This window comes from Protomyctophum bolini (genome assembly GCF_963924005.1).
Source record: "Protomyctophum bolini genome assembly, chromosome: 4".
NCBI classification, from domain to species: Eukaryota; Metazoa; Chordata; class Actinopteri; order Myctophiformes; family Myctophidae; genus Protomyctophum; species Protomyctophum bolini.
The window spans coordinates 15,445,211-15,568,064 of record NC_137865.1 but is presented as its reverse complement, the minus strand read 5'-3'; the positions used below and the strand labels follow the sequence as shown (position 1 = coordinate 15,568,064).

Here is a 122,854-nt window from a genome sequence, read left to right as displayed (position 1 = left end):
TGGACTTTCCAATGTTTCCATGGAGGTCGACACATTCTGCTACCATGTAAGTATACTTGTAGTGTTGTAGATTGATGGTTTTCCGAACCAATGGATGGATCTGGTGAATATTCGCTGTCATTGTGAAGCGCGACACCTGTGGATCTTTGCTCGTAAATGGCATGTTTGTTTTTTCCCCACATAAGTGTCGGTCATTCAGATTTCATTCAAACGGCAGGTCGGCAGCTGATGCCGATATATTCAGAATGGTAACTGGAAAGTCGCCCCTTTTCCGACTTGCTGCAACATTTGCGGATATCTCTCTGGACATGTCGCCGTGAAGGTCCCTGAAAGTCTGGACATGTTACCCACCAAATTAACGGTGTGTGACAGAGAACTTTGTATGCACACTCGCAGTAGGTCAAGGAAGGATCTTTTCACCAAAAGCATTCTCACCTTAACAGGTCACAGACATCATGAACTTTAGGTCATAGTTGGTCCCTCGGTGGAGGTGACCCAAGAAACTGCTTCCCCTCAAACGCTGAGGTTGAAATGGTTTTATGATTTGAGCAAGCCATGAACTAACAACAGGGTGAATGGTGAAGTTAATTTAATGTAAAGACAATTCGTTTTTAGTACATCTAGTTGACATGGCAGTACTGGCCTGAAGGAGATACAGTATATTGCACTTATGAGCTTCAGGCTTTGGATGAGTGGTAAAAATGTGGTCTTTCATGCAGGAGCCCCATGGTTCAAATCCTGCATCAGACATAAAAGTTATGGATTGTAGGATACCAGAAAACATCAAACCTAGCATCTACATACAGTACACTAGTATGTACGGCCATAGACATCATGACATGATGTGATGAGGTCAGCACATTTTGGGCACATTCAGAATCATGAAAGACCCCTAGTTTGACATGTCACATGCTACTTAAAGCAAAACGAAAATTCGACATTTTAGCCTGCCATAGGATGTTAATGGTAGGGTCACAAGAAACCCCTATGAAAATATTGCCCAATACTAATTTCCCACTTTAAACTAATCACTAATCAGCACAACTGATGATATTTCTAAATGTGATTAATCCATTCTCAAATCTTCTGTTAACGGCTAGGTGTGCTGTCATGCTCATTTCAGCACAGCTGGAACCAATTGCTTGTTCAGAAGAACTACCTGTAGTAATATATTTCTACAAATATAGACTTTTTCTCCTTTTATGGGCAACTCCTCTGTGTACCACTAGAGAGGGGCTCAAGTACCACTAGTACCAGTGGGTGGGAACCCCTGGTCTAGGCAACCAATGGTGGGGGGGGGGGGGTAGAGAGAGAGAGAGAGAGAGAGAGAGATGTAAGGAGAATGACAGCTACTGAAAGAGAAGGGAAAGTGTTTTCCCTGTCTGATGCCAGATAGAGCAGCTGGGGTGGATTATGGGATTGCAGAGTGGTAAGGATGTCGGCTGGCGGGCAGGGGCAAGCTGTGGAACTGAGGGTGTCCAGAGAGGCATTCCATGCAATGCTGTGGCTGGACATGGAGGTTGAGGGAAGGGACAGAGGCAGCGAGGAGAAGGAGAGAGAGAACCGTCAGGTCTATGGATGCTGCGTTGTCTCACTGGATAACTGTCGGTGGGCTTCTCTTACTGTAGGTACTGTGAAGAACGTGAATGGTGTGGATAAGCGTGGCTGGCACGTTGGTGTGGGGGCAAGGCACTGAACTGGGTAAAGGGTTATGAGGTGAGGGGTTGATGTGACTCAGCCCACGGAGCCAAAAGTGATGGACAGATGAAAGAAGGGGAAGGAGGGACTCATCATGTGGTCAGCTGACTCATCACGTAGGAACGGAGTTACCGGTACTCGGACTGAAGCACGTGCTGAGCTGCGGGTGCGCCGGGGGCTTTTTGTGTAGGAGAATTTGTGTATATTTGTGTCCATGTGCGTGTTTTACTGATGAACATCCCTCTGTGTTTGACAGGGGCAACAATTATTCCATTTCCTGTCACACAAATGGAATGCAGGAGTGGAATTCCTGTTTTGTGAGTCGTGCCCTCTCACCTGCTGTTGACACACTGATCCTATTACATCCTTTCACTCCTACCAGGGAATTTCCCAGTTCCTGTGGTCCGATGATGGTGGAAGTAACTCACCATGCGAGTGTGACTGTGGATAATCAGATACTGTTCGACAATTCTCTCAGTTCCTGGCTAGCTCAGAAGGAACAAGTTGGTGTTTTCTTTGAATCACTTGTTGTTTAGTTTAGTTATGGAAACTCAAAGAAGGGAAACCATGGAATTATCCTATCCACTGATAATTAATGGAGCATTTTAGAGTCAGTCAAGTACAAGAATGGTGGAACTAATTCTAAAAGATTGAGTGGAAAAGTTGTGTTTGAAATGTCAGGGTGGGGTGTGTATGTGTACTTTCACTGTGCATATTTGTAAATTGTGAGAGACAGAAAAAGAAAGGTTAAGCACCGAGTGAGTGCCAACCTGTCTGGCATGTTAATGTTTCAAACCAGACTTGAAAACCTTTGACCATCTCCACTGTTTGTCCCTAGCATTTACTGTAAACATGTAGAGTACAGACTAGTACATTTGTGTGTATGTGTGTGTGTGTGTGTGTGTGTGTGTGTGTGTGTGTGTGTGTGTGTGTGTGTGTGTGTGTGTGTGTGTGTGTAATAATGACTGGAAAGTGGCAGACAGTGGACAAACGACTCACACTTACGGAGAGAGTGAGAGTGCGCGTCACACACACACACACACACACACACACACACACACACAGAGGGCGGCAGCAGGCTGTGCTCTCATTGGCCAGCTCCATCTCATAACTCTTGTGTGTTTCAGTGGGCTCATGCACAGAGATGGACTGAGGACCACACACTGACATACAGTAGAAAGATGGACACATGGGCAGAGCACCTTGCAACTGAATCAGTAATCATGCAGACATCTTGGTTGGAGAAGGTGGAAGGTGAGTGAAAAGAGAGACACAGGCTCGTGTATGTTTGTTACTCGTTACTTACTGTGTGTGTGTGTGTGTGTGTGTGTGTGTGTGTGTGTGTGTGTGTGTGTGTGTGTGTGTGTGTGTGTGTGTGTGTGTGTGTGTGTGTGTGTGTGTGTTATATGCATATATAATTCTTGTTGTATACTGTACCTGACACCAACGTAGCATTGCATTTCCTCATTTAATCCAAACAGCTATCATTGTTCTGCTCATTGTGTCAACATGTTGTAGGAATTGAGAAGACCATGTCATCTGTAGCCTATAGCCATGCTGAATCTCTCTTGTTTCACGGTCGTTGAAATAAACCTGACCAAGAAAAGAGCATCAACAAGCTCCTATTATTCTTGGTTCTGTGGGGATAGGAGGCAGTACTCTGCCCTCAGTACACAGGTTGGTTCTGTGGGGATAGGAGGCAGTACTCTGCCCTCAGTACACAGGTTGGTTCTGTGGGGATAGGAGGCAGTACTCTGCCCTCAGTACACAGGTTCTGTGGGGATAGGAGGCAGTACTCTGCTCTCAGCATACAGGTTCCCCGTCATCAAGACCTCATTAGCAGGTTGCAAGCATGCGTTCTCCTGCTCCGCCTTGGAGAGAAAAGTACTTTCTCTATTACACACAGTTTACTGTTGGTAAACTGTGTGATTTCCTCTCCTCATGTCATCCACTCCATATGCACTCGAGCATCCCATTGTATTAGTTTGCGAATGGACATACTGAAGTGGTTCTCAAACATTTTCATGTTAAAGAACCCAAAATTGTATTTGGCCACAAAACCACATCTGAAAAGACTGAAAGGTGCCAGGTTTTTCAAGATTTTATTTACAAATGTTTTGAAAATATCTACAGGGTATTTGTTTCACATAGCTGTATTAGTATAAAATAGAGTTAAAGGGTTTAAACTGGGGGCCCTGGGAGTCACCAGATTCTACTTTGAGAACCACTGCTCTACTGCACGTACATTTGCTTGAATTGGCTTTGTTTCAGTTTCCCTTCCCTTATGTGATGGTATAGCGTACTATGTGAGTGTCAGGTGACCACTGGTTGTCATCCTGCATCAGCATGTGTGGGATATATATAGCATCAGCCATGGAACGAGCAAACCTCATTCTGTCATTGAAATCCTGTGTGCGATGTTGTCTCCCATTTGTCAGTACAGTCCCTGATCAAAAGGAGGGTGGTAAAGTGGCATACTACTAATTCATGACATATGGACTTTGCTCCCTAAAAGTACATTTACATCTGTGGCTGATAGTCATTGTGAGTTCCAAAGTTACAGACTGTAGAAAAGAATACCAGCACTCACGTTGTATCCTGGAAGGATTTAAGTTTAATTTTGTTCCCCTCAGCAGCAAACAACAGTGTGGACGTTTCGGCCCGAGAGCCTTCCTCAGCGTGAAGTTCCAAAGTTGTCTCTGGTGTGTGCATCTCTTCATGCACAATTGTGTCTATGGCTTAGGATGCATGTCCATATTAAAATGGGCAGTTGTTTAATATCGCTTGGTCCGGCAGACTTTATACAGAACATGAGAAGCCAATAAACTGCATGTTTATGACTGACCTGCCACAAGGATATAGCCAGTGATTGCTGCAAGTCAAGACAGAAGAGTTGTTGTCATGGCGCCGTGATGTGACAGCCCATCTCAAGTGTTGACACTGATGAGGAACTGGATGGAACAGAGGCTACGTTTCAATGTCCTACTTTAAGAGGACTGGGGATGAGTTTCTCTTGTCTGGCCCAGTGCCCAGAGCCTTACTGTGTTTCTGAAATCCACAGGATCCTTTAGAATGTGTCCTAACACAGAGCACACCCTCTTAAGCATCTGACCTCACTGACGGAGCCCAAACATAAACATATCCTTAACAAGCGTGCTGACAACATGCACCACCTCCATGTCACACAAGGGGGTAAAAGTTGGGTCTCTAATATACCGGTAGTTTAATTGCCAGCCCATAGAGCCCGGACATGTTGAGTACACCAAAGTTTTATGTTAGAAATGTTGAGTATGGGTTCCCAGCATGTAGAAACTGCCAGATGCTAACTTGCATATGTTGAGCAATTTTCATAATTGGCATAATATGTGACCATACCATTAACAACCTATTCCAAATTTCATCATGCTTTATGTAGCATATGACATGTCAAACTAGGGGGTTTTCATGATGCTGAATCCATTCCAAGCATTAGTTTTGCAAAAAAAACACTCCTTGGGCTATAAACGGCCACCCAAATGTGCTGACATCACATTTGTGATTACGGCTAGGAGTGTATTTTGTGCAAAGAAAAAAGAAATTCACATCAAGTCTTTATTTAGGGCCATTATTTAGTTTAAATATAGGAACATGATACAGTGCTACACAATTTATCTCTGTTTGTGTACTATAGTTTGTGTTTATGTTTATGTGTGTGTTGAGAGGAGGGTGTCGTAATTTAACCTGCTGAAGACACGATTAATGCCACTCCACTCTTCTGGAATGTGCCTCCATCAGCACATTCGCCCACTGTCTCCCGTCCCACGGTCCCACATTGCCCACATGCAATCACTCTGTCTTTCTCCATCTGTCACGTTAGAACACGCATGCATACGCATATTGCCATTAAGCATAATTGCTCTGTTTGCCCCATGTATGAACTTACTGCAGCATACTATGGGAGCATTAACTCGACGATTGACCTGGAGCCACACAGAGTCATATTAACCTCCAAATGAGATATGGTAAAACATACCCAGACGGTGCACTATCCTCTGAAGCTCAAGGGAACAACAAGAGATTGCTTTCATCATATCACCATCCATAGCATGGATGGAGAGACTGCTATTCTTCATGGCCTGATGATGAACTGTGTTGACTGACTCACTCCCGGCATTGATCAGAATAAACTCTGAGCTTCCTTGAAGCCAGAGGACAAAGAGTCAATAGAATGATGAGTGACAAATTGATGACTGCGCTTTGCGTAACACATCACAGTTTCTCTGGATACCTCCTCATGTGGCAGCTGCCATGCCCCAGTCATCATCATGGTGACTGTTTCTTTCAGACCGGCAGGCATGAGGACACAATGGGGGCCTTCTAGCTCTTTGAATCAATGAAAATCAATGAGTCAATCATTTACAGCATAACAAACAACAACCGCCCATCATGGTATCGTTCAACATAATCCATAACATTTGAATGATCATGACCTTTCCTCTAGCACCACCCTGAGGCAGAAATGTGAACTTTGCACAAAAAACATCTTGTAATGTAGTAGGAACTAAGATTGCAGGACTTTAATAATTCTACGTTTTTAATTTATTATTTATTCAACAAAATGTACATTTATTTGTCATTTCACAGCTGTGTTGTTTCCAATTCCAGTTTCAAGATGAATAATTAAATTGTAGGGCAGATTTGGTACATGAACCTGGTCACCAGTGGGATGATGAACTGTGTGTAACTTGATCAACCGACCTCTCCACAGATCCTGTGACAAACAAGCCAAGGACGAAGAACCATGTGAAGCCAGCACAACAAACAAACAAACAGTATTACTACTACTAAGTATTCATATCGAAAGTACCAAAAGTGGAAACTACTAGAACAGGGGTGCCCTCACATTTTTGACTCGAGATATACTTTTAAAATGACCAGCTAAACAAGATCTACCCACCCCAAAAATGATTATACAAATGCTGAGCTGCACGTTGCTGTTGTTACATATAAGACAAACACACTTGGAATAGGAAATAGAGGGGGGGGAATTGAATTGGTATTTTCAGTTAAATTATAACTTTGTGTGCAACACTTAGGGTTCGAGCTGATGTCAATCAATCAAGTCACCTTAATTCAAGTGGCATTTTATCTATCTGCACAGCCTTTGTGATCTACTGGTCTACCTTCTGGGCACACCTGTACTAGAATGTCTAAGTTTTCTAATGTACAAAATTCCTTTGAAAATAGCAGATCTACAAGGTAGATTGGCTATTTTAACTAAATTGCCAAAGTATATAGGTCTGAAGTGGTTTTGTAATAATAATCAAAATCTACAAAGTAACTATAATAACTAAAGTTTCCAAATAATTTTAGTGGAGTAAACAAGTACAATATTTGCCTTTGAGATGTAGTAGGGTAGAAGTAAAAGTACAGAAAATTGGAAATACTCTAGTAAAGTAAAACAATGACCTCAAAACTGTACTTAAGTAAACATATTTGGTTACTTGAGAAATATTAGTGATTGTAAGTAATAGCAAGTGATATTAGCATCTAATTTGTTAGAAGTGTTTTTACTTGTGTTTTCTGTCTGTTTTCTATTAAGCTGTTTATTTTCTAGTGAGTAATAATGTCATAAAGCTGTTTTGTCTAATGGTGTAACCTTGTTGTCCCCCCCTCCCTCTCTCCCTCTCTCTCTCTCTCTCTCTCTCTCTCTCTCTCTCTCTCTCTCTCTCTCTCTCTCTCTTTAGATCTGTCCTTTTAAGATAGTGAGTAATGCTGCCCTGTCATTGGTGGAGCCTTCAGCTGGCCTTGTTCTGCCTAATGCCTATACCCTACTACAGTAACTTTCCTTTCCTCCCAAACACACTTGCCAGCACATCTCATCACACCCTAACATAACTGTTAATCTCATATTCTTCCAGAATTTTGTCATACTTGATATGGTGTTTGGTTAGCTTTGGATCAAGACTACCGGTAACATAAATGCATTTTATCAATTTCTACGATATGGGAGGGATGGCTGACGTCCTTGCAGATACCCAGGTTTCCTGCAAGCCTTTAACTGTAGAATTCTTCCACAGCTGGTTCATGTTTTGGGTCTGATTTGTTATGTAACCATGCCCCCTGCTGTTCAATGGTAGCTCTTTTTTCCATTTTATAACCATGGTATCCTTTGACCTGCCTCTTCCCTCTAGTCTACAGAGGGAATGCGGGACATCATCATCATACCACAAAGTGCGGGGAACGCCTACTGACAGAAAAGTCATATCTGATTGCATAAACAACGTTAAACTCACTTTGCCACTCGATTTGCCACTCACTTTACGCATGCACATGCCCTCTATACCCGTGTGGGTCTGAGAGCTTAAGAACAGCCAAACCAACACTGTACTGTACTGTACTGTACTGTACTGTACTGTACTGTACTGTACTGTACTGTACTGTATTGTGGAAGGTACTGTAGTCTGTACTGTACTACTCTGTACTGTAATCTGTACTGTACTTTGGAAGGTACTGTACTACTCTGTATTGTACTCTGTAATGTACTGTACTGTACTGTACTGTACTGTACTCTGGACTGAGGTGCAGCCACTAAATGCTGTTATTGGGCATGGGGAAGATGGGCATGGGGCACATGAACTCTTCAGCCGCACTGATATAAAATCAAACCTGTGTGAACTGAGCGGTGAATGCTGTTCAACAACACCGCTTGCTGGCTGCAGTTATAGTTATATTATGCTAATGGTCAATGCCCGTGGTGCACAGTTAAATTGCTCCAGCCACTAAGGAGAAGTGGGAAATCCCCCGCTGTGAGGACAGTTTTTGAGGAGAGTTTATGAGGACAGCCATTTCTTGAAATAGTAGTTAGTTAGATATTTAACATCAAACACCTGTTATTTATTGCATTGTCAAGTCAAGGCAGGAAGGCCTGACCATAGAGACACACAACTTGCAGAGCAAATGACCGCTCTCAGAAACTGATTTCATCTGGTGGAATAGATGTGTGTACCCATTGTCTAGCACCATGTGAAATCAGAGTTTTGGGAGATGGAATATCTGCATACAGATGCTGTATTCTAAAAAAAAAACATGTTTAGTACACAGAACGTGTGTGTATTCATGAGACTTGTGATATATTCTGGTTATTCTGAAAAGTCGACTGTGTTTGGAATTACTGTGCCGTCTATTTGTGCCTCATTTACTACAATTTAGGCATTTAGTTGACTCTTATCCAGAGAGTAAATATATTATCAGAGTAAATTGCATTAACCCTAGTCAACAAATGACAGGATAATACATAATTGTATATTGCAAAGAAAACCAATTTAAATTGTAAAACAACAAAGTGCTACTTAAGAAACTATGATGATACGTGGGTAAACATCAAATATCACCTGATGAAGGCCGCCTGCGGCCGAAACGTCGTGTCTTATATTATGGTGTTTTAAATCAAAGAAAACACCATTGGAGCAAACCTGTGTGCGGACTCTCTTCTCTTCACTAAACATCAAATATGTCTAAACAACATTCTATCTAAATGGTATTCTTTGCGTTTGTGGTCAAGCAAACAGTAGGCCTATAGTATATTATTATATCACTTAGAACTATGTCCAACCTTCTGTACATCAGTATAATATAACTTGCCTCTACCAAAAATAGGCAGCAAGAAGTGATATAAGAAATGAGGGGTGCTGCGGGTGATGTAGAGCCAGCAGAGGTGAGTTTTTCCGACTCCAGCAGAAAATGGAGAGTCAGTTTGCAGTCCTGACAGGGTGGGTGGGGGCATCTCATTCCACAGCTTGGGAGACAGTGTCTAGTACACAGGATAAGAGCATCCCCTAGCTCTCTACAACACGACGTGAAGGGAGGGACACGACAAACTTGACTAAACTTGCCACTGTTCTCTGCTTACTGGAGCATTACTGTTTTTCTGATTTTCTCTGTGTTCTATTTCAAAAGCAAAATGCCTGATCCAGCAGCACTACAAAAGTTTCCCCTGTTATCGATAATTGCCTTAATCTATTGTCACTTTATATTATTATGTGCTAACTAAATATATGGATTTAACCTGCATTTTGAGGTTGTACACTGGAGGACAAGAGATTTGTATTTTGACTTGTGAGTTTTAGACAAACCTTGTATTCCAACTACAAGTTTGAAAGTTTACATTTTAAATTTTTATGATCACATTAATTAAGTCTAAGTCTTAGAAATCACAGATGTTTCCTGACACAGAGCAGGAACTAAATTCAACAAATCAAAAGGATGAATCCATTTAATGTTCTACTACCAACTCTAAAATATGTATGGTATAACTACTGACAAAAATATGTGTGTAATCAAATGTTCCAGGTGCAGCTAGAAACGCTTGTGTTATCATTTTGTGCAGGCCCGGATAACGTCCTTGAATGTGGCACTTTGAAGATTTTATCTGGAGACAGTCATACTCCTTTTCGAACAAGAGCTATTTCATGCTTCAAGGTCTCTCAGAATAGGAAAAAAAAGTGATTGTTTAAGGCATGTGAAATACAGTTCTGGACAGTTTTTCATCCAAAAATCGAAAGAAAAAAAGAGTGGACCCACTAGTAAGAGCCCTGGGGAGGGGGGTGTCAATGAAGTAATAGCTGGTTTAAGTTTAAGGTTTTTTTTAAAGAGTATTAACAGTTTATAGAATTACAGTACATTTCAAGCACAACTCAAATACAAAAACCGTTAACTGTGAGTGGACGACACCATAAAGCATTACACTTGTTTACAAGAGGGTCCACCGTTTTCAATTCATCATAACATTTACAGATGTACAAATATACACTTCTATAGAGAGAGGGGAGAGACATAGAGCAAAGGTCGTCATGAACGGGACTCGAACATGCAATGCGCTGTTAGGCCAGAGCTATATATATGGCATGTACCTGGACCACTAGGCCAGCAGGCTTCAAGTTTAAGTTAAAGGTATTGGTAGATATAAAAGTGGAATTCACATGCCTGGACTACACAGTAAAACAGTGCGCATGCGTGCGTGCGTGCGTGTGTCTTAATGAAGACAACCTTGTAAGTGATAGCAGGTGTCATTCATATTTCATGTGTCACTGACAGTTCTCTTGATTAAAAGAGGAATGGTTGGCCTCACTGAGGTGATGGTCTGCTCATGAAGGGCAGAGGGTCAAAGGAACTCATGATGTCCTCCTTGATTTACAGTACAATCTCCCCAACCAAAGGGGTGTAGCTGTATAACCTGCAAGTGAGCAGAAAATGTATCATACATAACATCATCCCCTCAGCCTCAATAACGGTTTGATAATATGGAACATATTTTGGGTAGCCTACTAATTACAAATTAGAACTAGGCCAACATGGCCTACTTGTGCGCAAGCAGAGTACTTCCGACCTCTACGAACTTACGATCAGACCACCATTCTTACCAACATACATACATGGTGGGCTGGGCTTTTTACAAAAAAGCCCCCCTTTTAAATACTACACACATACATACATACATACATATCTACATGCATACATTTCAGAAGTTTTAGCAGTTTTTAAGGACCCACTTTTAGGCCAGTGCACCAGAGCAAACTCTTGCCTTTTTTAAAACCCTACCCATTTTAACCAAATACATACATACATGTATAGTATACATACATACGTTACCTTTTACCCACCCAACATTGAAACATTTTGCCCATTCTGCCCTGTGGGTTAATGGCGTGTGTGTCTATTGGAAAGGGGCGCCACATTACGTGTAACGTACACTAGTATGATTCACAGAATCTTTGTTTAATTTCGCAGTCCATATAGCCTACGTTTGAATTCATTCATTATAGAGTCGAGGTTATGTCTCATGTCGGCAATAAATGTAGCGGCCTATATGAAAACAATAGTGTCCCAAGTGCTGTAAGTAAATACAATGAAATAGAATACCATACGATTATGGATAATAGGCCTACATATTTTAAAGAGTCACTATAAAAAAAGAACAAGCAGGATATGATATTTCAAGATGTCTGGAGGTCTGATGTGAGTGCATGTTTCATTCTAGCCTCCTTGCACTGGCTCCCAGTCATTTTAAGATTCTTGTAATCACACACAGCCGCCCTCCATGGCCATGGCACCTCCATATCTATTAAGACTTTTAATAGACTTAATAATGAAGTGACCTGCCCACAACACTATACTAAAGGTGATCAAGCCTTCGCGAGTTTCGCCCCTCAGGTGCCCTCAGGCTATGAAATGATCTCCCATTCTACCTAATAACAGGCCCTTTATGATTACAGAGTTTGTGTTGTAACATAGACTAATTTCACTGGCTGATTGGTTAAATGCTGATTGTTTTATTTTTGTCTTCTTATTTTATTATTCACATGTTTTACTTGTATTGTTGAGAATCACTTTGTGACTGAAAGGTGCTCTACAAATACATTTGACTTGCTATGGCAGTATACTAAATACACTGAAATTACTCAGAGGTTTACTTTTACACACTCTGGGTTCAGTTTTTAAACACTGAGTTCCATTTTCACATTCTCAGTCTTTGAACCCTAGCATACTCTGGGCATGTCATAACAAGCAAACACTCACAGAGAATAGCAGGTCTATAAACTGTGGTGAGCTTCGTTTATTCTTTCTTAAATATTTATCCCACGATTTTGTAACCCATTTTTCACCTGGTGCCAATTGCCTAATCCTGGTACTCTCCTTCTGCCAACCTGGGGAGAGCCCCGAACTCTCACGCTTCCTTCAACGCATGAGTGACTCCTTATCACCTGACAGGGGGGAGTTTCCCCAGCTGATACAGTAAAGAGACCAGGATTATTGCATGTTTTCTGTGAGGATACCTACCCTGGCCTAGATTAGAGCACACAGGGGAGAACATGCAAACTCCACACAGAAAGGCCCTTTCCCCAACCCCACCTAGGGTATGGGCGTTGATGACGCAGAGGAGAGAACACGCCCGCAGACTGCGCCACCATGCCCCTCTCAAACTTGTTGTGAGCTTGTTGACTGGCTATTTTCGGCAAAGAGATTTGGTATAGGCCAGGGCTGGCCTAGCGGTCCGGACACCTAGGCTAATCCTGACAGTGTCTCGAAGTTCAACTGATCCTGACAACCTTTGCTGTGTGTCTCCCCCCTCTCTCCCTGTTTCCACTATAACAAGCACTGTAGTTTGTTACAAAATAATCAGAACCCGCAATATTTACAGCAGATGCATTTTGCCCTCCATAATGGTTCCTAAAACACAAAATGCTGTGTTTTTGACACGATAAATACATGACATACATTTACGCGATAAGAGTTGGAGTACTGAGTACAGGTTATTTGCATTGGTGTACACTACAGGACAATTGGCCACCATTACATTGTTAGGCAAGAAGCAACAATCTTCACCTATGTACTTACATTACAAAGGAGTGTCAATGACCGTAGTCTGCTATGCATAGCCCGTGGATTTGAGAGGGGGTAGGCAAAAGCCTTTTCTGGTTTCATCCTTTTAGCAGACCTTGTATTGTAGGCCTATACTTCCCTGTGCCTGTCCTTTCAAACTCTTAATAAAGTATCCAAGCAAGCCTACTACCGTATATATTGTGCATTTGTTTTGTTATATGGAAACAGACATTCTGGGTATATAAAATAATATTAAAGTACAGCTTTCAACAGATTTGTGCTGCATGGTACAGTGTGGTGAAAACATGTACTTTATTAACAAAGTAGCCTAAACCATTCATAAGTTATATCTCGGTTTACAAATTACAACCCCACCCACCAGTGACCAGACTGTGACCTTAGACTAGAGTACTATACTGTGTGACCCAGGCCAGTAGGTCAGAGCTGCTTGAGATCGGCTGGGGGGGGAGAAGAAGAAGAAGAGAAAAAAAGGGGGGGAAATAAACCCAGATCTACAATCTAATAATGCGTCGCATTGCGGCGACTTGTTAGCTTGTAGATCTGTTGTTTTTGACAAGCTCCATCCTCGCTCCTCCCACCGTATGGTATCCAAGCAACAAGTGCCCAGAGCCTTGTCCTGATTGGCCCCCTTTCAAGAATCCGCCATATTCAAACTTCCGCCGTCACCGTCATTGTGTGTATCTGTTGTTGCTTGCTGTTGTTGTCATCGGTTCTCTCATACGTAGTATTCGCCATAAATCAAATGTCTGACCGGTTTCATGTACGTTTCTACTACTTTTATTTCGCTACTATCGCTGCTTGTCATCACGTCTAGTAGGAAGCGTCGTTAAAATGGACGGGACGGAGGACGGTACACAACATACTGCTAGTAACAACAAAAGGCAGAGCCTTCGCAGAATGTCCTCGAGGACGGCGTCCATTAGCAGTGTTATCAGTGCGGCAGTGCAGCCTCCGTCATCACCCCCACAGACAACAAGACGAAAGAACTCCAAAAAGTAAATAATATTATCACACTGAATTCCAAAGTTGCTCCTTGTTTTGATGGTCCGTCGTGAAATTGTATTGCGTTATTACTTTGTTGCTTCCGCGGTATTGAAATAAATACAATAAATACTTCCCTGCGGCCAGGGCTAGCTAGCCTATGATGCCCCCTGCTAGCAATGATGCTACATTACATTAGCTGTCCAGTCAGTTGTTACTTGTTAGACTAGAGGGATATTATTTAATTATGTTATAAATTCGGGTACAGGGCATGGCTCGGTTTCATGCTTATTCTGCTTACTCTTCAATTTCAACCTTGGACCTTTTAAATGCCCTGTGTGCTTTTTAACCTTTTAGCTTAGGTGAATGTATTAATTGTTTTTAATTGTCCCTTCATTTTCATTTTCTGCTTTATAGCACTTTGAGCTTTGTTTCATATGTAAAGTGCGTTATAAATAATATATTTTTTAAAATTATTTTTCAACTTTGTTGTCCTATCACAAGTTTTCAGGTGCTGAAGTGGGTATTTAGCTCCCAATGTTTTGCACTGATAAGAAGAATAGAGGGAGAAGCACAGGAAACTGGTCAGATGACAGTAGTCACAGGACACGGGAAAATATCCATAAGCTGCATTGCAAAATAAGAATAAGAAATGGGAAGAATATGATATCACAGCCTTATTGGACAGTGAGTGAACACAATGTTGTACGAATTGTGCTGGAGTCGCCCAAGACAAACAAACCATTAAGGTTTGTCGGGTTGCTCACCTAATGTGAAACTTTCAACATAAACAATTTTATTGAAATGCATTTTAAAAACATACCGTGGGAAAGTGAATATTTTGAAAATGTTTGCAATTGCAATTTAATAATGATTAATTGATTTACATTGACAGTGGGAGTACAGTGTAAAGCCCTAACCAGGTCGAGACAGTTTTAGCGTTGTCCCTACGCCTGCTGTGTTTTTTTGATTGATTGAAATATTTATTAACAGTTTGCAGAATTACAGTACATTTCAAGCACAAACTCGGTACAAAGACTGTGAGTGGACGACCCAATTAAGCATTACACTTTTACACGTTTACAAGAGGGTCCACCATGTTCAATTCATCAAAACAATTAGACCTGTGATATCATATGTCCTGTTGCACGATGACGTGCGTTGTCCCTAGTGATTCAACGCATGGAATTCAATGACCCAAACCACACCAAAGGGTCGAGACGGTTTAGCATTAACTCCTTGCAACCGTTTGGACCCAAGGAGTTGCATGGTCACCCTTTGGTGTGGTTATGGCTTAAAAGTGCCTGACTAAGGGCCGATTCATACTCATATTTTAGAGCCGAATAAAAGTCGGTTCGGCTACAATGTGACGTCATTTGAGGTTCGGGGGGGGGGGGTTCCGTCCTAAAGTCGTCTCTTCGGTGCTACTGAAAATTTCTGACGAGCCGAAATCATTTTGGCACTGCAGCGTTAAAATAAGAGTATGAATCATCCCTTTGAGCACTGGTGTCTGTCGCACACCGAAAAGAGCAGATCTACAAGCTGCATGCGACGTGACCTGCTGAGACTTTAGTGGAAGTGTCCATAGCTGATAATATCGGCCTGCCCTCCATGAACTGACTTTCCTAAGCAGACTACCCTGTTACTATGTGCAACCGCTTTGTTTTGCCACTGTAACTTTTTGTTTACCCATTCTTCATGCATGCGTCACTCAGATGTTCATCATCCATAACAACCTCTTTCCGTTTCTCTAATTTTAAATGTTATGATCTGAAGGTTAATAATTACGTCATCGTTATTACAACCACACCCTATATGGTGGAAATGTTTCCATGTACCCTGCTATTAAAAATGAGGGAAAAGGGAGGCTGTTTGATATATGAAAACAAAGAATTCATAATCTACAACAATTGATTATTTAATTCCCTCAACTTCTGTCCTTTCCTGTAGGCCCCCACTGCAGAGAGGAAGCTCGTTCACTTTCCTGACTCCAGGAACACCATGGGACTTCAGTCTAGTGAGTTAACATTGATTGCCACTGTGTAAGACTTATAGGATCCACCTCTTTCATACTAATCAATTTCTGTATCTGTATTGCTTGACAATTAGATTGTGGTTGTTCTAATAAGGCTGAATGGGCCATGATTCATGTCTCACTGACTGGAAATATTTTATTTATTTTATTTGCATTTAATTATTATCGCTTTGGGTCTTTGAGACATAATGATAGCGCTCATTAATTTTAGACAACATCTGTTCGGCTTATTGGACTTGTGAAAGTAATGTGCATCGTCACTTCTCTGCAGAAAAGAAAACGGAAGGAGAAGGATGATGACACAGTCAGTCTGTCCGGCTTTGACCTCAAGGTGAGTGTCAATCCAACCCATCTGAGAGAGAGAGATTAAAAGTAATGGGTGAATGAATGGGCATGAACTGAGTCTGTGTCCTCAGTACAATGAGTGGGTTTCAAACGGGTTTGTTTTCTCTACTTCCAGGAACCTAACCACAAGCGTGGACGACCACTGTCCAGAGTGTCTTCATTGGCCAACCTGATCTCCCCCTCAAAGAATGGGGCAGTTCGGCGGTTTGGACAGACCATTCAGGTACACAACTTTTCTATAGTGTCTGTTAGGCCAGTGTTTTGCAGGATGCGCTGTGGTGCTCTGCCATTTGTGCAGTCTACAAAACATAACAGCTTGCAGCACCTATTTCGCTTTGAGTTGTAATTTCTTTTAACTTCGCTTTAGGACGGTAATTTCGTTCTCTAGGCTTGCCGTAGGCATACACAGATTGCCTGTTCCAACCCTTAAATGAACATTGGTGTGAACAGAGAGGACTGAAAACAAAATCTATCCTGTATGATCCGGCCCTTAATAATGCCCATAATGCCGGCATAAACTAATGCAATGTCTTCCTTTTGTGTGTGATCATAATGGCACCTTTTAATTATGTCCCTTAGTCAATGGCGCAGCGCGGTGATAAGTCACCAGGACTGTGTCTCAAACCAAGCAGCAAGGCAGCAGGCCCCACCCCCACCAAACGAAGAAATAGCACACTGTGGTCTGAGACGATGGACATCCATCAGAAGAACACATTCTCCCTAAAAGAGATCAAGAGACAAGAGGTAATCATTTAAAATCATTAAAAATTAAAAAATACAGAGCGCATTCCTGATTCATGCTGTGATTGACGCTTTCGTGCATTCTCTCCAGGCCATTCACGAGCTTTACAGGGGAGAGCAGGATCTCATTGAAGACCTCCAGCTCGCACGAAAGGTGCTTAATATTATTTTAATGATCATACAGATTTTTTTTTATTTTTTACTTGTCTTGGTGCTTTAATAATTAACTCTCTCACTGGTGTTTTGTGTGAATTTAGGCATATCATGATCCCATGTTGAAGCTTTCTATTTTGACTGAGGAGGAACTGACTCATATCTTCGGGGACCTGGATGCGTACATCCCTTTGCACGAGGGTAAGCCATTACCACTCGCACTTGGGAGTCACTGTTAAACCAGTTTGCTGTTCATTTAATTTCTAGGTCTTATGTAGGGAGGGCATCCAGTCATTTAACCAATTTAAACTGGCTAAAGGTCCTTTTCAGATGGGGAGCGAGTGACGCAGGCGTTGTCGCCTCAATCAGCGTCGGGTCTGCTCCAGTTCTGCTCATGAGGGGAGCGGGGAGAAAAAAAAAAACTCGCCACAATCCAGGTCTAGTCACGGTCCCCTTGCGTAGAGGCAAAATAGCATACTGTATCTACAAGGTCACAACCCGTTGCATCATGTCATTCACGGTTTGCTGTATGACAACGTCTATAGGACTTAAGTGGTTACTTTTGATGGTACGATCCCTACCATAAACAGGTGGGTGCATTCCAGCTGTTGACTTGTCACTGGTGGGTGGCTGGTACTATATATATTCTATAGTGCCACTGCCTACTGCCTAGTACCTACCAACTCTTCCAAAGTGCACATGAGCAAGTTCTATGGCCTGAGTGACCTCTGTGATGAAGTAAATGGAGATGAATTTGAAACACTGCTCAAACCAACCACTAAAAACAAAACAAAAACGAACTAGAAAAAGTGCCCCTCGGGGCACAGGTCTCCACCAGGGCAGGTCAGGTTGTGGCCTCCTGGTGGCGCTATAACAGGCCAATGTGAAAAAAGTGGGATATATTCCTCAGCCTAGTTAGGAAAGTCTGTGAAAGATTTCATGTAAATTGCACGCTCCATTCATGATTTGAGGCTTTTTGTGGGGGCAGAGATTCATTGTTGGCATCCAGGGAGTGTGTGTGTGTGTGTGTGTGTGTGTGTAAAATTTGGCATCGACTGGGTTAACGGTGCCGGAGATTAGCTGGTAACAGACGAATGGACGGACACACGCATGGACGGACTGAGTGCAAAACATACTCCCTCCCCATGCCTTCGGCCTGGTGGAGACAATGAAAGTTACTTGAGTACGTTTGTTCTTGACAGCAGATACGATATTTTTAAACAGAGAATTCAAGAGTGCTATTTTCATCTCAGCCATGCCAGGTGTTCATGCATATAGCTATAATAAATGTAAGGACAAATATAATTTTGGACCAGTATAAAAGTTATTTATTGCACTGGAATACATGTGTATCTGACTGTGTATGATGGAGGTACAGCACCTTTCCAAAAGATTTGAATATCATGGAAAGGTTTGCTGATTGCCTCAATGCCACGGCGTATCGAGGCAGTGATGAAGGCAAAGGGATTCCCAACCAAGTATTGAAGATTGACATTTCTGTTAAGTACCATATTTTGATTTATTTGATGTTATCCTAATTTCTTAATGTGGCAATTCAGATTAAAACATTCATGCTCTGCAAAAACTGAGTAGTAAATGGTGATTTATTCACAGTATTCTATTTTTTTTAACCTGTGTTCAGTGACAAATACAATGTTTGTTCTTCTAATTAGATGGTTTTGTCTCTGCAGAACTATTGATGAAGCTCACCAAAGGCACTGGCCTAGATGGAACAGTAGGTCCGGTCGGACAGATTGTTATAGACTGGGTAAGTATTTTGGATGCTCAGATTTGCATTTAAAAGTGTTTTCTAAAGGCCCTATTTGATAATCAAATGAGGGTTTTCCTGCTGTCTGAACAAAACATTGTGTCTTTTTCAGTTGCCTGGCTTGAATGCTTACAAAGGCTACTGCAGCAATCAGCTGGCCGCCAAAGCCCTGCTGGACCAGAAGAAGCAGGATAAACGGGTCCAGGACTTCCTGCAGCGTTGTCTGGAGTCACCCTTCAGCAGGAAACTGGACCTCTGGAGCTTCTTGGACATCCCCCGCTCACGTCTGGTTAAATACCCGCTGCTACTCCGAGAGATCCTCAGACACACGCCACCCGATCACCCGGATGTACCCAATCTGGAAAGAGCTGTATGTTACTTATTGCATATATTGTGATGTTCAATGGCAATGGATAACAGAATGATTAATGCTTTGTTTTTGTAATTGTGATACATTTTTTTTATAAAATAACCAAATATAATGTGGCCATTCAGATTACCATAATCCAGGGAATTCTGACTGAGATCAACTTGAGGAAAGGGGAATCGGAGTGCCAGTACTATATTGACAAGTTGGAGTACCTAGACGATAAGCAGAGAGACCCACTCATAGACGACTGCAAGAGTCTTCTATGTCACGGAGAGCTGCGGAACAAGAGTGGCTCAGTAAGAATCTCACTCTTAAGCCCCAGCTAGAAGCAGCTTCTAGCTTCCATGTTATCTCTATGCATACTAGCGTCTTCATTTTGAAGCTTGGAAGCTAGCTTTTTTTCTAGTTTGCTTTTTTCTACCAGCTTCTAAAAGCTGTGTTCTAGGTTCCTGCTTTTAGAAGCTGCTTCTAGCCAATCGAAGCACAGCGTGGTCTGAGGAGCTGACCGTGGGAGGCGGCCTTTTTTCCGACAGCATTCTAGCCGACGGGGCAACGATCCGATCCGCAGCGGGGGGACATTCGCTGCGATGCGAAAAAGCGATGGTCCGACATGCGCTGCTCCCGTGCTTGCGGTTAGGGTTAGGTTAGGATTGAGGTTTCGGATCAATATGCTGTAATAAAAGACCTGCACCCCTGACCGTGGACGGTGCCGGTGGACTGAACACACACACCCACCCATAAAAACGGTTTTTAAATTAGAAGATGTAGATTGACAGACGTGAAAGATCTATGTACTTTCATTAACATTTCGTTTAATTAACCTTTTTATCACCAAGCCCGACACCACGCAGGTTTCTGAGACTGCAGAGAGGCTCTCTGCTCTGAGTCATCATACTGTGTATGTGTGAGTGAGCAACAACATACTTTTATAAATTAAATGACCTTTAAATGGGTTGCAATGCACATTGTGTGACCAAGTTGACCAACCCACCTCTCACTCTCCCACACCGAGCACAGCGGTAGAACAGGCGCGCACTTTAAAATGCTGACTATTTTCTGTCTCGTACAAATTAAAAGCACTACAGCTGCAAGTTTTGTCACTTTCTGAAAAAAGCTGCTTCAAAATCATTTTAGCGTGCTTTATTTTTCCAGCTTCGGCCAGTGTGAACAAAGCTATGTCTTATTTATGCTTGGTACATTCAGTATTACTTAAACGCACACAATAATAGCTGAATAGCGTATTCTACAAGTAAACATTTTCCTCTCTCTGTTAATGTGAAATTCACGCTTGGTTTTCATGTTGTATTTTAGAAACTGCACGTGTTCCTGTTCTCCGAACTTTTGGTTCTGTCACGACCAGTGACTCGCAATGAAAGGAGTTGTTTCCAGGTCTATCGGCAACCCATTCCAATTCGGGACTTGGCACTGGAAGAACTTCAGGACGGGGAAATACGCATGGGTGGTTCCTTCAGAGGAGCGTTCACCAATGGGGATAAAGGTACGTCTATATACGTCTATATACCTTAATCCGTGATAAAGTAAAGAGAATTTTGTGTAAAGCCAAACCACACCAAAGTGTCGAGACGGGACGAGACGGTTTTAGCGTTCGTCCCAGTGGTGTCATATGTCCTGTACAGTTGCACGTCGACCCAAGTGATACAACTGGTTCAATTCAATGGCCCAAACCACACAAATGGGTTCGCCATGCAACTACTCGCAACCGTTTGGTTGCAAGGAGTTGCATGGCGTTCCATTGGTGTGGTTTAGGCTTAATACCAAAGTGGAAATTATCTACAGGTTCAACCTTGCTTGTTCGGAGTGAATGTACAGGGGAGCAATTTTGGAGGCTCTTGTCCAGAGTGCAAGATCAGAGTAGATGGTATGAACTTAAAGGGGGTGTCAGTGATTTCAGTCAAAAACCCTTAGGTTTCGTTTTTGCCTTGCGGGACACAAGCTTTCATCCAATCAGGATAGAGAACAAAAACGAAACCTAAGGTTTTTTGACCCCCAGGGGTTAACTGGGGACAGGGAGGAACTCCTTATATGGTCAGCACACTCTATAGTAGAGAGGATTATCACAACAAAACAAAAAAATAAGTGATATTTGAATTAAGTGAAATCACTGACTCTACCTTTAACAAATGACAGGGTAAATTAAGGGCCACGTAAATAAGAGTACTTTGGGAGTACAAACGTGGCTTGCTGTGGTTCGTTACAACAGAAATGTGCATGCATAGTGTGAGGGCTGCCAAGTGTTGCTTTGTTTTGTTTTTCGCCCACGTCTTTGAGAAGCTTGACTGGGCAAGATCTCAATTGACTGGGCCTGTGCCCGAGTGGCCCAATGCACACTACGCTTCTGCCGGTGACTACACACCTACTGTCTATGCAGTATGCACACAGGATAAATAGGTTATCCCCACACACATTCAGGGAGAGACAGAGGGCTGTATTTTGCGTGTCTTAAGTGCCAGGTCTTATTACCTAACTTGAGTAAACTAAAGACCTGGAGGCGTGATCAATGCCATTTGGCTATTCTGAGTGGCCAAAGAGCATTGATCACGCCTCCAGGTCTTTAGTTTACACAAGTTAGGTAATAAGACCTGGTACTTAAGACACGCAAAATACAGCCCAGAGCCTCTGTCATGTCATGCTTTTATCTGACTCTGATGTTTGTTTCCTTGTGGCTGTAGTGTCAACCACAACATTACAACTAAGGCATGGCAAACAGAGTGGTCATGGAAAATAAAGATAACTTTGCATTAGAACATTTGGCTGTTGTCTTTCCAACCAATGCACCAAGTTGACATGCTCAAGAAACCTTGCACTTATGTAGAGATGGCAAGTATAATCAGTCCTCAAGTGTCTTGCTCAGGGACCAGGCGACTCCAGGACAGGATGTCCAATTAGTCCATAATGTTGGTCTGGTCAGGTTTTCAGTTGCAGAGTCAGATGGTCAGCTCTGATTATCGTGTAATTTAAATGGACATCAGACTCAAAACAAGGCGTTTTAGTTGATAAATGAAGCACAGCGATAGTTTATAATACATGTGAGTCGCATGCCTAAGCTGTAATCAACTATCAGTCAGTTCCTATTCTCATTCTCATCTCAGCTGATCATTACGTCACACATTCATAGTTTTCATACTCCAATCAGAGCTCACACTCTTAACAGAGCGTTCCTTTAAATATGGCTCTCTGCTTCACTACTACAGCTGCTTCATCGATCACAGGCAGTCAGGCAGTGCTGCTGCGGCGGCTGTTGACAAAGCTTGCCTCCTCCACAACAGCCGCCACCTTTTGATCACAGTCTGGCATAAGCTCAAATACTTGGGAAATATGTCTGCTGATTCAAGCTAAATATTAATGCCAATGATGTATTGCGTACGTATTGCTCAAACGTGTAAACTGAATGTTGCACTGGAATTCGAGTGTGCATGGCTCTAAGTAAACTAGAATTCAATGTTGATATAGCTTTAAAATGCATTCAAGTTTGCATGATTCAAGTTCATCTCATTAACTGTCTTGATACGTGCTGTTCTTGTATACCCACGAGGGGTTTTGCTAATGCTCTCTGATTCTGCTTAGCATGCTGCTTCGACAAAAGTCAGAGAATATCTCCCAGAGGGTGATGCCTTTAACACTAAGTTTAACTGTATGCCATTTGTTGTAATAATTGGTCAATCTACTTTGACGTGAGCGTTTCTTGATATTATGACCAGTCTGGGCTTTTCAACATGCTGAATTTTTCATTCACCATGTCCCTCTTCTTGCAGCTAAGAACATATTCCGTGTGAGCTCTGTGGATCCGTCCCACGGCCAGTCCCACACCCTGCAGGTCAACGATGTCTATCACAGACAGCAGTGGCTCAACTGCCTGCGCAGCGCCATGGCCCAGCACCAGGGAGTCATCAGAGATCAACGCCGCTCCTCCACAGCCTCAGACATCAGCGTCTGTGATGAAGAAACCGACGAGAACTGCCCTCATGTCTCCAGCTCGAAACTAGGCCCCCGGGCGCACTCCAGCACTGGGCTGGAGAAGAAGTTCTGCAGCTCGCTAGAGAGGAAGGAAACTGGGGTCTAGACCTCTAGAAGATCCTCTTGAGCAGAGTCTGGGCTTAAGCACATGGACAGTATGTTTTAAAAGAAATCTCTTGGAATCCTTCATGTGAATGAATGAATGGTAATGCCACCTCTGTTTTAGCTATAGCGTAGACATAAAATATAGAATGGACATTTACATTTATAGCAATGTTGAAGACATAATTATTTCAGCTCTGTGAAACGTTTGTTTGATGCAGAATTGTTTTGCATTTCATGCAGTTCCCCAGCAAAGGAGATGGTTGTGAACACGTACAGTATGTAGGTGCTTATGACCTATCTATACTGCTGTATATCTATATTTTTTCCTTGCTTGCTTAGTAAAAAGCTCTTGTCATGAGTGGTAGTAACTGTCTAGCAGCTATGAAAGAAATCCGTCCAACTATATTGTTGAGTGTTCATTTAAAAAAAAAAAAGTGTATTGGTTTACAAATGAATCATGTGCCAGTGTGACTGAAATGTATTTAGTTTACAGCTATGAAATCTGTAATTGTTTTGCATCGTCTTGTATGTTTAAAAAAAATAGACATTGTTCAATACCACTGCTATAGCTCTTAAGAATGATTCTTTACTTCAAACAAAATTTGGCGAACATTTATCCTATTGGTCTCACTTGTTAAACTGAAGGGTAAACTTTTTGTCAGTTTTAATTTGTCATGTTTCTTTTTTTTCCCAGAAGGCCGTTTGGTAAAGTAACCTATATGGGCAGACTGAAGTTACAGCATTAGTTGCCAAGTTGGCCTGGCTAACAACAACCTAGCCAATTGTAAGTTAAACTTGTGCTTGAAGAACAATGGTTGCTTGTGTGGAAACAATCTCTTTAGTCCAGCTGTACAGTAACTACAGTTCCAACAAACTGATTTTAGGTGAGGAATAGCCCCACGTGGTTGCTCAGTCTTGATACATTTCACTTTTACAATATTATGGAAATAATACTCAATCTTGCATCTCTGCATCAATTTCACACAATGCCTAGTTTACAGGTTTATAGTGTTTGTTTACAAACAGCTGCAGCTACTTCACTAGTGCCGAGCAAGATTGAAGAATGTCAGCCAAGATATACAATAAAATGGAGATATGTTAGTACATCTTGTTACTTAAATTAGCCACAGCCCACAGGCATAGCTCTGTGACAAGCTGTGTGTAGGATCCAGCAGGGAAGCACGCACCTCTCAAAACATTCTACGGGTGCGGAACCAAAATACTTACAGGTGAGAGAAGATGAAGTTCACACACCAGGTCTTGAGCTCCAAACTATTTCATATATATATTAGATAATACATAATTATATCTCTATGAAATAATGTTTGGAGCTCAAGACCTGGTGTGCAAACTTCATCTCACAAGCTGTGTGTAAACATGATGGTCAACATTTCTTAATGGGACTGACAAACTACATGTACAGTATGTGATGAAATAAAGTATTTGATCACTATCAAGGTTGATTTCCTTAGTATCTACAAGACTCATGCAACCAAACATCCCCTAAACCTGATTGTTCATTCACTGTCTAGACATAACTTAAAACAATTGGCCCAGTTTACACCTTTTCCACATTATGATCTGGACTAGTTTTACCAGTTAATGTATTCCAATTGCAATCTAAATTTCCCCATCACTTTATTTAGAATGTAATAATTCTCTAGCAAGTCCCTTAAGTTGCAGCCTATAACATACAATAAATGCACAGAATCTCTGTACATACATGCATGCATGTATGTCTAGTTCACATGTATGAAATTCCCCACCAGCCATTTGATTACTTAGTCCACTTTTGGACTAAGTAACTCAGTTTGCAGACGTTTACCACTGCACAAGGACTTTCCAGAACCACCCGATATGGCCATAATAAATGGCCATACATGGTCTGATAACTTAACTCATAAACCAACTAAATAGAAAAAGCGGCAAAATGCAAGACTGGCTCAGCTGCAATTTATCTTGTTTCGCTGACGTTTTTCGGCGGTAACCTTCAGAGCAGACTAAAAAGTGTCTTAAAAAAACGTTTTTGTCTGCTCTATAGGAGGCTATTGCCGAAACGTGTCAGCGTTCTCAAATAAACATAGATCATACACCTCATTTGATTATTGTAATCCCAGGAGGTATGCTTTTATTCAACTCTCATTTAAATGGCACCTCCACAAACACTGTAATGTTACCTCTGGAACTTCAGTCCTGCCAATATACAGTAGCTGGGACATGGCACCAATCACAATTAGAGGCCCACTTATGCAGTTGAAGTGTTGGTCAATAGAGGACAACGTTTTATGTTTACAAGTTAACATCTCAAATGTTACATAATGTAATGCATTATTGTAAAGAGTGTTTTACACACTATTTTAATAAAGTGTGGAATCACTGTTCTATTCAGGTCTATTCTTACCACGAAACAAAAAACAAGTCAAGTTTTTCAACAGTACACAACTACACATACAGTACATTATTACAAATAATACTGCATTTTATTAGATTCACCTTTCATTGTTAAAAAAAAGAAAGACAAAATCTTAAAGTGCTATATGACTAGAACACAGAACAGGTTATGCTTTTTTTAAATAAATGTACTAGTTACATATTTACACTTTAAATTTAGACAGAAGTGTGTCTATGTGTTATTTACATTTACATTCAAATAAGTGTTCATCAAATATTTACAAATTACAATTTATTATTACAATTAACAAATATATACATATATCCGCACGCACACACACAAACTGTTGATAAAGTATATATTTTGCAAACTGTTAAAGTATTCAACCAATCAATATGACAGTAACGTAGATATAGTCAAGTCTACAATACATTGCTCAAGCTGTCTTGCTATTTTTTATGAGCTCAAACCTAATTGAGCAACTATATGTAGTTCATATAATAACCTCCACATGAACAAAACATCTCTGCACGTTGGTCTTCATGATTCATTTGCTTCCATTAATTCTGTTGCATCAACCACTATGTCTAAAACACATGATAAAAGCAGTACATATTACTGTAGGTGAAAATAACAAATACCCGGTACATGGGCAGGTGCATAAACCTTGAACGTAAGAGACCATGAACTGAACCCCCTGTATAAGCATGCTCTTCAAGTATTTTGCCACGATTCAACGGCAGCAACATGTGAGAATGAATCAATCACTTCCTTACAAACCTTATGTTTCAGGAAGTGACTAGTGACTACGTTTCAACTTTCACATCCTGTTCTATTACTTCCTGGCCAGTTAATAGCAGAAGCTAGAGCAGGGTTCCCCAATAGGCGGCCCGCGGGCCTTTTGCGGAATTGTCACTGCAGTGAATTGTCACTGCAGTGACAATTCCTTTTTGTTTTGGTTATCCCCCCCTCAGTAGTGAGTAATGTTACTTCTGATTAAGCCATCTGTAGACTCCCTTCTCCAAAAGGACCACAATGGAAACAAGCCTTCAGGCATTCTTGTGTTTTTATCCTTTTCAATAAAGTGCTCAATCACTCAATATGGGATGTGTCAGAGGTCATAAAGTTCAATAACTGGAGGTGGAATGTAAGAAAGAAAGTTTACGATGCGATTGGGCAAACCCATTTTTGAAATAACTTCATGTGTTCTTGCTCCATGAGCCCTTCTCAGGCTAAGTCTGCTAAGCTGCTGCAGAGTGAGGGGTGTATCTGAGAAAGAAAAGAAGATTGGACATGAGATCTTAAGTGGTTAATTCATAATGTACTAGAAAAGCACATTATTTGTCTTGGAGTGGAGTATCCAAAAATACAAATACTCAGGTCAAGTACTACAGATACTACAAAAATGTACTTTAAGGCACTGTTTCCAAAACAATGGGTCTGGACCCATTTGTGGGTCACGGAACCATTTTTATGGGTCACGAGTAAATATCACTTTTTTCCGTTTCCTACAAATTTTATTTAACTTTTATTTTAAAAGATGGAAGGAAAAAAACCGATGCCCAGACAACTAGACTACTAGAAAAAATAGCAGATCTACAAGCTCACAACATACCACGATGCGACACGTTGCGAGCTTATAGATCTGCTTTTTCACTTGTTTGGGTCCTGAGAAGAAATGTAATCTTTTTTGCGTCTCAAGCTAAAAAAGATTGAGAACCACTGCTATTGGCCATATTCAAACAGCAGCCATATTGCCAGCAAGGTGATACATACTGTAGGTGCTACTTCCCATAGACAGCCCATTCATCCAAACAGAAAAGTCCTATCTAATTATATTAAACCACGTCAAAATCACCAACATTGCAGCTGTAGGGAAAGCTTGAATTATCCTCTTTCTATCCGCAAAGTATTTGTTTCATAAAAGTCCACCGTAGACATTTTATGAGCTAATTCCTTGCAAGTGTTGGAGTTTGGAAGCGCTCGTTGAATTTCACTCATCGGCCCTTGCCCTTGAATTTGCACATAGTGCAGCAGGCAGCAGGAGGTTGCTTTACTGATAACGAGCGCTTCCATACTAAACACTTGAAAGAGGATAATTCAAGCTTTCCCTATAGCTGCAATGTTGGTGATAGCACCTAGGATATGTCTATGGCAAGATGGTTGCGGTCTGAATATGGCCAATAAAGTACAGTACTTGAGTAATGTGCTTAGTTATTTTCCACCACTGCTGAAACCATACTGTAGAAGAAACAACTCACTCTCATAGAACTCAAAGCAGAGATAACAGGGAGATCCATGCCTGGTGTAGTTGAGAGGCTTTCTTCCAAGGTTATCCCTTGCATACACATCACCCCCAAACTCTACAAGTAGGTCTATCAAGCTGATGTTCTGTACTTTTGCTGCATGATGAAGGGCTGTCTCGTGTAGTTTGGCAGCATTCACATTTGCACCTTGGGGGGGGGGGGGGGGGAGCGATTATTGTTTTTCCACCATTCTTGTTGTTTATAAAATATGAATGTATAAATGATACTGTTGAGTTTCACCTGAGTTAAGGAGCACTTTAACACAGTCATTATGTTGCCTGGCACAGGCTACATGAAGTGGGGTACCAAAATGGCAGTCATGGGCCTCCATGTAAGCCCCTTCATCAATCAAAAGTTGAACGCAATCTGAGTTACCTATTGCAAACACATTAAAAGTTGGACAATATATTACAGTTTAGGACAATGATAATAATAAGGGGCCCGGATGACCTTGGGATACAGTACATCACTGAGGATACGTCCCAGGTGCATCCATTCGATGTATTATTTTTTATAATAACAATAACAATAATAATAATAATAAAAAACATTTAAAAATATATATATATTATCATATATATAGACACACACACACACACACACACACACACACTGAGCATAGTACATATCTGAGTACATGAGCCATAACTAGATGTTTGTGTACCTCCCATGCAAGCTTCGTGAAGGGGTGAGAAGGTGAATAATGGAGGGTTGACTGTTGCGCCATATTCCAAAAGCAGCTTGACACACTCGAGGCTCCCGGCGGAGCAGGCATCACAGAGTGGAGTGCTGCCATCAATATTACGTGCATCCACCTGTGCGACATGAGAATAGACATTCTGGAGATGGTTGCAGAGGAGAGGATGAAGGAAAAGCTGGATTCTATACTGATTAAACTTATATTGATTCATTCTTGATAGACAGAGACTTACTTATATATTCACTCATATCTTCATTGTTGATGGATTGTAGAGTACGGTATACATAATGTTAACTCAGTCAGAAGAACCAGTGCAGATGTCTGGCGGTATACTGAAAATAAACAGTATAAACTTCTTGTAAAATTGTTAAATGAAGACCTCACCTGTGCGCCAGCGGCCAGCAGCAGCCTGACACATTGGGCCTGTCCCTGTATACATGCTTCATGTAGAGGGGTGATTGAGTCCACAGCCACAATGTTAACTGCTGCCCCTCCCTGGATGAGTTGCTGCAGTTGTTGGGACCTGCCTTGTGCAGCAGCCTCGTGAACAGCAGACCGGTCTGACCAGAATCCTAGGCCCTGAGCTGTAAACACAATACACAAACAAGTAGGGCATGATTATGTCATTTTATTTTTATGATTAAAGCCCTGTTTTTACATACTACAGGAAGTATAGTGGGACATTTTTAATTAATCTCTTGCGAAAACGGCCTCTCCCCAAGTTATATGCTGAATATTTTAGCTGGAAAAAGTCTGGCACATACCAATAATTACGAATGATTTAATTGTGTGGCTTTTTCACAGTGCAGATAGGCTATGACAGAAAACTTAAAACTATGGTCAAAATACAGCATATTTAAATAGTGGAAATAATCAATCTACAAACTCAACATGCTGTGAGCTTGTAGATTTGCTATTTCCATTATTTTTAGTAAATGTTTAAAAATGTATGAATATGAACCTTCTCAACCTGGAAACGATTAAGACGATTATGCAAAAAGAATTGCGATTACCTCAAATGATTTCAATTAGGCTATTTAATAATTGTGACCTGGCCTACAAACAAGGCAATATCTGTAAAGAAACTATTTATTCACTACCTCTCTGGAAGCACTGTTCACCAAATACTATGTTTTATGGGTCATGAGAAAATATCCCATACATTTCATACATTTAAAAAATATATATGATTACAAAAGATTTTAAAAAAACAATTCCAATATTTTTTACAAAGTATTTAATAAATTATAATAATAAAGTTTTAGCAGTGAAAATAGCACAATATCGCAACCCGGTGCTATTTTCACTAGTTTGGGTCCCTGGCAAACATCTCTCTTTTGGGTTTTGAGCTAAAAGGTCTGGGAACCACTGCTCTAGAGTAGCTAGAATTCAATTCACATCATAGCATTATAGCTAAAATAGAGCCATAATGCTGTCCACCAGGCCAGAGACTTTGTTTTCACATGTTTTGTGTGTTTGTTTAGTTAATAACAAAAAAAAATAATAATAATAATCTAAATGTTGTCCAATGTCTACGTTTAGATCATGTTGCAGTGTTGTAAAAAATATGAAACTTGTAAACCTTGACCCAAGCTGTTCCTGGACCCATACGTGTACTAAACTAGTCCAAAGGGCGTGTATCTCTCCAGCAGCACATGGTCGTTAAGAAAATATCAGTTGAGTTCCATGCACATACTGCATACTTACAACACTTTGAAACACACCATACCTTAGGTCAAATCCATTACATTCACACACACACACACACACACACACACACACATACACACACACACACACACACACACACACACACACACACACACACACACACACACACACGCCGGAGGAAACCAACCTACCCACCAACCTGCACATCGGGAACAATTAGGGTTTCAGGAAGTCTTGCTAAAGGACACTTCGACACTAACTCTGGGACAGCCCACTAGCCCAGGTTCGAACTGAACTGGGAACCTTGCGGTTTCCATCCTCTACCGCTGAGCCACTGCCGATGGATTCAATTACATTACATTACATATTTCCTGACAGGAAGTAGCTTTATAATTTAGGTAGACACTCTTATCCAGAGTGTCTAATAAGTGACTTACCACAAGAAAGGTAGAAACTAGGATACCAGGTAAACAATGATCAACTTATCTGTCTAAACAATATACTACCTAAATAACAATCTGTACATTGAAACAATGTGATGCCAGGTAAACAATGAACCTGGCATCAGTCTATAAATAATATGCTATTACATTTATTACACACATACCGGTACATCAATCAGTACAAAAATATCAAGACACGTACACATACTGTACTTGTCACACCAGTCATTTACGACTTCTGCTCATAAACTACTGAGAGTATACAAAATGTATCCATTTTGGAGTCTCAGAGTTATGGTTCCTCACTATGGCATCCACTGATGATCGGATTGATTGATTGATTGATTGAAAGTTTTATTCACAGTATGCAGGATGGGTACATTTAAAACAAAAGCACAACTCAATACAAAAACTGTTACCGTGGACAACACCATGATAAAGCATTACACCATTTTCAATTTAGAGTCAGAGACATACAAATATACACTTCTATAAAGACAGGAAATCATCATATACATAAAGAAAACAAGTAGCCTACAGACTTTAACTAGGCTACTGTATAATTATGTTTTATTTAATATCAGTGGCTGTAGTACCACTAATGACGGTATATACATAGTCATGTGATTGAGTTCAAGACCAAAACCACAGCTTTGAATTCATATGCCCCAACAACTATTAGGCCATTAAAGCATGATGTAGGCCTTACAGTGCCTTGCCATTTTTCAAGGACCACTTCACCATTTTTCATTTTGCAACAATTTCTTTCTACTCTGAACTGCCCACAGCCCTCCTATGAGACCATAGGAGGGCTGTGGGCAGTTCAGAAACCTGTCCACCAGTGACATCATCAATGGGGAATCCAAGCTAATAGAAACTGCAGGCTTTCTATTCCTGAAAAGTTGTGAGATATTATCGTTCTCACGATAATACAAATGATGATGTCACTGGTGGACGGGTTTCTGAAATGCCCATAGCCCTCCTATGAGACACAGACAGAGTAGAAAGAAATTGTGGTATTTTATCATGAACATTAGTGAGGACCAATTATATGAAGATACCAGTAAGTTGAAAAGTGGTGAAGTGGTCCTTTAAGCAACAGATTTGTTGCCAGTGCACTGGCTATAATAACATGGAATGGAACTGTATTTGTTTTAAAAACCTCCCAGTGGTAGTAATTTGAGTTCATGTAGGTCCAGTCAGTTAGCCAGTGAGTAATGATTTCACTCCTAAATTAACTTTAGTTGCAACTTAATCCTTTCCATTACCAACTTGCCAACAACCTGAGCAGGCGTGGAAGATAATGTAGCCTTGGATAAAGATATCATACTACCGTATATTTTATCGATTTTGATAGGCTATTTTTATATAAAAAATTAAAAATATAAAAATGAATAAAATAGACATCTAGATAGTCTTGGGTGTGCGTTTATTTCCTGTCAGCTGATAAAATCAAACACTGCAGTCGGTGCAACAGGAAATAAACTTTGGACCCATTTAGAATATTTACATAAAGGTCTGAAAAGTTGACTGTTTTTTTTCTCGCATTTAGTCAGCAAGGCGAATGATACCACCATGACAGCCACTGACCAGACCATCTGACAGGGCACTGCCACTAACAAGCTTAGCAGCCTTAATTGCTCAAATAATGCCAGCCAATTTAGGAAAGCTGTTATATGGTCGCTGCTAACCGACTCTCTGAAACGGACACACACAATTATAACAGCTGACTGACCTCCGTGCAGCTACAGAATGGCATGATTGGAAATGCTATTGCTGCTAGTAATTATGATTATTCTCTTTACATTTGAGGTCGATGTACAGTTACAGACAGTACAGTACAGTAGCCTACGTGCAGTAGCACAGACGCAAGTCACCTTGCAGATATGTTAATCGAATTATTTACCTATATCTCCAAACAACGACGGTCTGGGCCGAGATATCTCCATTTCACCCTTTATGTCTTCTAGACGTCAATCAATTTTTCGATTCATTTTCAAGTAACAAAATAAAGCTGCGAAGGGAAACATTGCCGTTAACCCAGATCCCGAAGTGGCTTGCACTGTTCACTGTTGGACTAATCCTGTTGGACTGTGGGAAATGTAGTTTACCGTTAATAGTGTTGCTGCAAGCCTGCAACCAGCTTGTTAGCGTGGCTTAGGCCAGCGGGGCTTATTATTACAGTTACAGTATAAGGACGTAAGAGCTTGGTCTAAATTAAACCTGTTTACATCTAGCACTATGGTTTATATAACCAAAAATAGTTTAATTCTCAAACATTTCAGGTGAGAAATCAAAATGTAGCCTAGTCGCTATTATTGATTCATTTCACATGATTCACATTAATTTAACATTTACAGCTGCAGCAGCTGAAGTAGCCTATGTTGCAGTATTAGCACCTTCTCTGTAAACAAAGTGTATTTCAATATTTCAATATGTATGATAACATTTGAGAGTGAGACATGAAAGGGCCAAATGGACAAAATCACAATATTTTGGTCCAAATACACCAAACCAACATCAATATTGTAATATTACGTGTGACAATATTATGTGTGACAATAATGTAGGCCTACATTTACTTAAGTACAATTTTGATGTATTTGTACTTTTACACTTGTACTTCTACATAGAGGCAAATATTGTACTTTTACTCCACTACATTTATTTGAAAACATTTGTTACTACTTTCATTATTATTACAAAACATAAATTAAACACTTTAGACCTATAAACATTTCCATATTATTTGAAAATAGCTAGATCTGCTATTTTCCAAAATATTTTAATACATTTGAAAACTTGGAATGGGACATTCTGCATAGTGCAGGCCTACTTGGGATTATGATCTGGTCGCAAGCAGATGGTAATTCACGTCATGTTGTAGTCATTGGTTTGCACTTCACAAACCGGAATCAGAAGTACCCAAAATTCCCAGTGATCAAGGTCATCACAATTTTAGGGCCTATCCAATAAAAGCCTTGGTGCGGCATATGAATCCGACACATTTCTTCAGACCACTTCTTGGAATAGTATGTTTGGTATATCCATCTTTTATTCCAACTCGTAGCGACTGGTGAGACAAAACCAGGGGGGGGGGGGGGGGGACCGAGGCTATAGTTACTGTGTGTACTCTCCCAATTATTGATTCCTGCAACTTGGAGTTTCATATCCATTTGAAAGTTCTGGCGGAAAACATGTGATTAGTAAAATATCTCCACGAGCTGCACACGGACGATATTCTCTGTCAACGACTAAGCCGGACCTGAAATTAATGTTGTGTTTAGTTTGTAAATACATCAAAGATGCGATTATAATCCATTTCTACTGGATAAAGCCTTAGCCTGGAAGAGACGTGGTCTCCAACCTTCCTCTTAAGGCTCATACATAGTCTGGATTTACGGTGGTGGGGTGACCACCGAACTACAACATGACGTCACGAGCCGCGGTGAAGAGCAAACCACCGCCACCGCTCCAGCCCTTCTCTCTGTTTTTACTCACCACCGCTCAACGTTATTTTAGCTCCGGTGGTCAGCTCACCACCGGAGCGGTGGTCACCTCACCACCGAAAATCCAGACTATGAATAGGCCTTTAGAGTGTTTCAACCCTTCAAACCACGACACGTCTATAGCTGGAAGCACTTGGCTGGTGTACTTTATACCTCATACTAAGCATTTAACTTAGTATGAGGTATAAAGTACAGCAGCCTTGTGTTCATAAAACAGAAAGATTGGGTATTGGGTAAGACTGACGTTATGTATCTTTCAGGACCTTTCACTGCTTCGTCTCAACCATTACTCTATGGCTCTGGTCTCTGGTTGCCATTACTGTTGGATCCATCCCGATGTTCTGGGCATCTTTGTAATGTTAGTTGTTAGTAAAAAGCAGGTAAAAGAGTAATGTTTGAGGCAGACTAACATCAGTCACTCTACAGTTCACTGTAGTAGAAGAGGTGTAGGTTTACCCCGCAGCTATGTCGGCTCTAACCTGACGCTGCCAGATCCAAAAAGCTTGCTACACAAATTTGTTTCACAGCTTATTTGGATCTGGGATCTCGGGAGCCAATTCGATGACGGGGCTGTTCCTTTTTTTCAGATACTTGGTAGATGATTGGATGGGGCCGTCTGTCTATCACCGTGTGGAACCAATCATATCATATTGACGTGTCTGTATAGCTTCACATCCGGTTTCGCACATATCCCGCCCTTAGCTCACGCTGATTGGTTCGGTACGAAGCAGATATTGGACTCAGCTCAACTCCGTCAGAGATCCCAGATGAGTGTTGTGTTGGGGAATATGTTTCCCCAATACCGCCCTCATCTGGCAGCGTCAGGTTATGTCGGCTCTGCCTACAGGAAATACGTAAGCTGTGACCATGAGACCCGTTTCTGAATTCGTCCATAGACGAATCCACGGAGGGCCGCCCTGGGAGCAGCCATCACAGGTCAGCTGTCTCTCCATGGTCACGACCTTCCTCGGTTTCATTGTGATTGGTGTAGGGTAATTAATCACACCACCTGTCTTCCTTCACTCGTCACTATGCATTACTGATGTAAGCAATGGGGTTAACGGCGCAAGGTGATTTACTGATAAACCTCAAATTTCAATCACATTCCACAAATGTGAAACGCAAAAACGTTGTATGTCGTACAAATGCTGTTTCAACCCTGCAGCTTCCCTGGGTCCTGGCGGCTGAAACCCACGACTTACACAGAGCTGCTCCGAAGCAGCACTTTCTAGTCAGTGAAATATGCTGATATTACTTAAATTTGATCTTTTCCTGGTCTTAAAGGACCATCAAGGGATGGTCGGGCATGTTTATCCCATGAAAATGTATGTGTTTTGGAGCCTCATTCCTTTTTCCTCAGACATCTTGCCTGGATGAAATGGCATGTACAATGCCAACTAAAGAGCCAATGTAAACCATGCATATTAATTTGCAGGTGCGCCGACAGAAGCCGGGCACACCTGAGTCCCGACCAAGGTGAGAAACTGAGAACCGACTTCAAGCTATGGGTGGCAACTCACTGTAGTCCCAATTGCATACCAATAGGGTGAAAAAGTCATGTGTTTTGAAAGTGCACATTGTAATTGAAAATTTGTCTAGAAATGTTGACATGAAATTAATTCTTTCTTCAGAAACATGAAGCTGTGGTTTTACATAATGGTAAGACTACTGGAATGTACAATTGAATAGGCGCAAGCTTTTATTTGGAAAATGTGATGCTCAAGGGTGTGTTGGTGCGTGGGTTTAGCATACTAAACAAGAGGTATGAGAGGTATGAGAGCCATGAGACCCATCCCATCCAGTATTATGGCCATGCATGCACTCATTGAGGACACAGAGATATATCTTCATGAATTCCTAACTGTCACCTTGAATGACATTTCAATGTTTGCTCTACGGCGAGATATAGTGCAACAGATATGTGAAGTTGCGTCATGATACATGGTATGATTGTATGACCTACAGTTCAACAGATTTAGGCCAAAACGTCTTCTTTGGTCTATAGCCTACTGGCATTGTGTACGAAAAGTATTTTTTTATTTGAGCTGCGCACACGCACGCACGCACATACTCACTCACTCACTCACTCACTCACTCACTCACAAAAGCCGTTTAATCCACATCTTTATTACGTCATCATTGAGAGCTAGTTATACCAGTTATACCTGACATCATATGCTGCTACGATACATAGGCCTACGCATCAAACGGGGCATACGCAAAGTAACCACAGTATACCGCTAATCAACTTACAAAATACATATACATAGATGCATTTCCTTTAATCCACCCGACACTGATCGACATATACGTCACCATCGAAAGCCGTCTCTTACCATACTTAACAATACTACTTTTTTACCTCCAAAAACTAGGTACGTAGCAAATAGCTAAACCTAATAATTCAATATTTCAAACGTTTTTTCACAGAGAAACTGAGATTTGACAGTTTGTAGCGGTCGACAGTACTTGCGCGCTCTGCTTGCGCACTAGTAGGCCATTTATGGCTTTGTGTGCAACAAGCAAGTAGGCACTCGACAGAGTGCAGTTCTAGTTCTTTTATGATTTTTGAGGGGCACTAGCACCCTCCTATAGACAGGTTTAATGTTTGTCTTTACTTGCGCAAGCAGAGTGCAAGTAATGTTGTTTGTCCAGTATTCCGATGCGTATGTCCCTTGTGCATCCACCAGTGCTGGCGTTATCCTGTTGGGGCATTGGGTAAAGCTCAACTAGCGGACGTCAACACTAGCAAAAAGAAATAGGATGAAAACGAAGAAAACGAAATCGAAGTTAGCTCTTCGAGTAGCAAGCTGGAATGTCAGAACCATGCGCACAGGGCTCTCTGACAGCCTTGACCTCATCGACGACTCACGCAAGACAGCCATCATTGACCGCGAGCTCCACCGACTTAATGTTGACATCACTGCTCTCCAAGAGACACGTCTCGCTGACTGTGGCTCTCTGAAGGAAAAACACTACACCTTCTTCTGGCAGGGCAAGAGTGCAGAGGAGACCCGGGAGTATGGGGTGGGATTCGCAGTGAAGAACACTCTGCTTCCCATGATAACCCCACCAACAGGAGGCTCTGAGAGGAGCCTTACAATCCGCCTTTCCACCAGTAGCGGGCCAGCCAACCTGTTGAGTGCCTATGCCCCGACTCTCTGCTCATCACCAGAGTCAAAAGATAGGTTTTACGAGGAACTTGATGCGGTTGTCAAGACCTTCCCTAAGACTGAGCATTTGCTCCTTCTGGGAGACTTCAATGCCAGGGTAGGTGCTGACCATGAATCCTGGCCTGACTGCCTTGGTCACTTTGGAGTGGGGAACATGAATGAAAATGGACAACGTCTGCTAGAATTGTGCTGCTACCACAAGCTTTGCATCACCATCACCTTCTTTCAGACAAAGCCCCTGCACAGGGTCTCCTGGAGACACCCCAGATCTAAACGTTGGCACCAACTCGACCTCATCATCACGAGGCGTGAGGCACTTAACAGTATTCACCTCACACGAACGTTTCACAGTGCTGACTGTGACACAGACCACTCGCTAGTCCTCAGCAAGGTCAAGCTACAGCCAAAGCAGATCCATCACACCAAGCAGAAGGCTCGTCCACGTATCAACGCCAGCCGTTCTTCCAACGCTGATGTCACACATTGCTTCCTCACCTCCCTCGACCAAGCGCTCTCCACATCTAACCAGCAGAGTGCTGTTGATAAGTGGAACTGCCTACGAGACACCATCTATGACCAAGCCATTGCAGCATATGGAAAGAGAACAAGGAGAAACGCAGACTGGTTTGAGGCAAATGCAGCAGTGATGGAGCCAGTCATAGAGGCTAAGCGTACTGCTTTCCTCAAGCACAAGGAGAACCCCTCCCAAGGGAACCTTGATGCCTTGAGAGAAGCTAAGAGCAAAGCCCAGCGATTGGCTAGATGCTGCGCTAACAACTACTGGCTTGAGCTCTCCTCAAATATACAGGCTGCCTCAGACACAGGAGATATTAGGGGCATGTATGAGGGGATAAAACAAGCTACCGGCCCGTCCATCAAGAAAACGGCGCCACTCAAATCTAAGTCTGGTGAAGTCATCACAGATCGCGATAAGCAGATGGAAAGATGGGCTGAACATTACATGGAGCTATACGCTACAGAGAACACAGTGTCAGAGGAGGCTCTGAACAGAGTTCCAAATCTGCCCGTCATGGAGGATCTTGACAAGGAACCCACGCAGGAGGAGCTCAGCAAAGCCATCGACAGCAAGGCCCCAGGTGCAGATGGGATAACACCTGACATCATGAAACTTGGGAAACCTTCCTTGCTTCCTCATCTTCACGACCTCCTCTGCCTCTGTTGGAAGGATGGTGCTGTCCCCCAAGACCTGCGTGACTCCAAGATCGTCACACTGTACAAAAACAAGGGAGACCGCAGTGACTGCAATAATTACCGTGGCATCTCTCTGCTCAACATCGTGGGGAAGATCTTTGCCCGTGTTGCCCTCACTAGACTCCACCTCCTTGCAGAGCGCGTCTACCCCGAGTCACAATGTGGCTTCCGGGCAGAAAGGTCCACAGTGGATATGATCTTCACCCTTCGACAGCTACAGGAGAAATGTCGGGAACAGAGGAGACCCCTGTATCTCGCCTTCGTCGACCTCACAAAGGCCTTCGACCTTGTTAGCAGAGATGGTCTCTTCAAGCTGCTTGTAAAGATCGGATGCCCCCCAAAACTCCTTGCCGTCATAAAATCCTTTCATGACAACACGCAAGGTTCAGTCTGTTGGGAAGGTGAAACATCAAAGTCCTTTCCAATCCGCAGTGGCGTGAAACAGGGTTGCATTCTTGCACCAACCCTCTTCGGAATCTTCTTCTCCCTTGTACTGTCGGCTGCATTTGGCTCATGTCCTGAAGGTGTCTACCTACACACCAGAGCTGATGGCAAACTCTTCAACCTTGCACGTCTGCGGTCTAAGACCAAGGTGACCAGTGTCCTCCTGAGGGAAATGCTTTTTGCTGATGATGCAGCACTAGCATCCCACACCGAGTCTGGACTCCAGGGGCTGATGGACAGGCTTTCATCTGCTTGTAAGGAGTTCTGTCTAACCATCAGTATAAAGAAGACCAATGTCATGGGACAGGACTCTGGAATGTGTTAACACCTTCACATACCTCGGATCTGCAATCTCCAGCGATCTTTCCCTTGACACAGAACTGGGCACCCGTCTTGCAAGAGCCGCCACAGTGATGGCCAGGCTGTCACAAAGAGTGTGGTCGAACAACCACCTATCTACGTGCACAAAACTCCAGGTCTACCAAGCCTGTGTCGTCAGCACCCTGATGTATGGCAGCGAGGCCTGGACCACATACACCAGACATGAGAAACGACTCAACAGCTTCCACCTGCGTTGTCTACGTCGCATCCTGGGAATCTCTTGGCAGGACAAAATTCCCAACACAGAAGTCCTGGAACGTGCTCACTCCACCAGCATGTTCACCATGCTGAGCCAGCGCCGCCTCAGGTGGCTTGGCCATGTCCACAGGATGGACCCCAGCCGGCTCCCCAGGGCCGTCCTGTATGGAGAGCTGTCAACAGGCTCCAGACCTCTTGGTCGCCCACGCCTGCGCTTCAGGGACGTTTGCAAACGTGACATGAAGCAGGCAGGCATTGACCACAACAGCTGGGAGGAAGCTGCAAAGGACCGTGGCGTTTGGAGGCGGACTGTCGCTGCAGGAGCTCGCCATGCCGAGGAGAGACACATCTCCGTGTTGCAGGCGAAGAGACAGAAGAGGAAACTGCGTGAAGCAGCCCCCACTCCTGTGCCAGGCCCCTCACGTTTTGTCTGCACCAACTGCGCTAAGGACTGCCACTCCGGAGCGGGGCTGTCCAGCCACAGCCGTCGCTGCAAGAAAACATGAACATGACCACCCAGGCGCAATCCATCGTCATCACTGACGGACGGATGCCTATGAATGGGGGGGGAATGTCCCTTGGCAGCATATGACGTAATGATTAATTTGTGCTTGATATGGCATTGGTGTCAGATTACATATATGTATACATACGGTAGGGGCATTACCTTTAATTCACCCGACACTGAAACATATCATTATTATCACCATCGAAAGCCAGTTATACCCTGGCATTGGTACATATCTTCATCACATCATATGCTGCTACGGGACATCATCATCATCGGTGATCACTCGGTGTCGAGTATGATGGTCCTCCTCGGGGGGTCCTTGTTGTGGGTCCTCAGATGACTATGAAGGCCAATTCTGGAACCACATATTTTTGTGCAGTGTGGGAATGGGTGTGAGGTGCTGGGGGTGGGATGTGGAACGGCCTCTCTGATGGTGGTTGCTGCTCTCTCCTTTCGTTGATGCCTCGTGACTGTGGCAGCCCGGTGGAGATTGCGTTCGTGGAAAATGGCTCCCTCATAGAGACTTTTCCTCCATGTGCTTCTATTTTGAGCAAGGTCTTCCCAGCTTATGCTGTCTATGTGGAATTGCTTGAGGCTGATCCTGATGTTGTCCTTGAAACGCTTTTTCTGACCTCCAGGAGTTCTCTGACCAGTCGCTAGCTCTGAGTAGAGGACCTGTTTAGGAAGGCGAGTGTCTGGCATTCGCACAACATGGCCTGTCCATCTGAGCTGGTGTTTACAGATGATTGTGCCAATGCTTTCGATATCTGCCTCCTCGAGCACACTCACATTTGTGCGCCTCTCCTTCCAATCGATCCGCAGGATTTTGCGCAGGCACCTCTGGTGGTAGGACTCCAGGGCTCGTACATGTCTGCTGTAGGTGGTCCATGTCTCTGCACCATATAGGAGCGTGGGCAGGACAACTGCCTTGTAGACAAGGATCTTCGTCCTAGCCAACAGGTCAGAGTTTTCAAAGACTCTTTTACGAAGCTTTGCAAAAAAGCCCCACCTGCACAGCAGATGCGATGATGTACTTCACAGTCAATGTCTGCCCTTGAGGAGAGGTGGCTACCCAAGTAGGGGAACTGGTCTACGTTTTCAAGGACTGTGTTGTTGATCGTTATTGTTGGTGGGGTTATGGAGGAATCTGGTGGAGGCTGATGGAGAACCTTGGTCTTTTTCACATTTATGGCCAATCCCAGGAGTTTGTATGCTCCAGCAAAAGCATGGAGCATACATGCTTTTGGCATTGGTACATATCTTCATCACGTCATACGCATCAAACAACCCAAGTAACCACAGTATACTGCTAATCAATTTACAGATTACATATACATAGAGGCATTTCCTTTAATCCACCCGACAATGAAACATATCTTTATTATGTCACCATTGAGAGCCAGGTATACCCTGGCATTGGTACATATCTATATCTTCATGTAATGATTTATTTGTGCTTGATATGGCATTGGTTTCAGATGATATATATACATGTATGTATATTATGTAAGTTATATATATGTATATGTAATTTGTAAATTGGAAAGTAGTATACTGTGATTACTTGGATCGTTTTATACATATGACGTGGCTGCGTATGACGTAAGGAGTTAGAGACACCTATTACTCAGACCATGATTTAGTATTGATATCACTATAATCCAAAATTAAGTAAAATTAAAGCAAGGTTATTGAAGGTTTAAAATAAATAATATTATACTATATATATGTGATAACATATATATTTTTCTACGAACTTTCAGATCTCAGCCTCTCTGTGAAACATTGAAATTAACTAGAACTGCACTCTATCGAGTGCCTACTTGCGTGTTGCACACAAGTAGACCATAAATGTCCTACTAGTGCGCAAGCAGAGCGTGCAAGTACTAGTATATCTTCATATAAACAGTACAACTTACATACATATACATTATGTATATGTAGGTTGTATACTGTATATGTAATTTGTAAGTTGATGAGTCGTATACTGTGGTTACTTGGGTTGTTTAAGAGTATGGCGTGGCTGCATGATTTGAGAGTGACGTAATGAAGATATGTACCAATGCCAGGGTATAACTGGCTCTCGATGGTGACATAATAAAGGTAGGTTTCAGATTACATACATGTATACATAGAGGCATTAATCAGTGTTTTATGAACACAATTGCTGCTGTATTTTATACCTCATACTAAGCATTTAAAGTATGAGGTATAAAGTACAGCAGCCTTGTGTTCATAAAACAGAAAGATTGGGTATTGGGTAAGACTGACGTTATGCATCTTTCAGGACCTTTCACTGCTTTGCCTCAACCATTACTCAATGGCTCTGGACTCAGCCACCGTGGTGGATATTTTGAGATTCCGTTTTTTTTATTTTTATGTTGCCACTACCGTTGGAGCAGCCATAAACTACACAAGTTCATCCCGATGTTCTGGGCATCTTTGTAATGTTAGTGTTTAGTAAAAAGCAGGTAAAAGAGTAACGTTTGAGGCAGACTAATCAGTTACTCTGCCGTTCACTATAGTAGAAGAGGTGCGCCTGGGGAGGGTTTAAACCCCACAGCTACGTCGAGTCCGCCTACAGGAAATACGTAAGCTGCGACCATGAGACCCGTTCCTGGATTCGTCTATAGCCCAACTTTGCCACGAACAAGAGCTCTCTAGACATCCCGGTCCTGGGCCATTTTCTCCAGCTGTCCCCATGTGTGGCCAGATCTCTTCACATCTGCATCCAGGCCACGCCGCCATGTATTTCGTGGTCTGCCCCTCTTCCTTCTCCCCTGTGGGTTCCAGAACAGGGCATATCTTGTGATGCTAGATGCAGGCTTGCGAAAAGTGTGGCCGATCCATCGTCAGCGCCTTTGGATGATTTATTCCTCCACCAGGGAGGAAGACATTTTCTCGTGTTCCAGTGTATGTTCCTGGTCTCCTGTTTTTTGTTAATAAACCCCTCTTGTATTCGACCTGCCTGTCCTGTCTGCACTTGAGTCCAACACCTGCCTGTCCTGAACCGTGACAGTACGAACTAACCATAATGGACCCAGCGGACAATGCAGAGGTGGACGAGTTTGCCGAACTGCTACTCTCCATGAGTTCCATAATGGAAGACTGCCTTCGTCCATCCACCAGTGCAGAGCAGAAGATCATGTCTGCGAAACAGGTTCTCCGCTTGGCCTACTCCAGGCCCGACCTAGCAGGCAAGCTGGATATAGTTATAAAGGGGTTGTGGGCTGCCATAGGCAATGCTCCTGCTAGCATTCGGGCTGCTAGCCTTCGACCTGCTTCACCGCCTGCTCTCCAGCCTGCTAGCCCGCAGTCTGCTTCACAATCTGCTTCCCTGTCTGCTCACCAGCCCTTCACCTGGAAGAACTTTGGGGTGACCAGGGAGGTGTTTTTTGAAGATGGTGAGTTTCTTGAGCAACTTGCTCAATATTGGAGGAGGGACCCTGAATTTGCCCAGTATTTGGCGTTTTTCCGGTGGGAGAGTCGTGGTGCCCCTCATCCTCAGTTGTCCTGGTTCGATTTCTCCAACCCTCTCTCCAATTCCTGCCTATTCTGTTCCTGTGTCACCTGAACCTGCTCCACCCCCCGATCCTGCACAGCTGCGTGATCCCATGCCGCCCGGCATCCAGGAGCCTCCGCCGCCCGGCGTCCAGGAGCCTCCGCCGCCCGGCATCCAGGAGCCTCCGCCGCCCGGCATCCAGGAGCCTCCGCCGCCCGGCATTCAGGAGCCTCCGTCCTGCATCCAGGAGCCGAGGCCCTGCATACAGGAGCCTCCGTCCTGCATTCAGGAGCCGAGGCCCTGCATCCAGAAGCCACGTCCATCTGCAGTCCCGCCTGCAGCCCCGTCTCGTCCGTCTGCAGTCCCGCCTGCAGCCCCGTCTCCAGCCACTTATCCGGAGTCTGCAGCCCCTGGCATCCCCTCCGACGGTGGCGTTGCCTCCTTCTGCAGCGTCCCTGGCGTCCCTTCCTAAGTCCTCTGCCTTGCCCAAGCCCTCGTCGGCTGTCCCCGCCGACGTCCTGCCCGGAATCCCCGTCGGCTGTCCCCGCCGACGTCCTGCCGGAACCCCAGTCGGCTGTCCCCGCTGACGTCCTGCCGGATCCCCTGTCGGCTGTCCCCGCCATATATATAGAAGCTCATGGCGAAACGCGTCGTGTTAATAAATAAGTTGATAAGTTGTCTGTCTCTTTTCCCTAGAGAGTGCAGTCCCTTCCTTGGAAGGTTTTTTCCCTTTTTGATATATATATATATTGTGACAGACTGAAGTGGGAGACGGAGACAGTGGAGAAGTTTTACGATTGAGGTGCGCAGCCTCTTTTATTTCATGGGGTAAATAGCATCATCATCAATCATAGCAGTCCAGGGAATGGGAACGTGAATCACAGTCCGTTGGCCACACGGTGCGATTGAGATAGAAGTTAGTCTTTTTTAAACAACAGAAAGATATCTAACATAAATCCTCCTCTTCGGGGCTAAACACTGTCTCCCGGCCCGAAGCCACTCTGGCGAGGCGGCGGTGACAGTGCGGTAAAATAAACAGGCTTCTCTTCGGCCCTCTAGGTTCTACGGCAAACAATGGCTCCACCGGTGAGTCCGGGTAAATACAGGTAGGTGGTCTAACATAGAATAACACAGTTCGTTAGCTACGTCCTCTTCTCCCTGCCAGGTCCCCGGGACAGGTGTTGTGTCGCTCAGGTATGATGATAACACAGGTATACCACCCGCTTCAACCAAGGGTTTCGCTAGCCTCCCATCCATGGCAATATATACCCTTAGCGGAGTCTTCGCCTTTGATATGTGAACAGTGGTAAGGTTTCTCTTACGGCCTTGTTTTAGGCAGTGTCGGTCCGAGGTGGCAAGGGGTCCCCGCTGTATCTCTCTCTCACTAGCGGCAGGGGGACGAGGAGTGGGTGGCGTCCTCTCCCGCCGCCTCTCTTCCACCTCGCTTCTCCGTGTCCAGCTCCGATCCTAGAAGCCTGTCAGATAGAGTGGCGATGAGGACATGCATACAAAACGAATTAACAGTGGGGCACGTGTATGAGAAACATAGTGTCGCTTACCACCCGAAGTCTCTCATGAGGCGTGCCTCTGTCAGTTCGTGGTGAACCAGCTGCTTCTGCGCTCAGAGTGAGAGTGGCTTTTATACTCGGCCTGATGTTGCGCGGCTGGCGGTGATTGCTCGCGGCATCATTTCCGTCTATCCTTTTATTCGGCAAATACACCTGGCCTATCACCTGCCCGAGTGGCCTTATCACGCTCTGACGTGTGTTGCGACAGACAGCGTGGCTGGTCACCATGGCAACGCGCTCACTATAACTACTACTTAGATCCCACAACATATATATATATATACACATGTATATGTACACCATCCGTATATCTAGGTGTGTCCTGGGATTTTTATTTTCTATGAAAAGTGCCCTGTCAGAAAAAGGTTGGGAAACACTGCAGTACAGTACAGTACGGTACATTATGGTACGGTACGGTATGGCATGGCACGGTACAGTACAGTACAGTAATGTACAGCACAGCACGGTACAGTACAGCACGGTACGGTAAGGTACAGTATGGTACAGAACAGCATGGTACGGTACGGTACATTATGGTACATTACGGTACAGTACAGTATTGTACAGTACAGTACATTATTGTACAGTACAGCACAGCACAGCACAGCACAGTACAGTACAGTACAGTACAGTACAGTACAGTACAGTACAGTACAGTACAGTGCTTACCGGAGACGTACAGGACAAATATTGTAGTTTTGACTCCACTGCATTTCTATGAAGGGAAACGTACAGTACATTAGGAACTATACCGTACTCAGATCTTTGAATTTACATTATGAAAAATGTCTACATTTTAATAAAGCAATGCATTTAAGAAAATATACCTTGTAATTTGTACTATTGAATATTCAAATATTTGAAAACAAACAGACAGAAAACAAAAACAAAAAACCATACATACATACATACACATACATACATACATACACATACATACATACATAGACGCCTCTGCCTTGCATAGTCCCCAGTGAATAGGCAGTTTGCCCTTCACTGGTAACCCTATTTTGGACTTACTTTTAAATATATTAAGGTATTGCGGGTTAAGTAGGCTACTGGGGTTTTATCTACTAGGCCCTACTAGTAAAAAATCAGGGAGGGGGGAAAGGGGAGAAAAACCTGTTGAACAGGTGAAAGTTGTGGAACTTGTGGAACAGTCTCTCACTGCAAAAAATAAAATACATTGTTAAAGGTTTCTATTAAAACATGAACATTAATTCTTCCACTAGTCCATCAAATAGATTATTGTTTCTATTTTTAAGGAATACAAATGTAAATCGAGGCAGCACTTAGCCTATGATTTTTTTATTTTTATCTAGCAGCCTAAACTACAGTAGAACTTCTACTGCGTGTGACTTTCAAAATGGATCCGCTCGTGTTGAGCTGTGTCAAGAACGTTTAAATAAACCACAAGCAGCGTCATGTCAAACGATCGTAAGCTTTTGACTTCCGGCCCAAATATTTCAGAATAAAAGTAAGCCTATAGGCCTGCGTTTTTATTTTTAATAGGCCTACACGACTACACGTGGTATTCTAGAATAATTTTAGAGTTGATCCTGCAAGCAATATGTTAATTTTACTTTTTTCCCTTTCCGTACTTTACTTTTCTATTTTTTGCTATGTCAATTACAATGCCTTTATTATGACATTGTTCTGGAGTTTATTGCCTCACTTATTTTAAACAGAATACACAGGCTTTGGTTTGTAGCAGCATTGTCTTTACTACAGGTAAGGTCAGGCGACGGCCTGGGACCCCAGCAGTCAGTGAAATATGAACTGTTAATTAATAATAATAATAATAATAATAATAATAATAATAATAATAATAATAAAAACGTATGCACACAAAGGGGCCTCAGGGTTTGCCTTCCAGGGGCCATATATATATATATATATATATATATATATATATATATATGCTATTAGCCAGGGCTGTCAAAATGACTGAGTTAACTGAGTTAATTACCGGTAACTAAATTGACCCGCCCCATACATCCGATAATCCCATCCACTCCCATCCACATACCGGTAGGCACAGTCCTGACTCCTATAATAATAACACCATATCCTACCACACTGGATTTGTTATGAATAAAACATACATACGTTTGTTAAATGTACGGTATGTATATTCATTCCCACAGCAATAGGCAGAAATACATGGCATATTTGGTGGTTAATCATGATTAATACATTTTCAAATATATAAATCAATATTGTGGGGACGACTGCTATTGTGTAGCAGCATCAGATGTGGGGACATGGGGTATGACTATACAGACCAACCAACGCCACACCATAAAAAGTTGGAATTTATTTGTCAACCATAGCCTCGGAGAGTCGGGGCGATTTAGTCAACCATGACTTTTATTTGGAAATTGTCGACCGGAAGTCTAATGTTTATGCTTGCCATACTGACGCGCAAGTGTCGTGATCTCCAAACGATGTGAACGCTTGGGGCTGGTGGTTTCTGTTTCCTTTTAGAAACCTAGCCTTATAATGGTTAGAGTACATTTATTAAGTGATTAACAAGCAGTCAATACCAAATTGGTCTCTTCGCAAGGAATAACAAACGAGGTTCATGTGGATGTGGAATTGTGGCTATTTCGTGTAGGTTTTGTTCTAACTTAAAACTTTTTTACTTCCTGGTTTTTGCAATATCTTTCCCCTCCCTTCTTTTATTGTCGGGGTGGTAAAGTGACTTTTAACATTTAAAAAAATCTTTCAGATGCGTGGAGTTACTGAAGTATCACCCTTCCATTGGGATGTTTTTCACAAGAGACACGAGATTACGACGAATGCCAAAAGGAGATATTCCATAAGTGGAATTGTGCCATGGAAAAAAAAGGTTAGGTTTTGTGTGTGTGTGTGTGTGTCATACATGTGTGTACTAATTTTATTATGCTATTCACCAAGACTGACTGATATAAATTATTTCATAATAGCGCAGAAGACGCTGGTTTCCTTATTGACGGGTATTTAAAGTTACGAAAGTCAAAGTGTACACTAGGGCATGTAAGTTAGTCAGTTTCATATGGATTTGGGGGGCTATAGACTATTTTAATCACCAGCTACTATATTTTTTCTTATTTTACGCAAGCCTAGGCTACTTCTACATCACATGGAAAGGTACAGCATTCTTCCTGGCTGCTCAAATTAACCGACTTCCAAATTATGTCCACTAGGTTTTTTGGTACGTGTCTCCGAAAGTTCAGATAACTTTCTGAAGAACGTCTTGGCACCTCTTCAGAAATCATACTTGTATGAGAAATCCAAGGAGTCATTCAGATATAAATCCGCATTTTTAATCAAGAACGCAAGACTTAGAAAAAAGGTGAGATTGTTTTCACTCGATCTTTCTTCATGTCGTCACTCACTGCCCCACCGTATGTCGTTGGTTTTGTGGTGTCACCGTGTCATATACTTTACCCTGTGTTTTCCCCCTTCTCAAGTTGCATAAACTATATAGGCCTACGAAAATATATAGCCTACATTTAAAATAAAAAGGCAATAAAGTACCTCAGTCTCTTACTTTTGGTCACCAGAAACTGGTTTAATTGATAATGACACAAATAGAAGTATTACATTCCCAAACATTGACAATAACTATAATCATCACTATAACTTTGGCAGATAAATAGGATATGGCTATAACAGATGATCAGAATTATGCATTATGATTAGGCTATAGTTCTATATCTAGATCTCAGACTTTTATGGGCAAAGAAATAAGAACATTAAAATGAAAATAATCCGAGCATAAAATCGGAATCAATTGCATCACTTTCTTCACAGTATGAGGCCTTCCGTGCCAAGAAAAGAGCAGAGGGCTATTCAAAAGAGGAACTGAAGGAGTCGTATGGATTTGTGCTATTTGATGATGAAAACAAGGTAGAGGAATTATAACTTGTTTTTCTCACAAATATATTGTCACACAGAAGAATTTGAATCAATGTTCTTATTGTGTGTGTGTGTGTGTGTGTGTGTGTGTGTGTGTGTGTGTGTGATATTTGAAAGGCTAATAAGCTGGGAGAAACTGGTGTGGTCACTGGAAATGGCACATGCACAACACTTGGAGATCCATCTAAGGGTAAATAATATTTTTGCAATTACTATCTAACACCTTTCCACTTTCCAGCCCACTTCCTGTCAGTTATTGCATCACCAGAGATAACCACAATTAACGCAGTATTGAGTACGTAGAGAAAAGCAGAATTCTGCAATCATTACAGCTTTACATACAGTGTTATGCCATTTAATTTAATAGCTACTGGGACCTCTTTGTGTGGTTAAATCAAACTGACACAATTGCATTTTTGATGTGTAAAAGATAGGTTAGTAATAGTATGTGACACCAAATTTCTCTAATGATTTAGCATGCATGCAAAAAGAAAGTCAGCAGGTATCTTACCAATCTGTGTTAAGCAGTGAGCACATGTTTGTCTTGACTTGTATTTCACTGTAAAGTGAAACTATGGTAGTATTATGTATGAATGTGCAAAACTGAAAGTGAAACAATTGTTCCTTGTGGAAGAATCTAAACTTACAGTTAATGAAATGGAACAACCTAAAAGGGGTGGGAGACTAGAAGGAATGCATTTTGTGAATTCTCAGTTTCCCTTCTGCTAATGGCATCCATTTAACATTTAATTGTATGGTCTTTCACATGGCCTGAGCTTGCTTGTGATTGAGTCATGGGCAAAAATTCTAGATAATGTTCTAATGTTGTAGATATCACTGTTAATTTATCAGCTGAATTGAGACTGTTTCTGATAGTTAATGAGTAACCAGTGGTCAAAGTCCTTTTACTGAGCTGTTTGACTTTAACGTTTTTAGCTCTGAGCTGTAGTATAAAACCATGTGATAACATAAGGTGTCATAAGGTGTTGCCAAAGAGACTACTGAAATCGATGTTACACAGTAATTAAGGGCCTTATCTTGCCTCACACCTTTTTGTGTGAATGCATGTCCTGCCCCCACCCGGTTTTGTAATACCCGTCGTACCCGTTCTCAGAGTACCACTGTTGTAACAAGCTGTGGCTGTGTCCCTTGTATTCCCTTATATGGACATCCCTCGATGTCATAACCAGTATAAAGCCATGTACCGGCATATCGGTCTGATTGGATGTGATGGACAACCGCATCTCCATGATATAATCCGATCGATATACATCGGTATATACATAAATCGATTATTTAAAAATGTATACTTTAGGGATGCACCGAAAGGGAAATTCTTGGCCGAATACCGAATATAGGAAACAGTTGGCCGAAAACTGAATACCAAATATCCGAATATGATTAATATTATATATCTTTATATAATATTATAAAAAGTCTTCTGAAAGAATATATATTCAAAGATTTGTGCCACATTTTCACGATTTCTCAAAAATAGCAGACCTACAAGCTTGTAGCGCGTCACTCGGTGGTGCGCTATGAGCTTGTAGATCTATTTTTCAATAGCTGAAGTATAACATAATGCTTAGTTAAAACACCAAAACGGGTTCCCATCCAGAATGGGTTAAAGCTACCTGATTTATGGCAAAATAAATGGTTAAGGCAAAACTTAACTTAAATAATAATCACTATTATGGGTCCATAAAACATTTATTCAGCTCTTTTGAATGTAATTGCATACACTATTCGGTGATATATTTTCTGCCTAATTCGGGCTGAAACCGAATAGTATATATATATATATATATAATATATTTCTGTTGCAAAGTCATCCATTCCAAACCCGATCTACAGTAACTACATTAGAGGATACTATTTATTTTGTTAGCTTAGACATGCTATATGCCGTGCAATGTTGAGTACAGGGCTACAGGTCTAATCATTTGCCTGATTGAGGCAACATTTATGTGGATGGATAACAGAATATCTTTTTCCCCAATAGTTTTTTTATGGTTGACTATCAATTAATTGTTAATATAGAATTATAGTAGATCAGATAGCCTATTTTCTAATGTTTTTCAAAAATAATAAATGCCTAATATAATAAGATTAGGCATAAGAGATAAGGCGCAAGATAGGACCCTAGGACTTTAATTGATTATCATACATACAGTACATAATCAAACACATGAACTGTAAACGATAGCTTAACACTGTTAGCTTTAACACTGGGAACATTCTTACAATAGTGCCAGAGAAAACATGAATCTCATCCGACCAGTTGTGTTTTAGATCAAATTACTTCTTTTTGTGAGGTGTCAAGCAACTCTTATCACCTTCTTAAATGTGCATGAACATAGTTATACTTAACTCATATCGCTATCGGCTGATATTTGCCGTTATCGGTCCATATTGGTATCGGCAAATAAAGCTGACTTTAAATGATGGAGGCATCTGATATTTATCTGTTGTTGATGAGCATCAAATTTGGTTGTTGGTTATCGTAGTGTACCAAGCTGCAGATTCTGAACAGTTATTTATTTATTTATTATAATGAAGATTTGTTTGTTTCCCTAGCACAAAAGGGAGAAATCAAAACTACGACAAACCGCTGAAGTTATATAAAAAAAAATCACAGCCGTGTGAAGTGAGGGCCACTCTTATCATTATACATCATCATTCATACATCATCTCATGAACAACTGGATTTATGTGATTGGTTAGCCGATTTCCTCATCTACATATGACGTAAAATTTCCCTTCATTGTCAATGGCAGTTTGTGTTGCCACAACTTCACGTCATATTTGAAGGACATAATTGACCTAATTTCTCCTTCCATTGTCAATGGCAATTATGAGACGTGTGGGGACAAAAGCTGTATATAGGACTCCTAGCGGCCCTCAAAAATAGGAACTATCAAATATAATATTGACCAATCAGAAGAGGGGGCGGGGCTACGTTACACCAATGAAGGACAAGGACTGAACCAAATCCAATGACACCATCCACAGACTGGTGGGTGGTGTCATTGGACTTGGTTCAGAGTATGACAAACCATTGAAAAGTTATAGGACAAAATAGGAACGATCAAATATCGACCAATCAGAACAAGAGGCGGGGCTAATACACCAAAGAAGGACAAGGACTCTGAACGAAGTCCAATGACTCCACCTCCAAAGTCTGTACTACAATCTGTTCAATAAAAAAAGAAAAACTTGATCTTTGCGAACGCAGTGAGCACTTACTATGAGACCTAGCAGATCATGTCTGTCTGTCTGTCTGTGTGTCTGTCTGTGTGTCCCACTTTTGTGCCCATATATGGAGCTGAGTGATTTGTTTGTGATTGATGCAACACACTCCATATTTGGACGTATAGCTGCTTTGGGGACTCCTTATATGGTTATGGCTGAGTCATGGTGACATGAGTGTGATGGCGTGGTCCAACTTGTATTCCATTATTAGGCCATTTTGTGACTAAAAAAAATCTTTAAAAAACCCAAATATGTACGAGCTGCGTTCGCTTCCCGCGTTTGCGCGTCTTACTTGTGTAGATCTGCTATTTTCACTTCACGTCAGGTCAGGCAGATCCTGCTCCTGCTACTGGTAAACTGTAAGCCAGTACCACCTGTTTCAGTCGGACAGAGAAGGTTCGTTAGCTCTGGAAGCAACTACTCTAGTGCTTGCAACACGAACAATAAGGCGAGGGTATAAATTACAGGATGGTATCTGTTGCCGGATAACCCACCTCACCGAGGGGGAAAGACCTTAGTTAATACTTGGTTATATAAATCTTTCCAATGTGGTGTGTAGTAGTGGCGCCCAGTCCGCCCACACATTATCCGCTCATTTGAAAAGATGATGGATTTTACAATGAACTGCACCAGGGTTCCTCAGGCAACCACCTTGCATGGTATACCTGTTGATATAGGTCCAGCCCCTGCTTCCACAGGTCCTGCCTCTGATCATGATACACCTTCTGGTGTATTGCGTGACGGAGATGCCTCAAATCTCTTGTGACGGGCTTCTTCTGATGGAGAGGAGTCAGGTCCACCACCACAAACCTCAAACAAACAAATTGTAAACTGCAAGAAACACACAATAATCAGCTCCTTCAATGCTAGGACACTTGGTCCCCTAGGCCGCCTCGAAGATCTTGCCGGAAGTACCAAATCACCAAAGATAGACATCGTTGCGGTCCAAGAACATAGTTTTTACCATCCCAACGATATCCTCAAGTACCACCAAATAGGATCCTACCAACTCTTCAACGAAAAACTCCAACAATGTATCAGTTGGAGGTGTTGGATACTTGGATTTCTACAGGCTACGAGAGCTTTTATTGAGAAAAATCGGTTTGAGGGGAAAGGAAGTTGCCGGCCCGTTGTTCCTGCCTGTCGACTACAAAACAATTAGCCTGGGCATCATTTCATTTCGGTATATGATCCGGGCGGGGGCGGATGATATGGTTACGTCATGTTGTAGTATTGTTTTGTAGTCGACAGGCAGGAACAACAGGCGGCAGCAACTTCCTTTTCCCTCTCAATAAAAGCTACAGGCTACGAGAGCTTTTATTGAGAGGGAAAAGGAAGTTGCCGCCGCCTGTTGTTCCTGTCTGTCGACTACAAAACAATACTACAACATGACGTAACCATATCATCCGCCCCCGCCCGGATCATACGGACTTTTGAAACAGAGACCAGGCTTTCCTCCGAGGTGGTGGAAAGTCTGGTGAGGCGAGGTTACAAAACAATACTAAAACATGACGTAACGATATCATCCGCTCCCGACCGGATCATACAGACTTTTGAAACAGAGACCAGGCTTTCCAATTCCTCCGAGGTGGTGGAAAGCCTGGTGAGGCGAGGTTAGATAAAAGGTTATTGAGTAACCACATGGGTCAAAGTCCTACTGAGCTAGTTGGAGTTTAATGTTCACTGAACTATGGTATGAAACAATGTCATACAAGGTGAAAGGAACTGGTTAGAGATAGCAGATCTACAAGCTCACAATGCAATGCATTGCATCACAATAGCCGATTATAGATCGGCTATTTTCAAATGGCCAAAATGTATACTATAATGTATGTTTTGTAATAATCAAAATCTACAAAGTAACTAGTAACTGGAAATTGAAAATACTCCAAGTAAAATTACTTCAAAATGATACTTAAATACAGTACTTGATTAAATATACTTAGTTACTTCACACTACTGACTACAAATGGACAGATTGTAGCTAATGTTATGCTGTAGATGTCCCTGTTTAATTTGCTTGATCACAACTGAGATAAATGGAAGTTATTGAGTAACCACACTGGCAGTAAATCTGTTAATTTAACTCATAAGAGTGTACAAATGGACAAATGTTTGTGTGACTGTATGTCTCTTTCTGTGTCATCCATAACTTGGGCACTGTCCGACCGAACAACTTCCAGGCTTATATTCCATAAATAACCCATGAATAACGTTGTTTGTATATATCCTCAAATATTAGGGTTCTTTATATCCATTTTGCATACGCCATACAGTAAAAATGCATTTAAGAATAAATGGAGAATGACAAGACTACGCAAGCCTTGATAACGATGGACCCAGATATGTGCTGTACCAGTGGGGATGTGTGTTGGTGCATGCTGCATGCAATTTATGTGATTACAACATTGATCCCAAAACTTGGTGAACATGCACATGCTTAACTTAGCATTGATACTGTACATCACTGGCGTAGGGTCTATTGGGCCACCCAGGCCGTGGCCCAGTCAGTTTAGAGCTTGCCCACTCTAACTTCGAAGAGCGAAAAAACAAGAAAAACAACCTATCGGCCGGGGATGCGCCAACAGTGTGTATTAGCCTAGGCATCCAGACAGTTTATTACTCATTTTTACGTAACGTAATCGGCACGCTAAAGTATGTATCTGAAAACATTATAGGTGAGAAATAAGCCACATGCTTTGCTGCCCGTCTGTCTGTGACTTGTAAACAAAGTCCATGCATCCATGCGTTTCTATCATTTGCCATAACTTTTGAACAGTTTGTCGTAATCATGAGTCGCCTCATTGGACTCTGTTTATAGTCCTTTTCCTTGTTTCCTTGGGGCGGAGTGTTACATAACTCCGCCCCCTCTTCTGATTTGGTCGATATTTGATAGATCCTATTTTTCCTATCGTTTGAAAGGTTTGTTATACAGACTTGTGAGTCACGTCACTTGATTCGATTGAGAGTCTTCATTGGAGCTACTTAGTCATGCCCCCATGTTTTGTCAAAACCTTTCAACAGGCATGAGTTGTCTCACAGGACTCAGTTGAGAGTCCTTGTCCTTCATTAGAGATACTTAGCTCTACTCCTGTTCTGATTGGTTGATATTTCCCCCTAACATAGACAGAGGTCACTGTTCATTTCTGCTTGCAGCTTATTATTATGACCATCAGTAGGGCATACGAAATTTTTCTTTTGCCCTTCTAGTGAGAGCATGAGGCTGTCTTATCACATGTGTGGACACTGTGTATTCTTTGCTTATTGTGATAAGTGTACAGACTAGAGACGTACATACACTTATAAATGCACTGTATACAAAATTAAAACTGAACTAATGATTCGCAGTCTGTCTGTAACGTGAGCTGGTGGCTAGACTTGTAGGCCAGTCAATCTAAGCAAAAAAAAGGGGGTGACCCAAAATATATTGCAGTATTAATCGTTCAAGGTGTTTTTTATAATCCTTAGGGTCATCCAAATAACATATTCAATTGTGGTGTCATTAAATATTAAAATAAAGTCATCCAAATGTGATGACCTCATCACAGTTGTGTTTTTTGTGCAAAACTAATACTTGCAATTGATTCAGATTCATGAATAACCCCTAGTTTGACATGTCACATGCTACTTAAAGCATAATTACAATTTGAAATGTTTGCCTTATATAGGTTTTCAATGATACCCCAACGTTCAACCCCTGAATTTACCATGATCCAAAATGTATATAATAATCGATCTTAAATGTTATTTGGACGACCCTAAGGATCATAAAAAATGATTACTATTGCAATTTATTTTGGGTCAAATCTTAGATTGACTGGCCTATTGTTTAATAGAGGTTTAAGTGTAGTTGGAATATTTCCTGATGGGAGAGAGCTGTTAACTATTTGATCATGTAAGCACATAACTGAGAATCATGTCTATTTAATCAGGGGCTTATATATCCAAGTATGCTGACTGCCTGGACGAAAACCTGTGGTCCCCTGGGAAATCTGGCTACATTGTCATCTTCACACTGATCAAGGTATTTAAAAATAGAGAAATGAGTCGCGACACTAGGGGTTCATGAAATTGAACTTTTGGCTCATATCTGATAACCTATTCATTGCATGGTCAAATTGACAGATACCAATATTGCAATACATGTTTCCAGTAGGGTTTATTTTTACCCCTCTTATACAGTAGACTTACAGGTAACTACTGTAGGCCTACTGATATTAGTTCCAACAACTTAAATGTAGCTTAAACTTTTCCTGAAAACACTGATCATCATCCTTCATCACAAAACGTTTTTCAACTTCACTTTAGATCATAAATATTATAAAATACACCATCGGCTGACACGGTTATTTTGATATTTGTTCGATGCCGATATTGCATTTTTAAGGCCGCTATTGCAGATACTGATGTAATAACCTATTAATTGTGCATTCCTATTTATTAATTCTATTGAATAAAGATTCATGTGCAGTAGTAATCTAACTGTTTTGTTTAATTACAGGGCAGAGTAAAAGAAGTGCCTGAAAACTACACGCAGAACTTCACCGCACCTTCTGTGGGATTTGACTGCCATGTGTCAGCAAAGTTGTCTACCGTGTCCGCTAACACCAGCTCGTTCCTCGCCTTTGAGAGGACGCAGGTGAGAGACGTGTTTTTCATTTATTTATTTATTTTTGAGTGGTGCAACCACTCCAAGGAACAGCAATGTCCGTGTTCGTTCACCTATGTATGTGTGAGCACGGGTATGACTATCAGTACCAGTAGGGGCGCTGTTGTGCAAAAACAGAGAGATATAGTGCTGTACTGTTGCCTGCTAATGAGAGAGAGAGAGAGAAAGAGAGGAGGGGAGTTGCACCACTCAGTTCACACGGGTGTGATTTTTTAATTCAACATCATCTTGCTATTTTCTAATTTCTAGCTAGGCAACGCTTGCTTTGGCTTTGCGCTGTGTTTTCCAGATTTCCCCGCAGTCCACCAGCATTATAAGCTCAATCTTTAAACCCTTTTTTCTCTGAATGTGATTGAACAGTACGCAGATGTTCTGGGCTCGTTTCAGATTTTTCGATGCATCACGGTTACAATATCAATGCTTCTGAAGTGAAATAAAGTTTGTTGACTTGAGTAATGGTGGATTTCGCTTCCTGATTTTTGGGGAAGGGAAAGGGAAGGGGTTTCACAATAATATAGAGCGCTGTATACGGTGGCAGTAGCAGACAGCACCGGAGGTTTTGGTGTCTGTCCATCTGGAAGCAGCTAATCTCTGGCACTGTTGGCCTGAGTAAGCACACACATTCATATAATAAGCTGTATCAATGCATGTTCTTCAGAGCGTTGTTTTGGTTTTACAGTATTACGTGTATGAGCGGCTACATGATGGACCTAATGAAACGGCCCAGTCTCCCAGCCATGTCTGTCCCCTTGCCATTGTATCATTTTCATATATGGATAACAACATATTGCCTCCTGAATCCCCGGAGAAAAGGTATTGTAAACAATACACATACTTAAGTAAATGTTTCTTACCAAATATGTTATCAGAATGAAAAATCAAAGCTGGGAAATACAATATGATCTGTAATATTTCCCCCTTATCTCTTTTCAGCAAGGAGGGACAAAAAGGTAAGTGATTGTCCTATTTGATATTTTGAAGGTGTAGTTATAGTTTCTGCCTATGTGGAATGATGCAGTAGACTCTACTGCATCATTCCACATAGAGGCTGAAACTATAACTCATTAGTCTCTGGTTTATTGCAATGGAGACACACACACACACACACACACCAAAAACCGGAAAAGAATCTTTAACACCTTTTAAAACATGTAACACCTTTAACTAACCTTAACTAACCACCTCTTTTACTAATACGCGGCAGCTAGAGGCGGGATCAAGGCATACACAGTCCTGCCTTGATCCCGCCTCTAACTGCCGCTGATTGGATCTTGTTTCATGAGGCGTTAAATTCTACAGCTCAAATAGCCGAGAAAACAATGAGATACTAGGAACATAAAGATTTCCAATTGTTAAAACAGAGAGTTTTAAACTTTGGGACCATTTCTGCGCTGTCTACAGTACTTCTTTAACTTATCCATAACGTGATATTGTGTTTCCAGTTTTCCATTATTTTCCTTGGAGAGGTCAACTTCAAATCGGTTCCCAGCTCTACAGTGTTGGGTTGAAATCCAAAACAGGGGCCTTATTCCCAGCACAACTGTAAGTTTAATATGGACCACGGCAAAGTACATGATTTTGTAACAGGCTCTATGAAGCCCATGTCTTTAATGCATTATAAATATACTTAACACATCCCCTGGGGTGTTCTTTTCCTCTTGAATAAGACACGGCTGAAAAGACATCGGCCAGGAAGCGAAATAATTATGAATGAATTAATACCTGTTTTATAGTACATTATATTACCTGTTCTAATGCATTCTGATGTGATTATGTTGACCACTTGTCCAAGACCAATTTTCCCCTGGGAGACTAAATAAAGTAACCTTGAACTGTCAACTTATACTATAATGCATTATACAACTATGTATTACAAGTACTGTATGAGAAATATAATACACTATAATCATTGCATAAAATAATGTGAGTGCCCAGTAACTATGAGGTTTTATGATACTTGACCTCCAGCAGCAACTACAGTATGACGTATTATGATACACATATGACCTCATAAGTCATTATAAAATGTTTTATAATTAGTTTAATAAACCATTGTGAATATTTAGTGCTTATAGTTATAATGATAGTGTACAATTGTATACAAGTGTATAATACATAAACACGGACGTCATGGAAAGTGTTACCCAATATTCTAACTGACATTAATTACATTAATTGAATTTGTATGATATTCTACTTAAGCCACATTGTTGTATTTATTATTTTTGTTGCCATTTCAGGCCTGCAATACTAAAAATTGACCAAGCGATCTCTATGTTAGTCCTGAGACAGTTGGTGCCAAAGGCCATCTTTGAAACTTGTTTCTCTGGTGAAGGTATGTTCTTACAGTATAACTCATAAATAAGTTAAATTACAAAACGAGTTGATGAAATTGATGAAAATCTGAAACTGATAATTGGGTTCTCCGGATTGGATGAAAATGGCGACCTACCTGGAAATGTATTTTCTGTTTATTAAAGAGCTGCAGAGACTTTTACAGGTTTTACGTTCATAATTAACAAGAACGTCTTTGGTTTAATCAAAATATATCACTTGCAGCACCTTTAATGTTGTACTCTTGTATTTAATAGACTTGACTAAGTTTGTTTTAATTTATGCTGTCTTTCAGTCTCTCTGGATGGCATGTACTGCAGTCTATATGAATTGGTTCCCTCTGAGACGAAGGACACTTCTCTCACTCTCCTTACCCAGGAGCTGAAGGAAAAAGACCTGGTCAGTGTCTGTTATCAGCTAGTTGAATTTTTTTTATTTATGCACTGTCTGCTATGTTTTCATAATAATTTGTTCAGCTTTATTACTTTATTAAATGCATTCGTTGTTGGGTAGACCGTTTCCATGATCATATACATATATATATATATATATATATATATATATATAGAATTTTGTCACTACAGAAACAATCATGTCACTAATTAGTGACTAATTGTTTCGGTAGTGACACTTATCTAGTTTTTAGCTTAACTCTACAATACTAGGCAAAAAATTGCTAAGAAAAACTAGCCTGGCTAATAAGCCAGACTCAAATCACACTGTCGTGTGGTATTTGAGTCTGGAGATCCATACACATGCTGTGTATGGATCTTGTTTCCCGGGGGGGCGGGTTTAAACATTTTCTCTTTGACGCAATTGGTCAGAGCTACTGTCAGTCAAAGGTCTCAAGCATAGACTGACACCACAACGAGTATTCAAGGCGGAGTCACCACCCCCGGGGGAAGTTGTGATTTGCTCTCGTTCACTGCAATGCAATTTGCGGCATTTCCAAACCGGATGTGACGTTTTTGGGCGTTCCTGTCTTATGCAGTGCCGTATCCAGGGAATAATCAGCAGGGGGGCATTCATATTTCCAAGGGGGGCACTTGATTTTTCAAGTTCACATCCATATATAGCAATTAAGCTCTCACATTGGCCTATACAATAAAACAACACAAAAGGCTTGGAGAAGGGCTACAAGTATAGGTTCCAATTATACACCAAAACAAATAATATAGCCTAATTATTGTAGCCAACAGAACAAACAAACAAACATAGCCTATATACTGTCATGTGGAAACACGATCGCATCGCACCAACAACACAATGAACACAATGAGCATCTCCACGGCGGGAGGAAAGTAGAAAAAAAGACTATAGCCTATGCACCAACCATTAATCACCAACAAATAGTTGAGCATTTAGGCTTATAGTGACTTTTATATGTGGCCATCTCCACGGTAGGGGAATATGAGTAAAAGTTTATGCACCAACCAAAAACAACAAGTCTATATAGTGTATTTATGTCGGGAGGCAAAGGGGGGGGGGGATCTGCGCGTCTGCAGATTGCACGTTTGCCATTATGAAGGGCGCGTTCGGAAATACCACACCGGAGCACACTCTCCTATTAGTTTGCATTGCACAGTGGGCTCAGTGCGCTATTTCCGAACGCGCCCGAAGGCTACTTGGGTATTTGTCCCGTTTTACCTGATTCAGTGACGGTGTGCCAGAACCAAGAACCTCTGGTGGAGAAGCATGCGGTGGTGGTGGAGGTCCGAAAGTTGAGCTGCTGCTGTGGAAGTTGCGACAGCAACCCTCTGCCTCACTGGAATAATGCTATCCGACACTCGCGAACCCCATCCGACGACCGAATTTCGTTGTGCATTTAGTAGTGCTCGGTGCTCGACTCCCCGCAATGGCCCGCAATATTAACAACAACAGGCGACATGGTGTTGGTTTCAGTATCGTCATCAGTCTGCCTTTCTGAAGGTGCTGGTGGGTTTATAGAGTTTGGTGTTTTGGCTTTGAGCCAGTTCCTAATATCCATGATTCAATTTTACCGGTTTGGGTTTGTTTTCACTGTGACTGAAGCATGGACTGAAGTCACACAGGTAATGACGTAGCTTTTGGTGCGCTGCATCAAAACGAATCCGACTAGGTGCACCGACTATAGGTGCCAGTGTACTTGTTATTATTGCATTTTTATTACTATGAATTAATTAGAAAATGTAAATTTATTATAAACACAAAGAACATGAAAATAACACATTATATATATTTTAAACCTGTAAAACATTAAAAATAATGGTGGGGTAGGGTTCTGGACTGGGGGGGCACAAAGTCTATCTGGGGGGGCAGTGCCCCCTAGTGCCCCCCCGTAGAAACGGCACTGGTCTTATGTGGTGTCAGTGTATCGAACGTCACTGTACCAAAGCCCGCCCATATTGCATACCGTGTACCGATTGGCCACACCAGTTATCTGGTGTAGGAAATGGGCGTACAATTGAGCCTTTCCAGACCGTAATCCGCCGGCAGGCAATTTTTTTTTTGCCAACGGCTGATTTGGTCTGGCTTATTAGCAAGGCTAAAGAAAAACAGCTTTGAACTGATGTACATGCCAAAATAGTTTATAATTTATGAGACATGATTTTCAGACGTTTGGAAGACATTGATTGAAAATTGAAAAACGAGCTACTCATCATTTGGCAATGATGAACATGAAGTCTGTCACTTCTTGGTGAAGAGTGTGGGGTGTGGCTTTAACCAGGCTCCATCTATGGACTTAAACTCTTTCTGTTTCGGTAGTTACATGGAAACATGGGACATTTTCTTATATAAAGTTTTTTAATTTTAAGAAAATCTTCTAAATCAATTTCATTATTTCAACTTCCCTATAAATTTTAAAATTATTAAAAATATATATTTAGGAAAGTGACAATCATTTAAGTACTTTTTTCATGAATTGAAATTTAGGGGTTAGAGGTTGGGACAGCCACCTTCCAATAGGAAGTAACATATAAAGGATGTTTTCTTTATATTATCTCAATTCATGTATTGTGATTACTATGACATTACTACAGTAAAAACACTAAATTGTGTTTTTTATTGTGGGACTGCAATTTGAACCAATTTGGTAGAGTGTGTGTGTGTGTGTGTGTGTGTGTGTGTGTGTGTGTGTGTATATCAAAATGTATATACAATATTGTTTACTGATGCAATACTTTGGAGGTGTTTGATCTTCAGTGTTTGTATTGGTTAATAGAACATTTCTTTTGCACAGGCTCTTACTATCAAGCTGAAAGATGGTGGTTTTCTTATGATGTTACATTCTTCCCAATTCCCAACATATGATGGTAAGAAATGTCAATGATATAATCTAGGGTGAAACTTTTTATGGTCATTAACTGTTACCCGACAAGATTAAAATGTACTATGTAAGGTGAGACTAAATCGGGAAGGAAAACATGAACAATTGGAAAAAAAGAATATGTACTATTTACAGTCACTCACTGTGGGTCCAGAAATCTGTCAAGGCTGGAATAGAAACTCTTTATAGACAACCGGAGGTACATTTGATTTAGTCTTTGTCTATGAAAAGTATAAACACATTGATTATATACCTGCCAATCAATGTGTTAATACTTTTCATTGTTTGAAATGCATTTTGTTATATGGATCGATCCAGATCTTGATTGTGATGATATGACCGTCCACAGGCAAATCAGTCTGTGGACCACTTTTTGAGGCGAATTATTAGGAAAACCCCAGACCACAGAAAATCTACTGTTCAGGTTTTTTTTGGTGTAATTGAGGTCAGAAAACATAAAAAAAGAGGAAAAACTAATAATAAGATTTATGTCACCATACCTTTAATATAATCCTGCCACAGTGTCTATAGTCTGTTCTGAATGTAATCCTGGCACTGTGTAATCTATAGTCTGTTCTTAATGTAATCCTGGCACTGTGTAATCTATAGTCTGTTAATGTAATCCTGGCACTGTAATCTATAGTCTGTTCTTAATATAATCCTGGCACAGTGTCTATAGTCTGTTTTCTTAATGTAATCCTGGCACTGTGTAATCATAGTCTGTTCTTAATGTAATCATAGCACTGTGTAATCTATAGTCTGTTTTTAATGTAATCCTGTCACTGTAATCTATAGTCTTTTCTTAATATAATCCTGGCACAGTGTCTATAGTCTGTTTTTAATCTAATCCTGGCACTGTATAATTTATTGTCTGTTCTTAATGAAATCCTGGCACTGTGTAATCTAATCTATAGTATATATAGTTTATATCTGTTAATAGTACAATAGTGCTGTGTAATCTATAAGCGGTTAACCACTTAAACCCTCTGAACTTACTAAACCTGACCTGAGCTGTACTTGGACTGCTTTCTTCCTTCTGTACCGAATCTGTTCGAACAGCACACTGAGCTAGTAGATCTGTAGACGCCGGAATATAGATGTAGAGACCTTTTGTTCTTTGTGGTGGTTGATTGAGAGTACCTTTTTCTAACTGACTGGCTTTGTGCAGCAAACTTGACCAAAAAGGGAAATGAGGAATGTCCAGACGAAGAGTTGAAGTTGAACTCAAAGGGTTTATTTCATCCAAGTTGAAAACAAAATAAAGATACTTTTAGCATATAACTGTAACTGAGAATAGAAGGAGGTGTAGAACAAAAACCAGACGTAAAAAACTGTGAACCTCCAATCAACAACACCTGGCCCTCTGATGGCCAGGTAATTTATGTCCTCTCTGCCATGTCTGTAGGGGATGACAAAGCACACTAACAGGAATGTTAGACATGGCATGATGGCACATACATGATGTGATGGCCTATAGTAGATCGGCTCCTACAATAGATAATAAGGTTCAAGTGGTTAACCATTTAGACACAGTTAATTTACTGCTTAATGGTATTGTAACTGGAAATGTATTTTTCCAGATGCTGGTTCCAGTACAAATGGGGTAATACAGGGCATCTTTGTATATCCAGAGTCACGGGCAATACAGAGAGGTAACGACTGCTTTTTATATTGTGAAATTCCTTTAGATTAAATGTCTTGCCCAATTAAAATGCATTTCCATTGTGCCCGTTTACATGCATTTTGTGTAGATGCATAATTCAATATGCCCATTTAATAAATTAAACACCACTCATGTCTTGTTTTCTTAACAGATACCAAAGTTGGACAGAGTGGGCCTACCATTTCAACTGCAATTCTCCAGGTTCTGCCAGCACTGAATTATGCAGAAAGTGAAATGGAGAAATGTTCTGACAGAGACACTGAAAGTGGCGAACTGTGTGCATTATTGGAGCAGCATATCCAGAGTTATGCAACACTAATAAATCCTGGTTTGACAAGTTCTTACAGGGAATCCAGCATCTTTCCAGATCAGTATGATGTGCCTGATGCCTTCAAAGATCTCTACTCTGCCCCCAAGTGGACTGACAGGGCATGGAAAACATTGGGGTCATATCTGAGCAATATCACCACTTTCCAGCTTCCAGTGTCAAAGGCCACAGAGCTCTTGGCGGCGGGGCAAGAAGAGCAACAGGAGGACCTTGATGATGTCTATATATGTTTGTCATCACCTGATGAGACAGCCGACACTTCTAATAGTATTTACCCTGAGGATAATTTGGAACACCAGGATTCCCCTGCGCACACTGAGACATTGATGGACATTCACGTAGCTGACTCTGCCATTAAGCCTCAAAGTGAGTTGAAAAAGAGTGTGGAGTCTAGAGTTTCCCTCGGCGACACTGGAAACTCTGTCTCTGTACATGCTGAGACATTGATGGACAGTCAAATCACAGTCTCTGCCATTAAGCCTCAGGATGAGGCTGTGAAGAGTGTGGAGTCTAGAGTTTCCCTCGGCGACACTGGAAAATCTGTCTCTGCACATGCTGAGACATTGATGGACAGTCAAAGCACAGACTCTGCCATTAAGCCTCAAGATGAAGTGATGGAGAAGGTGGAGTCTAGAGTTTCCCTCAGCGACACCGGAAAATCTGTCTCTGCACATGCTGAGACATTGATGGACAGTCAAAGGGCATCCCCTGCCATTAAGCTTCAAGATGAAGTGATGGAGAATGTGGAGTCTAGAGTTTCCATCAGCGACACCGGAAAATCTGTCTCTGCACATGCTGAGACATTGATGGACAGTCAAAGGGCATCCCCTGCCATTAAGCTTCAAGATGAAGTGATGGAGAATGTGGAGTCTAGAGTTTCCATCAGCGACACCGGAAAATCTGTCTCTGCACATGCTGAGACATTGATGGACAGTCAAAGTGCAGACTCTGCCATTAAGCCTCAAGATGAAGTGATGGAGAATGTGGAGTCTAGAGTTTCCATCAGCGACACCGGAAAATCTGTCTCTGCACATGCTGAGACATTGATGGACAGTCAAAGGGCATCCCCTGCCATTAAGCTTCAAGATGAGGTGATGGAGAATGTGGAGTCTAGAGTTTCCCTCGGCGACACTGGAAAATCGGTCTCTGCAAATGCTGAGACATTGATGGGCAGTCAAATCGCAGACTCTGCCATTACGCCTCAAGATGAGGCTGTGGAGAGTGTGGCGTCTAGAGTTTCCATCAGTGACACAGGAAGATCTGTCTCTGCACATGCTGAGACATTGATGGACAGTCAAAGCACAGACTCTGCCATTAAGCCTCAAGATGAGGTTGTGGAGAGTGTGGAGTCTAGAGTTTCCCTCGGCGACACTGGAAAATCTGTCTCTGCACATGCTGAGACATTGATGGACAGTCAAAGCACAGACTCTGCCATTAAGCCTCAAGATAAGGTGATGGAGAATGAGGAGTCTAGAGTTTCCCTCAGCGACACCAGAAAATCTGTCTCTGCACATGCTGAGACATTGATGGACAGTCAACGGGCAGACTCTGCCATTAAGCCTCAAGATGAGGCTGTGGAGAGTGTGGAGTCTAGAGTTTCCATCAGTGACACAGGAAAATCTGTCTCTGCACATGCTGAGACATTGATGGACAGTCAAATTGCAGACTCTGCCATTAAGCCTCAAGATAAGGTGATGGAGAATGAGGAGTCTAGAGTTTCCCTCTGCGACTCTGGGAAATCTGTCACAGGAGTGCCGTCGACAAGTGAACAGTCAACAGAGTTGATTGTTGTTGTTTCTGCAGAAAGAGTCATAGATACAAGTACGTCACCAATAAAACATGAGCTTCAGCACTCAAGTTTAAATTCAGACAAGCTACAAAAACCAAGTGTAGACGCCATGAATCACAAGCTTGACAGAGCTAAGAACTCCTTAGATTTCCCTGAGAACAATCATACCTCAAACATTGATTTCAGGAAACTACCAAGTGGTAGAGGAAGAAGAGGTAAAAGTAAGTCATTGAGACAGATCTCAGTTCAGACTTCCTCCATACCATCAGACAAGTCACCACTGGAAACTAGCATGTCCTTGAGTGATAAATGTGAAACAGATGGCCGGCCACCAAAACACCCACATCTAGCCCTTACATTCGATTTGAGAAAACTAAGGAGAAGAGGAAGGGGAAGGGAAAGTGGTACAAGACGGTCACCAAGATCTGCAGTTCAGACATCCAGCATACCATCAGACAAGTTACAACTGGAGACTGGCATTACCTTGAATGATAAATGTGACACAGATGGCCGGCCACCCCTGAAGCTACGTCTGAAACTACCACAGAAAATTGATTGGAGAAAACTACCAAGGTGTGGCGGAAGTAAAAGGCGGTCCTCAAAACACAGACATGAATTGACGTCTTCTGCAGTTGAAGTGGAGGACAAAGTACCAGGCATCATGGAAAGTGTTCTTTTAACAGAACTTGAAGATTGGCCTCTGAGAAGGAAAACTGAACGATGTGACTTGAAGCCAGTTATCTCACAGTGTGGAAGGATTCTTGTCCCACATGGTACTGTTGATATTGCTGAACAGATCAAGTTTTTGAGAAATAAGCAAATGGCTACCATCGATGAGAAACGCACTGATGAAATGTTAGTGGAGCCTTCTGTGGGAACACTTGAACAAAAAGAAATTGGTCAGGAACCTTGCCATTTTCTAGAGATGAAGCTGCACAATGCAGATCCAATTAGTGAAGGCAATTTGGAACAAACAAAGATGAAGTCGCAAGATGCGAAGGAACATTCTCTAGAGAACAATATATCCCAGGAAAATTGCAGTGTTCTTACAGGAACACCAATTGCTGTACAGCATAAGGACAGTGGGATTCCCTTACCAGCAGAGGAGGTAAAAAGGAGAGACTTTTTGTTGAGTAAATTAAAAACTGTGCTTTCAGAGGGAAACAAGAGGAAACTTTCTCACCTTGTATCTGCAGCTGCAACATTATCCTGTAGTTCACGTGTTGATGGACCTTCACACAAGAAGAGTAAGGCCGACTCTGACATGGAGATGTTGAGGAGTCATGATTCTGTTACAAGTATCTTGGATTCCACAGAAAGAACTGAGAAAATGACGTTGGATCCAGTTTTTGCACATGCCTTAGGTCTGGCTCCTAAAGAGGTGCTAGATGAGCTAAAAAATACCAAATGTCTGGATCAATCAACAACAGACTCCACAACCACCAAATTTCTGGATCATTCAACAACATACTCCACAACCACCAAATGTCTGGATCAATCAACAACAGACTCCACAACCACCAAATTTCTGGATCATTCAACAACAGACTCCACAACCACCAACTGTCTGGATCAATCAACAACAGACTCCACAACCACCAACTTTCTGGATCAATCAACAACAGACTCCACAACCACCAAACTTCTGGATCAATCAACAGACTCCACAACCACCACCTTTCTGGATCAATCAACAACAGACTCCACAACCACAAATGACCAAGTTTCTGCTCAAGCCCATGTTGCTGCTCAAGCCTTTTCAGAAAAACGGGTTCAGACCGTACCAAAGAAATCGGCACCTATCGTCAGGAGGACGAGGAAAATACTCAAAAAGCAGCCAAACCTTTCTACCCAGACAATGAAAAACAAATGTAAGTTGCATGTCACAATTACAATATTTTCAATCTGTTCTATATTCTATCCGTGCCTCGGCTGTATAAAATGTTGATTGTCAAGAGTGGCTGACACTGATTACTGACTCCCTGCTCCCATCTCTCTCATTACCTTTATCAACTTTGTATACTATCTTTTCCAAGTTGCTTCAGCTTTCTCTTCATTTCTCTAACATTTTCCCCAATTATATCTATATATTCATTCATCTCCGCCAGGGGATTCATGTTGTCATCGTTGCGTGTCTGTGTGTTTGTCCGTCGCTAATCTTGCATGATACTACTAGACCGAACAGCACTATTTTATTTCTGCATGCTGCCAGCAGGAAAGAAACGTAATTACTAAATGTTTCTACATTAACTACAATTTGTCAGTTATTAATTGCAGAGCAATGGTCCCTCCAGCCCATGGGATAGTAGTGATGCTATGGACCGACACTGTCCCTCTGGCTTATGGGATTTACATTACCAACTGACCAATTACAATACTCCCATTGCTATGTCTTATAGGATTCACTGGTAGGCCTACTAGCAGTTTACAAGCATGCAAGTCGGCACAAGCCAAGGCTCAAAACTGGAATGCAACTTGTAGTTCATAAATAATAATGCATTGTAGTTAAAAATATACTTTTTAGTCAAACTTTTCAGATCACTGTCCATTTAGAGGCAATACTACTGCCCCACTGCCTTGTATTGCCTAACATCCTTTTGCAGAGGACTTTCTGATTGAACGTTGGGCACAAATTATAACCTTTGTTTGATTGGTGATACAAACATAATTGACAATTAATTAACAACCAAACATTGCAGATTACAGATATTTGGTAGCCAGTGATTGTTAATTGGAGAGTGAGGACAATAGATGATGTGGTGGTAGTTGTATGCTGCACCAGTTTCATGGCTGTACATAGCAATTTAATTGCATACAAGGCAATTATAGCATGCCTCCTGGCGGAGATTGTGCTCTACTGACCACACCTTTCTAGTTGGAAGGTGATACTCATAATTGAACCTTCCTGTTTTGCTATTATTATTATTAGAGCATGCCTCCTGGCAGAGATTGTTCTCTACTGAGCACACCGTTCGTTGTAGTTGTAAAGGGATAGTCATAATAAAACCTTCCTCACTACCTACCCCAAACCCTGACCCTGACCCTAACCATAACCGCAAGCACGGGGGCGGGGCAGCACACCTAAACCTAACCCCAACCCTCTCCCGAGTTGGACCAATGCTCCTTCGAACTAATGAAATGTCAGACCAAAGGGTGCCTCCCGTTTTTAGGTGGTAAAATGTTGTGGCCAAGTTTGCTTGTGGATAACTAATTTATATTTGACAAAGTAAATTAAAGGGATACTAGGTAAGACTGTGTGTGTGTGTGTGTACATTGCAACCCCCCCCCCCCTCTCTCTGACAGGCATCAAACAGGTAGCTGTCTATATATATATATATATATATATATATATATATATATATATATATATATATATATATATATGTATGTCACACCCCTGCTCTTACATACATCATCGTCCATCATCTCATTCCGGCCAGTCACAATTTGTGTCCTAACCTTTGTATTCAATGTTTGTGTAAACACAAGCATTGCATCAACACAAACACTTGAAACTGACCATTCATTGTCAATGGCATTCAATGTTTGTGTTTGGACAAACACTCAAAACTGCCCATTAATTGTCAATGGCATTCAATGTTTGTGTTTGGACAAACACTCAAAACTGCCCATTAATTGTCAATGGCATTCAATGTTTGTGTTGCACACAAACCCTCAAAGCTGGACATAGGAGGCCCCTAAAAGAAATAGGCTAAATATTACCTAGTTTCCCTTTAATGAATAAGTAAGTATTTTTTAAAGTATTGCTGTCAATGTGCTACCTTTTCTTTTACTGTTTCTATCTCTTTTTTTCTTCTCTGTTTTGTCTTCACAGGGTGGTTGCATTTGCATTCATCATCTTGTAATCTCAATTACAATGTTTGTACTAGCAACAATTCAGTCAGGAAGAATCAGAAGGAAAAAGTCAGCACTACTTGCCCATCTGCCGATGCTTTGACCTTACTTGCTGACATGGCCCTCAGTGTTGCTAGTGACAATAATCCACAGCAGCCAGAACCAACACTTGAGAGGAAACTTGACACGAGTTTGGATGGGTGTGACAAAGATGGTGCCAATCCCAAGCCAGAATCATTGCTTCATGCTCTACTAAGAAAGCCTTCTGCTTGGTCCATGTTAACTAAATTACCTTCATCAAAAGGTGTTCTGGGACACAAAGGTGTGGTTAATTTTGTATCTAACGAGCATGCTTACTCATTGCCCCCGTCTTCCTTTCTACTGTTGGGTTTGTCAGGTATCCCTTTTCAAGTGTCCCCTTTACGTGGTTCTGGAGGTCTTCTGCAGCATCACCAGAATATGTACTGCAGTGAAGCTCAGGCACAACATCTCTTTGTCTCGGAGGAAGAAGAGCGGCGACGCAAATATGGACCAAGACCTCCGGAATATCTACAAGATGACGTGTGCACGAAGAAGTTCAGTCAAGCTCGATCCTTTGTGGAAAAGAATGGGAGAGTCCAAGTTACAAGGACATGGAAAGAAAACTATGACTTCAATCTAGACAGCAAGTTTACCACTGACCCAAGCGATAAGACTGTCATCCGAGCCTTGCATGGGTATGTCACTCATTATGTTAGAATTTGAAGAATTTCTCATTTGTATTCATGTATTAGATGTCACCCATTCTTGAGATAAGGGACAAAACTTTTTTCAAACTGGATTTTTTTTTTTTTTAAGATACATTCAAATCAAATAGATGTATTTGTAGACACAGGTCTCAACTACCAATCTTGAGAAGGAACAGGTTTTTCGCATAACATTTCTTTCTAAAATGGGACATTTATGCACTTAATACCTGATTCATGTCAACTCCGTCAGACACACTAAAATCCCTTTTAATTGAATTTTATCATTTCAACAATAATATAAAGTCCTCAGTTATCTTATAATGGCTTTCAGTAATCAAGTTAAGTAATACAAATCTTTTAATATTATTTTGTTCCAATATCACACTATTATGAAATATCCAATTTCTCAAAACTGTCATTTCAACCTTTATTTTCAATATTATAACATGAAAACCATGTAAAAAAAAAAAAATCCATCATTACGTATCATTTCAGTTGGTGTTTCAATACATAAGCACAAAAGATTTGACAGCAAATTTTCTATTTCTTTGGAAATTAACAAAAACATCACGGGACGAACGTCTGACGGAGTTGACGAACATCTGACGGAGTTGACAAGTTTAACTGATTTAGGTTCTAGACCACCTAGGATCTTGATTCTGGTGACTAATCCCACATTTTCAAGGATGAGGAATACAGTGGTACTATTTAGATTTGCCCTGTGAACATGGCAGCCATTTTTCAAAATGGCCGCCAACTTTCTGTTATTTCCCAATAACTCAAGTTCTACACCACCTAGGATCTTGATTCTGGTGACTAATCATACATTTTCAAGGATGTGGGATACATTGGTACTATTTAGATTTGTCCTGTGACCATGGTAGACATTTTTCAAAATGGCCGCCAACTTTCTGTTATTTCCCAATAACTCAAGTTCTACACCACCTAGGATCTTGATTCTGGTGACTAATCATACATTTTCAAGGGTGAGGAATACAGTTGTACTATTTAGATTTATCCTGTGACCATGGATGGTAGACATTTTAAAAAATGGTGGACCTGCTATTATTTTACCAATTTACTCAGGGAATATTATCAGAATAATATAAAATCTGTGAATACATTTCTTACCAAGAATTTTCTTCACCAATGTTTGTAAAGGTGTCTACTAACATATCCCACATTGGTTTCTATTTGACCACCCTAGGGGCATGTTTGACAGCTGCTGAAAGTTGGGTACCATCAACAACCAATATAAGGCTAAATGTTCTAAATTTCATTATGCTTTAAGTAGCATGTGGCATGTCAAACTAGGGGCTTTTCATGATTCTGGATCCATTCCAAGCATTAGTTTTGCACAAAAAACACTACGTTGGCTAAAAACGGCCATAGCCATCATCACAGATGTGATGAGGTCAGCACATGTCGGCACATTTGGGCAAGTGGCTATGGCCAAACTAGGGGGTCTATGGCCAAACTAGGGGTCAAACTCCTTGGGCTAAATTCGGTGAGGTGAACAGTGAGCAGTGAACAGTGAGCGAAAGACTGAAGACAGAAGATTTGGCTTCAGGACCATCAGGCAGGATGTGCAGACACTGAAGGCATCAGTGTCTTTCTCTGTGTCCCCAGCATGTCAACCAAAGCAATGTTACCAAATCAAAGGAGCCTTCACCTCATGTCACCTGGGGCTGGGTGAGCAATCGTATCCTGTATCTAAACTCACAACTAAATACAGACACTTGGCCAGACTGCCGTTTGAAAGGGTCAAACCCCTCATCCTGATTGGGGAAGACCACCCCACCTAATCACACCAACCGAACAAGTGAGGTTGGGGCCTCCAGGTGGGCCAGCAGCCATCTGCACAAGACTGGGCTGGACCCTGCAGGAAAGCAATCTCCAGCCAGGCAATGTAAGTTGACTATAACAGAGCCCCAGAACACAGAGCTCAGGAGAAGGATGGAGAAACACTGGCAGGAGGCCACCAAGATACAATGCCCCAGAGACCCAGAGTGTGCCACCACTGGCAGTAAGGAGATCAACTGCTGCAGCAAAGATGTCATGAAAGGCAAGTCTCCACCAAAAAAAACCCTGAACCTAATCGGGGTGTCAAGAGACCAAAGTTTCTCCCCCACAGTTCCCTGCAGTGGCCAGTGAAGTCAAACTGTGCATCTGTACCTGAAAGGGGCAAGTCAAAGGCCAGAAAGCCCACCTCCTTTTAATGTCCTGTCAGTAGAAACTCAACCTGCACCTGAAATAAGCCCTTACCTCTCCCAGAGAAAGTTCATCCTTGAAAATGTAATGATTAGTCGCCAGAATCAAGATCCTTGGTGGTCTAAAACTTGAGTTATTGGTAAAATAACAGCAGGTTGGTGGTCATTTTGAAAAACAATGGCTGCCATGGTCACAGGACAAATCTAAATAGTACCACTGTATTTATCATCTTTTAAAATGTATGATTAGTCGCCAAAATCAAGATCGTAGGTGGTCTAAAACTTGAGTTATTGTAAAATAACAGCAGGTGGCGGCCATTTTGAAAAAAAAAGGCTGCTATGGTCACAGGACAAATCTAAATATTACCAATGTACCCCACATCCTTGAAAATGTATGATTAGTCACCAGAATCAAGATCCTAGGTGGTGTAGAACTTGAGTTATTGTAAAATAACAGCAGGTGGCGGCCATTTTGAAAAATGGCTGCCATGGTCACAGGGAAAGTCTAAATTGTACCACTGTATCCCTCATCCTTGAAAATGAGGTCTTAGTCACCAGAATCAAGATCCTAGGTGGTGTAGAACTTGAGTTATTGTAAAATAACATCAGGTGGCGGCTCTTTTGTAATATGGCTGCCATGGTCACCACGAGACAAATCTGTGATGGCCCCATAGCCAAAAATGTTCCTTAAGGCATGCTCTAACTGTGTGCCAAATTAGAACACTGCCCATTATTCAAAAACAATAATTTTATTGTTTTAGGAACACTTTTGTCAACTCCGTCAGATACACGTCAACTCCGTCAGACACACAATCTGACGGAGTTGACGTCTGACGGAGTTGACAAAATGGCATTTGTTTTCATCTTAACCCTCTTTAGTACAATGTAGCCATTTTGTTTTTGCTTAATTTTGTTAGCTAAACCTAACCCCTAAACTAAAATAATAAACATTATTTTTGAATTCTTAACAAAGATCATAATAATGTCCTGACGGAGTTGACATGTAAAAGCTGTGACCACATTGTTATCAACATTGTTTGTTTAAAATATCAAACAATTGAATGCTTGTCAGACCAGGTACTCCACTGTTGCAACAAATATAAATGGGACTTGGAAAAGGAGTCTTCAGGCTAAATCTGTCGACAATATTTTCTGATTAATTTAAGACTTTTAAAAAAACCTGACGGAGTTGACGGAGACGTGGGACGAACATTTGATATGAGATATTTAATAGAAAATATAAATTAAAATTAACTGTGTATATTATTTGCTATGTTGTTGACAATCTACTTTAATTTAGTATGTGTATTTATGTGATTGTGACAGTATTAGACACTTTTTTGGCAGTTTGAAATTGTGGCCACTTGCTGGGGACAGGCTAAATACAGGCCTTTTTGGGTACAGGGCCTGCTTTTAACTAATTCAGATGGAATATGAAAACAATTATAATGAAATTAAGGGCATAATAATACACAACTGTATTACACTTAACTTTGCAAGTGCTTTTATTTTTATGAATTAATTAATTTTTTACATAAAATAAGGCTCTTATGTGTGGGACATGTTTTTTCCACTTTTGTCCCTCATCTCAAGAATGAGTGATATACACTCACATTTGATTTGTCAAATCAAGCAACTATCTTTTTGTAATAACACATTTTTGTACTCTTCTCATCTTGGATAGCCCGTGGGATTTCACAGTTCCAGACACCTTTGAAGAGGTGCGTCTTATCGTCCACATGTGGATATCACTCTTCTACAGCCGGTCAACTGTGAGATTTTTTCAGATTGACCCTGAAGTTCTGCGTTCACAATATCATGATCGTTTGCACATGCTACTTCAAATGACACCAGTCCCAGCTCAATCTGAGCTCCTGAAGAACTCCTTTGCCTCAGTGCCTACTATAACTCCAAAGGATCTACACAATGAGGCGCCACCCCCATATGATATGGCAGTGTTGGACCTGAAAGTCAGAAACCAGAGTTTGATGGACCATACTTCTGATCCACACAGCCAGAGAAAAACGAATGTCTCTAGTGAAAACACGGTAGATGTCAAAACCTCTCAAGTACTTCAGCCACCAAGTGGATTGCATGGAACCTGTGCTTCATATCTTCACCATGCAAGAGTACAGGTATGTTTAGTGTTTTGTTAAATTTTTTAAAGACTCACGCAGTGCTTCACATTGGACTAATATAATACTTTAAGTAAAGTTCCTTTGCTCATTTGATAGTTTTGGACAGATGGTGGCAATAGTGGAAAGGTTGTAGTGACAGCAAAATGTGAATCTAGTTCGGAGCATTTTGTTTCTTTACAACTTTGTTCAGAAATTATGGTCCCTGCACACTGCTGCGTTTTTCGGATTTTTACCAGCGTTTTTCCGCCGGTTTTCCATAAAGTCTGCAAGGACCTTTTTTTTATAATATATTTATTGATTTTTTTTTTTTTTTTTTTGGACAAACAGACAATACAACAAAACAATACATAATACAATTACTTAAAGGTAGAGTAAGTGATTTCACTCAAAAAACCTTAGGTTTCGTTTTTGGCTGTGGGACCTAAGCCTTCGTCCAATCAGGATAGAGAGTCAAAAACGAAACCTAAGGTTTTTTGACCCCCAGGGGTTAACTGGGGACAGGGAGGAACTCCTTATATGGTCAGCACACTCTATAGTAGAGAGGATTATCACAACAAAACAAAAAAATAAGTGATATTTGAATTAAGTGAAATCACTTACTCTACCTTTAAAATGAAAAACAAACAAAACTAAACAATAACATACATATATAAGTACAGTATAATAAAATAATGGCACTTAGAATGGTAACAACAACAACAGAGTCCTTATGGCGACAAGACCAAACAGCTGCAGAGAATACAATTAGACAATTTCCACCATTAAATAAGATAAATCGTTAACCGTAATATATTGGATAAACCTTCCCCATATCTTATCAAACATCTTCTGTTTATTCTTCAAAGTATAAGTGATTCTTTCCAGAGGAAGACACAATGATAACTCCCTAAACCACTGAGCAATACTGGGTTTGCCTATCTTTTTCCACGATAAGGCTATAGCCCTTTTGGCTTGTAGTAAACATAAATCCAGGAATCTTTGTTCGCTACTCTGAATCTTATGGCCAGGTGGGTAAAGACCTAATAGAAACAGTTTTGGGTCAAGCTCAATATCTATCGACAATATCTTCTGAATCTCCCTCCTCACTTCTTCCCAGAATTCTTTCACTCTTGGACACGCCCACAGACAATGGAAAAGTGTACCTTTGTCTTTACCACATCTGATACAAGTATCTGGAATATCTGCACTAAATTTATTTAATTTCTCTGGAGTGATATAAACCCTCATCAGCAAATTATATTGCAACAGTTTTAACCGAGTGTTACCTATGGAGTCAGAACAGTCTCTAAAGATTCACAGTAAATAACACAGATTTGTAACTCACAAGTTCAGATTTGCAACTCACGTGAGTGAATTTGTGTTTCACATTTGTGTTTTGTATCCACAAGTTCAGATTTGTGTTTTGTATCTGTGTTTCGCATCTGTGTTTTGTATTTGTGTTTTGTATTTGTGTTTTGTATCTGTAATTCGCATCTGTGTTTTGTATCCGTGTTTCGCATCTGTGTTTTGTATTTGCGTTTTGTATCTGTAATTTGCATCTGTGTTTTGTATCCGTGTTTCGCATCTGTGTTTCAAACACAAATACAAAACACAGATGTGAAACACGGATACAAAACACAGATGCAGATTACAGATACAAAACGCAAATACAAAACACAAATACAAAACACAGATGCGAAACACGGATACAAAACACAAATCTGAACTTGTGGATACAAAAGACAAATGTGAACCTGTGAGTTCACTCACGTGAGTTGCAAATCTGAACTTGTGAGTTACAAATCTGTGAGACCTTTGAGACTATTTTTGAGACTCTTCTGACGTTGGGCGTTAACGGACGTCATCATTGGCTGAGGGAATCTGTCAATCATTCTGATTGACAGATTCCTCGGCCAATCAGATCGGTCCGCCTTCAGCCAATCCTATGGCTCCTTACATTGTGGGGGGGGGGTGCTCCTTTTGCACTGCATCGATGCTTGGAAGAGCTTCAGTTAAAATTAATTCATATTAATATTAATTCATATTCAATTAATATAATTATATTATTATTATTATTATTAATATTAATAATATTAATATCTATATATATATATAATATTGAATATTATTATATTATTATTATTATATTGAATATTATTATATTTAATATTGAATATTGAAGATGCTCATCATATTAATATTATTAATTAATTAATATTAATAATAATATTATTAATATAATATTAATATGAATTAATATTAATATGAATTAATTTTAACTGAAGCTCTTCCAAGCATCGATGCAGTGCAAAAGGAGCCCCCCCCCCCACAATGTAAGGAGCCATAGGATTGGCTGAAGGCGGACCGATCTGATTGGCCGAGGAATCTGTCAATCAGAATGATTGACAGATTCCCTCAGCCAATGATGACGTCCGTTAACGCCCAACGTCAGAAGAGTCTCAAAAATACATTTGTCTTTTGTATCCACAAGTTCAGATTTGTGTTTTGTATCCGTGTTTCGCATCTGTGTTTTGTATTTGTGTTTTGTATTTGCGTTTTGTATCTGTAATCTGCATCTGTGTTTTGTATCCGTGTTTCACATCTGTGTTTTGTATTTGTGTTTTGTATTTGCGTTTTGTATCTGTAATCTGCATCTGTGTTTTGTATCCGTGTTTCACATCTGTGTTTTGTATTTGTGTTTGAAACACAGATGCGAAACACGGATACAAAACACAGATGCAAATTACAGATACAAAACGCAAATACAAAACACAGATGCGAAACACGGATACAAAACACAGATGCGAATTACAGATACAAAACACAAATACAAAACACAGATGCGAAACACAGATACAAAACACAGATACAAAACACAAATCTGAACTTGTGGATACAAAACACAAATGTGAAACACAAATTCACTCACGTGAGTTGCAAATCTGAACTTGTGAGTTACAAATCTGTGTTATTTACTGTGAATCTTTAGAGACTGTTCTGACTCCATAGGGGAGGGAGTGTCAGAGAATTCACCTGTTTAACCCCTATAAAGCTTCTGAGTTTTAAATACTTAAAGAAGTGTGTGCGGGGTAAATTGGATTTAGCAGCTAGTTCATCAAAAGATAATAGATTCCCCCTTTTGTCAAAAACATCCTTCCATTGTTTAATCCCTTGCTTGGCCCATATCTTGAAGCCCCCATTCGCCCTTCCTGGGGTGAAATATTCATTTCCCCAAATTGGGCTGAATCGAAAACTGGGTTGGATATCCAAAAGATAAAGTCTGACATCCTGCCAAACTTTAATCATGTTTTTAACAATAGGATTGGCTGTGTATTTTATCAGTTTTTTACTCGAATTAGAGTAAAGATATTCGGGCAGTGGGAGCTTCAAAGGCAAGGACCTTTATAAACCTAGAGGAGGTCAGTCTGAAAAGATTGAGTAAACACATAATTGTCTCCACCAGGCCGAAGGCATGGGGAGAGAGTATGTTTTGCACTCCGTCCGTCCGTCTGAACCACTTGTAGATGTTCCAGGGATGTGTTGCTGAGGCATGCAAAACAGTAGTATATGGATTTATCATCTCCAACTTGGGTAACAACAGGCCAGGCACAAAAAATGTGCTAAAAAAAATCATAGAATGTGAAAGGCATATCGTGGATTCGTGGAGATCTTGTATCGTCTCGACGATATTTATCACCATATCTCCCACCACAATAACAATACTGCAATGTAGAAATACTCTGTAAAGTAACGGTCCGCAATTCAAAATGTACTTAAATCTTTTGAAAGTAGCAGATCTACAAGTGACTATTTTCAAATGACCAAAATGTAGGTTGCCAGTGGTGTCATGGTTGTAGAACTCAGTACCACGCCATGGTACCAAAGAAATTGTGACATGCACGTGCAGGTACGGAACAGTGCACGTGATGCGTCCCTTTAGATTCAAGAGAACCTCGGGTCACAAGACTTTCCAAGACATGTACCCAGTGGTCTAGGTTTATTGGCGGAGGGCGTGTCCAGTACCGTGCCTAAATCAAATGGCTACTACTTTGCATAACAACAGGATTAACTGTTTACCTGAAAACACGTTCACATACATGGTAAGCAACACAGTATGGCTTCAGTAGGCTAATGCTTCTGTGTTCTGCATGCAACAATAACGCCTCCTCCTCCATCAAGGAAGAGAATCGTACAAAACAAACTTTTTTGTTTTGCTACTGCTGCACAGTAAATAAGTTAATCTGATTATTTTAAGTCTACTTTTGTGTTTGTGTGTCTAAAACTCTCATACACTATAAACAATACAGGCTTAGGCTATCAGCTGTTCTGTGTGTAGGGACTGAAGTAGTTAATGTAGGCTATGTTTTGTAATAATCAAAATCTGCAAAATAACTATAGTAACTAAAGTTTTCAAATAAATGTAGTGGAGTAAAAGTACAATATTTGCATCTGAGATGTAGTGAAGTAGAAGTACTGAAAATTTGAAATACTCCAGTAAAGTAAAAGAAATACCTCAAAATTGTACTTAAGTACAGTACTTGAGTAAATGTACTTAGTTACTTCACACCACTGTCAATAAAGGTAACAGGCCAGTGAAACTTTGCACACACACACACACACACACACACACACAAACTGCCAGTAGGCCAAGGAAGAACCTCCACCCCAATTTATGGTCGCGATATAACAGCCTGCTTCACGTTTTGACCTACTGTACAAACAAAATCTTTTCCCCCATTGATTCCTCAGATCATGACTCAACATAATGGGTCCCAGCCATTTGTGCCAGATTTTCATCCATTTATTTTGTCTTCTAATCACACTTTTCTACTACTCCTGAGTCCTACACATTTTGTCGGCTATGACTGCCATCTAAGTTTTGCAGCTAGTGACTCCTTCACAATTAGTCTAGGGGTAAAGGTACGCATAACATAAAATGGACAGGAAACCAACTGCAAATTCGAAAATGCTTTTACTTGCACTTAGAGAAAAAAACAACAAAGTTGTTGTTTCAGTTACAAATGGCTCAATAAATACATGATGGAAGTTAATCGACTTTCAAGTACATTGGCTATCCTTCTACCCTAATAGAAAGGGGGTACACAAGCACATGGCCGTTCATCCGTTCTCCTTCTTCTACCGAACCACATATCTCTGCACAAAAAATGTTGCCCGCCACCCGAATCCATATGCACTACATCGGTTCCCCACAACTGCCATATTTACTGTACAAATATTACTTTTTTCAGACACACTGTTATTGCGCAACATTTCGCTGTGATGCAAATTACATCACAACTTCTTCATTCCCCGTACAGTACAGTGGAGTACAGCTCAGTACAGTAGAGTACAGTGGAGCACAGTACAGTACAGTACAGTACAGTACAGTACAGTACAGTACATTACAGTGGAGTACAGCGCAGTGCATTGCAGGACAGGACAGTGCAGAGGACTACATTGCCACTTGCCATGCTTGCTTTTAGACTAAAATAAAAAATAAAAACAAGCAAAACAAACAATAGGGCCTCTCAGCCAGGTTGCCAAGTTTGCACTTTCCAAGCAACTGGGTATATGAAAACATCATGGGTTGCCATGTTTGCTTTTCCAAGTAAAAAACCAAACAAAAAACAGTATCGAGTATCGCCCTCCCGCTATTGCCTTCTTCCCATTTGCGACGCGTGGCGCTAGGATGAACGGGCCAAAGGCCTGCAAAAGTCATTTATAATAAGGGTAGCTAATAAGCAGTATTGTTTATAGAGAAGGATATTAGAGCAAACGGTTGATGAGCACTTGCAGTGGTAAGGTGTTTCAAAAGAAAAGGAGACTAACAAAACAATAACTTCACCTGACCGAAACCCTAAACAATAACAAGGGGTCAAACTATAACTCAGGCCTAACAAACTCCTTCCCGAAGGGAGCTACAAATAAACAAAAGGAATAAGCGAAAGCTGCCTGTTGTTGCGGTTGTAACACTTCAAATTAATAAAGTCTATCTAGTGGCGCCTCATGGCCAGTGCAGCGTAATCAAGACTACCAGCAGGCGATACACATGGATACAATAACTTAGCTTCATATGGGACTGTATATGACCAATATTTCGTTAGTATAAATATATATATAATTATATATACAGAAATAGTGTACAGTACATATATATATTTATCCAACCATAACCATGAAATAAATAAATAATACCAAACATAACAAACGGCTCGCCGTTACACTGTATGTAACTATGGCAAGGCACTGATTATGCTTTGCTTACAGTCCATACTGTATATAGACATATTTGCGCACCTGCAACAGACTACTTTTGTAAAATTGTCTGGATACCCAAACGCTGGTGGATAAAATGTATGCATAAATAGATAGATATGGAATACTAAATAAAGCCAAAAATGGGGTGAAGAAAAAGGTATTGTGAAGCTAAAATTAAATGTAGGTACATTATTAGGGTAATAAGAATACTTTACAAGTTTACATATACATTTATTGAACAGAGATGATCTTCTGTGCGACAAGTTTACATACCGTAAATCCTCTTTTAGGAACCCAGGCTATTATTTGTCTCAACCGATACCGGGCTTTTATTGGAAGGAGGCAGCTATAAGAAGGAGGCATTTTATTTCTAATTTTCAAACTGATCATAATGAACAAATCACATTTTGGGTCAGTTAGAACACAGTAAAATGTATTGGGCTCATAGCCTATTGAAACCAAGTCCCCGTGAAATATTGAACAGTGCAGTTGCAGGTGCTCAATGGTCATTTTAACTGTTTTTCCATTATTGGCATATTGCCTATGGTAAATACCATAATAACATCAACACATCAATTTAACTTGAATAACCAATGTCATTTGAAGCTATATGATTCCCTGCTATGTCATTTGAAGCTATATGATTCCCTGCTTTCATATGACATGAAACAAATAAAAATACAATGGCAGTCCCTCAGTCAAATCTGGTCACATTCACAAATACCGGTATAACTTCAACTGAGATAGACTACCACAGTACTGTGGTAAAGGCCTACAGTTAGGCTACTGACAAGTTCAGATGCAAATAATAACATAAAAATAAAATGTATGATAGGCTATTTCATATACCGGTAATATCAGAACAGTGCAACACTGCAGTGCTTCATTCAACGGGAGGGAGGGAGAGAGAGAGAGAGAGAGAGAGAGAGAGAGAGAGAGAGACGTGTGCACTGTGCGCACGCGCGCGCGAGAGAGACGTGTTAGAACGTCTGAGAGAGAGAGAAAGAAAGACGTGTTAGAGAGAGCGTCTCTCTCTAACGCGCGCGCACGCGAGAGAGAGACGTACTGTAGAGAACGTCTGAGAGAGAGAGACTTGTTGCTAACGGGGTCCCGTTAGCAACAAGCTAACAGCATACCATAAAATGAGAGATCCAAAAGGCGCATGGGGCTGCGCCAGGCTGCAAAACCCCCCATGCGCTCAACGATCTGCCGTTTATAGAACCAACGTTCGTTGCATGAAGGGCAGATCTGTGGGGGCTCTCTCCCGAAGTTATTAACTTTGTTGTTGTATTGTGTGCGAGCCGAGCACCGCGGCCACGGCATCTGGACAGTGGACGCTGACGTGACAGGCACAGCCAGCCAGAGCAGCGAAAGTAACAGATACGGCACTTGAAAAAAAACACAAAAAACCCCGGCTCATAAAAGGAGGCCGGAATTTATTTACTTAATTCAACGCCATCACCGGTGATTAATAGGGGCCCGGTAATTAATAGAAAGCAGGCGTTTACTGGAGGATTTACGGTATACATTTATTGAACAGAGATGATCTTCTGTGCGACATGTGACAGGGACTTTTAGCTAAAAGATCCATTTGGGAATTCATTGTTTTCTTCTTTTTCTCTCTCTCTCTCTCTAGACTTTTGTCAGCTCTCAAGGGTGTGAGGCCACTACTCCATCACAGAAGATCTGGATGGATCTGGACCACACTGCAATGCCTCTTAAAAGTGCAATTTGTACAGAGACGTCGTCTAGCATTCAGCTAGAGAGCATTCTGGGGACTCAAGGAATTATGACGGTTTTGCAGAAATCGAGTAATGAAAAGTCTGAAGTATCTGAAGCTTGTGGAGAAAGTCAGAGGCCTGATGAGCGCATTCAAAGGATATATGAAAGATGTGACCTAGAAGTTTCTCCATCAAGACTTCATATAGACGAAGATTATACAAGTGATTGTTCTCCACCAACACTTCATATAGGTGATTATACAAGTGATTGTATTGCTACAGTCAATGATAATTATTTTTCATTTGAACAACAATCTGATGGAGAGAAATCTAAAGCACGCACGTCAAGTTGGGCTCAAAATGTGGAAAAGGATAAGAATGATCGTCATGTTGAAGATGAGTTTCAAAATGGAAGGGAATCTGAAAGTGATGGGACTGGCTATGGTGACAAAGGAGACGATACCCGTGTGGAGGATAATGCCACCATGAAGAACGGTAACATTTCACTACATCAAAATGTTGCACCAGACAGTCCCTCTCACAACAAGCCTGGTCATGTGGAATCTCAAGATGAGGTAGCATCACAAATCATAAGTGAGCGCCATTCAAGATTGAACATACCTGATGAGAACACTCCTGATTTAGCTGATTTAATTGCAGCCATCTCCCACTCCAAGGATATTCTTATAGGAGAGGAAAAAAAGATTGATCCAATTGAAGAGGAGAGACAGATTGATCATTCAGATGAGTTATCTTTCCAGCAGCAATCCAAGCTGTCTTCAGTCAAGGTATCAGAAATTCAGGAAGGTCAGGCAGAAATTCCATTCATTGGAATAGACAATGCTATGCAGGATGTGTTGCTCTCATTGGCCGTGCATTCACAAGACAAGGCAGCAGAATCTGATAGAAATGATAGATTAGCAAGGACACATAGTCAGGAAGTAATCCCTCTCCTTAGAATAGAAGATGATGAGCAGGACATGTTGGAACATTTCTTATATTCACAAGACAAGGTTGAAAAAGAGAGAAGGATTGATAATTCAGCTCAATTTTCTTTCCAGCAGCAACCCCAGCTTTCTCAATGCACGGTATCAGCAATGCAGGAACGTCAGGTAGAAATTCCATTAATTGGAATGGACACTTCTCCGCAGGATATGTTAGACTTTGCGTGTGAAGAGAACACTCGGCCTTTAGGTGAGTTTGACACAACCATCTCCCAATCTGAGGATATTCTTGTAGGAAGTCAACACAATTATGTAAAGGGAAAGACTGATCATTCAGCTGAAGATGAGATAAGGATTGACCTAAAAGATCAGGTAGAAATTCCATTCATTGGAATAGACCGCTCTAGGCAGGATTTGTTTGACTCACTGACCTTGCATTCACAAGACGTTGATAAAGAATTGGATAGAAATGAGAAGACATTAGCAAGGATTCATAGTCGGGTACAATTCCTTACAATCGAATCCTACAGGCAAGATTCATTGGACCATTTCTTATATCCACAAGACAAGGTTGAAGAAATGGATATAGAATATAAGGGATTACCAAGGGAACATAGTGAGATAGAAATTCCATCAACACTATTCCAAGGATATGAAGAGGGTACAGATTCCCAGCGGTTACAGTTTCCTAAAAAGGCAGAAGGAGAAATTCCATTCCTGTGGGGTCTAGAAGAAATTCCACCCCTAGAAGTAGAGGATTCCAGGCTGTTAGACCTACAAGCCACACAATATGCGTCTAAAGAAGTGTTTCAGACAGAAGATGCTTTGCATTCCAACCAACAAATAGGCGATATTGAAAGTGAGTATGATGACAGATGTCCAACCCCAACTATCGATGAGAAACCATATGACTATATGCCTTCTTGTAGTGGTGATGAAGAAGTCTGCAAAATTGTCACAGACAAAGATCTCAGTGTAAGACCAACTCCTATAGAAGACCAGTTGCCTCTTGACCAGGAACTTCATATGTCTGAAGAAAGTAGTCCTAATCTGAACAATGAACAAAAATCTCTTTCTGACCTTCACATCAGGACGTTCAGAGTACTGAGTTCCTTATCCAAACAGCTCTCTAAATCTGGCTACACTGACACATTCTGTCAGTTTGAGAATGACATTGCCATGCAAGAATCATCACATCACTTTCTTAAATCATCTCTTGTGTCTACATTATTGCCAGAGGAAGATATTTCACACCATGGTGAGGCAACTTCCAAGGAAACAGGCTTTCTGCAAACCAATACACATGCAAAGGGTTTTGCAAAAGTTGAGAAAAGTAAAAACAACGCTGATTTGCTACAAAATTTAGTTAATGATAATTCATTCAGCCAGCGCCCAGTCATGGCTGTGAAACCATGTAAGAATGACAGCGGGGCAAATTACATTTGCTCAGAAGAGCCCATGGATACGTCAGAGACTGTTCCCAGAGTCAACCGAACCACATACCCTACACCAATCACCACTCGCATGGGGATACAAGCAGGCAGTTCCATTGGTATGCCTGAGGTCCTCAAAAAGCAAGAAATCATTTCAAAGGCAAAATGGGCATCTGATGATGAAGAGGTTATTGAGAAATTTAATTTGGATGAACCAAAACTTGCCCTTATAGATGCATTGTATCAGTACCCAGAAAGTGACCATTCAGACATCAAGGTGAGTCCCTCTATGAAACTGGGACAAACGTCTGCAGACATTGTTGAAATAACTGAGAAAACTCCTTCAGCTTATGGCGGCAGAGAGACGGATGGCAAATGTTTTACTATGGATGATTCAACAAGCTCAATGAAATGCACAGTGTTTTACTCCAGTAGAATGGGAAGTAAGCCATCTCTAATGGAACAGCTCTCTGAAAGGTGCCAACAGTCTGACCCCACCCAATCTTCAATGGAGCAAGAGTGTCTTATCTTCTCAGAACAAATGAACCAGCTTATGAAAAGGAAAAGGAGAGGGCTTGGCTCAAGTCATATCAAAGACTTTGACAGATCAAAGACCCACAGGACAGAGAAGGTCTCTCCTATCACTGTGCGCTTTTCCCGTCTACAGGAGCAGGAGGATTCATTGGAACACTTTGATTTGCAACCACGTCTTGGTGGTCAAAGGATGATGGTAGACATGCAAGAGAGGGAATGTCTGGCGGAAACCCCGGTCAAAGAGAATACCTTACAATTTCATAAATTGTCTCATGGAAATGGATCTTATCCTGCGGTCGCTGACATGACATCAGAATGTACCAGGTCATACCAAGCCATGATGAATGATGTTTGTTCCGGCAAAAATATGTCATCCAAAACTGAGGGCCCCAAACAAGCTAGCAGTTATTCAAAGTCTGGATTGAGCAACCATGTTGACTTGAGTGGTCAAACGAAGAGAGAAATGTATGACAGCCTGCAAAGTAATCTGAATTCAGTTGTGAGACAATCCTGTACAACCAAGTTCAGATTCTACATATTGATGACTTCAGATGACATCTTCTTTAAAGAGACAAAGGTATGGTTAACCATTTTCTTTTTCTTTTATTTATGTGGCTTTCGCCTTTATTTTAGATTTTTTTATAGAGGGACAGACAGTAGGCTGACAGGAAATGGGGAGAGAGATGGGGGAGTGACATGCAGTAAAGGCCGTCGGGATCGGGCTAACAGCCAAGGTGCCTGGACCGCTGAGCAACGGCCCAGGCCTGGTTAACCATTTTCATCTAATAGAGCCTAATCACAGCAGCCATGTTGACAGTGCCATCATGGACAGCGCCTGTACAGTTATCTTAATGCTGGCAGACAAACAGACTTCAATTAAACACCCACAATTCACGTTATTACCGTAAGCTGCATTTACCTGTCAAAATGGCTGCTGTGGAAAGGTTTCATGTATATAATAATATTTTCCAGCAAATATAATTAGCTCAAAAAATAATACTATGAATGCCCTGCACTCTTGCTATTATTTTAAAATGATTTAATGCTGCATTTCAGAGGGTGCCACCATTGCATTGTCTTATATCAATGGTATAAAATGTTTGCATCTCTGATATATTTCATTCATAATGATCAGTCCATTTAATGTAATTTAATGTAATGTACATTTAATTTTTAGAGTTGGTTGTGCAGTTTTATTTTGACACTGTAAATGTATGTAATGACATTTTAATTTTTAGAGTTGGTTGTGCAGTTTTAGTGTAAAGTTGTAAACATATATTTTTGTATTCCGTGCTGACATGCCTTCCAGGGGCATCATGAGCCATCATCATACCTTGAGACTGGAATTTCCAAGGTTACCTTGTGGTGTTTGTAAGGTTAATCTCTTTTCAATCTGTCATTCTAAAGGCACAGTTGGAAGCAAATGGCCACACTGAAGTAGAGCCATTACAGTTCTTCCTGAGTGAGGGTCGTTCTTCGTTGCCACTACTCATCATAATCAGGAATGAAGATATTGCAGAGCATATTTGTGAGGTAATACAATGGCTATAGGACTGGCAATATGGAGTGCAATCACACAATAATATATATTGCAGAGAGTTTGTTTTAACTATGTAAATACAGTTTGATTTCCATGTGCCCTGTTGTCTCAGGTACCTTATTTGCCCAGGTTGAAGAGGTCGCCAGGTGTATTCTTTTCAGGAATTGATGAACCTGATGATATTGTGAACCTTACACATCAGGAGGTTTTCACCAGAGGTGGTTTTGTGGTGTTTGACAGATCAGCGCTGGAGGAACTCACTGTTGGTATGAATTGTTTTTGGATTATTTAATAGCAGTTTTTGTTTCATGGCGATCTTGTAACATAACAGCATACATCATTTGCAGAACGACGAGACAAGCGTGAAGTTTAATTTCAATTAACAATTGGACAAATTGTTAATTGAAATTAAACTTCACGCTTGTCTCGTCATTCTGCAGGCCAGAGAAAATAAAATTTACCTACATGTAACACGTTCGCTCTGCTTACAGTGCAGCTATAGCTTAGCGAAGAGGCTAACTAGAGCCTAGTAGCGTCCTTTTGCCCATATATCCATATTCTAATATTGATGACATCAGGGATCTCCATATATGTGCATAGCAGGTCGCATTTACTATGATATGCTCCCTGATTTACTATCATCCCTGGTGATTTCATAGTGATGTCACAAGACCTATGTCATAAGACCTGGGCATATATGGGGATTGTGAGGGACGTGAGTGAGTGACGTGACGTGACAAAAAATGCAAGGTTTCATAGTTAACTGCGCAATAAAATCACTTAACAGAAATGTTGCAGGTAATTCTGGAAACCTCTGGAACAGCTATCGGTAGTGCAGTTTTGGCGCCAGAGTTCGCTTCTGTCCAATGACTCAATACTATTGATAGGACTTTGTAGAGTAATGGCTCGTACACAGTACACACTGCCCGATATTTGCTCCGATTATGCTGTCGGGGACCATTTTTGGCGCCAAGGTTTTGCTCGCTGTGTGTGAAAGGCTCTGCGAGAAGATATAGCGCCGATAAAAGCGTTCGCCGACGCCTTCCCGACCGTTTCTGAATATCTAGCAGGGTTGATATTTGGCTCTCTCCGATTGGACATCATACAGTATGAACTGGGTTGTGACCCGAGAAGGCCATATTACAGCCAAAGCGCACAGGACAGCTGTACTCACTCACTGTCTGTCTTGTCTGTCTGTCTTTATCGATAGATGATCAGATGATAATATATATAACCTTTATTCCGTGGGTAAATCCCTGTGTCGTACATATTGGTAGCTATATTGTGTGTGTGTGTGTGTGTGTGTGTGTGTGTGTGTGTGTGTCACGCACAGAGAGAGACAGTTATTTAATGAAAATCAAGATTTAACGTCCTGTCTCACTATAGCGCACGTAGGCTATAGAGCGCCGCAGTCCCTCCCCCTTTCAGAAAAACGAGTGGCCCAGGAAATCAAAACCCAATGCATTCTCCCATAGGCACTTATTTATTTAAAGACGGTTACGACGGTATAAGACGAAAAACAAAACAAATAGTGTTGTCTCCTGACTTTCTTTTCTTCTTTCTAATGATTTGATCGGCCCAAAACATTGTGTTCATTGTCATGATTTGTCACAATCCGAGTTGGCTTTGTCCGCGGCGTAACCGTCTTTAAATAAATTAAATAAATAAGTGCCTATGGGAGAATGCATTGGGTTTCCATTTCCTGGGCCACTCGTTTTTCTGAAAGGGGGAGGGACTGCGGCGCTCTATATGCTATCACAAACATTTCGACCCTGTGTAGCCTGGCTATCCCTGTGTGTGTGGCGTGCACGGGGAGAGAGAGAAAGATGCGTCCTGTGACGGTCTCACAGGGTATCACTGTACCCTGTACCTGTACCCTGTAAATGAATTGGAATAAAAAACAAATTATCACATCTTGGTGAACTCTTGCAGTGTGTGATGCCTAGTCCGCTTAACAATCGTTTAGTGTGAAAGATATATTGATAAAACTCCTACAGTCTGTAGGGGCCATAATGCCATGTGTTCTCACATGAGAAGTTTCACAAAAGTGAAGACAATGATGGGTGGGGAAATGGGGCATGCCTTTATGCCACCAAGCTGGAGGGCGTGGTCAAGGCTCCCATTGGTCCCAAAGCGAGTCAATCAGTTGCCTGTGAGTGCATGATATAATGCTTCTGTGATTATGCTGAAGTCACAATCTCCTAAAGCAAGTTTCCTCACTTGTTTATTTAATTCACCGGGGTTTCCTTCGTAACCTATAATTTTTCATGGTGCTAAACCTGGTCTGATCTTTTTTTAAGGCAATGTGAAAAGTCTATTGCAAGCGTTAGAGGACCTAAGTAAGAAGGGGAAATGGAAGTGGATGCTACACTACAGAGACAGCCGTCAGCTAAAAGAAGAAGCACGGTACACTTAAACTCTATTGCCTCACTTTAGTATACCAAATGTTTGTTCTACATTTTTGTTTAACCCATTTTGGGGCGGGAACCCCTTTTGGTGTTAGCATTATGTTATGCTTTAGCTATTGAAAAATAGATCTACAAGCTCATAGCGCGTGCTACGAGCTTGTAGGTCTGCTATTTTAAAATCGAAAAACGACTGACATAGAAACATAGCTTTTTCAGAAAACTGTCAGGATGTAGAAGACATTTTTAGAATCTGATCTCAGGTCAAAATGGATTAATTCCTTAAATAATTCAGAATTGATGCATAGATTGTTTGATCAAACAATACATCAGTTTACTAAGCTGTAGGGAGCCAAAAGGCAAGCTAATATGATTAAATTGCTATTTCTTTCTGCAGGTTGAGTGCAGAAGCAAAGGAGAAAAAATACTTGATCGACTGCTGCCAAGAATCTGGAATGGTGGAGGTGTTGCCCTACCACGAGTGTGACCATGTGTCACAGGAAGAACCTAACTACCTCAGTTGTTTGAGTAATTTACAGGTCCAGAATATATCGGCACGCTTCCCTGTTTTCATAACAGGTATGACATTAATGTACTAATATATAGAGTATTGTGTGTGTGTGTGTGTGTGTGTGTGTGTGTGTGTGTGTGTGTGTGTGTGTGTGTGTGTGTGTGTGTGTGTGTGTGTGTGCGCGTGCCTGCGCCTGCCTTGTGGGTGAGATTTGTTCCAAAACATGATGTGACGTCCTGCAACTTATTTCAATATCTGTCCTGTGACTTTCACAAATATCTGTGAAGCCGAAAGATTGGCATTTGTTAGGGCCGATTCATACTCCTATTTTAGATAAATTATCACACAGATAATTGCAATTAACGATTTAATTGTGTTTCTGTTGACAACTGGAGCATATTATTTATTTTTATCCCACGATTTTTGTAATGCTTTTTTTTTCACCGAATGCCAATTGCCTAAACTGTGCCCAAAATACTGGGCACTACTCTCCCTCTGCCAACCTGGGGAGAGCAGATATAACAAATAACTTGAACATACACAGAGAACGACTGCACTACTACTATGTGCATGTACTATTATACTATATATACTTTTTTTTAAGTAAAAATACTGGAAATTGGTGATCTACAAAGCTTACAATGTGCCACTTCTTGATGCGTTGTAAGCTTGTAGATCTCCTAATTCGCCGTCATATACAAAAGGTTTAGAATACAAGGATTCAGGGAGAGACGGGATGCTGAGGGTGGAGAAGGGGGAAGATATACAACACAGGTCTCTGGACAAATTTTAACCAGAGACGTTGGAAGCCAAGTTCAGTATATATCGCTGAGTCTGGAAAAAAAGATATCACATCATTTTACTCATGGGCAGAGACATTTGGTAATAATATTTTAGAACAGTAAACTGCTTTAAAGGGTAAGACCACTTTTTGAGAAGTTTGGGTTGTTTTCTTACCTTATTATGGGCAAACTAGTCCATTCCATGAGTTATTTCGCTCCGTTGTGTTTATTAGCAATTTAAGAAATAAAAGGTCTCTCATTGACTTCCATTGTAACGGGAAAACGGCTCTCAAAGTCACTCTTAGCACATAATCCAACGCAACAAAAGCTGATTCTGACAGGAAAACTCATGCAGTTTTATTTTCGTCTTTTAAGATAGGTTTATAAAGTTACTATTTTAGTCGGAGATAGACTGAAGCAGTACTCTGGCGTCCCCAACTCTCGCGGGGACATATTGCGAGGTTCTGTTTGTAAACAAGTCTCCACGCTGTTTGAGATGACCCATGACTGGGTCAAATTGGCACATACCAGTTAATGGCCAAATATAGCCGATGTAGAAAAAGGAGGCTGTCAATGCCTAGTGGGTCAGTTTTGGCACATGCCAAGGTAGGACTGGAAGTACTTTGGTGCCATCAAGTGGTTTGGAGAATAAATGACATTCATTTGAAAAAGCAGGAAGTGGAGATGACAGCACATGGCTCTAGGCTGCCAGTGTAAGACTTACAGTCCAAATCTGAGATTAGTTGTGCTAAAATAAAAATACACACCAGCTAACTCGATGACTCAACTATAGAAATATTGAAGTAGATTACATTTGACCTTACTTTTGTCTGAGATATTTGGCAATGTCTGTTTGGGACAAATTTGACCCATCAGGCACTAGGACTACTGTCAGTAGGCAGTAGGACACAGCATCTCACAATAGAGATTGTAGTAACTGTAATAGTGGGATAGTGTAACAAGTCTAATTTTGTAATAGTGTAATAAATGCAATAGTGTAATACATGTAATAAGTGTAATAGTGTAATAGTGTAATAAGTGTAATAATTGTACTAGTGTACTAGTGTAATTGTGTAATTAGTAGCAGTAAGACGCGCAAACGCGGGAAGCGAACGCAGTTCGTACATATTTGGGTTTTGGACGTATAGCTGCTTTGGGGACTCCTTATATGGTTATGGCTGAGTCATGGTGACGTAATCACTCAGCTCCATATATGGGCACAAAAGCAGGACAGACAGACACACAGACATGATCTGCTAGGTAAGTGCTCACTGCGTTCGCAATAATAGTGTAATAACCCTAATAGCCTAATGTATCAAATTTGGCACATACCTACATTTATATCTATTGTTTGTGCTAAATTCAAATTGAGTATCTCAACTTAATATAGTATCTGATGGCAGAAACACAAAGATTTTTTTTTCATCATTAAAAATTAATTCCGTCCATAAGGGGTTAAGTGTCTTCTAAAGTGTCTCCCTCAAACACGTCCATTGTGTATGTTTTTAGTGACAAGCGGACGACCTCAAATCCATTTGTTTACATCCCCGTCGAGGCTCAACAGCATTCCAATAATACGCTTCAGGAGTGGTGTACAGTTTTGGTCCTATCAAATCGTTTTTTACTCAACGAGTAAACCCAAACCTCTCAAAGTGGTCTTACCCTTTAAGCTTGTCTTGCTTCAAGGGGCAACATTTGTGCGACTCTGCGAAATGTTGATTTCAAGGTAGTTAACTACTCCAGGATGTGCTTTCCTAAAAAAATATTTGTATTATATTTTCTATTTGGACAGATTCATTTCTAATTACTGCAGGTTCTAATTGGCGTTGAATTAAAACAAATGAGGCAACGCATTCAAAATCACATTGTTTTTATTCTTACAGATGCAACGCATTAAACATCACATTGTTTTTATTCTTACAGATGCAACGGTGGCCAATGTCTTTGGAAGAAATGGAATTTTATCCATGAATATAGATGCATTCCTGATCACTGCTCAAAGTGAATTTTATACTTTGTGATAAACGGGACGAATTGAAGAGCTATTTTGAATGCTACTTTGAAGCTTGGCTAAGTACATGGACATCCACTCAAAACAACATAACAAAAACTGCATAAACAACAAAACGGTTGGTTATTTCAAAATTCTACAGTCATTGTTTATTCTACAAAATGGTATAACTTATGCTTTTTTAACTTTTGTACCTGACTACCTAGATTTTTAGTTTGATATTTAAAGTTTAGTCATATTTATGTGTAAATGTATTTATGAACCATTTAATGGCTAGGCTAACAATGATACCAACATGCAGTTGGGTTTGTATATTTGATCTTATTTTTTTAGATTTATTTTTTTACTATTGCACTGCAAATTGTATATGGGGACCCATACACATTCAGTGCTTCTATCGTCATTGTTTGGCTGTTTTCTCAATTTTAAGAGATGTAAATATTGTCATTGTTCAGCTGTTTTAAATTGTCATTGTTCAGATGTGTTTTCATGATTAAGAGTAAAGATCAATCAAACTTCTAGTACCTGATTGAAATGTATACAATCTGTCTGAAATGCTTGTGTTTAGAGTTTGATATCAGTTCTTCAAATGTTAAAGGTCCTACAACATGTAGATGTATTGACATGTTTTTTGTTCTTGCTTAATGTAAATCGCTCTGGATTAAGAGCATCTGCTAAAGGCCTAAATTGTATATAACAAAATTGAATTGTAAAATTCAACTTTTCCAATGTTATTTATTTATTTTTCCTGCCCTACATGTCGTCTATCTCCACAAATACCATATTCTGAACAATCAGGCTTTCTCATCATATTTGGGTTTGTATGTACATTGTACATTGGTCTCAGAACAGGCCAACTGATTTTGGTGCTACTTTTGATGTCTGTATCTCCCTAGTTTGTATAATCCCTCCCCATCTTCAGTTACAAATTTGCATTTTGTCTTTGGAGACTGGGGGGGGGGGGGGGGGGGGGGGCCTTATAATGAGTCAAAGATGTGGGAGGGGAGTAGCTGGGATGAGGGTGTGGTGGAGAAAATAATTTGCATATACAGCGCCCCCACAACATCAGGACATTGTGGTACTGCAGCTAAACTGCTTTAGAAGCCAGACAGAAATGACATGGACGGGTTATATCAGAGTGGTGATTTACGCTCAAACCATTAGAAATATGTTTGAAGGAAAACTTGGCATTACTGTACATTTAAACAAAATGTCTGATGCCTGATTGTCAGATTTGTCCATATACAGGTATCTGAGTGGTTATTCTCAAATTTTACTCGTTTCAACGTTGCCCATGCTGTAAGTAAACGGCACCATGTCTAAAAAACAATTACTCCAAGATTTAGCCGCTCCTATGTCCAGCTTTGAGGGTTTGTGTAAAGTCTGTAAACACAAACATTGTCCTAACGCAAACATTGAGTGCCATTGATAATGAATGGCCAGCTTTGAGCGTTTGTCCCAACACAAACATTAAATGCCATTGATAATCAATGGCCAGCTTTGAGTGTTTGTTTAATTTTTTAATATATTGTTTATGTCCCTCAAACTTATTTCTAAATCACCACTCTGATAGTGATATTACCAGTCCATAAAGTTTCTACCTGGCTTCTGAAGCAGTTTTAGCTGCAGTACCACAATGTCCTGAGGTGGTGGGGGCTATGATATGTTTGATCTTTGAGTCATTATAATACTGATGCTAGATCCTCGATAATCCCAGGCTTTTTTCCATTCTATGCCAGTTTGGAAAATCAACAATGGCGGACATTGTAAACAAAGAGGGAATGCAAATTTTGAACTGAAGACTACTTATACAAAGTAGGGTGATACAGATGACATCACGCATACGACAAAATCAGTTGAGCTGTTCCCGAGAGCAATTTCCAGCAATAAAGCCCCTATAATATAGGGGCTTTATTGCTGGAAATTGCTCTCATATAGGGCCTATATGATGAGAAAGGGTAGCCTGATTGTGCCAAAATTGCGTATTTGCGGGGATAGAAAACACATACAATCAGGTGAGTTGGTGATCAGCAGAACAGGTGCTTTCGAAGGCATCGTAGTGTCACCCTTTACACACCTTTCCACTTCAACTCTTTGTGACTATGTCATTGTTGGCTGTATTATGAATGACAACACAGACAAAACTATGGCAAGATGAATCGGCAACATTTCCCAACACGTTTATTTCCCAACACATTTTTGTTCACAGCGTTTTCACATAGGTAAGTATAACCCCGCCTGGTTAAATCCCAGCCAATCAGTGATGGGGGGGCAGGGTTTGAAACAGTCATTAGGATTTGTTTTTACTGAGTGGCTCCAAATGGGCAAACCATATAGAACAGCGGTTTCCCACATACCCTCTAGGCTCTAACATAGCCTACATGTCAACATTGTTGCCCAGGTCAAATAATCTCACAAGGGGTTCATTTTAACCCTTTCTTACACCTATCCCCAAAACGAACCATAATAAGATGGATATAATAGAAATACCATAACTGTTGAAGTAAACAACATATAGGTACACATTTTTCTTTCTAATTTGGACCAAATTAATTCATTAAACTGGTAATACCCCAGGAGGGGTCCATTTTCACCCCCCTTATTTATTGTTTTCTAGTTTGGATTTTTGGCATCCGTAGGATCAGATTTTGATGATCCTAAGAAAAGACAATGGTCCAAACTTGTGTTTTATTTTCTCAATGTTTTATTACCCCTATGAGACTTGCGGAATTGCTGGTTGGAACACCGGTGAGACTGTCTTTCGGAGACTGTGGCACACTCACATTTAAAGATAGACCAAAGCTCAGGTTTCCAATGTGACCAACCTTGTCATGCCACCTTGTCGGGAAGGGGGTAAATACTAATGCATCTATAGGCCCCATACACTGGCTAGTGGCCACTGTACTGCTTGTATAGACCACTGTACTGCCTCTCAACTCAACACAAAATGTATTTAAAAAGCGCATTTAAAATGACCAGGTCACCAAAAGTGCTGTACAGGTTAAAATACAATTGAAATGGAAACAAACACAAAACATTAGTATCTGTAAAAGAAGATAATGGACTGCCAGGTTCAGCTGTCGCTAAAGACCACACAGAAGGAATTAATATTTAATACAAATTGACAAATTCCATTGACTGGGCAGCTCTGATGGGCTAGGAACAGCTTGCCCCAAGTGGGATGCAGTTGCTGCAAAGGCTTGATAGATGCAGTATAGTGGTCTACATATATGCACTACAGTTATCTATAAATATAGTACAGTGGTCTACCTATACACTACTGTGGTCTACAGATGCACTAAAAATGCAATAGAGTGGTCTAAAGATCATGACAGTTGTCTACAGGTGCACTACAGTGGTCTACAGATAGGGCTGTCAACACTCCTGAGTCTCCTGAATTTCGACCCCATCTCCTGCGGTGCTCCTGAATTGTCATTTATCCGTACTTTCTCCTGGATTGGGGGATATCCATGGCTTTGCATGGCAACCTGTGTCAGAATTAAACTGTGCATGTGCAGTCAATAGCCTTAAAACATTAAACAAGGAGCACAACATGACAGAGACACCTTGAAATGTAAATGTAACATAGAAGGAGAATCTTTATGCCTGCATCTTGAGCTCTTGAGTTAACCCTAACCTCAACAAATCTAAATAAGACTAAAAACCTAAAAGTTATGGTAAACTTAAACACTAAACCTAGTCTTAAAACAAATTATAAATCTATAAATCACAGTGAGCCGGCGCTAATATATTAAAGTCTAGGTGATGTAAAAGAAACGGTGCCAACACAAACATTAAACGCCATTAACAATAAAGAGACAATATGACGTAATGAGGCACATTATGACATACATTTATAGCACCTTTTTACATAGATTGTGCATTACATTCACCCATTCACACACAGCTGGCCGCAGAAACCATGCAAGGCATCAACCAGCACATCAGGAACAATTAGAAGTTCAGTGTCTTGCTCAAGGCCACTTCGATAACTCTGGGGGAGCCCGGGACATCCAAGAAACTTGATACTTGATTGTATGCTGTGCCTGTGTGAAGTTTTGGGTAGTTAGTTATAGCCATAGACATATAAAGGTAGACGCCCCTTTCGGCGCTGGAGCGTATGTGCTCAAGGCAAGAAATTCCAGAGATTCCTTGCAAAGCCCCGCGGAAGCATGATTGAACTGCAGCAGCCAATGAGGCATCTATTTTTGAGTGGTGCAACCACTCCAAGGAACAGCAATGTCCTTGTTCACCTATGTGTTCACCTATGTGTCCGCCTATGTATGTGACCATGAGCACCAATGTATGACTATTAGTACCACTAGGGGCGCTGTTGTGCCAGAAACAGAGAGAGATAGTGCTGCACGTGCTACACTGCTGCACTGTTGCCTGCTAATGAGAGAGAGAGAGAGAGAGAGGAGGGGGGGGGGGAGTTGCACCACTCAGTTCACACAGGTGTGCTTTTTTAAATATCTTTGGTTATAGCTATAGGCCTACTATCTGTTGTTTTGGGTAGAGCTGCACTGAGTACGAATACTTCATTAAGTACTTGCTGATACAGAGTGCCATGTATTATTTGTTTAATTTAACCCCTTTCTTCAATCTAGTTAATTGAAAACTGACATTTGAACAGCACAGCCAAAGTAAGGTGAAATAAAAAATAAACTTGATTGCTGTACAAGTACATAAGCAGAGTACTGGCGCTAATACCGATATCGTTGCAACCTTAGTTTTGTATAACTAACTTGGGGTGACTGTATTGGCATTTTTGTATTATTTTAGTTTATATGTGGTATTTTATGGTAGCCTTTGTGTAGGCTACTTCTGAGTAGTTTGGGGTAGACTCGAAAAAAGACTAGAAAAAAGTAGGCTCTACCCGGTAGAGCCTACTTTTTTTGGTTCTGGGTACTTTTGGTCAAGAGCCTACTGTAACTCCTGTTTCTGTTGTGATAAATAAACAAATGAAAAGTTTGTTTTTCTGAATTGAATGTATGAGGAGTCGGACCACAGACAAAAACATCAGCAGGGAACAGCATCAGGGACCCGTTATCAATGTGTTCAATTCATAAACTACATGGTGAAAGAAAATATATATGGTGTTAATTTTTTACTTTGAGTAATAGGCCTACTTAGGAATTATACGACGTAAAGTAAGGGTAACGCACTACTAACGCAGTGTGTCGTCAGGGACTGGATGGTGTGTGTGTGTGTGTGTGTGTGTGTGTGTGTGTGTGTGTGTGTGTGTGTGTGTGTGTGTGTGTGTGTGTGTGTGTGTCTGTGTGTGTCTGTGTGTGCGTGCGTGCGTGTGCAATAATCTAGTTAATTGAAAACTGTCATTTGAGCAGCAGTAAGGTCAGTAAGGTCAAATAAAAAATAAACTTGATTGCTAATGTACATAAGCAGAGTACTGGCACTAATACCGATATCGTTGCAACCCTAGTTTTGGATAACTAACTACTGGCATGTTTTGTGGTACCTTGGGGTGACTGTATTGGCATTTTTGTATTATTTGTTTGTGGTATTTGGGGTCTTTTATGGTACTGTGTACTGTACTGTACTGTACTGTACTGTACTGTACTGTACTGTACTGTACTGTACTGTACTGTACTGTGTAGGCTACTTCTGAGTAGTTTGGGGTAGAGCCTACTTTTTGTTGGTTCTGGGTACTTTTGGTCAAGAAACATTTTTCCCATAGAGATTTACAAAAATATTTATATCAATTATTTTAAGACTATAATCAAGCCATCCAGGATCCTGGTGAATCATGTCTATAAAACCTTTGATTCTGTGAGAGAGAAAAAAATGAATTATATGATATACTACATTTCATAAATACCCATTGTTTAGCGTTTTTTCTAGGTTTAAAATAATTGATATATATTTTTGTAAATGTTACAAAAGGCTATTACTGCAATAACAGAAAAAATCAATTAGTATGTTATGTGATGGGTTATAATAATTATTCATTATTTTATGACATACAAACTTATCATGTCATACTTGTATGCAAGTAATACTTGTTATAGTCTTGGTTGCCACTGCTCTGCATGGGACTTTCCACTTGTTTAACCAGAGATCAGGAAGTGTCAAAACAAGGAAGGAACTGTTAACTTCTGCACTGTTGCAAGTAATCAAGTACCAACCACAACCAACTGTCTAACACACTGGTTCTCAGCCTTTGGGTCTGGTAGGGCGTTGGTAGGGCATCGAGTACCAACCACAACCAACTGTCTAACACACTGGTTCTCAGCCTTTGGGTCTGGTAGGGCGTTGGTAGGGCATTCCACATTTTAGTGGCATAAGAGAGAAATTAATTTAACCCCTTGTTTGAGCCGAATCTGGGTTGAACGTGGTTTGTCGAACTCCCTCTGGTTGTGATCATGGACTTCGTTGACAGGTACATGGGTATCTTAGTGGTGTAGTGAATCTTGTAGACCAGGTCCATTGCAAGTTGCTCTGTCATCAACCCTAAGCCATACTTCCAACCTATCGAAATCAGCAGGGGTAGAATGGGTTCTGGGAGTAAGGCCAAGTAGTAGTAGCCTGACCAGTTTGTTTTGGGATGTCTGGAGCCTTGTTTTAGGGCCTTTGAGCTGCTGTTGTAGAGGGCTCCTGTTAGGGTCTTCAAAGTATTTTTGCTGACCAGTGGACCAGTGTACAGGAATCTTGTTCTTTGGTTGACTTTTTTGATTACATTGGTAGCTATTTTATCACAGGAAAGATTTGCCTCCAGGATGGAACCTAATTCCGTCTTTTCTTGTGATTACATTGTTGCCCACTTTAACTGAGATGCCATCGGCCATGCTGAGATTTATATTTGATCCAAAGAGAATGGATTCATTTTATCCCAGGTGTAATGATACTTTATCAGCAAGCCAGGTGCAGATGCTACCGAGTGCAGATCTGAGGGCCTTTTCAAACTGCAAATTGTCCCTGTTCGAGGCCAGCAGGGCAGAGTCATCCACAAACGGGAACAAATCGCAGTCAGCACAAGCTGATGTCATGTCGTTTACATATAGGTATACAGTACAGTAGTGATTACTGCATCACTACTGTAAAGACTGGTCAAACATTGGCCATAATACAATATATATATATATATATATATATATATATATATATATATATATATAAAATAGACGATCTGCAAGCTATGTAGATGTTATGTTACAATATTGCAGATCCGCTATTTTCACAATTTTTATCTGTGGAACAGAATCAAACCAAATGCCTCAAGTCCTACATTCTAAGGTCACATTCACACCAGAATGCTATACTACCTGCTGCGCATTGTCTGGCAGGTGTAAAGGCTCATTCGAATCCTAATGCGCATCAACGAAGCGCATTCTAGTTTACCAAAAACTGGGGGTTTCACTTCGCTTCAAAGTGCAGCAGAGTGCGGATCACAGCAGGTGTGAATGCAATCGCATTAAATATAGGGGATGAATATGCCATTGTGGGATGAAGAAGTTTGTATTTGGCACACAAGAAGGAAGGAGAAGGCATTATTACGCAGTAACACGTAAAGATGTCCCGTGGACAGATGTGGTCTAATGAAGAGATAGAAACACTTATTACAATAATATGGCCATAGGCTTATGCTGAAGGTTACACACAAGAACAATGCAGTGTACAGGATAGCGAGAGAATGGAGGTGATTGGTTTCCATCGCACATTTGTTGCATGTCACATAAAGAGTTTGCGCTCGGACCAGGAATCCTGACAGGCGGTTTCGCTGATCTGGAGCCAGATAAAAGTGTTATGTGTGTTTGTGTAGACAGTTGAGTAGGCTACTCCTATTAACCTAGAAGGGGAAAAAACGAACTCTCTCAATACAAAAATGCAGATTACCGGGTGCACGGCTCACGAAGAATCACTGTTAAAGACAGAGATAGCCAGCACTCCAAAGTCCATTAACGGTACATTTATTGCATATTGTGCAGCACGAACAATCGCAACACGTATTGTGATTGTGATTGTCTGTGATTGTCTTTGGAGTGCTGGCTATCTCTGTCTTTAACAGTACTCCTATTAACCTACCAGGTTTATTTATAGGCTTTAGTAGGCTAGCCGCTACTTTACAAAGTTGTAGTGATCCGTTCTTGCACACGCACACACAGACACACACAACGTCCAGACCCCGACGACACACTGCGTTACCCTTACTTTATGTCGTATAATAAGTATTACTTTTCACTGTGTAGTTTATGAATTGAACACATTGATAACGGGTCCCTGATGCTGTTCCCTGCTGAGGTTTGACACAGCCAGTGTGAAGGAAAACGCAACAAATTAAATATGCAAGAATGATGCAATTTCTCCGCTTATTCGTATCGAGTCTACCGAAGTAGAGGTGAGAAACCTAAGTGAGCAACTTAAGTGTTCAGGGAGGGGGTTAATTAAGGGTAGAGATGTACTGATACAACGTGCATATCGGTCGATACTGAGTACCGATCCGATAACATTGTGTAATTGAAAAACAATCTAGTTATAGGACAGTGGTTCTCAAACTGGGGGTCCAATAGGACTTTTCTGTTTGGATGTATGGGCTGTCAAGGCCAGAAAGTAGATTTTTGCCACTCAGTAGGCATTCCCGCATAACTTCCGAGTATGATGATGATGTCACGCGCATATACCCTCTATGTGTTAAATGATGTATCGTATCAGCACAGACTGGAGTACTCACAGATACCGATATCAGCATTTTAGGGAATATGTGCATATTTTCTGATGTCTCAGTGGTTCTCAACCAGTGATCCTTGAGGGGGTTCCTGGTCCCTTGCAGCTTTGTAACCAAATTGACCTTTATAGATCTTTAACTCTCAAGAGTTACATTATTGTCAAATTATTGTTAAACATCTACATTACTGCAACAATCTACACAATTAGAGCATGTATAACAATTGTTGTTTTGGTCGACATTTGCCTGTTATCTCTGCTATGGTACCAAAATCAATACAGCATGGAATTGTGGACATCTTGTCCAATGATAACAAAATATTATTCAGTTGGTCTGCAAGACTAAATCTCATTAAATGGTGGTCCGTGGCTCAAATGCAGAATAGTACATAATGGGCCTCTATATGAAGAAGGTTGAAAACCACTGTGCTATCAGAACAACTCTATAATTATGGGGAGGTGATGGGTCAGTGTTTGTGATGAGGACCCAACACACCAACCAGGCTACTACTACTAAAGGTGACAGAGGAGGGGATGGATGTGAACATGCACAGTACATCATTATCAGACTTAATTTTATCCTTCAACTTCTTGTTTATGTCCCCAAATGACTGGACATACAGGTATTGTAGCAATTGTTGAAATATTAGACCTGAATTGTCAAATGTTTAAGCATGTTCTAATCATGTATACATTACTTATTTAAATTTGTTTAACATTTTGGACAAAATGGCCAATTTTACATTGAGGTGCCCATATGTCCCTATAGTGCCCACTGCCCACCTATTCCGTTACTTTTCAGCGCTATAAGACCCACATGTGCAAAATAGTAAATAGGCCACATATAGTATGTAGTTGCCTATAGTCAATGGGTTCTTGTTTATTCTTATTCTATTGGAGAATTGTGTTTTTGAACTGAAAATGTTTTGAGATGTTTAAAGAGAAACAAAATCTATATTTATTGAGCTCAAATGTTTTATTTTTGGTAAGATTTTCAATGTTTTGTTGTGTAATAAAGTAATGCAAAAGGATTCAGATAAGATTACAATTATTGTTTGGGATTACTTACGTTTTATTACACACGTATACGTTTCAATGTAGTAATCTGACCCAACTCAACATTGTCACAAAGCACACATTTCACCATGTACGATGCTTTTTTTTCCATCCTGGTATCGTACCCACTGACCTAGGTTCCCAGTTCCCACAGCCATATGTGAAACCTGTCAAACTAGACAACGCCCTTAAACTTGATAAACAGGTAAATGCGGTAGTCAGCTCAAGTCTTTATCACCTAAGGGTATACTGGATAAAATCAAGTCTGTGCTATCCTTTAGCGATTTTGAGCGGGTTATCCATGCCTTTATTTCTACGCGGTTGGACTACTGTAATGCACTTTATGTTGGTTTAAATCAAGCCTCCCTTGCTCGACTCCAGCTAGTCCAGAACTCGGCCGCACGTCTACTCACAGGTACTCGCAGACGTGAGCATATCACACCTGTTTTGGCCTCCCTTCACTGGCTCCCTGTCCGCTTTAGAGTTGAAATTAGAATTATTTTGTTTGTCTTTAAATCTATTAAAGGACCACTTCACCACTTTTCAACCTATCTTTATATAATAGGGCCTCACTAATAATCATGATAAAATGGCACGATTCTTTTCTACTCAGTCTGTGTCTCATAGGAGGGCTGTGGGCAGTTTAGAAACCGTCTTCCAGTGACATCATCATTAGGCAGATTATTTTTTAAACAAGATTTTCTTTACAAAAATGTTTAGATTTTCATTATTGTGAGAATGATGGCTTCCATTTTCGCATTGCAACTTTTCAGGATTAGAAAGCCTACAGTTTTTATTAGCTTGTATTCCCCATCGATGATGTCACTGGAAGACGGTTTCTGAACTGCCCACAGCCCTCCTATGAGACACAGACAGAGTAGAATTTTTTTTTCATGATTATTAGTGAGGACCTATTATATGAAGATAGGTTGAAAAGTGGTGAAGTGGTCCTTTAATGGTCTGGCTCCTCTATATCTGTCTGACCTTATTGAGGTCTATACTCCTCCAAGGTCACTGCGGTCTGAGGGCCAGCTTAATCTCAGGGTCACAAAGAAGACCTGCTTGAAGTCCAGAGGTGAAAGAGCCTTTTTTGTAGCCCCCAAATTATGGAAAGCACTCCCCTCCCACGTCAAATTGGCCCCTTCCATCGAGACTTTAAAATCTTGCCTAAAGACCCACCTTTATACCTTGGCTTTTAACCCCCTTTGAGTTCCTTCGGTCCTTGTATATGTTTTGTTTCACTGTGATGCTGTTGCTTTTCTGTGATGTGTCTCAGTTGTTTTCACTGTTTGTACTTTGTATTTCTCGCTGTTGTCGTTCTGTGTGTTAGCTATAGTGTATTTGTTTTTATTTTCTCCTGTACAGCACTTTGTAATGTAAACCCTGAGTTTTGAAACGTGCTATATAAATAAAGTGGATTGGATTGGATTAATGTATTATAAGGCAGTTGCTTTAAGGGAATAAAACGCAGGCTATACAATAACCACATGGTCAACATGCACATTCACGGCCATGTGTTCAGGATGCCCAATGAAAGGTTACCCAAAATTGACTTGAGATGGAAAAAAAGAGAGGCAGACCAAAGAACACCTGGCGAAGGACAGTGATGATGGCACTGAAGGAGATGGGTCTTTCCTGGGACAAAGCACAGGCCAAAGCAGGAGACAGCAGGGTTCAGTGGCAGTGCATGACTGCAGGCTTATGGACGAGGAGAGGTAAGTAAGTTACAACTAGCCAGTAGCCACGTACATGACTGGAGGCAGGTAAGGAAATTCAATATTTGTCTATAGAGTCTCTAGACGTGTCGAACTCATTTTGGGGTGAGGGCCACATTGGTCAAAAGGTCACTTGATGTGGGCCAGAACCAGTTACGGACGCGCACTCACACACATTCACTTATACAGCATTGTTTTCAGTCTGTTTTCTCAGTCACTGCTATATACAGTATGTGTATATAATGAAGACTATAGCTACTTTAATTATTAACAAACAATGCAATATATGCCCCAATATAATGTTTGAAAGGCAATTCAGGCAATTAACTCAGTTTAGTGTAAAAAGAAAAATGGCAACTAAAAAACACAGTGAAGCAGCTTTATGCTTCTACGGGCCAAAATCCCACTATACCTTTGACAGGCAGCCTCTGTAGACATTTTTAAAGCACAGCTCAAGAGATACTTCTACACTCTTGCTTTTAGTTGAGCTTTTACTGATATTATTTTAATGTTTTATGCCTTTGCTTTTCTTTTTTTCCTCTATTGCTCTGTAAAGCACTTTGAGCTGCATTTAATATCATGAAAGGTGATATACAAATATAGTTGTATTATTATATTATTAGGCTGTTAAATAAAATACATCAAATATATCAAATAGGCCTAGTGGCCTACATCAACCCCAGAGCCATCTGGGCTCTGATCAACCCTATGGCCTAAATATAAACCATAATATAAGCATAAACCATAAAGTGAGTGATGTGGCCATCTAGTGGCCGCATTTAAAAGTGTTAGCCCAAACCACTCAAAGAGGAAGTTTGCTGTCCAAACATGGATGTGTTTCGAGAACGAATCCAGGAACAACAACAAAAGTGTCCCTCATATTTTGAGAATATATCGTAGAGTTCCGAGCAGCTTTCTCGAGCAAAATGTCTGGGTTGGATACCATCATTTTATTTGAACCAGGCTAAAACAGGAAGGTACAAAAGAACAGCCTAATATACATACAAATAAACATGTGTTGCTGCGCCAGCACGTAAGTAACGAATGTGATTCACTTAATGCATGATCATCCCACCCAGCGGCGTCGATATGGCTGGTCCGGCCTAGTGCTCCGAGCCTCCGGTTAAATCTGTGATGTGGTCGCATTCATTTGTTTTGGTCTGGTACTTTCTTTCTCTTGTCGATGCGGATCGACTGCGCACAGTGGTGGAAAGTAACTAATTACATAATTTACTCAAGTACTGTGTTAAGTACAATCAACGCGTTGTGAGCTTGTAGATCTGCTATTTTCAAATGATTCAAAAAAATACATTTTATACATTTGAAACCTGTGAAGTTGGACATTCTGCATAATGAGTAGTTTTACTTTTCGTACTTTAAAATATATTCTTTAAAGCCAATACTTTTGTACTTTTACGCAAGTACATTTTGAATTCCGGACATGTACTTGTAACAGAGTATTTCTACGTTAAATAAAACATTACAGTACTTTTTCCACCACTGCCTGCGCACTCTGTCGCAGTGAGGAACCTCTCGAACGCACACCGGGCCAGTGGTCTGGGTACATACTTTTGCGCATGCGCAGTGGACGCTCTGGGGATGGGTATGTCGACGGGAACTAAGATGGCGACTCTGGCAAAAGCGCCAATATATTTACTAAAATAGATGTCAAAAATCAAAACAACCGTCGTTTTTTTCCAGCCCCTCGCGGGTTTCAAGTCAACATGAAGACCGGGGACGTGTTTTGGAGCCGGGATTGACTGGAATCAGGACCGTAACTTTGTCGGCGATATGTGCGAGAGCTATGCCCGCTCGCTGCTGCGTGTTTCGGTGGCGCAGATCTGCCAGGCGCTGGGCTGGGATGCGGTTCAGGTCACCGCCTGCGATCTGCTGTCTGATGTTCTGCACCGATACATCCAGCAGCTGGCCAGGGGCTGCCATCGATACTCGGAGCTCTGTAAGTTGTGGGAACGTTCTTCTATCTCTGGATCACTGCGGCAAAGCGACTGTAAATACCAGACGATCACGTTGTTTTTAAACCGTAGCGGTCCCGCTCTGTGACGAGCGCCCCCTCAATGTACTCAACGTTAAGGCCTTGTGAAGTTGTGACTAGCAAAGGTTGGATGACAAAACGTACAGTATAGCTCGCTGGCTAAGTAGTTTTATATTATGATTATGTCATTTACTTTGCCACCTGTAGTTGACTAGAGAGAACAATCAGAATATTTAGTTGTTGTTTTTTTGGAGTGGACATCTATTTATATGTATCTTGTTTTAGAATTGTGCTGATTTCTGAACACCTTCACTCGTGTTGTCTGTGACTTCTCTCAGAGGTGTGTGTGTGTGTGTGTGTGTGTGTGGCGTTACAATACATTATCTCACCGCATCAATCATAAATATCAACACTTGCAGGATATCATGATGTACTTGGAGTGCAGCACTCTAGTGCCATCACAATTATAGTATGTTTAGCTAAGCAAAGAAACAGCTAACGTTTGGATCAAAGAAGGGCAAGTATGCTGGCATTTCAAGGCCATATTGTGATGCATTTGTTTCAGATGGACGTACAGACCCAGTGCTGGACGATGTTGGTCAGGCCTTCAGGCTGCTAGGGGTGAGTTTGAGTGAATTGGAAGACTATGTCCACAACCTGGAGCCTGTGGCCTTCGCCCATCAAACGGCACTCTTCCCTGTCAGCAAAAACAACGTCCTGCAATTCCCGCAGCCTGGAGCACGAGATGTAGAGGAGAGAAAGGACTACATTCCAGAGTATTTGCCACCCCTGGTCTCCTTACAAGAAGGTAGGTCTTAAAACTGCTAGGCAATACACAATGAGTATAAGTGATGTTGGCTGTGTGTGGACTGTGGAGTTGTGTGTTTACAGTTTACAGTGTTTACAGCCATAATGAACTGTATGACACTTAAAACTGAATATAGTTCTCACTCCTCTCTCCTTTCTGCTCTGTAGAAGAAGAGGAAGAAGAGGTCCTTCCAGACATGGGTACCTCTGCTGAAGCTATGCAGGTGCCACTAGAAGAAACTGATGAGGAAATGGAGGAAGATGAGGCTGTCAATGACGAGAACCACCCACTTAAGAGGCACCTGGACAGCCCTGATTCCGCTATAGGCATGATGCCCACTTCGAAGAGACCACGCATGCATCCTGGCCTCAGCCCCGAATGGGGGGTTGAGCCCAGGGAGCCCCTTACGTCCCTCAACCCACAACGTGTTCCACCAGGCATGCTAGCTTCTCAGGATAGCCTTGGCTCCCTATCACCTGAAACACCTTCTGGAACTCCATCCTTCAGACCTCAGCCAGTAGTACCTAGACATTCTGATCACAAGTCCCATGGCACTCCAGGAAGAAAGCCTAAGGTCTCCTCCCCTGGCAGACCACGGACTAAGTCTCCTAAAGGAGTCAGTGCTGGACATATGGGTGGCAGTCCCATCCGTTCTCCGAAGTCTTCTAAGGAGAGGAAAAAATCCCCAGGCAGGACCAAGAGTCCTAAAAGCCCCAAAAGCCCAAAGATGGGCTCTGCCAAGGTATCTCACCCCCAGGGAAAAGTGGATGGTTTGCATAAGTTGCCCCTGTCAGCGAGTGAGAGGATGGGGAAGGAGAACATCCATGTGCATCCAAGTGTGGATGACAAGGAGTTACCAGACACTCACTTCAGTAAACTTGAGCCTGACGATTCCGCAATTGATGACTCTATTGATGCTGTAATTGCCAGAGCATGTGCTGAGCGGGAGCCAGATCCGTTTGCTTTCTCCTCAGGCTCAGAGTCTGAGAGCAATGGATTTTCCAGTCCAAGAAGGCTCACCATCATGGAGCCCTCTACACCCAAACTAATGCTGGGACCCAGCAACTCTGGCAAAGACACATCAACGCCGCTTCATCTCAATGTAGGGCCAGGACTCTGGACAATGGATGACTCGATTAATGAGGTGATCCGTAAAGTCAATCAGGGGGGTCCATCTGCACCCCCCCAAAACCAAGGAGAGTATATGTCTTCAGGATCGGCTTCACCACCCACTCCTGAACCCCTTCTAAAGGTATTTGAGGAGAAAAACAGGACTGTTTCCCCAGCAGAAATCAAGAAGAAGCTGAAGAAGGAGCTCAAAACAAAATTGAAGAAGAAGGAGAAAGACAAGCCCAAGGACAAAGACCGGGACAAGGACAGGGGCAAGTTGAAAGAAAAGAATAAGGAAAAGAACAGGGACAAGAGCAAGGATTTCACTAAGGAGAGCAAAGTGCCATGGAAGGAGTTTGGTGCTAAGGACGATGAGCATTTCCGTCAGCGGGACTTTGTTGGGCCTGATGGGTCTGTGAAGGTGAAGTCCAAAGATGGAGATGGGTCTCGAAAGGAGAAGGAGAAACACAAAGACAAGAAGAAAGATAAAGAGAGAAGTAAAAAGGACAAAGAGAAACGGGACAAGAGTAAAGACAAGGGGAAAGACGACAGGTCAAAGCTGTCTGCTCTCACTCCCTTTGGCCTGGGCGACGTTCCACCCCTCTTCAGTCCTTCCACCTGCTTGCGAATCCCCTCCATGCTGCCTCCGCTGCCTCCAATCCTCCAGGAGAAGGAAGTGAAGATCAAGGAGAAGGACAAGAAGAAAGACAAGAAGGAGAAGAAAAAGAAGAAGGAGAAAGAGAAGGAAAAGGAGCGAGAGAAGGCAAAGGAGAAGGAGAGAGAGAAGGAAGAAAAGAGGAAGGAAAAAGAGAGGGAAAAGGAAAAGCGAGAAAAGGAGAAAGAGAAGGAAAAAGAGAGGATTCGCTTGGAAAAGGTAACTTACTTGTCCAATCTGTCTTTTATTATGTATCTGCAACAACTAGAGTCAGAGTTGTAAAAATGCAGAAATACATGTTACTTTACCTCTTTCCCCAGGTGAAGGTGGACACCCCAGTAGCTCTCCTGTCCCCAGTCATTCCCAGACTGACACTCAGAGTGGGAGCTGGCCAGGACAAAATGTAAGCATGTATACTTGCATCACTCCTATGCCACACAGTCAGGGTTTATTTCCCAATATAACTACTTACAGTAGGGATGCTACAGATTATATAGTTTATTTTTAGAAAGTACCAATCGGCAGCCGATTTCTCTGTGCGTCTCTACACAAAATATAGATTTTAAAAATTAACTTACAAGGTCACATGTTTCCACATCCATAGCAACATAAACAGAGGCAATACACTGCTCTGTTACAAAATAACAGATTATAAAATGCCTTGGTTAACCATTTAATATTGGACATGTAATAACTATTCTATAGCCTACTGTCCACAATATGTCTTGCATGGTTACCTGTCTATTTACAGTTATTGAATTTGTCATTTAGTCCTGTAGTTTTGACTGTCATACTGTACAGTGTGTTTTAAAACCTGTACTTTTGAATACCTGTGTACTCTTGTCCTGTAGTTTTGACTGTCATACTGTATGTGTTTTATAACCTGTAATTTTTAATACCTGTATACTCTTGCCATGACAAATATAGACATTCATAATTCATTGATCACTCCATTTTTACATTCTGGTGTTTTTCTCTTCCTAGTGTTATCAGCAAAGTGGTCCCAAACTCGGAGCCCAAAACACCAGTGCCCAAGATCTCTATGCCAAAATCCGGCCCTGGAAATCGTCCCCGGACACCACCACCACCACCAATCATTACCCCACCTGCCCCCTCTCTGCCACCGCCTGCCTCACCACTTCCCCCCTCTGCCCCACCTCCACCTATGCTTCCCCCTACATATCTGATGTCCCCTGCGGGCCCCCTCAAAACACCAGTACGCAGTGTTGTAACTGAGACGGTCAGTACCTATGTGGTAAGTTCTACCAATTGAAACCCTAACCTCATATTTTTTTACAATGATCAAAATGGAGATCATTACTATTAACTGTATTTTGGTGTCTACTTTGGTTGCAGTCAAAATCTATGTTTATCGTTCGTAAGTTTGATACTACAGAAGAATTGGTACAGTCGCATTAAAGGACTAAAATTTGGGCCTAATGAAAAGGAATAATCCAAAACAAGAACACTGGCTTTTATTGCATTATATTTTTCACAACTCAGTCGGTGTACCCTATGTGGTTTTTTAATGAGAGAAAGGTGACCTGTAACATTTGTTTGCCAGTTATATATAGCTGTCATAGGTCGTAAGCATTGGTTAAACTTGTGCATTGTCAGTGGAATCATTGCTAACTCACCCACATCACACAATACCCAGTGTGACTGTTTAGGCTCATCATATCTTGAAAGTCTCTGTACTGTACAGTAGTTATCAACTAAGCCTAAGCGCCCCAGTTTACACTGTCAAACTAGAGGCATCTGTCTTCAATATTTGTCAGAAACTCAGGGTGCACAGAATGTGGGATCTGTTAAATCACAACCAGACTGGTCAACCATGTCGCTGTCTGTCTCCGAATCTCTCTCACTCTTATCTATATGCGTCACTACTGCGTTCCACACCGCTGTGTGGAACAATACAGCTTGTCCATTACGATTTTTTTAAATTTCCCCAATGACTACAAAACTTCTATTATGAACTATTAGGCAATATAGTTGTATGGTTGCAGCCATGCACTATCACTATCACTGCATTTTTGCTTTTACAAAATGGGTTTACATCATAAATCTGCGTCCTGTTCATTTATCACTGAACATGCCATGTTATGTCATTTGTGATCCTTTTGTTCACCTTAGGTCCGAGATGAGTGGGGAAACCAGATCTGGATCTGTCCCGGCTGCAACAAGCCGGATGACGGCAGCCCCATGATAGGTTGTGATGACTGTGATGACTGGTACCATTGGTAAGGGTCATATCTCCAGCATAAAATAATAATAAGAGTCTGCACACTGTTAGACTTGCTCTCAGTTTATTAATTGTTTGAATCACCAATCATCTTCATCAGGATCATGTCTCCATCATTCCATGTAGCTGAGATGATAAGTTACTTCTCCGGTCCACTCATACCAGCTTATGTTTGTACATGGCCCTAGTTATTTGAGAAAAGATAGTTGACGTTATATGAAATAATTAATAAAGTAGTCTGAACAATTAGAACAAGGCAGTTTATAGCATACTTTAACCACATTAACTCTGGCCTATCTATTTTGGTCAAGTCATTATACTGTAGGTGAAACTAATGTTTTATTTACATTGGGAAAATGAGATGGTCAATCCTCCATTATAATTATCTCTAAGCTAGTTATTGTAAAAATAGATAGTTTGTGTCAGATTGTAACAGTATGGTCAATATTACAGTTAAGTTATAGACAGTGAAGGCAGAGATGAGGAGACATGGGAGACAGATGCATGAAATCTACAGAAATAAGAGGAAAATAATGCATGGATTCAGAAGTAGAACAGGAGTCAAGTGATGGAGATTCAGAGAAGACAGCCAAGAAAAACACACAAAAAAGCAGTGAGAGTGGAAAGTCAAAAGGAGCAGGTAAATACCAGCCCATTTAATGCCACTGTGAGTGGAAAATTAATACCAATTTGACTTCAAACCCAGTCACTGTCAAATGTCATCGGCCGTCTGTATCAGCCATAGCAATGCCCATGCAAGGCTGTCAGGGGTTGCTAGGTATTGAGGGTTTTTATACAAGCAAAGCGGTGTAACATGTGAATAAAACTACTGTAACTGGTACAAATGACCTGGTTAACATAATGTATATAATTTGGGCACCCATAACCCCCTCCATACTAATTGAAAGTTGGCAAACATGCACTGGCAGTGTTATGACTGATACAGATTTCTGGTGACATTTAACAATCACTGGATTTGATGTAAATTTGATCTTCAATCAAATCCAATCACAGTGGTAGTTAAAAGGTATTAGATTTAAAGTACTGATACGGTCGGATACCCTGTAAGTGAATCAGTTGACAACTGGTGTAATGTTTTTGAAAGAATGTAACTATTGCATATTTTAGACTAGTCACATTTGTTTTTTGTGTATTATTTGTAATGCTCTGTAATGTGTTTCTTCACTGGATGTAACTAACTAATTGTCTCTTGTGTTCAGGCCTTGTGTTGGGATGCTTACAGCCCCGCCGGAGGACCAGCAGTGGTTTTGCGTTAAATGTGCTGGCAAGAAGAAAGACAAAAAACATAAAAAAAGAAAACACAAAGTGCATTGAGAGACTATGCAAATTAAGCACATTTTGGACATTTATTTTTCTTTTCTTTTTTTTCCCTTTTCTTTTCTTTTTGGGGGTTGGGGCTTACTTAGCCATCTTGGGAACACTCCTGGCACTGCTGGAAAAAAAAGAAAAGAAGTTGAACTTTTGATTGACATTCACCATTGATGATTTTAGTGAATTAATTCATGTTAGAATGTTAGAAGAAACAAAACAAAAAACTCAACCAGCACATATCCATTCTCAGTTCTCCCATCCCCACTGCATCTGTAAATGGTTTCCCAGAGGCTTTTCTTATCTTCTGGAATGTTCAGATAATAGAGATGATAACTTCATCTTGGTTCTAAAAGATCACACTTCAGTATTGTTTGTCACAGGGTGAAGATAAAGAATACAGAGAAACCTTACATCTACTTAACGTTATTTCTGTTAAGTTTGTTTTGCCACAAAAGGAAAGGACACCTGTTAAACCTCTCCCCCATTTTCTGCAGTATCACTGAATGAATAATGTGTGTGTGTGTGTGTGTGTGTGTGTGTGTGCGCGTGTATGTGTATATAAAGAGGACCGCATTGTGCGTGTATAAATCTGTAAATACCAACTTTCAAGCCAAGTGCATTTCGTTCGTAGGGTTTCCGACTTGTTAAATCCATTTTCAGATATTGGTTTTTAACTTGAATGATTTTTCTGTAATTTCTGTATATTTTTTAAATTGGAAAGTTTGTATTTTTATTTTTCTTCATATGGATTTATCCCGGAGGTGTACTGTAGCTGTGCTTGTTGTAATGTAATTCATTTGCTGATTTCAATATTAAAGTGGAACAGTCTGTTGTATCTTCTCAGACAACACCTGAATCTCATTACATCACCTTACCATCCTAAATGATTATCTGTAAACACTCTGTATACTTTTTTTTCCCCCTGTGAAGTTGTCCTTCGTTCACATGCTTTTTATTTCTTTGCCTTTCCACACGTCTTTTTTTCTGTTTGTTTGGATGCATTGCATTTACTTCATAAAAATACAGTAATATTTTAACAAACCCAAGTTTCGGATATTGAATTATTTTCTTTGCTGTTTCAGGGTTGTGGACAAAGAAATATAACTATAATGTGCTCTCAGTAGGATAGTTGTCAATTTGAAGTTGTTGACAATGCCTTTCTCACAGATGCTACTAGAAGTTCTCTTGCAAAGTAACACTTGACAAATAGTCAAGCCTTAAAGACCAATTGCAACTACGATAATCTCAACATAAACCTTTCTTCCCCTCTTTATTCTTTAATTGTTTTACCTGATAAGATCAATGAGCATGAAGTTGTCTAAAATATTGTCTGCATTTCCCTGAATGCCCACATGGTGTCATGATTTGTGCATCGAGAGGAGCATTGACAAGCTTCTCTGCCATTCAGATTCTCTTGGTGAGGTAGCATTCATTTTCTGCCCATCCAAAATCATATTCCAAAGTCCGTATGGCAAATTCTTGCTATTGGAATAATGAAATATGTTGAATCTCGATATTTAGCCTGGACTTTGGTACCACTGCAACAGAACACGGCTCATACACACAAAGCTGTACAAAAATATAATATTCAAAAAGTAAAAAAATATATAAATAATAGTACAAAATAGCAAATCTACAAGCCAATGCGTTGATGTTTTTATTTTTTTACATACTTTATTTATATTTCTTATCAATTACAACACAACAGTACAAGACAAGACATCAAATGACGAAAAGTAAGCTTAACACCACATACATACAAGAAACACGCACACACAAAACAAAAACAAGGGGACATATGGGTGGGATCAATGACCATCAGAGAGCAGGGATAGTTATGAGTCCAATAGTAAAAGATGCACGGTTGTACCATAGCAGCCAGCCAGATATATATACTTAGTTATTATTACTCAACTATTGTCAAGTAATAAATAACACTGCTGCCTGGGATCAATAAAGATGTGGAAATAAATCAGAATGTATTAGCATGAATGGTATGGACATTATGTTGATCATTCTTATTAGCTCTCTGTCCATCATTAGGATAGGATTGGATAGGAGGAAATAGGTTTCGAACAACAATAAAGTGGTCAATGAAAGAAAAGTACCATCCATCCATCCATCCATTCATCTTCAACCGCTTATCCGTAGTCGGGTCGCGGGGCAACAGCTCCACCAGAGAGCTCCAGACATTCCTCTCCAGAGCAACATTAGTAACTTCCTCCTGGGGGATCTCGAGGCGTTCCAAGGCCAGTGAGTCGATGTAATCCCTCCATCTGCGCCTTGGTCTGCCCTGAGGTCTCCTCCCAGTGGTTCGTGCATCGAGGACCTCCCTAGGGAGACGCTCGAGAGGCATCCTAACCAGATGCCCGAACCACCTAAGCTGGCTCCTTTCCAGGCGAAGAAGCAGCGGCTCTACTCCGAGTCTCCCTTGCGTGACAAAAAGTACCGGTAAATACAAATATTGTGGAACCATAGCTGACCTACGGTAACTGGCTAATTCCTGGCCTGTCAGATTATTTGGATTTATGTGATTATAATTGTTTTACAATTTACATTATTGGACTGACAGTCCCACCACATACCTTATACACTATTATGGCAGTGAATGGCACTATATAATAATAGAGAATCTTTCCTCACCTAAAGAATGCTTATTCTTTTATTCATGGTGAGAGTAAATACTGCAGGGCAGACAATCCGGTAGCAAAGTAGGTTAAAATATGGAGATAGGAGGTTTCTGCCCGACTGCAACCAATCACTTAATCAAATGTTCTGTAAATGAGTACTTTCTTTGGGTGTCCAACTAATGCCAGTTTGACATGACTAAAGCCTATCATTCCAGTCCAAGACTCAATTCCAGACTGGGTTTCAACATAAAGCATACTGGGATACAGTGGGATAACATCCCCAGTATGATTGATGTTTAAAAATGGCTGAAATGAGAATCCTAATGACAGATAATGATTCTCTCTCAGCAACGCAGGCCTGCTGGAGGACATGACCATATCCAGACTCTATCCAGATGTTTGTGAGCCAGATCCCATGCTCCTGGTGAGAAACAGAGGTGAAGGAGTTGATAGACCCCTTTGGAGCTGGGTGCCAAAAGCACCCCAGGCCTGGATGGGCCTCGACCCGAAAATTCAGTATGGTGCATTCCCATAGGTTGATGTTGCTGATACGGTTTGGCCAGAAGATCCTGAGGATGTGTCTTAGGCAGTGGTGATGAAAGTCTGCAGTTTATTGGTGATGTAGTTGGTGGTCCTCCAGGTTTCTGATCCATACAGCAGTATGGATTTGAAGATTTTTAGCTTGTTATTGAGTGATATGGACAGGAAAGAGGGAGAGAGAGAAGGGGAGAGCAAAGGTCGTCATCGAACATGCGACACGCTGTCAGGCCAAAGCCTATATGTGACATGCACCTGGACCACTTGGCCAGTGGGCGCCCATGTTTTTGGGTTTCCAGATCTTATTTAGTATGTTGAATGTTGTTCTTGCTTTCCCTACTCTTGACGTCCTCCTCTGGCCCACCGTCCACAGCTATCACACTTCTCAGGTATGTAAACTTGTCGACCTCTTCCAGTGTCTGGTCCCCAATGTTTATAGGATTTGTACTTTTGTTATTTATCCACATTACTTTGGTTTTTGGTCGGTTTATTTTAAGCCCCAGTGCGGCTGCTGTCGTTTCTAGCAGTTGGCATTTTTCTTGCATCTGCTGGTGGCTGTGTGTGAGTATTGAACCAGGTTCATAAATGAGTGGAGCAGGCATACAGAATGACTTCTCAGTGGAGCAGCATCAACCACCCAGGCTTTTCAAATAAAAGTCTAGCATCATGCCCCCCCAAAGTCATGCTGTTACTGGCATTGGCTGCAGTTGAGTGTGTTTTGCCCGCATGTCAGTGGGAAAGCATGTCGCTCGTTCCTTGTTGTTGGTGCTTCTCTCTCTCTTCTTGGCCAATGCTGATATTAGGCAGTACCCATACCGAGCAAGCCATCTGTCTGCTTTTTCAGTCCTTTTTCAAATAAAATGGGGGGGAAAGGAAGAAAGACCCAGCAGCCCACATTTGCATGTATATGTATTGTTTGTGTCACTAGACCTGTGCCCGACCGGCACGCACCAGCCTACTTGGAATGATGCAAGTTGGAAACAATGAAAATCGGGAATACATAGTACATACCCCACCCTAGTATGCAATACCGTACCTGTTATCTGTTGACATAGGTAGCACCCCATTTATCTGTCTGTCTGTCTGTCTGTCTGTCTGTCTGTCTGTCTGTCTGTCTGTCTGTCTGTCTGAGAATGAGTGCAAACTGACTGTGAAAAGTGGACAGGTGTGGAGAATAAGGCTGGGGTTTCCATAGCAATCAATTGGCTCAGGCAGAGCGGGAAATTGCACAGGTTTGGCTCATTAGGTCCAAGTCCACTGGCAGAGCCTGAGCAGAGCCTGGCAGTTCTGGACAACTGTGTATCCGACCAACTCAAGGCCAGGTACTGTGTCGAACATGACATATGTTCCATGTCGGTGTGGAGAACAGTTCTTGAGTTATGTCGATTACAGTACACCACAGAGACCTGGTGCATTTATTCACTGATACTAAGGACGCCATCTGGTGGCCAAAGAAGAAGAATAAGTACATCTTGATAGTCAATTGTCTATCAATTTTGGTCACAAATTTCTCTCTCACGGGACACTTAATTAAGCACATTTATTAATTAATTCGCCATTTATTCGCCAATAATTCTCTGCCTCACTGTATGAATTTATGAAAGGTGCCAAGTGTTCAGGATCACTCGGCCCAGCCAGTGCCCAATGTTTGAGAACAGTGGGCACCGGCGGGGCCAAAAGCTGCCCAGTGTTGTCACCTACAGGTGCCCACTGTTCTCATCTCACATTTAGTTTGTGCATGCTTATTGCTTGTGCCATTTCGCCAAATGCCACCTCACTTTTGTATATATTTATTTGAACTTGTAGCATAGGGTAATGCTTGCTATGCAATCTTTTTCATCATAAAAACTTGCAGTAGACTAGGCTCTGGCCTGTATGAAGCTGAATGTTGCCCCATTCATCCTGTGACCTAAAATACGTTTGACACCCCTGTTCTAGATAAATCTTTACTTTTTTACTGGTTAGAACCAGCTTGTTGTCGTTTTTACCTCAGGAAAATGAGATAATTGTTAATCATATTATAGTAGAAATTGTTTGTAAGGGACTTGGGTGGTGCAATGGTAAAGTGCCTGCTCACCACCGTGGAGGTTGTGTGTTTGAATCCACCGTGGTGCATCCTGAGGGAAGCCAGGCAGGGAGGGTGATATCACTATAGAGCAGCACCTTCTGTCTTTCCATTAAAAAGGGAGGACACAGATATTTTGTCCTACTCATCCCACCCAACATTAGTGTTCAGTGGGATGAGTAGGACAAACTCTGTGTCCCCCGGTGGGGGTTCCTCACTGGCAGGAGAATCAATAGGATACAACAGCAGTGCCAACAACTATAAAATGTGTGTGGGGAGGAATCAATTGGCATAACAACTACATTGGGAGAAAAGGGGTAAAAAGCAAATAATAAAAAAGAAATACATTTAAAAAAAAAAGTTTGTGTCCGAATGTAACAAAATGGTCTATCACATTTAAGTCAAGAGAATCAAGGGAATAAAAAGTTGTAGACTGTGGATGGAAGAGAGAAGGGAGAGATATAAATAGATGAAGTAGAAGGCAGCATGAATGGGAGCAGCTAAATACCATGCTCTCCATTTGGACAGCATCATTAAAAAGGATAGATACAACCATTTAAAAGATAGACAGGTGTGACGTATCTCAAATCAACACATTATGTGATTCAAATATAATAGCCTATGTATCTTCTATCTTCAGTAAAGTTTGGGCTTGCTATAGAAAACAAAACACTCTTTAAAAAAATACTAAATTGTAGAAATTAACTGATTAACATAATGTTAACTAACATATCTGTTCCAATCAATAAAGTGCTAGGACTGATATGGACTGTGAACTACATTTGACAATCCCAACCATTTGATGTAACATTGGGCTTAAATGTTCATTCACAGTGGTATTAAAATGTATTCAAAAGTATTCAATTTAAAGTGCTGATACCTGCAGGTACCCACTACCCAGTAGTCCCATTAACCAGACAACTATTCAACAATCTCTGAATGCTACATAGTCTGTAAGACTGTAACTACACCTCCTGAAAGCTGTTAACCTGAAGTCAAAGGCACATTTGAACAGTCTGGCTTGAGATACTACCATGATATGCAAAGCATTCAAGTGTTTAAAAAAAGATATATACAGTAGGCTATACTATAAAAGATTCTTGTGTTCAGGCTTGTGTTGGGATTCTTACAGCCCCACTGGAGAACCAACAGTGGTTCTGTGTTAAAATGTGAGGACAAGAAGGAACTAGAAAACACAAAGTGCATTGAGACTATGCAAATTAAACACATTTCAGACATTTCTTGTTTTGGGAGGAGCTTATTCAAGAGATCTTGGGAACACTGCTGGCCCTGTTGAGAAAAAAGAAAGAAAAAGATGTTGAACTTCTGGCTGATAGTCAGTAGTCACCTTTGATGATTTTACTGAATTCATAAACAAAACAAAAAGACACTGTAGCCAGCACATATCTCCCTTCAATGGTTTCCCAAAGGATTTTGTTTCTGGAATCCGAATCCTTCTTCATCTTGGTTCTGAAAGATCACAGTTATTATTATTAATTTTTTATCACATGATAAAGATAGACAGTACAAACATTACATAATTATACTCCATATTATTTCTGTTCAGTTTGTGTTGCCATAAAAGGAAATAAGTTAAATAACACCTTTTTTAAACCTCTTCTACATTTTCAGCATTATCATTACGTGGGTGTGAATTTAATTTATAAAGATGACTGCATGTTACATCTTAAAATCATGTGTAGCTTTTCCACATTTTTCTGTAGATGCTTGTTGGAATACATTGCATTTGCTTACTTTATAAGACAGTGATGGTAATTTAACAAACACAGATTTTGAATTTGTGTCTTTGCTGTTTGAGGACAGATAAATCACAGTATGTGCTCTCTATAGTAGGCTGCAGTATTATTATTATGTGTTTGTTTTCATTAAGGGACCAAGCCCAAAGGGACTTGAGATTTGTCTTCTTCTTTTTCTGACCTAAAGTGGCAATGTTGAGCAGCCTAAAAGGGCGTATTGCTTGGTCCCGTCTTATCGCTGCTTGCAGCTATATTTAATTTTATGTTTCAGTCTGTCACTAGTCAAGTTCTGCTGTTGCAGTTGGCTATGCCATTAGTCCAGAAGTAGATGCTACTAGAAGTGGTCTTGCTAATTAACACTTAACACATACAGTATAATCCTGGTGTGTACTGCATGTACAACTGTGCAGAGATGTACAAGCTCACAGAGTTACAAGCTCACAGCGCATATAGCTTGGTTATTTTTGATCAAGTTGAAGGTGAGTATGAAGTTTAAAAATATGTTCTACCTGGCCTTCTGCACTCTATTTGTGCATTGCTCTGAATGCCCACAGGGTGTCATTACTGTATTTGTGCATGGGGAGGAGCTTTAACAAGCTTCTCATGGATGTGAGGGAGCAGACAGAATTCATGTTCAGCTCATCCAAAATCTTTTATGTTCCCCTAGAACAGGAATTAGTATTACTTACCTGCATGCCTAGACCTGTCAAGTAAAGATCAGTAGTTACAAGGTCCTTAGGTGAATGATTGGTATTGCAATAATGTCATCTGTTGAATCTTTATTTTAAAGTGAACTCTAGTCTGTATATACTATATACAGACTAGAGTTCACTTTATATTCTATATAGTCTCCACTGCAACAGGATCATTAAATATATTGGTTCTTAAACTTAACTTGATATTTTGTATTGTATTGCTGATGGTCGCTTGGCAAATCTTTACATTGAGAGCATGTGTCAACTAGAAAGGGGTGCTCCGTCCGCAGCATGCATCTTTCCGCCAGGTGGGGTTGCCTGGTCAGGGCTGTGTCGTAGGACGGTTGCAGCTGTCAGGACATAAGGAAGCTGCAGGGGAAATTGCATTTCTATGACATATGGTGCAACTTTTCATATTTGTGGTGCCCGGGCCCCCTATACGGACAGAAGTGGAAGTGCTTTTGCATGTGCAGAGGCCCTTCCCCAACACACAATTGTTTGGTATAGTGTTGTATGTCTTGATGGATTGAATACATAGGACCACAATGGAAACAAGCCCCCAAGGTTTTTATTTTATTTTATTAGTTTTTGAGTGTTGCAACCACTCTCTTACGGAGCTATGTGTGTGGCTGCCTGGCTGGCTGGCTGGGTGTCTGGGTCTGAGCACGAAAATAGCATGGTTGTTTTTCACCACCTGTGCGCAACCTAACACACACACAAACACACACGCACATATTAACTGTATAGTGTATATATGATGATTTCGGGTGTGCCAGTACAGTACAGTGACAGTACAGTACAGTAGAGGGTACAATAGTGGGTGCGTTCCTGTGGGCCTGGAAGTTCCGGGGACCCCCACACGGAGTTGCACCACTCACTTCACACGGTGTGATTTTTTTATCCTTTTAACATAAGCATAAGCCAGGTGATTTTGTCTTATATTCATTCAGATATGGATGCTAAGTTGTTAACCATGGAAATCTTCATGTTAAGTATTGCTTCAAGACAGCAGAGCCGATCTATTCAGCTGGTACAGCCTGAGCTTGTGCTCAGATACTAGGCTGGGAGTAGTGTAGGTGGGACTTATAAATAGCATAGTGGTAAAAGAGAGAGGCTCTCTTGTTGAAAATGTCATGTGACAAAGTGCAAATTAGCCTTGATGTTCTTTCTTCTTTGTGTGTGTCACATAAACAGAACGGAAATGTAACGCTTGAACATATGATTTCAAATGAGTGAGAATTATAAGGAAGTGAGACATTATAAGCAACCCTTACAAGGGGAAGTCAAGTGGAATATGACTTCTCTTGCTCATGCGAAATGAATTATAAAACCATGCGGGACCAATACATTTAATTTTTGTGAGCATTATCTTAGGTTGCTTGCAATCTGTCAAATGCATTTAGATCTTCAATACACCTGGATTTCTTAGAATGCAGATATTATAACTAGAGCATTAGTTGATTGATAGATATATGTTGAGATGACAAAATAAGTGGTCCGGTTGGTGCTCATGCTGTCTCCTGTTATGGTTGTTACGCGTTCTGTCCCCCACTCCCTCTCATTTGAGTCTCACGTGCTGGTGTCACATCTCACACAGTCACAGCTTGTTGCCAACATATGTTAGAGATCATACATAAAATGTGTTCCTATGAGGATATATAATTCTCCATAGACTTTGGAGAGAGAGACAAGGAGAGAGGGGAGAGGCATTTTCCCCCTTCTT

General features: G+C 41.1%; 4 protein-coding genes across 6 annotated transcripts; 3 read left to right on the top strand and 1 right to left on the bottom strand.

Moving 5' to 3' along the window:
• Positions 1–13,764: 13,764 nt before the first annotated feature.
• LOC308314411 (neuroepithelial cell-transforming gene 1 protein-like) lies at positions 13,765–25,819 on the top strand. Of its 2 annotated transcripts, XM_080762043.1 has the most exons (13): positions 13,765–14,075; positions 16,012–16,078; positions 16,368–16,427; positions 16,557–16,664; positions 17,021–17,185; positions 17,274–17,336; positions 17,440–17,536; positions 19,027–19,103; positions 19,216–19,473; positions 19,599–19,769; positions 20,785–20,971; positions 23,247–23,603; positions 23,794–25,819. In XM_080762043.1, the coding sequence occupies exons 1-12, from the start codon at positions 13,912–13,914 to the stop codon at positions 23,552–23,554; spliced, it is 1,725 nt and encodes a 574-aa protein (XP_080618169.1). In that variant the 5' UTR covers positions 13,765–13,911; the 3' UTR covers positions 23,555–23,603; positions 23,794–25,819. The 2 variants fall into 2 exon arrangements, with proteins under 2 accessions (XP_080618169.1, XP_080618168.1); XM_080762042.1 differs by having other exon boundaries at positions 23,247–25,819.
• Positions 25,820–25,948: 129 nt separating this feature from the next.
• Positions 25,949–33,116, bottom strand: asb13b (ankyrin repeat and SOCS box containing 13b). Its single transcript, XM_080760696.1, has 6 exons — positions 32,972–33,116; positions 29,336–29,535; positions 28,916–29,066; positions 28,492–28,626; positions 28,207–28,398; positions 25,949–27,214 (listed from the first exon to the last, which is right to left on the bottom strand). The coding sequence occupies exons 1-6, from the start codon at positions 33,012–33,014 to the stop codon at positions 27,057–27,059; spliced, it is 879 nt and encodes a 292-aa protein (XP_080616822.1). The 5' UTR covers positions 33,015–33,116; the 3' UTR covers positions 25,949–27,056.
• Positions 33,117–48,017: 14,901 nt separating this feature from the next.
• Positions 48,018–95,035, top strand: tasor2 (transcription activation suppressor family member 2). Of its 2 annotated transcripts, none has more exons than XM_080762572.1 (23): positions 48,018–48,176; positions 48,295–48,414; positions 48,752–48,900; positions 49,362–49,457; positions 49,584–49,656; positions 56,651–56,742; positions 57,220–57,357; positions 58,067–58,200; positions 58,321–58,337; positions 58,830–58,929; positions 59,628–59,722; positions 60,017–60,120; positions 62,942–63,014; positions 64,609–64,680; positions 64,843–68,679; positions 71,061–71,379; positions 75,286–75,736; positions 83,613–87,185; positions 88,016–88,141; positions 88,261–88,414; positions 90,449–90,554; positions 90,951–91,132; positions 93,770–95,035. In XM_080762572.1, exons 2-23 carry the CDS (start codon positions 48,402–48,404, stop codon positions 93,865–93,867), a joined length of 10,002 nt encoding a protein of 3,333 aa, XP_080618698.1. In that variant the 5' UTR covers positions 48,018–48,176; positions 48,295–48,401; the 3' UTR covers positions 93,868–95,035. The 2 variants fall into 2 exon arrangements, with proteins under 2 accessions (XP_080618698.1, XP_080618697.1); XM_080762571.1 differs by having other exon boundaries at positions 70,644–71,379.
• An 11,880-nt stretch (positions 95,036–106,915) lies between these two features.
• Positions 106,916–114,482, top strand: taf3 (TAF3 RNA polymerase II, TATA box binding protein (TBP)-associated facto). The gene is made up of 7 exons (XM_080760952.1): positions 106,916–107,264; positions 107,866–108,108; positions 108,276–110,092; positions 110,194–110,276; positions 110,858–111,128; positions 112,007–112,113; positions 113,336–114,482. The coding sequence occupies exons 1-7, from the start codon at positions 107,099–107,101 to the stop codon at positions 113,448–113,450; spliced, it is 2,802 nt and encodes a 933-aa protein (XP_080617078.1). The 5' UTR covers positions 106,916–107,098; the 3' UTR covers positions 113,451–114,482.
• Positions 114,483–122,854: the final 8,372 nt, after the last annotated feature.

Excerpts from the sequence above, each read along its gene's own strand:
- taf3 (XM_080760952.1), top strand. The coding sequence starts at position 107,099 with ATGTGCGAGAGCTATGCCCGCTCGCTGCTGCGTGTTTCGGTGGCGCAG. Across the intron at positions 108,109-108,275 it reads CCTGGTCTCCTTACAAGAAG|AAGAAGAGGAAGAAGAGGTC; the intron begins GTAGGTCTTAAA and ends TCTGCTCTGTAG. Across the intron at positions 110,277-110,857 it reads GGAGCTGGCCAGGACAAAAT|TGTTATCAGCAAAGTGGTCC; the intron begins GTAAGCATGTAT and ends TTCTCTTCCTAG.
- LOC308314411 (XM_080762043.1), top strand. The coding sequence starts at position 13,912 with ATGGACGGGACGGAGGACGGTACACAACATACTGCTAGTAACAACAAA. Across the intron at positions 16,079-16,367 it reads CACCATGGGACTTCAGTCTA|AAAAGAAAACGGAAGGAGAA; the intron begins GTGAGTTAACAT and ends ACTTCTCTGCAG. Across the intron at positions 16,665-17,020 it reads GGTTTGGACAGACCATTCAG|TCAATGGCGCAGCGCGGTGA; the intron begins GTACACAACTTT and ends TATGTCCCTTAG.
- tasor2 (XM_080762571.1), top strand. Across the intron at positions 56,743-57,219 it reads TCATCTTCACACTGATCAAG|GGCAGAGTAAAAGAAGTGCC; the intron begins GTATTTAAAAAT and ends GTTTAATTACAG. Across the intron at positions 59,723-60,016 it reads AACTTGTTTCTCTGGTGAAG|TCTCTCTGGATGGCATGTAC; the intron begins GTATGTTCTTAC and ends GCTGTCTTTCAG.
- asb13b (XM_080760696.1), bottom strand. The coding sequence starts at position 33,014 with ATGGAGATATCTCGGCCCAGACCGTCGTTGTTTGGAGATATAG. Across the intron at positions 29,536-32,971 it reads GTCGTTGTTTGGAGATATAG|CTCAGGGCCTAGGATTCTGG; the intron begins GTAAATAATTCG and ends TTGTGTTTACAG. Across the intron at positions 28,399-28,491 it reads TAAAGTGCTCCTTAACTCAG|GTGCAAATGTGAATGCTGCC; the intron begins GTGAAACTCAAC and ends CCCCCCCCCAAG.